This window comes from Muscardinus avellanarius, assembly GCF_963383645.1.
Source record: "Muscardinus avellanarius genome assembly, chromosome: 1".
In the NCBI taxonomy this organism is placed as follows: Eukaryota; Metazoa; Chordata; class Mammalia; order Rodentia; family Gliridae; genus Muscardinus; species Muscardinus avellanarius.
In genome coordinates this window covers 168,289,688-168,433,866 of record NC_137786.1, presented here as the reverse complement: position 1 = coordinate 168,433,866, position 144,179 = coordinate 168,289,688, and the positions used below count along the sequence as shown (strand labels likewise).

The 144,179-nt window shown below is 40.0% G+C and overlaps 3 protein-coding genes and 1 pseudogene across 10 annotated transcripts; 2 read left to right on the top strand and 2 right to left on the bottom strand.

The window, feature by feature from the left end:
* Positions 1–31,195: 31,195 nt before the first annotated feature.
* On the top strand, positions 31,196–61,084 carry PCF11 (PCF11 cleavage and polyadenylation factor subunit; the record flags this gene model as incomplete). 4 transcript variants are annotated; one of them, XM_080712023.1, is made up of 16 exons in its annotated part: positions 31,196–31,387; positions 35,011–35,136; positions 36,915–37,103; positions 37,428–37,622; positions 38,454–39,571; positions 40,193–40,373; positions 40,478–40,568; positions 41,495–43,059; positions 46,446–46,545; positions 51,449–51,568; positions 52,470–52,572; positions 55,634–55,817; positions 56,993–57,148; positions 57,766–57,858; positions 58,362–58,397; positions 60,869–61,084. In XM_080712023.1, 16 exons carry the CDS (start codon positions 31,196–31,198, stop codon positions 61,082–61,084), a joined length of 4,665 nt encoding a protein of 1,554 aa, XP_080568149.1. The 4 variants fall into 4 exon arrangements, with proteins under 4 accessions (XP_080568149.1, XP_080568148.1, XP_080568147.1 ...); XM_080712022.1 differs by having other exon boundaries at positions 52,467–52,572; XM_080712021.1 differs by having other exon boundaries at positions 40,478–40,961.
* Positions 61,085–69,788: 8,704 nt separating this feature from the next.
* Positions 69,789–109,741, top strand: ANKRD42 (ankyrin repeat domain 42; the record flags this gene model as incomplete). Of its 2 annotated transcripts, none has more annotated exons than XM_080714041.1 (12): positions 69,789–69,846; positions 73,659–73,822; positions 75,535–75,642; positions 81,573–81,689; positions 82,780–82,915; positions 86,616–86,816; positions 91,143–91,268; positions 96,872–96,977; positions 98,407–98,582; positions 105,021–105,147; positions 108,477–108,621; positions 109,655–109,741. In XM_080714041.1, 12 exons carry the CDS (start codon positions 69,789–69,791, stop codon positions 109,739–109,741), a joined length of 1,551 nt encoding a protein of 516 aa, XP_080570167.1. The 2 variants fall into 2 exon arrangements, with proteins under 2 accessions (XP_080570167.1, XP_080570166.1); XM_080714040.1 differs by having other exon boundaries at positions 81,573–81,692.
* On the bottom strand, positions 101,909–102,768 carry LOC308275705 (small ribosomal subunit protein uS5-like; annotated as a pseudogene). Its single transcript has one exon. The product of its transcript is annotated as a small ribosomal subunit protein uS5-like (transcript).
* A 3,798-nt stretch (positions 109,742–113,539) lies between the features above and the next one.
* Positions 113,540–133,611, bottom strand: CCDC90B (coiled-coil domain containing 90B; the record flags this gene model as incomplete). Of its 3 annotated transcripts, XM_080712413.1 has the most annotated exons (9): positions 113,540–113,595; positions 117,846–117,960; positions 119,335–119,388; positions 119,484–119,555; positions 119,642–119,683; positions 120,763–120,864; positions 126,243–126,346; positions 127,710–127,829; positions 133,512–133,611. In XM_080712413.1, the coding sequence occupies 9 exons, from the start codon at positions 133,609–133,611 to the stop codon at positions 113,540–113,542; spliced, it is 765 nt and encodes a 254-aa protein (XP_080568539.1). The 3 variants fall into 3 exon arrangements, with proteins under 3 accessions (XP_080568539.1, XP_080568540.1, XP_080568541.1); XM_080712414.1 differs by lacking the exon at positions 120,763–120,864; XM_080712415.1 differs by lacking the exons at positions 126,243–126,346; positions 133,512–133,611 and having other exon boundaries at positions 127,710–127,739.
* Between the last annotated feature and the right edge of the window lie 10,568 nt (positions 133,612–144,179).

The following is a 144,179-nucleotide window of genomic DNA, read 5'->3' as shown; positions in this document are numbered from 1 at the left end:
AGGCTCTCAGCAACTTAGTTAGACCCTGTTTTCAAATAAAATATAAAAAAGGTCTGGGAGTATAGCCCGGAGGTAGAAAGTCTCTGGGTTCCACCCCTAGTACCACCCCCAAAACCCCCAAAAAACAAAACAACAACAACAACAACAACAACAACAACAAAACAAGTACTGGGTTCTCCTTTCTATATTCTCATAATTATTTAGATATATGGTCATCAAAATTGGCATTGGACCAGATTTGAATCCTGTCTTTAATACTATTTACAACCTGAGGTCATGAACCTTCCTACTCTGGGCTTTAGCTTCATTGTAAAAAGATGATCACATATGTATTCAAGGGTGGGAATTAAATGCATGTGAAGTGCATGAGATACAACCTAACACCAGAGTAGGCACATGGATACCATCTAGCATAAAGAGGTGTTTGCTTTTCTCTTCCCTTCCCAAGGCTCATTTATCCCTTAGGGAAATTATAAACTAATGAGGAAAAACAGAAAAATTACATAATAAATACTTAACAGACATAAATTTATCAAACACATAGCATTTATTTTGTCATATATTCACCAGGTGTGGTGGTGCATGCCTTGTAATCCTCGTATTTAGGAGTCTGAGGCAGGAGGTAGAATACCGCTGGTTCAATTTCCAGTACCAAAATAAAATAAAATAATAAAAAACATTTTAAACAAAGGCTAGGGATGTAGAATGCCCCTGGGTTTTATTTTGTTATATACTCTCCTAACAGAACTTTGTAAATTCTACCTCATTTAATCCTTATAACAACCTGTATTTTATAATGGGAAAATTAACATTCTTACAAATCCTACAGTTAGTAAGACGCAGAGTCCACACAATCAGGTATCAATGTTCGATCATACTCTTCGCCCTCATGCTTGCACTTAGTAGACTCAATAAATACTCTCAGCCAGGCATGATGGCACACACTTGTAATCCCAGTACTTGGGAGGCTGAGGCAGGAGGGTCACAGGTTCGAGAAAAGCCTTAGCAACTTAGTGAGACTCTCAGTAAACTATTGAGACCCTAGGTGTGTAGCTCAGAAGTAAAATGCCCCTGGGTTTGAGCTCCATTAATCCCTAATAAAAAATAAATAAATAAATAAATAAATATTCTCAAGTATCTCCTTTAATTCTTTTGACCAAAGCAGAGAGTAACCATCACACTGCTCCCCTTATCTATTATTTGATCAAAGAAGTTGGCTGCTTTACAGAGAGTCTAAAACTCTGAGCCGGACATGGTGGTGCATGCTTGTAATCCCAGCACTTGCGAGGCTGGGATGAGAATCGCACAGGTTCAAAGCCAGCCTCGGGTACTTAGTGAGGCTCTCAGCAATTTAGTAAGACCCTGTTTCCAAATAAAATAGAAAATAGGTCTGGGAGTGTAGCCTGAAGGTAGAAAGCCACTGGGTTCCATCCCCAGCACCACAAAATAAATAAATAAATAAATAAATAAATAAATAAATAAAAAAAACAACTCTGATCTGTGTTGTGCAAAAGGAGATAGGGAGAACTGGGATACTTCTTACTGTAAAAGATCTGATTTTCCAAAGGTTGGTGACTCTGTAATAATAAACACCACCCAGTGTGAGGAGAATGACTGGACTCCACAATCTCTTTCAAAGAGAATTCATTTCTCAAGTTTTTGTGTGTGTATGGTACTGGGGATTGAAACCGAAGGCCTCCCTCTGAGCTACACCCCCACCTCTATTTTTGTTGTTTTGAAAGAAGTTCTTACCAGGTTGTGGAGAGTGTTACTGCACTGCTGAGGCTGTCCTAGAACCTGCTATCCTTGATAAGTTAGGTCCCTCCCCTCCCCTACATGATCTCACAGCGGGGACAGGAGGCGGAACCCTGGAAGCGGAGATATCTCCAGTCCAGGTGCCTCGAGACTCCAGGCTTCCCGAGACATACTTGAGGTTGTGAGACTACAGATTTTGCGATAGAATTGGCATTCCCACGCTTAGTCCCACCCCCAAAAATACTGGCTTAAAAGCAAGATCATTTCCAGCTTGCCAGATGGGCGACTCAGCAGGCCGATCTGGACTACTCGCAACTCTCCAGGCGGATGGCTCATCGGTCCCTTCCCAACCCGCTGACCTCGACCCGAACCCTGAAGGTGCCAAATTCTTTCAGATTAAAGTAGATGTTTGTTACCTCGGTGGGTGCTTTGCCTCCTTTGAGGTCTCCACAAACTTCAACACCCCCAGTTCAACCTTTCAATCCTGTCTCAGCCTCCCAAGTATTGGAATCACAGGCTTGTGCCAACACTCCCAGTTTTGTTGAGCCTCTTTAATTTCTTATTTATTTATTTATTTATTTATTTATTTATTTATTTATTTGCGGGTCCAGGGATGGAACTCAGGGGCATTCTACCTCTGAGCTACACCCCCTGCCCTATTTTTTATTCTTTATTTTGAAACCGGGTCTCACTAAGTTGCAGAGGGCCTCACTAAGTAGCTGAGGCTGTCTGCAAACCGAAATCCTCTGGTCTCAGCCTCCTGAATGCTGGGATTACAAGCATGCAACACTACTCCCGGCTAAATATTTGTTTTCAATCTGATGCAGTAGTACACACCTGTAATCCCATTACTTGGGAGGCTGAGACAGAAGGATTTCAGGTTTGAGGTCAGCCTTAGCAATTTAAAAAGACTATGGGCAGGCCGGGCGTGGTGGCGCACGCTTGTAATCCCCGCGCTTGGGAGGCAGAGACAGGAGGATCACGCAGGTTGGAAGCCAGCCGCGTGCCCTGGCTTAGGAGACCCTGTTTCCAAATAAAAATGTAAAAATAGGTCTGGGAGTGTAGCCCGGAGGTAGAAGGACTTCCAGGAACCCCAGTACCACACACACACACACACACACACACACACACACACACACACACACACAGACTATGGGCAACCTAAGGAGACTATTTCAAAAAAAAATTTAAAAGGACTAGCATTTTATTTTATTATTTTTTATTTTTTGGTGGTACTGGGGTTCCTGGAAACCCTTCTACCTCCCGGGCTACACTCCCAGACCCATTTTGTATTTTATTTGGAAACAGGATCTCACTAAGTTGGTGAGAGCCTCACTAAGCAGCTGAGGCTGGCTTCGAACCTGCGTGATCCTCCTGTCTCCGCCTCCCAAGCAAGGGGATTACAAGCGTGCGCCACCACGCCCGGCTAAATGCACTAGCATTTTAGCTCAGAGGTAGAATGCTTCTGGGTTCAATCCTAGTACCAAAATTTTTTTGATTTTTTAAATTTAATTTTCATAGCTACCTTATGAATTCATAATACTTATACCTCATTTATTATTTTTAAATGTTTTTATTGGTGCATTATAGTCATATATCTTAATGGGGTACAAGATGGCAGAGGCATACATGTACATATCACTTTATTTAGCTCTTTATTTTAATGGAGAAGATGGGGCTCATAAATATTCAGTTCCCCCATATTAGCCATGCTGGGGAGTGACTTAGGATTTGAACTCTGGATTGTTAAATTCTACTGATGTTTTTGTTATTCTTCTCTCAGATGACAGTATCTTTAAGGCTATGCTGGAAATCTTCTTATCAGCCCAGTCATCTTACATGTGAACACAGATTTCTGACTATGAACTTAGAGATGCTGTAAGAGACTACAAACTTCTCTTAGAAACATCTGGAAGAGCTCTGTGTTCCTAATCAATAAGAAGGAACTCTGGCAATAACAGCTCCTCTTAGAACATTTAGAGTGAGTCTTCAGGACAGTAGCTCTGATCTGAGTCTATGCTAAGCAGCATAGAACATTTGGTTCTAGCCAGTCTGTGACTCTCTCCATCAAAATTAATGATACCAAAATAGTTTCAAGATTCAGGCTTCTATACAAAGATGAATTGTAAAATCCCTGGACTTTAGCTGCATTTAACACTGCTTCACTATTATTAACATCTTGTCCAATTGGGTAGGGTGTGTGTGTGTGTGTGTGTGTGTGTGTGTGTGTGTGTGCGTGCGTGCGGTTACTGGGAATTGAATTCAAGGGTATTCTGCTACCAAGCTACACCCCAGCCCATTTTTATTTTATTTATTTTTTTAAACAGGGTCTTGCTAGGTTGCTGAGAATCTTGCTAAGTGGCTGAGTCTGGCCTCAAACCTGATATACCCCCTGCGCAGTCTCCCGGTACTGGGATACAGCCATGCACCACCGAGCCCTGCACTGAGTAGCTCTTACTGTGAGTAGTACATTAGAACATTCACGGATATGGCTGACACATCTGATATTGATGCTTACCACTGAAATCATTAGGGGCAGCCTGGCATAGTGATGCATGCTTGTTAATCCAGTACTTAGGAGGCTAAGACAGGAGGATTGCAGTTTCACAGCCAGCCTCAGCACTTAGTGAGGCCTTCTGCAACTTAGTGAGTCCCTGTTAAAAAAATAAATTAAAAAATAGGTCTGAGGTTATATATTAGAAGTAAAAAAGCCTCTGGGTTCAATCCCCAGTTCCACACACACAAAAATAATTTTGAAAATAATTGAAATCATGAGAGGCACTAACTGTTCTTTTCTTTTCTTTTTTTGTGGTACTGAGTGTGGAACCCGGAGGCTTTCTACCTCCGGCTATACTCCCAGCCCTATTTTTATGTCTTATTTGGAAACAGGGTCTCACAAAGTTGCTGAGAGCCTCGCTAAGTAGCTGAGGCTGGTTTCGAACCTGCACAATCTTCCTGTCTCAGCCTCCCAAATGCGGGGATTACAAACGTGCACCCCCACACCTGTCTTACTAACTTTTCTTGAAATAAACAATTCCACAAATTTACATATATATTTTATTTCATTTTATATTTTATGTATTTTATTTTATACTTTTATTTTTATTTTATACTTTTATATTTTATTTTATACTTTTTATAAAGTATATTTTATATACCTTATATATTTTAAATATATTTTATTTTATACTTTTATGGTTCATTGTAATTATACATTATAGTTGTGTTCAATGTGTTATAGGTAATACATGCATGGTGTACTTTTCTCTGAAAAATTAATAAGCAGAACCTATATTTTATCCAAAAGGAAACCCCAAATTATTCCATCTTTAGGCATAGTTTTGTTTTTGGTTTTTGGTACTAGGATTGAATCCAGAGGCATTCTACCCCACCCCCAGCCCTATTTTATTTCTTATTTGGAAACAAGGGCTCACTAGGTTGTTGAGAGCCTCCCTAAATTGGCAAGGCTGACTTCAAAACCTGTGATCCTCTTGTCTCAGCCTCCCAAATACTGGGATTACAAGCCTGTGCAACAACTCCTAGTTCAAGGTATAGTTTAAAGAGAAAATTAGCTGGGCGTTGTGGTGCACGCTTGTAATCCCAGCATTTGGAAGGCTGAGACAGGAGGATTGAAGTTCATGAACAGCCTCAGCTACTTAGTGAGGCCCTTTGCAACTCAGTGAGAACCTGTTTCAAAATAAAGAATAAAAAATAGTGCTAAGGCCAAGCGTGGTGGCGAATGCTTGTAATCCAAGCTCTTGGAAGGCTGAGACAGGAGGATCCCGCAGGTTCAAAGCCAGCCTCAGCTACTTAGTGAGGCTCTCAGCAACTTAGTGAGACCCTGTTTCCAAATAAAGTATAAAAAAAGGTCTGGGAGTATAGCCTGGAGGTAGAAAAGTCCCTGGGTTCCACCCCCAGTACCAAATACACACACACACACACACACACACACACACACACACACACACACACGCTGGGAGTGTCGCTCGGAGGTAGAATGCCACTAGATTCCATCCCTAGTATGACACACAAAAAATAAAATAAAATAAATAACTGAGAAAATTATCTAGTTATAAGGTAAAGATGAAGACAATAACAAATAGATACTGAACTCTTATTAATCTAGATGTTATCTATTTAGATTTAAAGATAATTTTGACTAAGCTCAGGGTACTTTACTTTGGCTTTTTTTTTTTTTTTTTTTTGCAGGCTTGGGGATGGAACTCAGGGGCATTTGACCTCCAAACTACACCCCCTGCCCTATTTTTTTTTATTCTTTATTTTTAAACACGGTCTCACTAACTTGCAGAGGACTTCACTAAGTAGTTGAGGCTGTCCGCGCGATCCTCCTGTCTCGGCCTCCCGAATGCTGGGATTACAAGTGTGTGCCACCACACCCTGCTAGTTAAACTAATTTGTAGCTCAGTGTGGTGGTACATGCCTGTAATCCCAGTACTTGGGAGGCTGAGACAGACGACTACAGGTTTAAGGCCAGCCTTGACAGTTTAGCAAGACTCTCAGCAACTTAGCAAGTCCATTAAAAAAAGGGTAGTAGGGTGTAGCTCAAGTGGGAGAATGCCCCTGGGTTCAATCCCCAGTACCACACAAAAAAGGCTAACTTAAAACATGGGGTTCCTGTATACTTCAGGAGTCTCTGAAAGTGTTCAAGGAAGTTTTAGAATAATTTACAACTTCGAATGGGATCTGTCCAGGCTGATTCACATGTTAACTTGGGCTTGTAATGATCAATTCAGTATGACAGATCAACTCTGATTAGCAATGACAGATAGTCTTGACTACTTATGAAATGAGATAACTGTGATGAATTAATATAGTTCATTTGACAGAATGTTTCAAAATTCAGGATTCCCGATGGCAAGGGGTAGGGTCTGTGTGTAACAACAACAGAAGATCCTTGAGGGTGAGAAGTTTGGGGATTGCTGCCCAGAGTATAAATTAATAAAATTGGAAAGAGCATAGAGAGCTGTTTAAGATGTCGTATGGTTCGGGAAGAGATGTCAGCAAGACAGCAGATTAGGAGTTTCCAGAACTTGGCCCCTTACAGAATCATTAATTTAAACAACTATCCACATACAAAAATGCTTTCACAAGAGCTGAGAGATCTGGTGAGAAATGATAATACGTGGCAGAGCACAGAAATAAGAAAATATGCCTTGGAGTGGGTAGGAAGGGTGGTTTCACATCACCTATATCACCACCCCCCCAAGCCTTCTCTGTGGGGGAGGGACGTGAGTTGAGCTCTGGGCTTCATTGTAGACCCAGCACCAGGCCCTCCCCAGTGAGTCCTGAGCCCAGCTGGCCCCTGTGGACACAGGCTTTAATCTGCCCCTTGTGGCCCCAAAATGCAGGCCAGCTGCCCATCCCAAGGACCCAGGCCTTCCCAAGCACCAAGCTGTCCCCTGAAAACCCAGGCTTCAGGCTGATACCCATACTAAGCTTTGAAACCAGCCAACAAGGACCCAGTGCCAGGTCACTGGCCTCCATGGGCCCCAGGGTCCAAATCCCTATAGACCAAAACTACCCCCACAGACTCAGCACCTAGCTCTGGAACTGCAGGATCAGGATCCAGACCTGTACCAGCAGCAAGCTAGTTCACATGGACTCAGGACTAGGCTGACCCCATGAACCCAGCTATCAGGCCTGTCCTAGCAGTAGGACAGCCCCAGTGGACTCCAGCTTCCTCTGGTGTCTGTGGACACAGGCTAAAGGCTCAACCTCACAGTCCCAGTCTCTAGGCCCTCTCCTCAGATCCAGTTGCCAGGGATACCTCAGTGATGCCCAGTGTTTTAGGACCCAGGACCCAGGCCTCAGGAGAGTCTATAATATGGTCCACTTCTGCAGACCCAGGTACTAGACTGAGAGACTCCAGATGCAAGCCTCACCATGGAACCCACTAGACAGTGCATCCAGAGTCGTGTTTATTCAGGGACTCACCAAAGTCACCAAGTAAAGCTCCTATCATTTACCTGAAAGAAATGGAGATCTAGCCAGGCATTGTGGTACATGCCTATAATCCCGGTACTTGGGGAGAGGGGTGAAGGAGAGCTGACACAGGAGGAATGCAGGTTTGAACCCAGCCTCAACAATTTTAGTGAAGCCCTCAGTAACTTAGTGACACCCTCTTTCAAAATAAGAAATAAAAGCAGAGTTGGAGGTAGCGCATATCTGTAATCCCAGTACTTGGGAGGCTGGGACAGGAGGATCACAGGTTTGAGGACAGCCTCAGCAAGTAGTGAGACTGTCATCAACCCAGCGAGACCCTGTTTCAATACAACAATAAAAGCCAGGCATGGTGGTGCACACTTGTAATCCCAGCATTTGGGAGGCTGAGACAGGAGGATCGCGGTTTGTGGACAGTCTCAGATACTTAGTGAGACCCTTTGCAATTCAGTGAGACCTTGTTTCAAAATAAAAACTAAAATATAAGGATGGGGGTGTAGTTAGGAGGAAGAATGCCCCTGAGTTCCATTCCCAGCATCACACACACACAAAACAAAAAACAATAAAATAGGGCTAAGGGTGTAGCTCAGAGGTAAAATGTCCCTGAGTTCAAACCCTAGTGCCAAAAGCAAAGCAAAAGAAAGCAAAACAAAATGAAAAAACAATATAATGGCATAATCCAGCCCTTAAAATGAAGGAGCTCTTGTCATTTGCAAGAACACAGATGAACCTGGAGGACATTATGCTAAGTGAAATAAGCAAGACACAAAAAGACAAGTACTGGATAATCTCACTTGTCTTTGGAGTCTAAAAAGACCAAATTCAAAGAAGGAGTAGAACAATTCTTGTCAGAAGTTAGAGGTAGAGATATGTGCATTAATGTGAAGTGTTAGTTATGCCTGATAAATAATTTCTGGAGATCTAATATATAGCAAAGGTGACTATAGTTAATGAGACTATATTGTATATATTAATTTCTTTGTGGTACTAGGAATGGAACCCAAGGGCATTCTACCTCCAAGCTACACCCCCAGCCCTATTTTTTTATTGTTTATTTTGAAACAGGGTCTCACTGAGTTGCAAAGGGCCTCACTAATAGCTGAGGCTGTCCGTGAACCGCTATCTTCCTGTATCAGCCAAATGCTTGGATTACAAGGGTGCACTTCCACACGCAGTTTACATTAAATCTGCTAAAGAAAGCTGGGCGGCGTGGTAGCACATGCTTGTAATCCCAGCACTCTGGAGGATCACAGTTTGTGGACAACCTCAGCTAGTTAGTGAGGCCCTTTGCAACTCAGTGAGACCCTGTTTCAAAACAAAGAATAAAAGCTGGGTGTGGTGGCACAGGTTTGTAATCGCGTTTTTGGGAGGCAGAGACAGGAGGATTGCACAGGTTCGAAGCCAGCCTCTCTGGCTTAAGAGACCCTGTTTCCAAATAAAATATAAAATAGATCTGGGAGTGTAGTCTGGAGGTAGAAGGGTTCCATCCCCAGTACCACCAAAAGAAAAATAATAATAAGAAAGAAAGAAAGAAAGAAAGAAAGAAAGAAAGAAAGGAATGAAGAAAGAAAGAATAAAAAAATAGGGCAGGGGGTATAGCTCAGAGGTCGAATGCTCCTGGGTTCCATCCCCAGACCCACACACACAAAAAAATTTGCTAAGAAAGTAACCTTAAATATCCTCCCCCCCCACACACACACCCGTACGCGTGCATGCACAACTAGAGGAGGTGGCGGCTATATTAATTATCTCCATCATGATCATTTCACAGTGTGTACATAAACCAAAACATCAGTTTGTACTATATAAATATATCATTTTTATTTGTCAATTATATCTCCATAAATTGTAAAAAATAGTGTTAAACATAAAATAAAGCAAAATTATATGGTTTTTGTTTCGTTTTTTTGATACTAGGGACTGAACCAAAGGGCAGTCTACTTCCAAGCAACATTGCCAGCCTTTTAAATTTTTTATTTGCAGACACAGTGAAACGGGGTTTTCTTGAGAGGAAACCCAGCGTTTCCTAGAGATGAAACGGAGTTCCCTAAGAAGGAACTCGACGTTTCCTTACCGGGTTCTTATCTATGGTGAGCGAAGAATGACACCTGCAGACCTCAGGAAGGGGAGTAAAAGGTTTATTGGAAGCAGCAGGGAATGGGGAAAGGTGGCTGAACACCCCAAAGGGGCTGGAACTCTGGGTCCAGCAGCTGCCTTCAGGACAATACTTGAGAGTAGCCCAAGCCGAACTGCCTTCAGGTGCAGGCTGCTTTCTTCCAGAGTCCATGCAATCTGCCAGAAGGGAATAGAGAAAAGTGGCTGAACACCCCAAAGGGGTGGTCGGAACTCCGGGGTCCAGTAGCTGCCTTCAGGGTCACTCACTACCTGAGGGTCGCCCGAGCCAAGTGCCCATCAGTTGCAAATGACTTTCTCCCAGAGTCCACGTGATCTGCCAGAAAAGATGGCACAGGTCACCCCTAGAGGCCCTGGTCAGCCTTGATGTCCAGCAGAGGCCTTCGGGTCACTACTCGAGAGTTGCCCGAGCCACGTGTCCTCAGATGCACTCTGCCTTCTTTCAGGACCAACATGACCTGTGAGAGAGAGACCAGTTCCCCAAAGGGGGAGGGGATCCCGAGAGAGAAAACCCCCCTTTTGCCATTGAGTAAGGCAAAGGCCTGACCGCTTGCAAGTCCTCTTTTGGTTAGGGTGACTTTGGGAATTCTGGGAAGCAGCTCTCAGGATTTGCATAGGGTATTTGCAAGTCCTTTGAAGGGCCTCATCTCCTTTCATTCAGTAGGAGTGTCCAACTTGCTCTGTGCTGGCTCCTGGGTTTGTTGATTAGTAAACAGATGGCTTTGTGAAGCTCTGGCCTTCTTATCTCTGAGCCCTTGGAATTTCAGTATTTGTCGTCCCTCAGGAAACTCAGGAAATTAACTTTTTCTACCGAGGCCTTTTCCCTATCTGCCTATTTCCTTTCTATCTCCTCAACAGGTCTTGCTAATTACTGAAGCTGGCCTTGAACCTATGATCCTCCTGTCTCAGCCTCTCAGGTACTGGAATCACAAGCATATGTCATCACACCGGCATAGATATATGGTTTTATGTGAAGAAAAGGCAAAACTATAGAGACAGTAAAAAGATGGGTGATTACCAAGGTTTGGGGAAGGGAGGTATGAAGAGGTTGTACACTGGATCTTTAGAAAAGTAATTTTCTGGGGATCTTGACTGAAAGGTTTGAGCTGCCCCTGCCCCGCAGGGGGCAGGGCCAGAAGCTAGGAGGCAGAGCCCGATGATTCCAAGAGGGGGCCACGCCTCCCGATCAGGGAGAAGCGAGTTCAGAGTTCAGGGAGAGAAGCCCGATAGAGGGACTGAGAGAAGGGCTCTCCCCCACCAGCCCCCGCGGGGGCTGGCGGCCGACTCCCACGAATAAAGACATCCATACCATCTATAATGGATCTCCGCGTGTATCTGTGCGTGAATGGGACCCGCCGCATCTTTATTTATTAATCATTGACATTTTGCCAAATCCAGAGAATGAACAATAACAAGAGTGAGCCATAATGTAAACTGTGGACTTCAGGTGATTATGGTGTATGAGTGTAGGCTTGTCAATTGTAATAAATGTACCACTCTAGCTGAGTGTGGTGGCACATGCTTGTAATCCCAGTACTTGCGAAGCTGAGACGGGAGGATTGCAGGTTAGAAGCCAGTCTCAGTAACTTAGTGAGACCCTGTGCCCTCTTTCAAAATAAAAAATAAAATAGAGCTGAGGGTATAGCTTAGAGATAGCAGGCCCCTGAGTACAACCCCCAGTAACCCCCCCGCGCCCCCCCCCCCCACACACAGGAGAAACTTTCAAAAATGCTCAACCCTTGCTGAGAAGCCAAGATTTTTCACCTCTAGGAATGTTGGTGACTCCATATGCATCAATATTTATCTGATAATCAGGTATTATGCCAAGTTCACTGCTTTGTTCTCAGGGTTTATTGGTTAAATTACTGACCTGTACCTTCATTAGGGAACATCAATGCAGTGACTGCTAACCTTAAGTAGTTTTGTGTTTTTATTATTAGCCAACACCAGGAATTAAACTATTCCCCAGAAGAAAACCAGCAGGACACTACGCTTAACAGCCAAGAGCAGAAATGAACTACTAAAAGTGTGAAATTAGCCGGGCGTGGTGGCGCACGTGTGTAATCCCAGCGCTTGGGAGGCTGAGACAGGAGGATCACACAAGTTCGAAGCCAGCCTCAGCTACTTAGTGAGGCTCTCAGCAACTTAGTGAGACCCTGTTTCCAAATAAAGTATAAAATAGGTCTGGGAGTATAGTATGAAGGTAGAAAAACCCCGAGTACCACCAAAAAAAAAAAAAAAGTGAAATTATCCATGTTTCAAGAGTGCTGATCCTAAGCCGGGCATGGTGGTGCATGCTTGTAATTCTAGCATTTGGGAAGCTGAGATAGGAGAATCATGGTTCACGGCCAGCCTCAGCTACTTAGTGAGGCCTTTTACAACTCAGTGAGACCCTGTTTCAAAATAGAGAATAAAAAATAAGGTTGGGGTTGTATCTCGGAGGTGGAATATTCCTGGGTTCCATCCCCAGTACCACAAAAAGAAAGAAAGAAAGAAAAAAGAATGCTGATCTTTAAGGCACATTTTCATCCTCACTTACGGACTCTGTCCATTTAAGATGTTTTTGAATTTCTATGAAGTTTGGACTGTCCTGTTTCCAAGACAGAAATAGATGGAAGTAGGAGCACCCTCCATGAGGATGGCAAAAGGCTATTCAGTACTCCAGCCAGAAATGAGCCAAAGAAATGTTACCCTTTGAAAAGGCAGAACTCGAATGAGGGAGAATAAAATAGCACAGTTAGGAGAAGGCATCGGGTCATGACGGGAGAAACAGAGAGGAAGACCTGTGAGAGGAGAAAGGACTAAGCAAAATACGAGGCTGGAAGGGAGTCTAGTGTTCCCAGGCCAGTTCTATGGCCCAGATGGCTCACTCTCATGAGCTTTCATCTTGGTTTCCTCCACACCACTATTCACGCTTCCTCCCTGCCCCCAGGGCTCCAGTGCCTTTTCACTTCCCATTAGTTTAGGGTAAAGGAAAGCCCTGGCCCGAGAGCAGCAGCAGCAGCAGCTACAGGCAAAAAGGGAAGTCAGAACACATACCCTCTTGGCTTCCTCTCTGCTGGGCTGAGTCCTTCAGTCAAAGTCACAGTCCCTCTTGAAGCAACCAAACCTACACATTCCTCTCCCCTGGATTCAAAAACTCTCACTCCAGCCAGGCATGTTGGCACATACCTGTAATCCAATACTTGGGAGGCTGAGATTAGATAGGACTGCTAGTTCCAGGACAGCCTCAGCAAGTAGTGAGGCTCTCATTAACCTCACGAGACCCTCTTTCAAAATAAAAATGAAATAGGGATAAAGGTGTAGCTCAGAGATAGAATGCCCCTGAGTTCAATCCTCAGTACCACCACCATCTCACACACACACACACACACACACACACACACACACACACACACACACATGCCGCTGGGTTCCATCTCCAGTACCAAAATAAATAAATAGCAAAAAAAACTTTTTTCGGGCCTGGGGATGGAACCCAGGGGCATTTGACCTCTGAGCTACACCCCCTGCCCTACTTTTTATTCTTTATTTTGAAACCGGGTCTCACTGAGTTGCAGAGGGCCTCACCAAGTAGCTGAGGCTGTCCGTGAACCGCGATCCTCCAGGTCTCAGCCTCCCGAATGCTGGGATTACAAGTGTGCACCACCATGCCCGGCTGCAAATTCTTATTTTGAAACTTATTTTGAAACAGTTTCTCACTAAGTTTTGCTAGGGGCCTTTTTGTGTGTGTGTGTGATACTGGAGATGGAATCCAGGGGCATTCTACCTCTGAGTTACACCCCCAGCCCTATTTTTGAAACAGGGTCTCAGTAAGTTGCAGAGGGCCTCACTAAGTAGCTGAGGCTGTACACGTACCGCAATCCTCCTGTCTCAGCCTCTCAAATGATGGGATTATAAGTGTGTACCACCACATCTGCCTCTAGGGGCCTTTTTTTTTTTTTGTGTGTGTGTGTGTGTGCTACTGGAGTGGAACCAGGGGGCTTTCTACCTCTGAGGTATACTCCCAGACCTATTTTATATTTTATTTGGAAAGAGGGTCTCACTAAGTTGCTGAGAGCCTCACTAAGTAGCTGAGGCTGGCTTCAAACTTCTCAGCCTCTCAAGTGCGAGGATTACAAGCGTGTGCCACTACATCTGGCTAGGGGCCTATTTTTTAAGTTTCTCCTATAGCTAGGTAGGACCACAAGCAAGTAGAAATGACATGTGTTTTTTTCTTGTATCTAAGAAGAAAGAAAAAAAGGAGAAAGAAGAAAAGTAAGTAAGAGAGAAAGAAAGAAAAAGAAAGAAAGAAAGAAAGAAAGAAAGAAAGAAAGAAAGAAAGAAAGAAAGACAGGTATGGTGGCTCATGCTTGTAATCCCAGTCCTTGGGAGGCTGAGATAGGAGGATGGCAGGTCCACAGCCAGCCTTAGCTACTTAGTGAAGCCCTCTGTAACTTAGTGAGACCCTGTTTCAAAATAAAGAATAAAAGCTGGGCATGGTGGCGCATGCTTGTAATCCCAGCATTTGTGAGGCTGAGATAGGAAGACTGTGGTTCAAGGACAGCCTCAGCTACTACTTAGTAAGGCCCTTTGCAACTCAGTGATAACCTGTTTCAAAATAATGAATAAAAAGCGCCAGGCATGGTGGCACACGCTGTAATCACCGCACTTGGGAGGTGGAGACAGGAGGATCATGCAGGTTCGAAGCCAGCTTTGCTGGCTTAAGAGACCCTGTTTCCAAATAAAATATAAAATTGGTCTGGGAGTGTAGCCCAGAGGTAGAAGGGTTCCATTCCCAGTACCACCAAAAAAAAAAAAAAAAAAAAAAGAATAAAAAATAGGGCTGGGAGTGTAGCTTGGAGGTAGAATGCCCCTAGGTTCAATCCCCAGTACTGAAAAAAAAAAAAAAAAAAAAAGAGAGAGAGAGAGAGAGAGGGAGAGGGTCTACCTTCTCTATTCCTCCACCATGCTGTGCGGACAATGAGGTGATTCCTGGAGCCCCAGTGTTTTTACTGGAATGTGAGAATGAAAGCCACACTCTAAGGACAGTGGACTTAGAAAGGGATGGGATTGAATCTGACACCTCAATAACTGGCCATACTCTCTATCTCAAGACTTCTTTTACATGAAAAATAGGCTCTGTTGTATAAGACTATATTATATTGTGTTTTTCTGTTACATTCAGCCAAACTAGTCCTAGATAATGCATTTCCAGAACTGATATTTTATGCAGTGGTAGACGCCTGGTTACATAACCCTTATTATTCCTCAATTTTTTTTTTCTTGGTACTGGGGATTGAACACAGGAACATTCTACATCTATACTACACCCCCAGATCTTTTTATTTTTTGTTTTGAAATAGTGTCTAGCCTGGTTGCTGAGAGCCTCACCACATTGCTGAGGTTGTCTTTGAATCTACGATCCTCCTATCTCAGCCTCAGTATTGGGATTACGGGCGTACACCACCATGCCCAGCTATGGGTTTTTTTTTCTTCTTTTTAATCACTTGTTTCATTCCAATGGACTCCTTGAGGGCAGGAACTTTGCTTGTTTTTGCATCTCTAGCCCCTAGAATAGAGTTTATCAGATAATCAAAATGAATATAAAAGTGAATGATTGTTACCTGAATTGCAAACTACACAAGTGAGTGGTGCTGACCAAAGGAGCCACACCAGGAGGCGTAACTGTGGTCCTCATTGGTATAGAGGATAACACTGATGTTATCATGATGCTGCTTCTCACCTCGAGCCCGCACCGGCTGCCATTCAGCCAAGAGTGCCTCTTCCCTTTCCACCAGTCCCACTGCTGCTTACAGCCATGGTTTAACTTAAGTCACCACTGGTCATCATAAATAGAGTTGATATTTCTTTCTTCCTTTCTTTCTTTCTTTCTTTCTTTCTTTCTTTCTTTTTTTTCAGTACTGAGGATGGAACCCGGGAGCATTCTACCTCTGAGCTACACCCCCAGACCTATTTTTTTATTCTTTATTTCGAAACAGGGTCTCACTGAGTTGCAAAGTACCTCACTAAGTAGCTGAGGCTGGCTACGAACTGTGGCCCTCCTGTCTCAGACTTTTGAATGCGGGGATTACAAGCGTGTGTCACCACGCCTGGCTGTAGAGTTGATATTTCTAAATTTATTGATACTGTGGATTGAACCCAGGGGCATTCTACCTCCAGTTGCACCCCTAGCCTTTTTTTTTTTTTTTTTTTTTTTTTTGCGGGTCTGGAGATGGAACCCAGCGGCATTTGACCTCCGAGCTACACCCCCTGCCCTATTTTTTATTTTTTATTTTGAAACCGGGTCTCACTGAGTTGCAGAGGGCCTCACTAAGTAGCTGAGGCTGTCCGCGAACCCCGATCCTCCAGGTCTCAGCCTCCCGAATGCTGGGATTACAAGCGTGCGCCACCACGCCCGGCTGCCCTGTTTATTTTGAAACACCATCCTCCTCTCTTAGCCTCCGAAGTACTGGGATAACAGATGTGCACCACCATGCCTGGCTTTATTTATTTATTTATTTATTTATTTATTTATTTATTTATTTATTTTTGTAGTACTGGGGATAGATCCTAGGAGCATTCTATCTCTAAGCTACATTCCCAGCCTATTTTTTTAATTTTGAAACAGGGTCTCACTGAGTGGCAAAGGGCCTCACTAAATAGCTGCTGAGGATATCCACAAACTGTGTTCCTTTGGTCTTAGTCTCCTAAATGCTGGGATTACAGGCAGGCACCACCACACCCGGCTCTGGTTTTTTTTTTTTTTTTTTTTTTTTTTTTTTTTTTTTTTTTCCCTAGAGCTAGAGTCTTGCTATGTTTTCCAGGCTGACTTTGAACTCCGTTGCTTCAGTGATCTTTTTGCCTCAGCCTCCCGAGTAACTGGGAGTCGAGCCACTCTGCTCAGTTCAAGTTGATCTTTCTCTTTTTCTTTCTTTTATGAGGTACTGGGGATGGAACCCAGGGGCATTCTACCTCCAAGATACATTCCAGCCCAAATTTGTTCTTGATTTTGAAACAGGGTCTCACTAAGTTTCAGAGGGCCTAAGTAGCTGAGGCTGGTCTCAAACCTAGAATCCTCCTGTCTCAGCCTCTCAAATACTGGGATTACAAGGGTGTACCACCATGCCCAGCTTGATCTTTTTTTTAATTTAACTCTTATTTAAATTTTAACACTTACCACTTAAACATTTGCATTGTGACGAATTCTTTGTGTGTGTGTGTGTGCGTGTGTGTGTGCGATACTATGAACCCAGAGGCATTCTACCTCAGAGCTACATCCCAGCCCTATTTTTAAATATTATTTTATTTTATTTTTATTTTTATTTTTTTATTTTTTGGTGGTACTGGGGTTCCTGGAAGCCCTCCAACTTCGGGGCTACACTCCCAGACCTATTTTATATTTTTATTTGGAAACAGGGTCTCTTAAGCCAGCGCGCAGCTAGCTTCGAACCTCCTGTCTCTGCCTCCCAAGCGCGGGGATTACAAGCGTGTGCCACCACGCCCGGCTATTCTCTTGTCTTTTGAATTTCACCTTGATGTATATACTCTTGGGTCATGATGGGCAGGAGTAAGGGGGTGTCATGACTTAGCAGGAAAGGTAGTAGAAGGGGCAGGGAAAGCAAGGAAAGCAGTGCCTATTTATTTATTTATTTATTTATTTATTTATTTATTTATTGTGGTACTGGGAATTAAATCCAGGCACATACATTCTATTTCCAGGCTATATCCCCAGCCCACCCCACCAATACACATTTGTGTGTGTGTGTGTGTGTGTGTGTGTGTGTGTGTGTGTGAGAGAGAGAGAGAGAGAGAGAGAGAGAGAGAGAGAGAGAGAGAACGCAAAGGCATTCTACCTCCAAGGTTACTGCTAGCCCTATTTTTTATTTTTATTTTGAAACACAGTCTTGCTAAATTGTTGAGAGTCTCACTACTTGTTAAGGCTGTCCTCGAACCTGTGATCCTCCTGCCTCAGCCTCCTACGTATTGGGATTACAAGCAGGCACCACCATACCTGGCTTCTTGTTAACCTTGAATCATGTTTCCATCCCCAGTTCTCAATAGCCACCTCAATTTAGTCCAACTTCACTCATACTCCTATTTTGTAGTAGGCATTGTGCTAGATTAAGTGTTAGATTATGGGGACATAATCTATGGGGTTAATGATATGCAAACATGGTTTCTAATTTTCTGTAGCTGAATACAATGTGGTTGGATATATCACAGACCATTATAAGAAATAACAATTGTCTGGAAGAAGTATATTTTCTATGAAACTTCCTTGAACAAACCATATTCACATTACATAGATTTCCTGGGAACTTTTATTATAATTGAAGTCACTTAACATAATTCTTGCTATTTTGTGTGTGTGCGTGTGCGTGTGCATGTGTGTGTGTGTGTGTGTGTGTGTGTGTGTGTTACCAGAGATTGAACTCAGGGGCATTCTACCTCTGAGCTATACCCCCAGCCCTAGTTTTTTATTCTTTATTTTGAAACAGGGTCCCACTAAGTTTTGTAGGGCCTAAGTAGCTGAGGCTGGCTGTGAACCTGAAATAAATAAGTACTGGAGGAGTCCCTTGGAGGTAGAATGCTCCTGAGTTCAATTCCCAGTACCAAAATAAGAACAACCTAGCTAGTAGTTGCTCACTGCTTGTCTTAAATTATACATAAAATAAAATAGGATGTACATTTTTAAATGGTTCTTACTAAATAGGCATTCCTTGCACTCACATTTTTGGCATCAAATTTCAAAATTCTAAGTGCTTACTCCTTGGACTGGCAATTCTACTTTAGTAATTATTGAGTAACTCTTAAGTAAGCAAATGCAATGTTTGAGGTTGGTTCTTCCTTAAAGACTCCCTGAGATAAAGAGTTGTGTGTAAGTGGTTTATTTGGACAGAGATCCCAAAATCACTGGAATAAAACAACAGAGGGAAGGAAAGGAAGCTCATACAGGAGGAAAATTAATACATTACTACTATGAAAAATGGGGGAGGTTTAATCCTACTCAGAAATATGCCTCAGTGGGCCGGACGTGGTGGCGCGATCCTCCTGTCTCAGCCTCCCAAGCGCGGGGATTACAAGTGTGCGCCACCACGCCTGCCTTTCTTTCCTTTCTCTCTCTCTCTCTCTCTCTCTCTCTCTCTCTCTCTCTCTCTCTCTCTCTCTCTCTCTCTCTCTCTCTTTCTCCTGGAAACTCTTCTACCTCCAGACTACAGTCCCAGACCTATTTTCATATTTTTATTTGGAAACAGGGTCTCTTAAGCCAGCTTGGCTGGCTTCAAACCTGCGGGATCCTCCTATCTCCACCTCCCAAGCACAGGGATTACAGGCATGCGCCACCATGCCTGGTTTGGCTTTATTCTTTATTTTGAAACAGAGTCTCACTAAGTTGCAGAGGGCCTTACTAAGTAGCTGAGGCTGGTCAAGAAACTGTGATTCTCCTGTCGCAATCTCCCAAGTACTGGGATTACAAGTGTGTGCCACCACTCCCAGCTAAGGGGTGTGTGTGTGTGTGTGTGTGTGTGTGTGTGTGTGTTTGTGGTAAATTGCCTAAGGTCGAGCTTTTGATTCTCCTCATTCAATCTCCTAAATAAGACCCTGTTTCAAAATAAAGAATAAAAAATAAAGCCGGGCGTGGTGGCGCACGCTTGTAATCCCAGCATTTGGGAAGCTGAGACTGGAGGATCGTGGTTCGGGGACAGCCTCAGCTACTTAGTGAGGCCCTCCACAACTCAGTGTGAGACCCTGTTTCAAAAATAAAGAATAAAAAAATTGGGCAGGGGTGTAGCTCGGAAGTCAAATGCCCCTGGGTTCCATCCCCAGATCCCCCCCGCCCACACACACACACAAGAAGAATAAAAAATAGGGCTGGGGGTGTAGTTCAGAGGTAGAATGCCTCTGGGTTTCATCCTCAGTACCGGAAAAAAAAAAAAGTGTTTGTCCTTGTAACTTGTTTTGGCCAATGAGATGTGGACCAAAATGACAATGTGTCAGTAGTTCCAGGATGAGACATCAAGGGACATCTTCTGTTTCTGCTTTACCCTCTTGGACTCCAGTGACCCTTCAGGAGAAGAACATGTACCAGGTAGCCACTGGCCCAAGGAGAATGAGGAAATACCTGGAGCAGGCTTGCACCTAATCAGCAGCCTGGAGTTGAGCCGAAGAGATTCCAGCCAAACCCAGCAGGGACACAGTCAACACAGCCAGGAGACAGGAAATCAGGCTCTAGAGTTTGAGGCTGAGTAATAAGCAGAAAAAAACTGTTTCGAGTCAATAGTATGAAACCTTTTTAAAAAGTTTATGCTGATTTGCTCTATGAAATGTAATTCACCTTCAGCTTCCTTCAGCTGACAGATTAGGGAGCTCATCTATTTACTGCCTGATTGGATTAGACATTATTTTTAGATGTATGTTTGCTTATCTCCACAATTGTTATGATCATCCTAATAAAAATATTTAAATAACTGCAATAATCAGGATGTCTGAATTTTACATATTTAATTCTAAGGCAGTTTAATAAGAATGTATACATTCAGAATAAAAGGGTTTCAATTGTTTTATTTTTTGTATTGTTAAAAAAGCTTTTTTTTTTTTTTTTTTTTTTTTTTGCGGCTCTGGGGATGGAACCCAGGGGCATTCGACTTCCGAGCTACAGCCCCTGCCCTATTTTTTATTCTTTATTTTGAAACCAGGTCTCACTGAGTTGCAGAGGGCCTCACTAAGTAGAGGAGGCTGTCCTGGAACGGAGATTCTCCGGTCTCAGCTTCCCAAATGCTGGGATTACAAGCGTGCGCCACCACGCCCGGCTAAAAAAGCTTTTAAAATAATTTTATCTCAGAGTAGAAAAGCCTTATATATAATTTATTAAACATATGCCACGCTTGTGGAAAGCATACACATTTGCACATTTTTTTAAACTATGTGTTTGCGTGTATGTGTTTGTGTGTGTGTGTGTGTGTGTGTGTGTGTGTGTGTGTTGCTGGGAATTGAATTTAGGGGCATTGTACCTCCAAGCTACACCTCAGCCCTCTTTCTTTCTTTCTTTCTTTCTTTCTTTCTTTCTTTCTTTCTGTACTGGGAATTGAACCCAGGAGCATTTGACTTCTTCTCCAGTTTTATTTTTATTTTTTTGAAACAGGGTCTTGCTAGATTGATGTGGGTCTCAGTACTTTCTGAGGCTGTCCTGGGATTATAGGCATGGGCCACCACACCCAGCTCAGCTGTTTTCTATTAAACCAGACATTAAAAAAGATATGCAAGCCGGGCGTGGTAGCGCACGCTTATAATCCCAGCATTTGGGAGGCAGAGACAGGAGGATTGCGGTTTGTGGACAGCCTCAGCTACTTAGTGAGGCCCACCACAACTTAGTGAGACCCTGTTTCAAAATAAAGAATAAAAAATTAGAGCAAGGGGTGTAGCTTGGAAGTCAAAGCCCCTGGGTTCAATCCCCAGCCCTGCAAAAAAAAAAAAAAAAAAAAAAAGCAAAAATATAAACATTATGCTACTTTCTTACTATTTGTGTTTTGAAAAACATATTTTCACCGGGCATGGTGGCACACGCTTGTAATCCCTGCACTTGGGAGGTTGAGACAGGAGGATCGCATGGGTTCGAAGCCAGCCTCAGCTACTTAGTGAGGCTTTCAGCAACTTAGTGAGACCCTGTTTCCAATTATATATATATATATATATATATATATATATATATATATATATATATATATATATATATGCCTGGGAGTATAGCCTGGAGGTAGAAAGCCTCTGGGTTCCACCCCCAGTACCACCAAAAAGAAAAAAAAAGAAAAACATTTTCCCAAAAAGCGTTATTTATATTAAGACATCTAAAAGTCTTTTTTCGTGGTATTGGTAATTGAAACCAATTACCAGTATAGCTCAGTACTACCATTGAGCTTATTATAATTTTTGGCCCTTTTATAATTTTTTTATGTGATACTGGGTATTTAACTCAGGATCATTTTACTTCTAAGCTACACCCTCAGATCGTTTTCTTATTTTAAATTTTGAAACAGGGTCTCACTAAGTTGCTGAGGCTGGCCTTGAACCTGCTATCCTTCTCTCTCAGCCATCCAAGTACTGGTATTACAGGTGTGTGCCACCATGCTTAGCTAGCTTGCTGTTTATTTATTGAAACAGATTTTTCTAAGTTTCCTAGGCTAGGCTCAAACATCTATATCTATCTATCTATCTATCTATCTATCTATCTATGTACTTTTATTAGTGCATTGTAATTATATTCTAGTGAGTGTCAAAATGATACAAACATAGCCGGGCGTGGTGGCGCACGCTTGTAATCCCAGCATTCGGGAGGCTGAGACCTGGAGGATTGCGGTTCGCGGACAGCCTCAGCTACCTAGTGAGGCCCTCTGCAACTCAGTGAGACCTGGTTTCAAAATAAAGAATAAAAAGTAGGGCAGGGGGTGTAGCTTGGAGGTCACATGCCCCCTGGGTTCCATCCCCAAACCCGCAAAAAAAAAAAAAAAAAAGATACAAACATACATGCACTTGGTGTATTTTCTTCCTTATCCCACTCGGTACTTGTGATCCTCTTATCTCAGCCTTCTAAGTACTGGGATCACAGGCATGTGCTGCTGTGCCTGTTATTATTTTTTTAAATGAATATACTTTTTTAATTTCTAACTTTCAAAATGATAAACACTGACATATGAAATCTATGTAGACTAAAGCTATTTGGGATTCTTAATAATTTTTAAGACTCTAACATGTCCCTGAGACCAAACTTTGAGAACTGCCTTCAGTCATATAGACTGTAATTTAACTTGTCCTCTACAAATTGACATTTACATTGTGTTTAATTGTTATTACTTGAAACCATACTGAAATCAATAACCTTCTGTGGACTTCATTTTCCATATGTTTGAATAATTCTGCATTGTGTTGTTCCAAGTGGAGTTTCTGTGTAAAATATACCATGGTAGGGTCTCTCAATAATACAAATTATCAAATTCCATCTTTGTAACAACATTATAAGATAAGCGTCATTATTTCTCTTTTACATATGAGGGAAAAAAGTTTACAGAATTTAAGAAAATTTAAGAAAATTTCCTTAAAGGCCCAAGACTCAGTAGTTGCTATAAAGACAGAGTAAAACCATTTTACCAGACTCCATTCTTTAATTCAGTATTTTTTTTTTTTTTTTTTTTTTTTTTTTTTTTTAGTTGCTAGACATAGAACCCAGGGGCATTATATCTCTGAGCTACTTCCTCAGCACTATTTTATTTTTTGTATGTTGTATTGGGGATTGAATCCAGGAGCATTCTACCATCGAGCTACCCTGGCCCCTTTTTTTACGCTACTGGGGATGGAAACCAGGGCCATTGTACCTCTGACCTACACTCCCAGCCCTATTTTTTAGTCTGTTTATTTTTTATTTTTTGATAAATTTTTATTCGTGCATTGTAGTCATACATCTCAATGGGATGATAAAAAAAAGAAACCTTGTGGAGATATACATGCACACATCACACATTCAGCCCCTACCCAATCTCTAATCCTTTCCCTCCCTCTCCTCCTACCCATGCTTGGCTGCCTGATTGACTTTGATATGTTTAAGTACATCATGTGCTTTATAGAGTTTCCCTTATCCTTCCTCTTATCCCCTCAGATATGTCACCTTCATTGCTCCTCTATAGGGTTCCTTCTTCATCTAGAGTTCCTCCTGTTACCCATTTCTCCCTAATATTTTGCACATTAAGAAAAGCATCTGAGCCGGGCAGGGTGGTACACGCCTGTAATCCCCGCGATTGGGAGGCAGAGACAGGAGGATCACACAGGTTCGAAGCCAGCCTCGTTGGCTTAAGAGACCCTGTTTCCAAATAAAAATATAAAAATAGGTCTGGGAGTGTAGCCTGGAGGTAGAAGGGCTTCCAGGTACCCCAGTACCCCCCCCAAAAAAAAAGCATCTGATTTATTATTTTTTTGTGACATTTCACTGTAAATGCCAAAATTTTGTTCTCCCTTATGGCTGGGAAAAATTCCATTGTGTACATATCCCATAGTTTTGAAATCCACTCATTCGTTGAAGGACATCTTGGCTGGTTCCACAGTTTGGCAATGATAAACTGTGCAGCTATGAACATGGTTGTTTATGCATTAGTTTGGTATTTTGGTTTTGGTAGACACCCAGAGGTGGTATTGCTGGATCATATGGTAAGTTCATTTTCCTTCTTCTGAGGATCTTCTATACTGTTCTCCAAAGTGATTTCACCAACTTGCAATCCCACCAACAATGTATTAGAGCTTCTATTTCTCCACACTTATTCCCATTTACTGAAAACCTGAAAGCCAGAAGGTAACTTTGACAGGATGATCTACTCACAACCATTTTTTTAAATAGAGCTTACTTCGATCTGGAAATCTGCTGAGAGATTAGGTGGGGCAGTGGCAGCTTCTATTGCTTCCTGGCCACACAGTTGAAGATACCCGCTGGCCCTTTGCTGTGAAGCAGGCCCCCCAGTTCCAGGCCTGCCGCGCAACAGGCTCTGGGCCTGGCCTTGCTGGCTCCAGACGCAGCCTTGCCCCACAGCAGGCTCCGGGCCTGGCCCGCTGGCTCCAGACCTGGCCTAGCCCAGTGGCAGGCTCTGGTTCCTATCACTTTGGGCAGGACATTTACAGATATATATATATATATATATATATATATATATATATATATTTTTTTTTTTTAAGTAGGAGAAAACAGCATGTGTCATTTGCAGAAGCTGAGAGCCCAATTCCCTAGCTGCAATAGATTTTATCTCCCCACTGAAAGCTGAGGCTCATGGCCTCACCATGGAGAGTGGGATCTACTGCTCCAAGCACACCCTGACCCCCAGCGTAGCACAGAGGAGCAGAGCAGCCATGAGCAGAGGTCTCCAGGGACACCCTGTGCAGCAAACCGGTCCAGCAATATGGGCGGGGCTCCCTCTGACTTGCCCCGGACATTTTTCTTACATAGTGTGTTGTCCAGTATTCCTGCACATGTGTGGCTAGAGCAGTCTACTTTTGGGGAGATATTTTCAAAAATTCCTATCTGAAATATAGGAAGGAGAGTGGAAAATGGCCGAATTAGAGACAAGACTGCAGCACGGAGCCCGCCACTGCAAGAAAAGTGATTTTTTTGAGGAATATCCTAGAAGGGATCAGAAAACACACTGCTCCTGCCACACATGCACAGGAATACTTAACAACATATTCTAGGAGAGACCCAGAAGGCGGCGCTGACCAGTATTCAGGAGAGGCAGACAGATCCAACCAAATTCACCTTGAATTTTTGAAGAAATCTCTCCAAAAGTAGACTGTTCCTGCCCCCCATGCTCAGGAACTCTGAACAACATAATATGAAAGAAAAAGTTTTGCAGAGATGGGCCAAAATAGTGGTAGCGGTGGCGGCTAGTATTTGGGAGAGGCAGCCAGATCCAATCCAATTCACCCAGCTCTTGGTCACTACATTTTAAAAATTCTTCTATAGACTCCTATAGGCTGTTTAACAAAGCTCAAAAGAAATCACTTGTGATTGGCATATCTCATCCAGTCTTCTACACACATCTTCTGATTTGTTTTGAAATACTTGTAGAACTCTGAACTTCTCAGAGATCTAGTGAAACTAATGAGACCTCAGTTACACGAGCCACATGATTTTATATTTGTAACTCTGTGAAAGCTTTTGCAAATATCTTTCAAATTGAATTACTTTGGGACCCCCCCCACACACACCTAGATCCACTCTGCCACTTTGCCTGAAGTCCATCCCCCTTTATTTCTTTTACCTAGTTATTCCCATTCATCACTTTGAAACTTGTCAAATGTCCATTTGTCAAGGACGGTGTGCCTGACCTTGCCCGGACTGATTTAGAAGCCTCTTTCATGCTCAAAGTCTCTACTGCTATCACCTGGTACAGTAATTGTTGGTTTCATGGGTTAGCTCACCCAGCCAACCATGAACTCCTTCACAGCATGCCCCCACCCTTGCCAACCCCACTGGATAAATGGATGAACAGTAACAAAAATTTTCCCCAAGAAAATCTCTTCTCTCCCTATATATTTTCCCAGAAAATAATATAGAATAACATATTTTATGTAATTTGTTATGAAATCATAATTTCAAAGGTTTCTATTTGTTTGGGTTTTCTATTCCCTATTTCTGTGTGTGAGAGAGAAAGGGGAGAGGATAATACTTATTATGAAATAGTATAAAATATTTGTTATGAAATAATATTTTGGAGATTTTCTTTTAGTATTTATTTGCTGCATTTTTTCTTATCTGTATGTGGTAGGAAATGTCAAATGGTGAAGATAACTATATGGGAGAAAAAACAAAAATTAAAATACATTTTGCCGGGTGTGGTAGCCCATGCTTGTAATCCCAGCATTTGGGAGGCTAAGACAGGAGGATCGCCGTTTGGGGACAGCCTCAGCTACTTAGTGAGGCCCTTTGCAACTCAGTGAGACTCTGTTTCAAAATAAAGAATAAAAAAACATAGGGCTCGGGGTGTAGCTGGGAGATAGAATGTTTCTGGGTTCCATCCCCAGTACTGCAAAACAAACAAACAAGCAAACAACAAAAAAACATTTTTCTGGGTGTGGTGGTGCATGCCTATAATCTCAGTACTTGGGAGGCTGAGATAGGAGGATCACAGGTTCCAGGAGAGCCTCCGCAAGTAATGAGAATCTCATCAACTGGGTGAGACCCTGTTTCAAAATAAAAATAAAATAGGTCTGGGGGTACAGCTTGTAGGTAGAATAGCCCTGGGTTCCATCCCCAGTAACACACACACACACACACACACACGAAAAAAGAAAGTTGTACTTTAAATCATAATTTCTGCCAGGCATGGTGGCACATGATTGTAATTTCAGTGTTTGAGAAGCTGAGACAGGATTGTAGGTTCAAGGACAGCTTCAGCAAGTAGTGAGACTCTTATCAACCTAGTGAGACCCTGTTTTTTTTTTTTTTTTGGTGGTACTGGAGGTGGAACCCAGAGGCTTTCTACCTCCGGGCTATACTTCCAGACCTATTTTCTATTTTATTTTTAAACAGGGTCTCACTAAGTTGCTGAGAGCCTCACCAAATAGCTAAGGCTGGCTTCGAACCCGTGGGATCCTCCTGTCTCAGCCTCCCAAGCACGGGGATAACAAGCGTGCACCACCACGCCTGGCTGTGAGAATCTGTTTTCGAAATAAAAATAAAATAGAGCTGGGGATGTAGCTTGGAGATAGAATGCCCCTAGGCTCAATTCCTAGTAACACACACACACACACACACACACACACACACACACACACACACACACACATTTTCCTGCAAACAAGTAAAAACATTTTTAGCAAAATATAATTTCTAAGCCTCAAAACTATGAACTGGTTTTGGAGCACAGTGATTGGACCATTTGAATCGCCAGCCAGGATCCCTTCCCCTTCCTGATAATCTCTGTCTAAACTCCACAGCAGCAAGGCCAGCTTTTGCTCCAGGTTTTTAGTTAATATTGCATTGACCTATTTGAGCTGGTGGAATATAGCATTGGTCAAGCAAGATGAAATTGAAATCAGAAGGTCTACATCTGTCAACTAGTACTTATTGAATATCTACTGCATGCTAATTTCTAAAATTATTTTACTTATTTACATGCCAATTTTAGAGCTTTATTTAGAGCTGATACTAGAATGGCTTAATTCTTGTTTTAGCTATCCTTCTAAGTCACAAGCTTTAAAAACAAATGCTTTTAATTATATAGCATTAGGATTATTCATGAAAGGATATCCATGCACCTAGCTTTATGATATCTTGAGTTTATTTTCTTTTTTCTTTCTTTCTTTTTTTTTTTGTGTGTGTAGTACTAGGGATTGAACCCAGGGGCATTCCACCTCTGAGCTATAGCTCCAGCCTTTTTTTATTTTTTGTTTTGAAACATGGTCTCGTTAGGTTGTGAGAATCTTACCTGCAATTCTCCTCTCTTAGCCTCCCAAGTATTGGGATTACAGGTGTGAGCCACTATGCCTGGCTCCTATACATTGAACTTAAATACCCAGTTATGAAATATAATCTCTCTTTGTATACCCTATATTAAAAAAAAAAGGCTGTATACATTGTGTTTGTGAGTTCATTGAAAAAGGCATGGAAGCCAGATGTGGTGGTGCACGCTTGTAATTCCAGCATTCGGGAGGCTGAGTCTGGAGGATTGTGGTTTGCGAACAGCTTCAGCTACTTAGGCCCTTTGCAACTCAGTGAGACCTGGTTTCAAAATAAAGAGTAAAAAGTAGGCAGGGGATGTAGCTCGGAGGTCGAATGCCCCTGGGTTCCGTCCCCAGACCTGCAAAACAAAACAAAACAAAATAAAACAAAAATAAAAAGAGAAAGAAAAAGAAAAAAGAAAAAGGCATGGAAGAGTCTGGTGTGGTGGCACATGCCTGTAATCACAGTACTTGGGAGGCTGAGACAGTAGGCTCGATAACATCCTTAGCAATTTAGCAATGTCCTTCAACAACTTAGTGAGATCCTGTTTCAAAGTAAAATATGAAATAAGGCTCCGGGGTGTAGCTTAGAGGTAGAATGCTCCTAAGCTCAACCTTCAGTACCAAAAAAACCCCAAAAAGCATGTGAACAGTAAATAATGTTTAAATGGGTAAATGGCTTGTATATTTTTTCAGAATACACACACATACACACATATATAATGTATAAATATTATTCTACATATCTGCACATGCAAGATTGGCATGGTAAAAATTATATCTGCTACATAATTATTAGTGCTATATAGTTAGTTTTGTTGTTGTTATTTATTATTATTATTATTAATTATTTATTAGGTACAGGGGTTTGAATCCAGGGGTATTCTACCTCTGAGCCAAATCCCTAACTCTTTTTTTTATTTGAAAACAGGGTCTCCCTAAGTTGCTAAGGCTGGCCTCTAGTCTGTAATCTTCCTGTGTCCACCTACCAAGTACTGGGATTACAGACATGTACCACCATGCTTGGTATAGCAGGACTGCATAGGACTACCAGCCCTGAGTGGTGGCACAAGTTTGTAACACCAGTACTTGGAAGGCTGAGACAGAAGGATTTCAGGTTCCAGAACAGCCTCTGCTAGTAGTGAGACCCAAAAGGGCTGGGGAGTAGTAGCTCAGAGGTAGAATGCCCCGGGTTCAATTCCTAGTACCCCCACAAATGGATTGCTTTTTAATTTTTCTTCATTTCTTTCATACTTTCTATGTTTAATATAAACATTTTATCTTTCTTTTTATTTTATTATCTTTTTGGTGGCACTGGGGGTGGAACCCAGAGGCTTTCTACCTCCGGGCTATACTCCCAGACCTTTTTTATATTTTATTTGGAAACAGGGTCTCACTAAGTTGCTGAAAGCCCCACTAAGTAGCTGAGGCTGGCTTCGAACCTGTGTGATCCTCCTGTCTCAGCCTCCCAAGCGCGGGGATTACAAGCGTGCGCCACCACGCCCGGCTAAACAACATTTTATCTTTCTAATGACATCACAAATTCACATTGGAAGAGGACTTGGATTGCTTAGGTTTTTTTTTTTTTTTTTTTTTTTTTTGAGGCTGAGACAAGGACAGAGTCAGCAAGCAGTGAGGCACTCAGAGGTCTCAGAGGTAGAATGCCCCTGGGTTCAAATCCCAGTGTGTATGTGGGGGGATCAAAAGGGATGTGGGTATAGTTCATAGGTAAAATGCTTCTGGGTTCAATTCCCGGTACTGAAAAACAAAAACAAAACAAAAAAACCCCAACCAACCAACCAAAAATCGTATACACTTAAGTTATGTAGTTATTTCTGTTATACCACAGTAACGCTGCTAAAACGAGACAAAATGTTTTTATATAGAATAAGGAGCAACTTATGTTTTAAGAGCAAATTTTTTCTGGGGAGCAACAAAGTGTCTCTATAGTGCCTAGTACAACAATGACAATGTCTAAGCAAATTTTTTGTAATACTTTTTAGCTTATACTTAGATAATAGGTCTAGACAGTTAAAAATTTACATTGTTATGTAGTACTTCGGCCGCAGGACTATTTGGATGCTTGTGTATTGAAAACATGATTTCCAGTCTCCGAATAGATTTCACAAACCTGGGGAAAGATTCTCGGGTATATATATATATATATACATACATATACAGATATACATACATATACAGATATACATACAGATATATATGATGTGTGTGTGTGTGTGTATACTATGTACATAGTATGTTATTTTTTTCTCTGTGCCCCAAAGAGCGCATCCTGAGGCTGTTTTGAAGTGTAGAAGATTCAGACAGGGCGCTCTCAGGCTCGGGGCTGGGTGTGGCTGTTGTGATATCCTTCCTAGAGATCTAAGCGGGCTCCCCAAAGATCTCCACACCCCTAGGGGAAAGCCTTTCGCTCGCAGCCTCTAAATAAAGGCATTTTCCTGGGGACTGAGCCGCACCGGCCGTCGGCCGACGTTCGTGCGTGTGGGAAGCGGCGAGCCAGAGCCGGTCCGGCAGCCGGCGGCCTCCCTGGGCGCCTCCCTCGCCGGAGCAGCTCCGAGGCCGGCGGCGGGCCGCGGGCCGCGCCCAGGCCCTCGGGAGCACCTGAGACCCTGGCGGCGGCGGGACGCGGAGGCCCACGCCTCCCCCAGCCTCTCCGGGGTCGGGCGGGAGGGAGGGTGGAGGACAGACGAGGCCGCTCAGTGGCTGCGGGACCGCAGAGGGCGGGACCAACAGGAGACGGCCGAGCTTTCTTCTTAAACCGGTTGGGTTGGCCCTCGGGACCTGCCGTCCCCAGCCCCATTGGCTTCCCTGAATGGGTTGTTATGGTAACAAATGACCGAACAGTCCCTTATGAATCCGCCAATGAGAAGCGCCGTCTCTTCCGCCGCGCCTGGGAGCCCGAGATGTTGCGAAAGCCCCGGCCGGGTACGGAGAAGAAGGCGGTGCCAGGACGTCCTGCGGAAGGGCCGGGGGCGGGGCTTGTGACGTAACCGGGCGAGCCAATCCCGCTCGGCCTTCTCAACGGCCCCGCCCTTTTACCGCACATTTCCCCTCCCCTAGCTCATTTCGCACGACGCAGCGGTTGGGAACACAGACATTTTCGGAGCTGGAGCCGCCACTGCCGCCGCCATTTTGTGTCTGTGGAGAAAGAAGCTTCGGCGGCGGCTGGAAGTGGACGGAGATCACCCGTGAGACGGCGGCGTTTCTTTCCCGAGGTTCCCCCTGTGTCGTCCCCCCACCCCCCTCCGCGGTCAGCATGTGGTGAAGCCGGAGCCGCGAGAGACGCGGGGAGAGGCGGCGGAGTCGCGGGGAGGCGGGGTGTCGAGAGCGGCTTCAGCTTCAGCTGCGGCGGACCTCGGAGGGGGGCCGCGGCGCAATGTCAGAGCAGACGCCGGCCGAGGCCGGGGCTGCGGGGGCCCGGGAGGACGCCTGTCGGGATTATCAGTCGTCGCTGGAAGACCTGACCTTCAATAGCAAACCGCACATCAATATGCTGACCATTCTAGCCGAGGAGAACCTGCCCTTCGCCAAGGAGATCGTCTCTCTCATCGAGGCCCAAACCGCCAAGGTTTTTATACACCCCGCAGCCTCCTATTCTTCTAATACTCCCTGATTTTAGTGTCAGCCTCATCCCAGGTCTCGCTTCCATCCGAAGGGGGACGGTGCTCCTCCGCTCCAACCCCCCACCCCCTTCAACTCAGGCTCGGCCCCCGGCCCAGGCTTCGAGCGTGGGCCTCTCGGGGGAGGGAGCGGGGAGGGTGAAGGGTGGAGCCCCGTTTCCGCTCGCCAACTCCCTATTTAGGCCATCGCATTGTGTACCCCGACACGCACACGTTTCGAATAGAGCCCTTTCGGGTGGGGGGGGAGAGACTTCAAGGCAGTTTGTGGTTTGGGGAAGTAAGAGTTAAAACGAACCATTTGAAAGCCCCCGGGAAAGTGGGGAGTGGTCCTCCCGTTTTCCCCTCAGTACCCTTGTGGGTAATTGTGCTCTGTGGGTTGGAAGGAGGTGAAGGGGGACCTGGGAGCGAGCTGTTGGTGGGTGGGTATAGAGCATTGGCCCCGAGTGGAGCAGCGGCCTGTTAGGAGCTCAACATGGCGCCTGAAAAGCACATGATGCGAAAGGGAAGAGAGGAGAATCCATTCCCTGCCAGCCAGGCAGCTGCTCACACCCGTTTGCCCCATTTTGGGGTGGGGGCGGCTAGATCAAACTTCTATTCTTCTATTGGAGGGTCTAACTTGCCCCAAAATACGGGAAATTGGGCTGAGGGTGGGGTTTCGGTGGGGGGAAAAAGAGATCTCATCCAACCTGTAGGTGGAGAACTGGCCCAGTGGGTAACAAGTACTTGTAGTTTCTCTGAAAACTTCAGTCCCTCCTCCTCTTCCTTTTCTCTTTTTTTCTCCCTTCCCTCATAAGGCGTGTTTTTCTTCACCCCTTGACAGAAGTGGTCCTTTGCCACCTTACATTAACCTGTAGTCTTCCTCTTCTGTGGATTCTTGTGGGAGCAATGTCATTTAAGTAAAGTTACTGTTAAACTTAGTTAATCATGAGTTTCAATAGCTTCCCAGTGCTACGTTTTAAGTTATTTTTCAAGCTTGTACTTAAGGTTTAGTTTTTTCTAGTTGTTAGTGATTGCAGTCATCAGGATGAGCCTCCTTTTAGCAGAGTGAACCCCTTTTAAAAGGCCACTTTAACAACAACCACCGATATATTGTTTAGAGACGGTTTCTGTCTAGTGTAAAACTGAGTGGTCTGACTCTAATAAATGGTTTTGAAATGTGTGACTGGTATTATAAAATTTGTGAATAAAACATATAAAATATGTATTTGTCTTTTTTATTTACCTTTGTAAGGTCTAGAATTTGTTTCCAAGAATTATTTTTATCTACGTGGTTGTGTGTTTTAAACAAAAGTCTTTAAGTGACTTGGGTTCATTCTTCTTTAGGTTCCATCCACTCTTTTGGGCAAATCTGTTCACAAGATACACGGTTTCAGGTGGTCCTTTCATACCTTAATTTAAAGAGGGAAAAAAAAGTTTATTTTTTATTTTTAAGGGCTTAACAAGTTGATTTAGTTCATTTTGACAGCTAAAATACAAGTCTTCATTCACCTCTTCTGTGAATGTGTGAAAGTTATTTTTTTAATGTACGATATTTAGAAAGGAAGCATTCCTTATATTCAACATACTTTTTTTCCCCTTGTACTACAAACATGTTGGACATGAAAACTAGTTTTTGCCTTATTAAAGGCTTAGCTTAACAATAAATGCCTTTAAAAAAAAAACCAGCGCTTGCAATTTTGAGAAAGCAATTTTTGAAATTGAATCACCTTGTATTTTGGGTATTATTTCACTGCACCTAATATTTAGCTCAGGTTGTCACTCAACAGTTGCTTGCTGGTTTTTAATGGATCCAGAAGACCTTCCAGAACTGAAAACTAAATACTGCATATAATGACCACATAAAACTTGTATTTGTGTATTCTTCGATACACAGAGTGGTGAAAATAGATGGACTCTTTGCTGGAAAAAAATTTTTGGGGGCACACATTTTCTGGTTATTTTTGTAAAGCCAGAGTGAGGCAAAGATGTAAACTTCACTGGGGGGAACTATCTTAATCTGGGTTGGGGTTGAGGGTGAGGGGAGGGTTTCCGTTCATTTGGTAGCAAACTGGCTTGGTTTTGTGCTTCTGGAGGTGAATGTTTGTGTCCTTTATTTAGCATCTCAGCATTAAAATTTAAGGATTCACACTTAGACACTTCGCATAAGGTAGCAGTAGCAAAAAAGAATATTACATAAAAGAACTTCACTTAAACAAAAAAATTAGCCTGCTGAACAGATTTTGGTGTTAAAAGAGGGCCTATTTGTCTTCATAAGTACAATAATAACTTAAATGGTATAAAACGACATGGTAAGGCAAGAACACAGCAATAAAGCACTTGACATGTTGGCACTTAATAGTTTACTCACATGCAGTGGTCTAGTGAACTCTTATTAGTACCTTAAAGGAATATAAAGTTTTTCAAAGGTTTCTTTAGCCAACTTTGGTCGTAAAGGTGTTATCAGAAGCAAGAGCATTTCCACACACTTGTATGGGCAATTGGTTTTGTGAAGTATGATGGCATTGTATGCGCTCCAGAACTGTGAGCCTACTCTAGCTACAGGTAGCTGTGGGTTAGGGTTGTTCAGGCTAAAATTTCTATACATGTGGGGTGGGTAAATGGGGATGACCTAAATTTTTGTTTTTTAAATCCTGGATGCCCCTGTAGAGTCATAGTAAACACTTAGATTATATCGTGTGTCTTAATGCTCCTCAACAAGTCTGTGAACCTGCTGATGCTTTCTGGAAGCTTGCTGTGCCTTCTAGAAGCCAGTGGTGGGTAGGCATTGCAGTGGAACTGGGGCACCATTACATTGGAAAGGGTTACTACCTTTATCAGCATCACCATACTGGCGCTGCACAAATTTAGAACCCTTGGTTTGTGCATGTCAGAGGAAAAATATTTCGACGGAGAGTCTGTGCTGTGAAGAAAATCTTCAGGACAAATCCAGGTTTCCAGAGTCAAGTTCAACCTGATTTACATGACTCAGCGGCTGCTCCATCCAGTTTTTCTTGTATCAGTAAAAAACTTGCACCTTCCTGCATGTTCATGTGCAAGGTTTAACTTTCTTATGAGAAGTGTATTTAGTTTCTTTGGTCATTTGGATTATAAAGAAGTAATCTTAATGACTTTACAGGTAACAGAAGTTTTGTAGGTTTTAACATATAAAATATGTCTATGAAATTAGGGTTTTTACCAGAGGTCTTCACTGAATCTAGGCACACTATTATAAATTAACATGGGTCCCAAACTGACACTTGGATTATACAAAAAATAATTTTATCTCCCTTTTTATTATCACTTAAAACACAGGTCTTTTTGCCACATACACCTGAAATTCCACTGAGTGTTAATGAGTTCTAGAAATTCTGTTTTTTCTTTCTGATAATACTGAGCTTTTGTGTGCCCAGCTAAAGATCATTGTAAGAGATTAGACTTGAACACTTAAACTTCATAAAGGTTAATATGTCATACAAAAGTATTTAGTACCAACAAAAGTGGAGGTCTGTAAGTTTTAAAACTCACTTTTAAAATTAATTATTTGGTAGTAATTCATTATACTAAACTTCTCAGTTTCTTTTTATTACCTCAGGCTCCTTCCTCAGAGAAGCTTCCTGTTATGTACCTTATGGATTCTATCGTGAAAAACGTTGGAAGAGAGTATCTCACTGCCTTTACTAAAAATCTAGTTGCAACATTTATTTGTGTTTTTGAAAAGGTATATATGCATTTAGAAACTTGATTTTTTAAAAAAATGTGTTCCTGATTAAATAAATACTTGCTTTGTGTTGGGTTTTCTTGGGTGGTGAAATGTTTTATACTGGTTATTTATTGACAACTATCTTTTAAGGAAATTGGCTAATGCTGTTTTTTAGGTCTTTAAAGCAGATCCTAGGGTTTTACATTATCCATTCAAGAACAATGTTTTTATTCAGTCTTAGAATTGGACTTTTTTTTAAAAAAATGAGCATTGTTTATTTGATTGATCTGGTTCATCACTAGAATATGAGCAAAAAGATCTAAAAATGACAAAAGTACTTTAGATTTTGTTGTTTACATTTCTGGTGTTGAGTGGGAAAAAGCATAATCCTGCATTGTGTCTCAATCTATGACTGATTCCTGAAGTGCTGAATTTTTTTTTCTATCTGGACACATTTTTTCTTTTGTTAACTTTGTTCAAGTATATATTTGTTTATTATGAATGTTATAGGCATTTGTGACTGGTGGACCAGTTAATTGCTTTAGGTTATTTTGGAAATACCTTTTCCTCTTTAGTGTTTAGGATAAAGGCTTGTTAATTTTCATAGCTAGGGATTGGAAATTCCTTTTGTAACATTGTATCTGATAGTTTGAGTAATAGAGTATTGTGTTGAGAAAGAGGAATTAGTTGACTTAATTCTATGCCTGATAGGCTTTTATCTTTCACATTGAGCAAAGGGCACTTAGAAGATATTTATGTTGAAAGATTATTTCCTAACAAATGGTGGTAGTTCTTTTAGTTAGATGCACTTGTGTCTGGACATATTTTACAGGTTGCCAAATTTGTAAAATTAGAATTTTTAAGAAAAACTCTTAGTATTTACATTTTACTTAGAAACTAATTTAAAAAAAAGTTAAATAGTATCTAGAGAAGAAATTTGGAAAGCTGTATTTCAGATAGCCCTAGAAAGTGTGTTAATAGTGTGTTTGTAGGTCTTTGTTAAATACTGCTTTACTTGAGGTTTTAGTCTAAGAAGAAGGCAGCTTTAAGGAATTTTGGGAAGTTAGCCAGCCTGTGTTTTCAATTTCAGTATGTTCAAATTATTTGAATGTTTGGAAGCATACCTTTACTGAATCTAAACTGGGTCATAATAGTAGTTGATAAAAATAATCTTATAATAAACATTATCTAAAGGTATTAATACAAAGCTTTATTGTCCTAAAATTAAAAATTGGTTATCTAAGTACTAGGTTTCTCTGATGGCTAAATTTTTTTACAATTTGTTGCTAAGCCCACCATAAATGGGAGTGAATAAGTTATACAAACAAGCTTATCAGTGATTAAGACTGTGAATTTAAATTATTAGAATACCTTCCATACCAGAAATAGCTTTTTGTAGGTACCAGTCATATATCACATTATTAGATTGGCTATTGAGATAGTTTTGTCATAATTTTAACTTCATACTACTATATAAATTATTTTAGAAATTTAAGGCATCTGGTAAGCCATTTTCTAATTGCTTTATATTTTTGTCCAAAGTTGGAGTAATAATAGAAATATACCAAACTCCAAAATGTGGAAACCTTTTGTACTTTAAAAAATAAAAATACTTACCTATTTTGCCTGCATGAGAGATAGGTAAGCCAAATGCACCTTTAATAATTGCTGTTCTGAATATTTGCAAATAGTATAGTTCTATATGGGAAGTAGTGCATCTTCATGTAGTTTTCTACTTAATTTATAAAACATTCTATAGTAACTTAACAAGCCATAGATTTATTCTATTGTTCTAGGTGGATGAAAATACTAGAAAAAGTTTATTTAAGTTACGTTCCACATGGGATGAAATATTCCCTTTGAAGAAGCTTTATGCCCTGGATGTCAGAGTCAATTCATTAGATCCTGCTTGGCCTATTAAACCTCTACCCCCCAATGTGAATACATCTAGCATCCATGTGAATCCCAAATTTTTAAATAAATCGGTAAGTTTTCATATGAATGGTATATACTTATACTTTTAACTATCAAATTTTAACTTAGAACTTATTGCTAAAAAGCAAAAACAGAACTGCTGAATCATGTTCAATTTGAAAACAAAAAAATTTTATTTAAGACTCTTATCTACCAGTTACGTGACATTTATTTTGGGCTTTAAATTCTTAGAAAGTTTTCTGTGTGCTAGTGCTTTTAAATAATTTGCTATGACCATGAATATTATTAAGAGTTAAGCTGATAATCTTTAGTCATCCCTTAGCTTCCTTTTTAGCTATAATATATTTTTCTTAACAAAGTGTTTTTTCTTACAGCCAGAGGAGCCTTCAACACCTGGTACAGTGGTCAGTTCCCCCAGCATCTCCACTCCTCCAATTGTACCTGATATACAAAAGAATCTTACCCAAGAACAACTAATACGGCAGCAGTTACTGGCAAAACAAAAACAGTTGTTAGAACTTCAGCAGAAAAAGCTAGAGCTTGAGCTAGAACAAGCTAAGGCACAATTGGTAAGTATGGTTGATTTGGTTATTTTAAGTATTTTAAACTTACGAAACCCAATAGGGAAGTATTTTTTGTACTTGAATTAATATTTTATGGGTACTGTATTTTCCTACTTTCGTGGTAGTTTGATGCACTTATATATTAGATCAAATTTTTTATCTTTATTGGAAAACTCACTTCATTATAACTATACTGCTTTCTCCAAATTGTTTTATTTCTATCAGATAGCACCTTAGTTTTGTTTCACCATTATATTAATGTGGATATATTTCAGTCTCAAGATAGTAGGTATTTCATTGTGAATGTTTTTTGTGTAGTCTTTTAATGTTTGAGTTTCATGAACAAATCAGACAACAAAAGAAAAATCTGCAAGGGAAAAGCCATCAAAATTAATGAAACCTGAAAGAATATGTATTTTTATACGTGGATGATTCCATTCTAACTTATTTTACTTAGCACCTGGGCTTATTTGTGTCGAGTTACAGGAAGACAGAATTTTATAAGTTCTCTACTCTAGAAAAACTAAATTTTATGACATGGAATTTAGCGATTTAGCAGTTTTTAGTCTCAATCTGGTTTAGAATCCTGAATAGTTAGGAAGAGGGAGGAATTTTAAAAAAATTTTAAAATTCTATTTTGAGATTCAAAAATGTAAAGGCTGAGTAGGAAGTACCAGACTGCTTTTCTTTCCATTATACTTACACACTAGAAATATATAAGTATAGTATTGAGTAAATAGGTTTATTGAATACAGCACTATATTCTATTAATGTTAGGAAATCGAAATAATCTGAATGCTTTATACTATTAACATGAACATTTATTTTGTATTTCAGGCAGTTTCTCTTAGTGTTCAGCAGGAGACATCCAACTTGGGCCCTGGATCAGCACCATCCAAATTACATGTTTCACAAATTCCCCCTATGGCAGTTAAAGCTCCCCATCAACTTCCTGTGCAGCCTGAGAAAAGTCGTCCATGTCCACCCTTACAAATTCAGGATTTGAAAGGAACGAATCGAGATCCCCGTCTTAACAGGATGAGCCAACATTCTTCTCATGGAAAAGATCAAAGCCACAGGAAAGAATTCCTAATGAACACATTGAGTCAGCCTGATATTAAGACAAGTAAAACTGTACCCTGTGAAAAACTAAATTCATCCAAGCAAGAAAAAAATAAATCAGGTGAAAAAATAACCAAAAAAGAACTTGACCAATTAGATTGTAAATCTAAATCTAAATCTAAATCACCATCACCTTTGAAAAACAAAGTATCTCACACAAAAGATTTGAAAAGTCAAGAATCTGAAAGTGTGAGATTGTCTGATATGAACAAGAGAGATCCACGATTAAAAAAACATCTTCAGGATAAGACCGATGGTAAAGATGATGATGTAAAAGAGAAGCGAAAAACTGCAGAAAAAAAAGATAAAGATGAGCACATGAAATCATCTGACCACAGACTGATTGGAAGTAGAAATAAAATCATAAATGGCATTGTACAGAAACAGGATACAATCACAGAAGAACCGGAAAAACAGGGGACAAAACCCGGGAGATCGAGTACTAGGAAACGATCAAGATCGAGATCACCCAAGTCTCGATCACCAATCATTCATTCCCCAAAGAGAAGAGATAGGCGGTCACCTAAACGAAGGCAAAGAAGTATGTCTCCAACTTCCACGCCAAAACCTGGGAAGATTCGCCAGTCAGGAATTAAGCAGTCACATATGGAAGAGTTTACACCACTTTGCAGGGAAGAGAGAAATGCTAAGAGAAGTACTAAACAGGATGTTCGAGATCCAAGGCGAATGAAAAAGACTGAAGAAGAACGACCACAAGACACTACAAATCAACATTCTACAAAATTGGGCACTGAACCAAAGGAGAATATAGAAAATTGGCAAAGTTCTAAATCTGCCAAAAGATGGAAATCTGGTTGGGAAGAAAAGAAAAGGTATGATAACATTTTTGATCAAGTACTATAATATTATGCATTTAAAAGACATTGTTAATTTAAAAATTAGAAATGCTTATTAGGTGTTAAAATCTTAACCATTTAGTTCTTAAAACTCTGTGGGCTTGCCCGGGCGTGGTGGCGCACGCTTGTAATCCCTGTGCTTGGGAGGCTGAGACAGGAGGATCACGCAGGTTCGAAGCCAGCCTCAGCTACTTAGTGAGGCTCTCAGCAACTTAGTGAGACCCTGTTTCCAAATAAAATATAAAATGGATCTGGGAGTATAGCCCGGAGGTAGAAAGCCTCTGGGTTCCACCCCCAGTACCACCAAAAAAAAAAAAAAAAAAAAAAAAAAAACTCTGTGGGTTAGACTTCATTATTCCTATTTTACAGAAGTTTAGAGAAAGATTTAGTAATTCATCTAACTAAGGCTGTAGTCCAGGACATGCAATAATCAGAATTTGTATCTGATATTCCTGAATTCTGAAAATTCATATCTGACTGACTTTTATGGTTACATGTATTTATTTTAATCAGATTCTTTTTAAGGGATCCTTAAATATGGTCCTGAGTATTTTTTTAAAAAAACTTTGAAGTAATGTACTGCTTTTATGGTTTCAGCTTACAACAGGGTGATGACCATAGTAAATCTCCTCATCTGAGACATAGGGAGAGCTGGTCAAGCACTAAAGGAATCTTGTCACCTCGAGCCCCAAAGCAGCAACATCGATTAAGTGTAGATGCCAATCTTCAGATACCTAAAGAGTTAACTCTTGCAAGCAAAAGAGAATTACTTCAAAAGGTAGTTACTATGATTAATTTCTTGTAGTCCTTATTCTCTTTTGTACTTCTATAAGTACTTTTCATATTTAAAATACTTAATTTTCTTTTTATCATCCCATGCAGACGAGTGAACGTTTAGCTTCTGGTGAAATTACACAGGATGAGTTCCTTGTTGTTGTGCATCAAATTCGACAGCTATTTCAGTATCAAGAAGGTAAACATAGATGCAGTGTACGGGATAGTCCTACAGAAGAAAATAAAGGTGGATTAAAAAAGAAACCTCTCTTATCTGATGCTGAATTAACCTACTATGAACATAAAGCAAAACTGAAAAGGACACAGGTTCAGCATTCATTTCCAAGACTTGATCTCTTAGATCCTGATATTTTTGACTACCCTTTGACTGATGCCTTGTTGTCTGGAATAGAATGTGAGCCATCCAAAAGTAAACATGCAAGTAGGAATAGTGGAGCACAGTTTGACAGAAAAGAACAATTTAGTGAAAGAGCAAGACGTCTTTCTCCTATATCTGGGAGTCGTACTTATGCTGAGAATCTTTCACCCCATGAGGGCCGGAGAAGACATGACGAGCAAGTCTCTGCTAAAGGTAGAAAAAGTTAAATCAGATTATGCCTATTGAATCTCACAGCAGTGCAGGGAAAATGAACAAGCTAAGTGGGGATGGACTTTATTACTGTTTAGAGTACCTTTTTTTTTTTTTTTTTTTTTTGGTTCGTCTGTTTTGTTAACCTTTTCCCCTCTGGAAGGGAAGGGAGCCAATATTTATGAGGCTAGTTGTATGTCAGGGACTTAACTAGGCTCTTTTTATATACATTTGATGACAAACCAATGCGATATATTATCCCCATTTTACAGATAGGAGACAAAACTAGAGAGGTTAAAAAACTTGCTCTCAAATAATACATTGTCAGAGTGGGGATTTTTTTTTTTTAGCAAATGTTTCCTGAATGTAGAGGGCATCTTGCTGCTTGAAGCTGTCTTTCTCTTCCTTCCCCTCTAATATAGTGAGATAGTTTTTATATCTTTGGATATAAACATTCACATGAATAGAAAAAGAACACTTTAATACAATTTGATGTAAACTTAAATTTTAGTGAATTTTTCTTTTCATTTTAAAAGGTGTACGAGAAGAGCAGAGATCTCCGTTCAATGATCGTTTTCCACTTAAGCGACCTAGATATGAAGATTCAGACAAACCATTTGTAGACAGCCCAGCATCAAGATTTGCTGGCCTTGACACAAACCAGCGACTTACGGCTTTAGCTGAAGACAGACCATTATTTGATGGACCTAGCAGGCCATCGGTAACGAGAGATGGCCCAACCAAGATGATTTTTGAAGGACCTAATAAATTAAGCCCTAGAATTGATGGACCTCCTACACCAGGTTCTCTTCGATTTGATGGGTCACCAGGACAAATGGGGGGAGGAGGCCCTTTGAGATTTGAGGGACCACAAGGTCAGCTAGGAGGTGGGTGCCCTTTGAGATTTGAGGGTCCTCCAGGACCAGTAGGGACCCCTCTGCGATTTGAGGGGCCAATTGGTCAAGCAGGAGGAGGTGGCTTTCGGTTTGAAGGTTCCCCTGGTCTGAGGTTTGAGGGATCCGCAGGTGGTTTGCGATTTGAAGGACCAGGGGCTCAGCCTGTGGGTGGTCTCAGATTTGAAGGACATCGTGGTCAACCCATGGGTGGTTTAAGGTTTGAGGGACCTCATGGTCAGCTTGTGGGTGGTCTTAGATTTGATAATCCCCGAGGTCAGCCTGTAGGCGGACTTAGATTTGAGGGGGGTCATGGTCCATCAGGGGCTGCAATTAGGTTTGATGGACCTCATGGTCAACCAGGAGGTGGGATCAGATTCGAGGGTCCTTTGCTACAGCAAGGTGTTGGAATGAGGTTTGAAGGCCCCCATGGTCAGTCAGTAGGTGGTCTGAGATTTGAAGGACAACATAATCAACTTGGTGGGAACCTTAGGTTTGAGGGTCCACATGGTCAACCAGGGGTTGGAATCAGGTTTGAAGGACCTTTAGTCCAACAAGGAGGTGGAATGAGGTTTGAAGGACCTTCTGTACCAGGAGGTGGTCTCAGAATTGAAGGGCCTCTGGGTCAAGGTGGTCCAAGATTTGAAGGACATGCCTTAAGGTTTGATGGGCAGCCAGGTCAACCATCACTCTTGCCAAGATTTGATGGATTGCATGGTCAGCCAGGTCCTAGATTTGAAAGAACTCCTGGTCAGCCAGGTCCACAGAGGTTTGATGGACCACCTGGACAGCAAGTTCAGCCAAGATTTGATGGCATACCTCAAAGATTTGATGGTCCACAACACCAGCAAGCATCAAGGTTTGATATTCCTCTTGGTCTACAAGGCACACGATTTGACAATCATCCTTCACAAAGGCTTGAATCAGTACCTTTCAATCAGACTGGTCCATACAGTGATCCACCTGGCAGTGCATTTAACGCCCCATCCCAAGGACTACAGTTCCAAAGACATGAACAAATATTTGATTCACCTCAAGGACCAAATTTTAATGGACCACATGGCCCTGGAAACCAGAGTTTCTCAAATCCCCTTAACAGACCTTCTGGACACTATTTTGATGAGAAGAATCTTCAGGGTTCTCATTTTGGAAACTTTGGCAATTTACCTGCTCCATTATCAGTAGGAAATATTCAGACATCGCAACAGGTGAGTCTGTTTTAGTTTTTCTAAACGTTTTAGTGTTTATAGGGTTTGAGAATAGTTTTTAGGGCATAGTTTTTTTTTTTTTTTTTTTTTTTTAATAGATTGGAAAGAATGTGTTTGTGTGTGTGACTAGGGATTGAACCCAGGGGCATTCTACCTTCAAGCTATACTCCAGGATTTTTAATTTATTTTTATTTTTTGTGGTACTGAGGGTGGAACCCAGGGGCTTTTCTACCTAGGGTCTATACTCCCAGACTTATTTTATATTTTATTTTGAAACAAGGTCTCACTAAGTTGCTGAGAGCCTCACTAAGTAGCTGAGGCTGGCTTTGAACCTGTCTGATCCTCTTGTCTCAGCCTTCTAAGCTCTGGGATTACAACTGTGCGCCACCACGCCTGGCCCCTATTTTTTTTTTATTTTTTTGTTGTACTGGGGATTGAACCCAGAGTCATTCTACCTCTGAGCTATACCCTCAAACTTATTTTTTTTATTCTTTATTCTGAAACAGTGTCTCACTAAGTTTCAGAGGGCCTCACAAGGTTGCTAAGGTTGGTCGTCAACCTGCGATCCTCCTATTTTTAGCCTCCCAAGTACTGGGATTACAAGTGTGAGCCACCACACCTGGCTAATCCATTTTAATTTTTATTTTGAAACAAGGTCTGTAGGTTGCTGAGAGTCTAGCCAAGTTTATGAGGCTAGTCTCAAACTTGGGTTCCTCTTTCCTCAGTCTCCTAAGTAGTGAGATTACAGGTGTGTGCCAACAAAATACTGTTTGGAAAGAAGTTCTTGACACACTTCAAAACCTCTCATACTAGGGAAGTTGGATAAGTGTCTTCTGGGGATGAAATTACCCCAAACTGATTTCAGCTCTTTTAATATCTGGAGAAATATCTTAGTTTCTCTCCTTTCTGTATTCTTCCCTTACCTCTCTCTTTACCACAGACACACTATTTTTTGTTGATTTTTTTGGTTTTTGCTTTAAAGGTAGTGTGAAGTATTATACAATTGTGTTTCATAGACCTGCTACATTAGATAACTGTTGAGCCCTGATCTGCTATAAAATAACTATAGTGCTGATTTCTTAGAATTTTGGAGGCCAAAGAACTTCCTTAGTCCGAGTTAAATAATATGAAATTATTCATGCTTTTCCAGTCTATAATTCTCTTTTTCATCTTTTTTTCCTATTTAAACTGTCTTTCCAGTCAGTCTAGTCATAGAAGGTTGCTGGATATTTACTGCCACACCCCTTCCAGATATACCCTAGTTAACTGAAAATACATAGTTGCCAGTTGGTATTTATTCATACTTGCATACATTTTTATTTTTATTTATTTATTTATTTATTTATTTATTTATTTATTTATTTATTTATTTTTTGTGGTACTGGGGTTGGAACCCACGGGCTTTCTACCTCCGGGCTACACTTCCAGACCCATTTTATATTTTATTTGGAAACAGGGTCTCACTAAGTTGCTGAGAGCCTCACCTAAGTAGCTGAGAGCCTCACTAAGTAGCTGAGGCTGGCTTTGAACCTGTGCAATCCTCCTGTCTCAGCCTCCCAAGCGCTGGGATTACAAGCGTGCGCCACCACGCCCAGCTCATACTTTCATACATTTTTAAATGCATATTGAAATAATTTTAAAGTATTGTGTTTATTCACAATTAGTGATTTTTTTCAATCGATACTTGAATGACAACTTTTGTTTGCCTGCTGATGGAACCCAGGTGCATTCTGCTTCTGAGCTACACCCTAGCCCTATTTATTTTGTAACAGGGTCTCACTAAATTGCAGAGGGTGTCACAAAGTAGCAGAGGCTGGCCATGAAACTGCAATCCTATTTCAGCCACCCATGTACTGGGATTATAAGTGTGTGCCACCATGCCCAGCTTAGTATAGTACTTCTTGATTTTTTTTAATAGTACTTATTTTTTTGATATAGGGGGATCAAACCCAGGGCCTTGCACATGCTAGGCAAGTGCTCAATCAATGAGAAATGCCCACATCCCTATCTTATTTTTTAAAAATTTCTTTTGATGCCTTTATGATTTACTTTGTACTGCAGCTGTAACCTTATCCAAAAATGATGGCCAAGTCTGGCATGGTGGCACATATTTTGTTGTCCCAGTACTTGGGAGGCTGAAACAGAAGGATCACAGGTTCATGGCCAGCCCCAGCTACATGAGGTCCTGCACAACCTAATGAGACCCTGTTTCAAAATAAACAATAGCCAGGTGTGGTGGTGCATGCTTGTAATACCAGCATTTGGGAGGCTGAGACTGGAGGATTGTGGTTTGTGGACAGCCTCAGCTACTTAGTGAGGTCCATTGCAACTCAGTGAGACCCTGTTTCAAAATAAAGAATAAATAATAGCTGGGCATGGTGGGACTTTGCAACTCATAAGACCTTGTTTGAAAATAAAGAATAAAAAATAGGGAGCTGGGCATGGTGGCACGTGCTTGTAATCCCTATATTTGGGAAGCTGAGACAGGAGGATCACGGTTCATGGGTAGCCTCAGCTACTGGGGACGGGTTCCATCCCCAGTACCGCAAAAAAAAAAAAAAAAAATAGGGCTGGGGGTGTAGCTCGGAGTTAGAATGCCACTGGGTTTCATCCCCAGTACTGCAACAAAACTAAACAGTAAAATGGAACTGGGTTTGTAACTCAGGTAGAATGCCCTTGGTTCCATTTCCAGTAGTTAAAAAAAAAAAAAGCTAAGCAGAATAATAACTTGGAATTCAGATAATAATGCAAGTTTCAGGCTGAAAATAGTCAATAGATGTGGAGTTCTGGCCACATCTTTGCTAACTAGCCTCTTAAGATTGTGTTTAAGTTATGTTGCTGGATGCCAGTTTTCCTATATGTGAAATAAGGGAAATCTCTCCCAAGGTAAAGTGACTTACATAAGGTTATATGGCTAGTTGGTGGCTACCTCATATTTGCACATATCTTAAACTTTTTAAGGAAGTTTGGACCCATTCTCATTTCCTTATTACTCTCAGAGTGTTAAAGGAAAGGCATTATTTCTGATCATAGAAATTCTAAAAGTGAAGTTACCCAGGCAAGTTACCTTTCTAAATCTTTATTATAAAAGCTAGGTCTACGCCGGGCGTGGTGGCGCACGCTTGTAATCCACGTGCTTGTAATCAAAGCCAGCCTCAGCTATTTAGTGAGGCTCTCAGCAACTTAGTGAGACCCTGTTTCCAAATAAAATGTAAAAAAAGGTCTGGGAGTATAGCCCAGAGGTAGAAAGCCTCTGGGTTCCACTCCCAGTACCACCAAAAAAAGCTAGGTCTTAGGATATCTTTGAATATTTTTATATGGTTAGAATATTAAAATTTTTACAAAATATAGAAAGGATATTCTTAAAATCAAGCTTTATTTTAAAGGTTCTGACTGGTGTTGCTCAGCCAGTAGCATTTGGCCAAGGACAACAATTTTTACCAGTTCATCCCCAAAATCCTGGAGCATTTGTTCAGAATCCTTCAGGTATGTACTATTTAAACTTTTTTTCTTCAAAAGGACAGATTGTTGTTTTGTTGAATTGGTTAACTTTGTCAGTTTTAGAAAAATGACAATTTTGAGAGGGCATATTCAATTTAGAGAAATTTGCTTCAGCTGAGATGTTTTTCTTCTCTAAGTTTGTTTATATTGTTGATGTATATTCATCCTAACCCCATTTACAGCTAGAGATGGTTAGCCTGAACTTGTAGACCTTATAAAAAGGATAAAAAAAAAGCCGGGCATGGTGGTTCATGCTTGTAATCCCAGCATTTGGGAGGCTGAGACCAGAGGATCGTGGTTCGCGGATAGCCTCAGCTACTTAGTGAGGCCCTCCGCAACTTAGTGAGATCCTGTTTCAAAATAAAGAATAAAAAATTGGGTAGGGGGTTTAGCTCGGAGGTCAAATGCCTCTGGGTTCCATCCCCAGACCCACAACACAAAAAAATAATATTAAAAAATAAAAAGGATAAAAAAGAGGGAGGGAAATTTGTTAGCTAGAAACTGGGTTATATGGTAGATGTGTGATATTTACATTAAGATAAAATGAAATAAATGAAAAACCTCAGAAATCTCAATTTGATACTTTTAGTTTGTGTATATGTGTGTATATCCAATAAACATTTATTAAGTGAACACTGTGGACATTGCCTTATAAAATTGGTTCACTCTTATATTTTTATGAGCACTAATTTCTTAGCTGGTCCACTGATAAACATCTTTGTTACTATGGGGTGAGTCATAACTAAAATGGGTACAAAGGCTTTAAAAATGAGTTTCAGTTTTACTGCATGGTAGATGGAAAGTATATAAACTATGGTTATTTGTGACATAACGGTAGTTACTATATTGAGAGCTAGCCCAACAAGACAGTGATACTTGCTTTAATTTTTGAATCATTAAAAATGTTTTCAAAGCCGGGCGTGGTGGTGCATGCTTGTAATTAATCCCTGCGCTTGGGAGGCTGAGACAGGAGGATCGCGCAGGTTCAAAGCCAGCCTCAGCTAGTTAGTGAGGCTCTCAGCAACTTGGTGAGACCCTGTTTCAAAAATAAAATATAAAATAGGGCTGGGAGTATAGCCCGGAGGTAGAAAGCCTCTGGGTTCCACCACAAAAAACCAAAACAAAACAAAACAAAAACTGTTCTCAGAATCATACTTTAGCGGAGCAGTAAATTATTCAGTTTACAAATTTATGGAATTTTCCAAAACTTCTGAATTAGAGAAGTACTAGCCAAATATCTTATTAGTTGTTAAATTGTATTAGCTTGGAAGTCATTTAATTAATAAGAAAACTTTTAATTTCTAGATAAAACTTAGGATGAATTAACATTTTGTATGTTTTTTATTGTCATTTTAATGAAAACGTAAGGAAAAGAGTTTGGGATCTAAAGTTAGAACATCAGTCTTAGAATCACTACTCTTGACACTTCATGGAGGAGGGGAGTGGCATAAGCAAGTATCTTCTCTACTGTTCATCTGTTCATTTTCTTCCTCTGTAAAGAAAAGATAGTATTTGCCTAGAATTTTGTTGTTTAAGAAAATCAAATGAAATTGTATATGTAAAAGTTTTGGGGGAACTTGTATTTTTCTCTAGAATCCAGTTTTTGTTGTTTGTTATGTTGGGGTTAGTGGCATGAGATAGTATGCAAAAACTGAATTTTTTTTTGTGTGTGTGTCTGGGGATGGAACCCAGGGGCATTCAACCTCCGAGCTACACCCCCTGCCCTATTTTTTATTCTTTATTTTGAAACAGGGTCTCACTGAGTTGCAAAGAGCCTATTAAGTAGCTGAGGCAGTCCGTGAACCACAATCCTCCTGTCTCAGCCTCCTAAATGCTGGGATTACAAGCATGCGCCACCACACCTGGCTCAAAAACTGAATTTTCTTCATATATTGATGTACCAAAAAAATGTGTTATCTTCGGTGACAATGCTATACTGTGTGTGTGTATATGTATATATGTGTGTGTATGCATATGTATATATACACAGAAATACAGTGCATACATATATTTTGTTCCCTGAGTTGAGCGTATTGGATGAGATGTTAGAAATACCTCTCCCTAACCAGGCGTAGTGGCACATGCTTGTAATCCCTAGCACTTGGGAGGCTGAGACAGGAGGATTGCGCAGGCTTGAAGCCAGCCTCAGCTGCTTGGTGAGGCTCTCAGCAACTTAGTGAGTCCTTGTTTCCAAATAAAATATAAAAAAATAGGTCTAGGATTGTAGCCCGGGGGTAGAAAGCCCCTGAGTTCCATTGCTAGTACCACACCAAAAAAGAAAAAAGAAAAAAAAAAATCTTTCCCTTTAAGAAATAATTAATTCTTACAGAGGTATGAATGAACAGTATTTAGTGGGCTATCTTCAGCTTCTTTTAAGGTGCCTTTTCTTTTTTCTTTTCTTTTTTTTTTTTTTTTTTTGCGGGTCTGGGGATGGAACCCAGGGGCATTTGACCTCTGAGCTACAGCCCCTGCCATGTTTTTTATTCTTTATTTTGAAACAGGGTCTCACTAAGTTGCGGAGGACATTACTAAGTAGCTGAGGCTGTCTGCGAATCACGATCCTCGGTCTCAGCCTCCCAAATACTGGGATTACAAGCATGCGCCACCACGCCCAGCTATGGTTCATGTTCTTGATCACTTAAACTGGCTGCCTCCAGAAGGAATAACTAATTATTCCTCTTAAAAAACAAATAGCTAATTCTAATGGAATGTAAATGTTTAAACAGTGTGTGAAATGCTATTGTAATTGGTTACTGTTTATATATTAATTCATGCATTTGCACATTTAGTTTGGAGACATTAGTTTATTGTCTATAAGGCATTGTGATAAGTACTGTGTAAAAGACAGTATATAATGGTTAAGTGTAGGAATTATATGTATTTTGGATATGGATTGAATTTTTGCCAGTAAGAGGAACTTTAGTGGTTCAGAACGTTTTTTTACTGGCTGATGCATAATAGTGACATACAATACAGTAATACTGCTTTTATTTTTATTTATTTGTGATGCTGGGGTTTTGAGCATGTTAGGCAGATGCTCTGCCATCATGCTTTTACATCCCCAGCCTCTGTGTGTGTGTGTATAGTGCTGGGGATTGAACCCAAGCACATTCTAGTTCTGAGCTATACCCCCAGCCTTTTTTATTTAATAATAATAATAATAATAATAATAATAATAATAATAATTTTTTGGAGGTGGCTGGGGATTAAAACTGGGGATGTTTTACTTCTGAGCTACATTCCTAGTCTTGCTTTATTTTTATTTTGAAACAGGGTCTTGCTAGGTTGCTGACAGTCTCACTAAGCTATTGAGGCTGATTTTGAACTTGTGATCCTTCTGTCTCAGCTTCTCACCCACTGGGATTATAGATTTGTGCCACCATACCTGGCTCCTTTTTACTTTTATTTTGTAGTACTGGGGATTGAATCCAGGGGAGTTCTACGTCTGAGCCACACACCCCTACCGCTATTTTTAAATTTTTTAGTTTAAAACAGAGTCTCACTAGGTTGCTGAGTGTCTTGTTATGTTGTCAAGGCTGTGTTTGAATTTATGATCCTCCTGTCTCAGCATCCCAAGTATTGGTATTACAAGGGTGCTCTACCACACCTGACTCCTTTTTTTATTTTGAAACAGGTCTGCTAAGTTGCTGACACGTGATCCTCCTGTCTTAGCCTCCCAAGTACTAGGATTACAAGTATGTGCCACCATGCCTAGCCCAGCTTCTGTTTTTATAGCTGAGTTAAAGAATTACAATTATTAAGCCTGGTGTGGTGGTGCTTGCTACTATTCTTAGTACTGGGGGTATTGAGACAGATGGATTGCAGGTTTAAGGACAGTGTCAGCAAGTAGTGAGATTCATCAACCTAGCGAGACCCTATTTCAAAATAAAAATAAAACTGGGCTGAGAGTGTAGATAGGAGGTATAATGCCTCTGGTTTAATCCCCAGTGGCCCCTCCCTCCTCCACAAGCACAATTATTAAGCAAACTAGTGCTTGGCACAATACAGGATTGGATTGAGTTTGAGGAGATTGTTAATGCTTGTCTCATATTCAAATTATTGAAGTTGTAATAAGCCTGACACTATTTAGCAATAGCCTCGGTTGCTTTGCAAGGATAATAATTCAGCAAAGGTCAGAGGGGCAAGTATATTTTAAACTGCATGGCTCAGCCTCTTGCATTAATTCCTCTGGATAGTCATGTTAGAGAACAGTTTGCTTTTGTTTTTGTTTTTTTCCCTGGAAATTTGTGCTAAGTGATTTTGTGTGTGTGTGTGTGTGTGTGTGTGTGTGTGTGTGTGTGTGTGTGTGTGTGTGTATGTATGTATGTATGTATGTATGTGTTAAGGGGGATGGATCCCAGGGGCATTCTACCCCCAGCCCTATTTTGATTTTATTTAGAAATGGGGTCTAGCTAAGTTGCTCTGAGCCTCACTTACTGAGGCTGGCTTTTGAACCTGCAATTCTCCTGTCTCAGTCTCCCAAGTACTAGGATTAGAGCCATGCACTATCACAACCAGATTAAGAGATTTTATACTACTTCACCTATACAGAACTACTTCCAGTGTGGTTATAGGCATAGTACTGCATTGCATAGGAGAAGGAAGCATGAGGCTTTCTGCCTTTCTTTGGCATGAATTTATTAGAAGGTAATACTACTTTTTAAAAATATCACATATACTGTTAATTTTCAATATTCTCGAATATTTTTTCAAGTGTTTTGTTGACCTAAGTGAAATGCAGTAACTTAAGGAGCTCTTGCAATTATTAAATCCATCATTAATATGTTGTCAAATTTATTGTTGATATCTTGAAAACATTGAAAGATGCTTAATGTAATAGGCAACTTTAAGTTCTACTTTCATTTTAAGAATTACTATTTTTTTAAAGGAGCTCTTCCTAAGGCATATCCTGATAATCATCTGAGTCAGGTGGATGTAAACGAATTGTTTTCAAAACTGCTAAAAACAGGAATTCTCAAATTGTCACAGCCTGATTCAGCTACAACACGTAAGTATAGTTTTATACTTCATGTACACAAAGCTTCATTTAATTAAGGATGCAGTATGTGATATAATGATACAAGTTGTGATAAATGTCCTTTTTTAAAATTAGTACCTTTTTTGGGGGGGCACTGGGGTTTGAACCCAGAGGCATTCTACCTTCAAGCTATACCCTAGTTTTTTTTTATTCTTTGTTTTGAAACAGGATCTCACAAAATTGCAGAGGGCCTTACTAACTAGCCAAGGGCTGGCTGTGAACCGGAGATCCTCCTCTTTCAGCTTCCCAAGTACTGGGATTACAAGCATGTGCCACCACGCCTGGCCAGAATTTCTTTTTACTCTGTTGGCTTTACAAATCTTTTGTTTTTTAAGGTACTGGGAATTGAACCTAGAGGTGCTCTACCACTAAGCTACACCCTATTTATCCACCTATTTATTTATTTTGAGTCAGGGTCTCTCTGAGTTGTTCAGGCTGGCCTTGAACATGCAGTCTCCTGCCTTCACCCCCTGAGTAGCTGGGATTATAGGCATGCACCACTGTGGCTGGCTCTCCTTTTATTTTTTTGAAAAGCACATATAACTGGCTTATGAAAGCCTTTAAAAGTTTCTAAGATTACACTATTACTTGTATGGTGGACATATTGTTCCATTAACTCTATTCCTGTAAATGTCATAGACTTTTTATTAGTTATTCTACATTAATTTAGCTTTTGGAAAAAAATTTTAAATTGAAGAAATAAAATTTCAAGAATTGACATTAGGTTCCTTGGCCATGAAACTTATGATGAGAAGCACTGAATAGACTAGGTGGGTTTCTCTATATGTTTATAACATTGTAATGTTCCTTTATAAAGAACATACAGAGAATAGTATTGAAAAATTTGTATCTCTTTTCTCCATTTAAGAAGTAAATGAAGTTGCTGCTCAACCTCCTCCAGAAGAGGAAGAAGATCAAAATGAAGATCAAGATGTTCCAGATCTTACTAATTTTACAATTGAAGAATTGAAACAGTATGTAATCTTATTTTAAGAGATAATGGCATTATTATTATTAGGGCTATTTCATTTATCCTTTTCCCCTGTTCTAAAATTTAGAAAGGTTTTTTTTTTTTTTTTTTTTTTTTTGTGGGTCTGGGGATGGAACCCAGGGGCATTCAATCTCTGAGCTACACCCCCGGCCCTATTTTGTATTATTTATTTTAAAACAGGGTCTCAACTAAGTTGCGGAGGGCCCCACTAAGTAGCTGAGGCTGTCTGTGAACCATCATCCTCTGGTCTCAGCCTCCTGAATGCTGGGATTACAAGTGTGTACCACCACGCCCGGCTTTAGAAAGCTTTGTTTTTGTGGTAATGGGGATTGAACCCATGGTTGGTCTACATATGAGCTGAATCTCCCCCTCTATTTTATTTTTATTTTTTATTTTTGGTGGAACTGGGGATGGAACCCTTCTACTTCCGGGCTACACTCCCAGACCAATTTTATATTTTTTATTTGGAAACAGGGTCTCTTAAACCAGAGAGGCTGGCTTTGAACCTGCGAGAGCTTCCTTTCTCCGCCTCCCAAGCGCCGGGATTACAGGCGTGCGCCACCATGCCTGGCTCTATTTTATTTTTAAACAGTCTTGCTAAGTTGAACATAAGATCCTCCTGTCTAAGCCTTCCAAGCACTATGAGCCAATATAGCTGGTCTTTAGAAAGCCTATATTTAAAACCTTGTTTAAAATTAGTTAATTATTGTGGTACTGGGGATTGAACCCAGGAGCATTCTACCTCTGAACTACACCCCTAGCCCTATTTTTCATTATTTTGAAACAAGGTCTCACTAAGTTGTGAAAAACCTAAGTACCTGAGGCAGGCTGTGAACTGTGATTCTCTTTTCTTACTGAGATTACAAGTGTGAGCCACCATGCTGAGATTATGAAAATCTTTTTATTTTCTAAGTCATGTTATTTTCATTGTAGAAACTTGAATAACCTTCAGTATCAACAGGTTTGCAGATCTGTGGATTCAACCAATAGTGGATTGGAAAAAAAACGAAAGATGTTACTGAATATATTCAGACTTTTTTCATGTTATTATTTACTAAAAATATATATAGTGATTTACATAGCATTTACTTTATATTAGATATAAGTAATCAAGAGGGAGGATATATAGATTATTAACATAAATTCAGCACCATTTTATATAAAGGACTTGAGTGTTAGCAAATTTTTGTATCCATGGGAAATCTGAAAGCAATTCTCTGATGATTATTAACATTTGGTGCATTTTTTTTTTAATGGTACTAAGGAACTCAGAGGCATTCTACCCCTGGGTTATAACCTCAGCCCTTTTACTTTTATTATTATTGTTGTTGGTTTTTATTTTTTTTGCAGTACTGGGGATTGAACCCAGGGGCAGTCTACCTCTGAGCTATACCCCCAGTCCTATTTTTAATTCTTTATTTTGAAACAGGGTCTCATTAAATTGTGGAGGGTCTCCCTAGATAGCCGAGGCTAGCTGCAAACCTTCGATCTTTGTGTGTCAGCCTCCCAAGTACTGGGATTACAAGAGTGTGCAACGATCGCCGGGTGTGGTGGCTCACGCTTGTAATAACCGCGCTTGGGAGGCGGAGACAGGAGGATCGTGCAGGTTGGAAGCCAGCCTTGCTGGCTTAAGAGACCCTGTTTCCAAATAAAAATATAAAAAATAGGTGTCTGGGAGTGTAGCCCGGAGGTATAAGGGTTTCTAGGAACCCCAGTACCACCAAAAAAAAAAAAAAAAAAAAAAAGTGTGCAACCATTGCCTTTTTATTTATTTATTTTTAAACAAGAGTCTAATTTGCTGAAAGTCTTAAGTTGCTTAGGTTGACCTGAAACCTGCTCTTCTCCTTTCTCAGCCTCCCAAGTACTGGGATTACAAGCGTGCAGCCCCACACCAGCTAGGTAGCTCTTTTATTGTCCTATCAATCCCCCTCATGAGTTATGAAACTTTTTTTTTCTGTACTGGGGATGGAACCCAGGGGCATTCTACCTCAGCTATACCCCCAGCCTTATTTTTTATTCTTATTTTGAAACAGGGTCTTACTGAGTTGCAAAGGGCCTCACTAAGTAGTAGTTGAGGCTGGCTGCAACCACGATCCTCCTGTCTCAGCCTCCCAAATGCTGGGATTACAAGCATGCGCCACTGCTCCCGGCTACAGAACTATTTTTAATTAAATCTTTTTTTCTTTTTGTCTTACTGGGGGTTGAACCCAGGGGCATTCTACTTCTGAGCAATGCCCCTAACTCTATTTTTTATTCTTTTTGGAAACAGGGTCTTGCTAGGTTGATGAGAGTCTTACTACTTGCTGAGACTGTCCTTGAACCTGCAGAATCCTCTTGTCTCAGCCCCCTAAAGTCTTTATTCAGTATTAATATTATGACTCAAGTATTTGTTTCCTGAGATGGAAAATTTTCAGTGTTTTATATTTTGCCCTCTTTTTTTGAGTTAATAACTATCTTGTTTATTTATTTACTTGTTCTGTATATCTATTTCTTTTCAAACAGGGGCCCTCGAATTTTAAAAATGGATTATTGCTGACCAGTTTCTCATTGACCTTCTTTTCTTTTTTGTTGTACTATTATTTCTTTTGTACCTTTTGTTTTTTTTTTATTGTAGTTTAAACAGGGTTGTAGCAGTTGGATTATTCAGAATTCCAAAGACCTAGAGAGGTGAAATCTTAATTGTTCTGCCATATTTACCTTGATATTGACTCCAAGCTAAGAACAGGCTGTTATTAAGAAAGACAAGATCGCAAGTTCTTACCTTGTTAGCTTAGCATAGTATCACTCCATTTTTGACCAAAAGGAAAAAAGTAACTGGGACAAGCCTATCAATAAGAAAGTAGGCCCTGTGTTTCACAGTTGCGCAGAGTTGAAGAGGATGAATGACAAATACACCGATCTTTGGGTATTAACTATTTTGGCCAGCTCTTGATTTCACTCATATTAATAAATGGAAAACGGATGTATTTGTAATTGATTTTTTTTTGCATTTGAGTTGAGTTATGTTATCAAAACTAAAGATTCTTTTTCTTTTTTCAAAATAGACGTTATGACAGTGTTATAAACCGACTATACACTGGTATTCAATGTTACTCTTGTGGAATGAGGTTTACAACATCACAGACAGATGTATATGCCGATCACTTGGATTGGCACTATCGGCAAAATAGAACTGAGAAAGATGTTAGCAGAAAAGTTACTCATAGACGTTGGTACTACAGTTTAACAGTAAGTAATTCATATGCTTCTGAACTCTTAAGCTTTAGTTATATCATTTTAAAAGTATATTAGTTTAAATAATGACAGCTAATTTTTGGATTATCTGAATGAAATATAATACTTAGAACATAAACAGTCTTTAAAGTAATTTTGAAGACTTCCTTTTTTTCCCTTGTGGTAGTGGGGTTGGAACCCAGGGCCTTCTACCTCCATGCTACACCTCCAGAACTATTTTATATTTTATTTGGAAACAAGGTCTCACTAAGTTGCTAAGGCTGGCTTTGAACCTGCGATCCTCCTGTCTCAGCCTCCCGAACACTGGGATTACAAGTGTGCACCACCACACCCAGCTGGAAGACTGTTTTTTTTTTTTTTTTTTTGTACATTAGAATAGTATAGACTTGTTCTAGTTTTAAAATTCAAAGGTTCAATTATTGAGTTTTTTGTAAAAAATTGTACATGAGCTGGGCATGGTGGCGCATGCTTGTAATCCCAGCATTTGAGAGGCTGAGACCAGAGGATTGAGGTTCAAGGACAGCTGCAGCTACTTAGGCCCTTTGCAACTCAGTGAGACCCTGTTTCAAAATAAAGATTAAAAAATAGGGCTGGGGGTGTAGCTCGGAGGTAGAATGCCCCTGGGTTACATCCCCAGTACCGGGAAAAAAAATTGTACATGATGTTTATCTTGTTTACATTAGTTATAACTCTAGAGTTAATGGAAAATTAAGGTATTTTTCTTTTACTTTGTGGTGCTGGGGATTGAACCCAAGGCAACTGTGAATGTTAGGCAAGTGTTCTACCACTGAGCTACATCCCCAGTGCAACATTAAGATTTTAGTTAATCAGGTTTTGCATATTATTCAGTTGTTAAAAGGCTTAAAGAGAAAGTATAATTTAAAATATAGAGCTAGGCCATGGTGGCACATGCTTGCCATCCCAGTGCTTGGGAGGCTGAGACAGGAGAATTGCACAGGTTCGAAGGCAGCTTCAGCTACTTAGTGAGGCTCTCAGCAGCTTAGTGAGACCCTATTTCCAAATAAAGTATAAAACAGGTCTGGGAGTTAAGCCTGGAGGTATAAAAGCCCCTGGGTTCCACCCCCAGTATCCCCCCCCCACCCCCCCCCACACACACAAGGTTAAAAACAAGTGAAAATACTCATTTTTAAATCAACTCCTTTTTTAAGGACTGGATAGAATTTGAGGAAATAGCTGATCTGGAAGAACGTGCAAAAAGCCAGTTTTTTGAAAAGGTACATGAAGAAGTCGTGCTCAAAACTCAGGAGGCTGCTAAAGAAAAGGAATTTCAAAGTGTACCTGCTGGACCAGCTGGAGCAGTTGAGGTAGGAGAACAGTATTTTAATTTCTGCCTCTGGGAGTGTTTCTTACTTTCTTTAAGCAAATAATAATAAATCTGTCACTTTAATCATATCCCTTAATGATTTCAAGATTTCTTATAAGCTCTACCCTTCAGTTTTACTCTTATAATCTTGCTTTGTTTTATAAACATTAGATAGATAAAATAGTAGTTAGATAAAATCAGTGACATGTTAACCATTTTTCTGGAAGATTGCCAGTATCCTTAAGACTTTATTTGAATTTGCATTATATATTGAACATATTTAAACTCTTAGAGTATACTTAAATTTTTTTTTTTTTTTTCCTGTGGGTCTGGGAATGGAACCCAGGAGCATTCAACCACCGAGCTACACTCCCTGCCCTATTTTTTTATTCATTAATTTGAAACTGGGTCTCACTGAGTTGCAGAGAGCCTCACTAAGTAGCTGAGGCTGTCCGTGAACCGCAATCCTCCGATCTCAGCCTCCCGAATGCTGGGATTACAAGCATGCGCCACCATGCCTGGCTACGTAAATTTCTTAAAACTTAAGATGTTTATGTATTATTTTAATGAAATTAAATGTGTTCAGTTATGTTTCATTTTATAATAATTTTATTTTAGAGTTGTGAAATCTGTCAGGAACAGTTTGAACAATACTGGGATGAAGAAGAGGAGGAATGGCACTTAAAAAATGCTATTAGAGTGGATGGAAAGGTAATGTTCAGTTCTTTATAAGAAACTTATATTTTCTGTTGGGGTAGCTCTCTGAAAGAAAATCATTTTGGTTTTGGTCAGTAGGAAAGATATTAGACTTTAGAGTCAGAGTATTGAGGAATCTTAGGAATCATCTGGCTCTATACAGGTAGCATAATTAATGCTAGACTCAGAGTTAGGTCTTCTTAGTCTAGTTAGTTATTTTTCTGCCTAACCACACAATTTTGGTTCTGAATTTATAATTAATCATCAAACTGTTACTGGCTTAGAAACAAACCATGTTATGCTAAGTACTCTAATTTATATAAGGCAATTTAAAGAGGCATCAGTTTTACTCCCTAAGGGCAGGATAAAAATTTGGTGTTATTCATTTTTGTGACTAAATGATTTTTATCACTTTTACAAAAAACATTTTCTTTTGGTTTGTTTTAAAAGAAAAATCATCTTAAAATAGCTAGTTAGAAATGAATATGCATGTAAATATTTGCTTTTTTTTACTTCAGATTTATCATCCATCATGTTATGAAGATTATCAAAATGTAAGTTCTTTTTGGTTACTGCATTTGTTCTTTTACATTAATAAATTTTACTTTGTTTTTTTGCATCCGAATATTGATTTTAATTGTATTACTATATTGAGCTATTTTGTGTGTTGATGTAGCAGTTATATCTTTTATTAGACCACAAAGCCCAAAGAAAAATGGAAAACTGAAGATAAGATGGGTCATGATGGGAATAGTTTTCTAGGGCTAAGGGAAGCATTTACTTTTTTTTTCTTACTCCTCTTAGCCATCTAATATAGGGCTACTTTTTATTTTTCATTTATTGCCTTTTGGTACTGGGGATTGAATCCAGGGGCATTCTACCTCTGAGCTATACCTCCAACCCTTCTTAATTTTTTTTTTTTTTTTTTTTTTGTGGTACTGGGGGTGGAACCTAGGGGCTTTTCTACCTCTGGGGTATACTCCCAGACCTATTTTTATACTTGGAAACAGGGTCTAAGTTGCTGAGAGCCTCACTAAGTAGTTTTGAGGTTGGCTTCGAACCTGTGTGATCCTCTTGTCTCTGCCTCCCAAGCATGGGGATTACAAGCGTGTGCTACCACGCCGGCCCTTTTTAAAATTTTGAATCAGGGTGTTAAGTTGCTGAAGCTTTCCTTAACCTCCAATATCCTGTCTCAGCCTTACAAATGCTGGGATTACCATATGTGCCACCACATCCAGCTCTATAGGATACCTTTTATTTTTAATTAATTTTTTGTGGCACTGGAATTGAATCCAGAAGCATTCTACTTTGAGCTACACCCTCAGCCCTATTTTATTTATTTGGAAATGGGATCTTGCTAGTTTGATGAGTCTCACTGCTTGCTGAGGCTGTCCTGAAGCCTGTGATCCTCCTGTCTCAGTCTCTTTAAGTACTGGGATTATAGGCGGGCAGCACCACATCCACCTTTAGGGATACATATAAAGTTTGAAAAAAGTTGGGTGTGGTGGCTTATGCCTATAATCCAGTACTTGTGAGGCCAGGACAGGAGGATCACAGACTCAAGACTAGCCTCAGCAATTTAGCAAAGCCCTCCACACCTGTTTCAGAATAAAAAATAAAATAGGGCTTGGAGGTGTAGCTCAGAATTCTTCTGCATTCAATTCTGAGTTCCCTCCTCCCACACATACACAATAAAACAAAAGCAAAAACACTAAAAAGGGCTGGGGTGTAGCTAGAAGTAGAATGACTTTGGGTTCAAGCCTCAGTACCAAAAAACAAAGCAAACACTGAAAGACATAGCCTGGTGTGGTGGCGCATGCTTGTAATCCCAGTACTTGGGAATCGGAGACAGGAGGATCTAGGTTTCCGGTCAGCCTCAGCTGAGACCCTCTGCAACTTAGTGAGACCCTGTTTCAAAAATAAAGAATAAAACATCATGCTGTGGGGTTGTAGCTTGGAGGTATAATGCTCCTGGGTTCAATTTCCAACACCATCAAAAAAACAAAATAAAAAAGGAAGACAACAGTATGGTGTGGCCTTAAAAGTTCAAATGGTTATATTTTTTAGTTTAACCACTTGTTAACCGAAGTCCACTTTGACTGTGGGTTTGAGAGGTATTTCTTTCTTTCTTTTTTTTTTTTTTTTGGTGGTACTGAGGTTCCTGGAAACCCTTCTATTTCCGGGCTACACTCCCAGACCTATTTCATACTTTTTTATTTGGAAACAGGATCTCCTAAGCCAGCACAGCTGGCTGGCTTCGAACTTGCTTGGCTTGAGAGGCATTTCTGAAGATATATTTAGGTCACCAAGATTAGTTGCCTAGGATTTGATGATTTGTGGGGATCTAAAAGATCCTCAGATGATAATATGCCTTCTATAATCCTATCTTCTTGGGAGTCTGAAGCAAGAGGATTTTGACTTTGAGGCCAGTCTAGAAAACTTCGAGAGCCTGTCTCAAACAAAAACAAACCCCTCCTACCCCCCCTCCCTCCAAAGGGACAGCAATCCTCCAAGTATTTGAAATTGAAGTAATCCCCCAAATCCCAGAATATTTATTTGGGTTACTGTCTGTGTAGGGGATAAATATAGAACCATGTCCAATCAGTCTTTTGTTTTTTGCTGAGCATATATTAAATATTCAGTGTGAAGCCGGGTATGGTGGCGCATGCTTATAATCCCAGTACTTGCGAGGCTGACAGAGGAGGATCATGCAGGTTTGGAGCCAGTCTCAGCTAGTTAGTGAGGCTCTCAGCAACTTAGTGAGACCCTGTTTTCAGATAAAATATAATATAGGTTGTGAGTATAGCCTGGAGGTAGAAGGCTTCTGGGTTCCACCTCTAGTACCACACACAAAAATATTCAATGTGCATTTTAGTGTTTGGCTGCCTTTGTGGCATATCATTGGATGGAAGCATTTTATGGTTGGATTTGATGTTTCTTTGTCCTGTACAAATTGTAAAACTACATGTCATTTAATGTGTAATTTTGAACTTTCAACAATACTTAAGGACTCTTCATTTTGCAGACATCTTCATTTGATTGTACACCATCTCCCAGCAAGACACCAGTTGAAAATCCTTTGAACATTATGTTGAACATTGTCAAAAACGAATTGCAGGAACCCTGTGAAAGTCCCAAAGTGAAGGAAGAACGAATTGATACTCCACCAGCTTGTACAGAGGAAAGCATAGCAACACCCACTGAAATTAAAACAGAAAATGATACAATTGAGTCAGTTTAAATAAAATGAGAAAGGTATGGTTTTCTTTTTTAAAAAAGCTGCTGTTGGATCTAGAAGGTGAAGAATTTTTTATGTATATATAGACATATATCTATATAAATTGTCTAGCTGAGGCAGGGCCTTCGGCTTTAATTTGGTTAATAAATACATTTTAGTATTTGCATTTCCTACTGCCTGCACAGTTTCAGGTGCTTGTTGTGTGAAAGTTCTGTAGATGTGTGCAAATTTAACAAAATGAAATTGTATGTGTAAAAAATGTACGATTTTCACTTGTGAAACTGTAAATTATAAATAAAAATATTTTTGCTATACATGGAGTGTAATATTTATGCACACCATCAAATAAAGACAGCGTTTCTGTACTTTTTATTGGGTAAAAATGTAACTGAATGGCAACCTCAATATAAGATTTTTTTTCCTAATAGCTTCCCATGATTAAAGCAGCAAAGTCTGAAGTTAGTTTTAGCCTTCAAAAGGGGACTTAGAGCACTGCAGGACTTTTCTCAAATAGAAAAGCAAGATTTGAAAAAAAAGTTTTAAAAACAATAAGACATTTTTGCATACATACATATATAGATATGTATCTAACTAGAGAACCATCCAGATGTCCAATCTTGGAAAGTATCTAATGATGCAACTTTTATTCTTGAACTTGGACACTGGTGCCATCAAGCAATTAACAAAGATATTTAAGTACTAAAGGTGATTTTTTTCTAAAGATATTTTTCAAATTGTCAATTTATTGCAGATGAACATATTTCTATTTTAAGTTACAGGGGAATCTGTAAGACTGTTCATTTGAAACATGGTTAACCTTTTTCCTTTGTTGGTTTTGATTGAAATAGATGGATACCATGAGATGTTAATATTCATACATGTAATAAATAGAATGATGAAGAAACTTCCACTTTGTATTTCTTTATTTTGTGAATTGCTTTGGAATGTGCTTTCTTTTTTCTTAGTTTTAAAGGAAAAACAAGTGTGGTTCCTGCTATGAGCCAAGTACTCTGGGATATAAGATGACTCTCTGCCATTTACTAGAGATAGGTATATAAAATAAAGTAAGTTTATTAGACACTTCCTGTGTAGTGGGCACTTCTAGAAGACTTCCTACATGTATTTTCTCTGGCACCCATGCTACATAATAGATGGTATTCCCAGTTTACAGATGAAAATTTAGCTACTAACTTAAAATGTTATATAAGAATTTGAACCTGGTTTTGTCTTTTCCCACTATTTCTACAATTTACAAAGATAAAAGACTCCCCAAGATAATGCTAAGATAGAATTAGGCATACCAAACTACCAGGTGGGTTAAGGAATGTTTTACAAAGCTGGTAACATTTGAGTTTTGGGGACAGCTGGGAATGCAATCCATATTGATAAAGAGAGCTTTGGAGAATTAACGGCAAATGTGAATGCTTAAAATAGCTCAAGTGATTTCAGAATTGATCTTAATATGGCTTAAACTCAGTAATTTTGAATAGATTATGAACTAACTTTCTTGGTCATGCTAAGGAGTCTGTATTAGAGATGATCAGGGCAATCATGAGACTTTTTAAACAGAGGTGATAACTCTGCATCCAAGAGTCAAATGAATAAAAATTTAAAGAGATTTATCAAATACTGCAGGGAAGTCCAGAAAAATAAAAAAATCCTAAGTATCCACTAGATTGAGACTCAGATACCTTATGTGACAGTTGAACGTGACTATATATGAAGACTGTCATGGAATAATTGTTAATGAACCAAAAAATGCAGGCAAAATTTCCTGTTGTACATTTTTCTCCAGAGATCACTCATACCTTTAATCAAATGCTTGAAAGAATGGGATGTTGAAAAGGGAGGTGGCCTTCTAACCTAGAAGTGTACCAAAATGTTCAAGAGGGAAGACGGCCAAGGGCAATTACTGAGGGAACAGAAGGGAGTGGCTTGGATGGGAAGGTGAATAAGAAGTGCTAGTGAAAGAAGGCAAGAAAATTAAAACAAAAACTGGCAATGGAAAAAACCTAAAACTTTGAAGGGTTAGTCAACAAAGTTAAGTAATGAAAATATGCTTAAGATTGAGAAATATTCTCTGGCGCCACGTCCACATACATCAATAGATAGTGTAGATGGGAGGTAAAAAATAGTGCTACTTTCATGAAATACAACTTCAGAAATTAAAGGGGCTTGGTAGACATGGATTCAAGATAGAAATGGTTGATACTTCCAGTCTCAGAGCTGGAATAAAATGGTATAAACAGGAGGGATTAGCTTTGGCTTGGAGGAGGAACAGTGCTTTTTCTGAAATAGTCCCGAGAGTTTAATTTCTATCTTCTTTGAGGTAGGAAGCCAGATGTATAGTGATCTAGATCTGCCCCCAGTTTGGCTGTTCATGAAAATTACAAATAGTGAAGATGAAGACTATCTCTGGAGAGTTATCATTTAGTTAGTCTTATTCAGGGGCATCTCCAATATTTAAGAAGTTCCACACCACATTAATAAAGTTACCAATCTGGAAGATGGAAAAGTAGTAGCCAGCACAGCACTAGTAGCTAGAACTAGCAACCAACACTGGAAAGTGCAGCAAGGAAAGCTAAAAGAAACCTCAGAGAAGATGGAACCTTTGGAACTAAGAGCTGAAGATTGTGAGAATAAAAGGAATATGTGTAAGTTCAAAACTATAGATTTCATAAAGTTTTTGCCTAAAATGTCCTGGTCTTTAAGGAATTTTCCTACTCAAAACTTACAACTTTGATGATCTGGAAAATACAAGCAATGTCACTGTGAAATACAAGCTTTGAGAAGAAACATATAGCCTTGTTTGTATTAAAAATAATTCCTGACCCAGGTATGGTGATGCATACCTGTAACCCCAGTACTTGGGAGGCTGAGACAGGAGGACTGCAGGTCTGAAAATAACTTTAGCAACATAGCGAGATTCTTAGCAACCTAGTGAGACACTTTCAAAATAAAAATTTTAAAAAGCCAGGTGTGGTGGAGCATGCCTCTAATTCCAATACTTAGAAGGGTGAGACAGTAGGATTGCAGGATCCAAGATAGCCTCAGCAAGCAGTGAGACTATCATCATCCTAGAGAGACTGCTTCAACATAAAAAATAAGGCTGGGGGTATAGCTTGGAGGTACAATGACCCTGGGTTCAATCCCCAGTAGAGAGAGAGCGCGCACACACACACACACACACACACACACACACACACACACACACACACACACACAGTTTAACCTAAAACAGAATTTTATATTCGAGTTAGGTTTTTTGGCTGACTGGCCCTATAGACTATTTAGCTCCAAATAACAACTTTAAAGTAGGTTTGTAAAAAAATATTCAGGAAAATATAAGGAGGCATCTTAACCGGTTATGCCTGCGAGTGGAAGGATGTAGCCTGACTTGTAAACAAGGTAGGAATGGAAAATCAAGGGAGGACTGAACTTCAGTCAGCTCTTTTAGATAATGGCCATTTTTTTAAGGAGGTGGGTGAGACTTAAGTTAAATATGAACCAAAAAATTTCCAAGGACTTAGGATGCTGTGGCTGGAGGATGACAAGTTTGAAGCTAACCTGGGCAACTCAAAAAGGGCTGGGGATTTAGTTCAGTGGTAGAACACCCCTGGGTTCAATCCCCAGTGTTTTATCAAAAGGAAAAAAAAAAAAAAAGAAAGAAAGAAAAAAATAAAAAGTACCCTTAAGGGTACTCTAAAGAGATAGATGCCTGGGAGGAAAGAGTGGAGGGTACAAGGCCAGAGAGAGAGACAGGGTGGTGTCCTGTAGCTTGTGCACTTGTAGTTTTGTAGTTCCAAGGTACTCAGGAAAGGGTGAGACAGAAAAATTGCTTGACCCAAGAGTTTGAGGCAATAGGCAAAACTCTTATGAGGGGAAAAAAAAATCTTAGTATATTAGCAAAAGGAATAGAAGTGGTTATCCAAATCCACTTAACTTTTGGGCCTAAAGCTGGCCCTGCTCAGCCTCTGAAACTAGATACCAAGAGCTGATTTGTGGAAGACTAGGGGCACAACATATTTTATTCCTTCACTTTGGGCAAACTGGCATGAAGGTGGGGGGACAAGCTTTTTTTCTTTCAGTGCTGGAGATCGAACCCAGGGACATTCTACCTCTGAGCTACACACCTAGCCTTATTTTTTATTCTTTATTTTGAAGTAGGGACTCATTAAGTTGCAGAGGGCCTCACTAAGTAGCTGAGGCTGGCTGTGAACCTGCAATCCTTCTGTCTCAGTCTCGCAGGTACTGGGATCACAAACATGCACCACCATACCTGGCTGCAATTTTACTAATTGGAATTTTACAATTATATTTTAAAATATCTCCTATTCTCTGGGATGCGGGATGTCTACTCCAGCATGATTTAGAAACCTGTTTCAACTGAGAAACTTCCTTTAGTGAAGTCACTTACCTTGAAGTCCTGTGCAATCCGGTTTTTACATCTTGGCAGTCTTACTAAAATTGGTCTCCTAAGTACAATAGTGATTTTTTTTTTTTCGTGGTACTGGGAACGGAACCGAGGAGCATTCTACTTCCAAGTGACACTCCCAGCCTATCTTTTATTCTTTATTTTGAAACAAGGTCTCGCTGAGTTGCAGGGGCCTCACTAAGTACCTGAGGCTGGCTGTGAACTGTGATCCTCCTGTCTCAGCCTCTCAAATGCTGGGATTACAAGCATGTGACACCACACCTGGCTTATCAATGCTTTTTTGTGGGTACCAGGGATTGAACCCAGGGGCATTCTACTTAGAGCTATACCTCCAACCCTATTTTTTATTGTTCATTTTGAAATAGGGCCTAAGTAGTGGAGGCTGATGGAGAACCTATGATCTTATCTCAGCCTCCCAATTACTGGGATTACAAGTATGTCACACCACACCTGGCTTCTATATCAATTTTTTTTAAACTAAATCCAGAGTGCTTCTTCTTAGCTTTTTAATCTCTTCTAGCTCATGACTTCTTAAAAGTATCTTCTTTGCTTTATGTGAGAATGTTTTCCTTTTTTCCATGATTAAAAAATGATTAAAATCTTTTTTTAAAATAAGAAACACAAATATAAAAAAATGAAGTTTCCTTTCACTACCTCTCTTTACTTACCCTGTAATTACTGTATTAACCTGGAATAAGTCCTTTCCAGACTTATGATTCTTTTACAATATAATTTTTAAAAATTAATCATATTTTTTGACTTTTCATTATCTTAAAATTCTTCCCATGATGATTAATGCCTATAGATTTGCATTTCTACTACTATGTAATATTTTGTATATTTATTTATTTAGGTACTGAGGAATGAACTCAGACATTATACTTCTAAACTATAACCTGAACTTTTATTTTCTATTTTGTTTTCAGTGGTATCAGGGATTGAACAGTTCACATCTGGTATTCAGTCTTCTTCATATCTGTAATATGTTCCCTATATTTTCAATATTTATTTCTCCTTTCCTCAGATTTTCAAAATGTTTATTGTACTTTTCAAATATATTGGGTATTATTGCTTAACTTTACTATTTTATTAATTTTTATTTTTATTTTATGTTCATTTTAGGAGCTTTTACTTTATTTGCTTCTCTGTTACTTATTTGTTTCCTTTTCTGATCCTTATGGCCATGTATATATCCTGTGTGTGTGTGTGTGTGTGTGTGTTACTCAGGATTGAGCCCAGGGTCATTCTATCTCCAAGTTACACTACCAGCCCAGCCCTATTTTATTTTTATTTTTACTTTGAAACAGAGTTTTGATAGGCTGATGAGCCTCACTACTTGCTGAGGCTGTTCGGGAACCTGTAATCCTGTCTCAGCCTCCCAAGTAGTGGGATTACAAACATTTGCCATTTATTACACATGGCTACTGTCATGTATATATCCTTTAAGGATTTTTCATTTGCTGCCTCATTTCCTGTGAGTTTATCCACTATATATAGCATAGCCAAAAATAAAACATTAATATTATTATAATAAGTGGGCAATAACTATTATTTTGCAGTCAGTCATAGTAGGTTCCAATTCATCAATTCCTACTTATGTGATCTTGGTCAATCTGAACTTTTTCTTCATCTGTAAGAATAAAAATAACAATGTTTAATTAGAAACTGGCCCACATTTATAACCCAGTAAATATGTTAAGACTAAAAGCCCAAGTCCTTCCACTTGTAAAAATGAGATCGAAATAACCCCAGATTCCCTTCCAACAGTGAAAAACCAAGAGCTGATTTGTGGAAGACTTACTTTCAGTCTATCAGTTTACTTACCTGACAATCAACTTTTCAACCCATCCACTTACCTGTACAACTGCTCCCAAGTAAGCCCTTTCCTTGAGGTAAAATATTCTACATCTTAGTAATGTCAAAATGAGTAAGATACAGTCCCTACTTTCTAGAAGCTCAAAGTCCTTGGGGGGTGGGTGGGGGTGAGATCAACTGTTAAATAATTACAACACAATGTCAAAATGGTCCTAGTAAAGACTGGGAATTCAAACTTTGAGGATCTTGGGCAGCAAAACTGAAGACAGGTTGGAATCCTAATTATTCAGGTATTTACTATTTACTAGCTGTGTATCCTTAGGCATATGTTTTCTGTCTTCTTTCTTTATCCAGTAAAAGAAACAGTAATACCTATTTTGAAAGGTTGTAGTAAGAAGAAAATAAAAAGCTTAGTACAGTGTGATCATGTGAACTCAACAAATGGCAGTTATTCATAACACAAAAGGCTATGGTTAAGAAAGTTAATTTATGACAGAGAAGACCTAGGGTCAGTGGAATTTCCCAGATGTGTCCACAGAACAAAATGGGGGAGGACAGGGTAGTTTCCCAGTAGGAGGACCAGCATATACACAGGGTAGATTTAGGGAAGAGGTGTTTTCGGGGAGGAATGATTTCGGGGCTCCATTATTTCTGAAGGGGAAGGTATGTGAGGCAAGGCAGTGGGGTGGTACAAAGGTTCTGAGGGGAAGGGAGGTGGGTGATGTTCCCGGAGGGCAAAGAAGAATTCTATTTCCTGTACTCTCAGAAGCTAGCACAAAATCGGATCCATCTACTTGTAACAAATAATGAGTGAAAAAATGTGTTAAGCAATGAGGGTGGAGAGAGAGATTTGGGCCAAACTGTAAAAATCAAACATGTTCCAGTTCAGGAAACCTTAGATTAGGAGTCAGAAAACCTGGGGCAGCCTTCTGGTTAGTGATCCGTGTTTTTACACTGGCTTTACAATTTGCCTGCTGTTTGGCCTTGTAAATTACTAATATTTTGAGTCTCCACCTGCAAGATAGGGGTTAACACCTATCAACAGATTATCCAAGGGCCTGGCACTAGTAAGCACTCAGTAATGACAGTGGCTGTAGCTGCTAACTTCTCTTTGAGGCCTTTTTCTATATTTGTGAAACGACAGGTTTAAAAACAGATTTTTCTTCCAAGACGCACTAAAAAAGTATACCAGGTTTGCCAAGGACGTAAAGGCCCCGCCCGGCCCGCGCCTCACAGGTCACCTACGCAGACTGTAGTCCTGGGGCCTCCATTTGGGTGGCTGAGCGAAGGAGGACGAGACCGATGACAAGCTGTTCCAGAAACGGGTTCGATAGGTCGTGGAAAGACGGAGCAAAACCTCACCGAAAACGGGCCCATACCAGCGTCCCACAGCTCGGAAGGCGAAGCCTTGGAAAAGGTGAAAGGAAGGAAGCAGGAAGTGACGCGCCGAGAGTAAACGGAAATGACCGCAGCACGCCGGAAGTTTACTGGTTTCCAAGGCGACGGCTCCGCTACCTCTCGCTCCCGCTCGCCGGAGTCGGGACGCTGGAAAGCGACTGGGAGGAGGGAGTATCCACCGACGGCGGCCGCCGCCACTGCGACGCGCCGGGAGGACAGAGTGAGGACGGCGGCCGCCGCGCCAACCCGCACGCGTGGAAGGGCAGCGGCCCGCTCGGTCGGCGCGGAGCCGAGTCCCAGGAAAGACTGAGCGGGGACCAGACATTCGGTGGCAGCGACGGCGGGGAAAGAAAGCGCGAAGACGGCGGCCGCCAGTCCCGAGTCTCCGCGGGAAGAGTAAGCGAAGACGTGGGCTTCTCTCGCAGGGACTCGAGAAGAGTCAGCGAAGACCTAGGCCCCCGCCGCAGCGTCTCCCGGGACAGAGTCGGGGGCGATGGCGGCCGGCGTCGCAGCAGCTCTCGGGCGAGAGTGAGGGGCAGTGACGGGAGTCTAGGAGTCCGCAGCCCCCAGACTAGCGACTCCGCGGGCAGAGTCAGAGGAGACAGTGGCCTCCGCCACACTGCTGCCGCGGACAGCGGAGGGGAGGTCCCGGGGCCCCGAACCCGCGACTCCGGGCCCGGCGGCGGGGACGACCGCTGCAGCCGCCTCAGTGGCTCCTGGGAGGGAGCGAGTGCAGATGGCAGCCCCGGCCTCAGTAGTTCTTGGGACGGAATAAGTGAAGACCGCGGCTACGTGGCCAGCGACTCCTCCGGGGTGAGCGTCAGCGAGGACGCCAGCTGCCGCCTCAGTCGCTTCTGGGAGAGAGAAAGTGACGCCCAAGGTTCCCGTGTTAGGGGCTCTTTGGAGCGCGCCGGAAGGGAGGACTGTGGACCGGGTCCTAGCGACGACGACGACGGCGGCCGCTGCAGGCGCTCGTGGGTGAGAGCGAGTGAAGACCGCCGCAGCAGCAGGGGCCTGGACTCCACTCCTCCCCAGAGTCCCAGGGCGAGGGGTTGCACCATGCCCGGGGTGGCCAATTCAGGCCCCTCCTCTTCCTCTAGGGAGACTGCAAACTCGAGTGAGTCAGACTTTTTGTTGTCCCTTGCTTGCCTCTGACACGCTGCTTGCCTCGTTTCAGCCTGCATCAGCTTTAGCCCCAGCTAGCATTTTCCCTTCTCAGTTGTCACTCTTCCTTTTCCCTTCTTTGTTTTCATTGAGTTCCCCAAACTGTTCATCTGTTCCCCATCCTCCCTCATTTCAGCGTCCTCCTTTCTTCTTACCTGCACTATTCTTCTGAAACTTCTTGCTGAGATTGACATGAACCTTATGTTCTTAGAGAGTTAAGTTAAAAGTTAAACCTTATGGACCCTTTTAAGTACTTATTTGACTTCTCTGCACCATTTGGTTCTGTGGAGAAGATAAATTAGACCTACCTAGTTTTATTCTTTTCACTGTAGTGGATCTTCTTCTTTTGATGACTTTGTTTCTTCTGTTCTTAAATATTACTTTCCTCCCTTGATGGTGTCATCCATCAGTGGACCTCTTTTTCTTGTCATATCATGTATTATGACTTCTGTCCTGTTGACTTCCTTTACTCATTCAACTGTCCAGTAAATATCCTTGCTTGCTAAACTCCTGAAAATCCTTGAAGACTCATTTGAGATTTTACCTTCCTTGGGAATCTTTTTCTGTTCCTCTGCCCTCCTGTCTTAGCTGAGTTAGAAAATATCTGTGCTTCCATATGTTCTTATGAGTGTTTCTGTCATTTTGTGTGGGTGTGTGGGCGTACCGGGGATGGAACCCAGGGTCATGCTATCTCCGAGCTACATACCCAGCCCTATTTTTTATTCTTTATTTTGAAACAGGGTCTCAGTGAGTTGCAAAGAGCCTCACTAAGTAGCTGAGGCTATCTTAGAACTGTGATCCTCCTGTTTCAGCCCAGGCTCATTTGTTTTACCATATTATTTTATAATCTGTGTTTGTTTCTTCTTTACGGATCTGTGAGTTCCGAGTTCATCTCTTCACCTTAGACACCATATTAATGTTGAGTGAATGTATGTATGGATTAATAAATGAATTGGGATGGAAGTTGGTGAGGAAAAGGCCATAAAATTAGATAGAGGCAAATTATGAGAGAGCATAGATTGCCATTCTGAGAGTTTGGACTTCTAGCAGGCCAACTGGTTGTGATTTGGAGTAGGGGTCTGAAGTGACAAGGTTAGTATCCCTGCATAGAATGGATTAGAGTGGCTAGAATACCATTTGTAGGATTTGCTAGTTTAAAGGAGAGGAATGAAGGGAATTAATATCATTGACTTGCTCATATGTTTTCTCTTCCTCTGTGATATGTTTGATTTCTTCCTAATTTTATCTGTACTCTTTGAAGACATTGCTATCAACCTTTTTTCATATTTATTCAAATAAAGTCTGAAGAATTGATAGAAAAAATGTATTAAAAGCATGTTTATTTTCCATCATGCTACCATAGTGCCTGATATAAGGTAGATACTCAGAAAGGATTTTGAATATATGTATATCACTTTGCAAAGGATAGGTGCAAGATATGATTGTAACCTTATGAAATTAATGTTCTGCTGGATGCAGGGGCACATGCCTATAGTCTCAGCTACTTGATAAGTTAAAATAGAGAGATTGGTTGAGCCTGGGAGTTCTAGGCCAGTCTGGGCAATATAATGAGACCATGTTTCAAAAAAAATACATAAATATTCTGGTTGTGGAGTGAGGACATCCCATATATAGAGGTAGATAGCAATACAGGGTTGTATAGATTATTTACCAGAATTATTGCTGAGTTATTTTCAAAACAACTTGAAATCAAGAATCATACCCATTTTTCGGTTAGTTTTGTTTAGGGAATGCTTGGATGCAACTATTTATTCCTTTTTTCTCCTTCAGTACCTGTCTCCTCACCTTTAGATAACTTTTATTGCCTCTGGTTCATGATGCATGTAAAAACATCTCATATTACAATAAGCCTAAAATGTACTATGGGGTTTTATGACATTAAATTATAAAAAACAAAACACTAGAGCATATGAACTAAAAATTGTGAGCTGCCATTCTTTATTTCTCATCCATGAATTAGATGAGAAAATATATTGATAAATTCTGTGTGTATAAGTCTTTACACAGTTGGACTTTATTATAAAGAACACATTGAGAATTGAGGCACAGTGTTACATGTTTGTAATCCAAGTACTTGGAAGGCTGAGATAAGAGAATCCCTGGTTTGAAGCCAGCTCAGGGTAACTTAGTGAGACTGTTTCAAAATAAAAAATAAAAATGCCAGGTGTGGTGGCGCACTCTTGTAATTCCTGCGCTTGGGAGGCTGAAACAGGTTCGAAGCCAGCTTCAGCTGGCTTAAGAGACCCTCTTTCCAAATAAAATATAAAATAGGTCTGGGAGTGTAGCCCAGAGGTAGAAGGCCCCTGAGTTCCATCCCCAGTACCACCAAATAAATAAATAAATAAATAAATAAATAAATAAATAGGGCTGGGGCATAGCTCAGAGGTAAAATGCCCCTGGGTTCAATCCCTACTCTTACACACACACACACACACACACACACACACACACACACACACACAATTTTTGTTTGTTTGTTTTGCAGTACTGGGATTTAAACCCAGGGACATTCTACCTCCAAGCTACACCCTCAGCTTTAGATTTTATTCTTTATTTTGAAACAGGGCCTCACTAAGTAGCCGAGACTGGCTGCGAACCTTCGATCCTCATATATCAGCCTCCTTACTGGGATTACAAGCATGCATCACCTTGCCCAGCTACACACTGAGAATATTTTAAAATGGTCACTTTCCAGTCCTCCTGCTGAAGATACAGGTGATTTTTATTGGTTTTTCATAATAGGCTTTCTGAAGGTAAATGTATGAAAGTGTAGGGGTTTCCTATGAAATACTCCTGTCCCCAGGAGCGTTCCTCTTTTAGACTAGTCATACTTAGCGTGGGCAAGTCATCAGAATTACCATTCAAGTGCTTCTGGCAGTTTATATGGCTCCAGCAGCTTCTGCTCTAGGTAAGCTAAACTCGATTATATTTCTTACTATTTGCCGTTCTCTCCAGATTTAGATGTTAGTTTGCCCTGAGACCTCAGCTCTCTGGTGGACTCAAGAAAAGTTGATTTTCTATGTATTTAGGGTTTTTTTTTTCCTATAAGTATCAGTGTAGAAACCTTCATGTTCTTTACAAGTTCTTTAGCTCTTGTAAAGAGCTAAAACCAGAAGTCTGATTAAAATGTTAATCATAAACATCTTTGCCGGGTGTGGTGGTACATGCCTATAATCCCAGTACTTGGGAGGCCGAGAAAGGAAGATCAAAAGTTTGAGGATAGCTTCTGCAAGTTGTGAGACTGTCATCAACCTAGTAAGACCCTGTTTCAAAATAAAAATTAAAAATAGGGCTATGGGTATAGCTCAGAGGTAGAATGTCCCTGGGTTCAATCTTCAGTACCACATACACACACAAGAAAAGCATTGCAGTAAATTATTTGGAAAGCTGAAATGATTTTGTGCTTTTGGTTTGCCTTAGCCTTTTTTCATATTTCAGTTATATATATATATAAATATAAAACATGATATATCAAATATATATGTATATATATATATTTTTTTGTGTGTGGTGATACTGGGAATTGAACCCAGGGGCGTTCTACCTCCAATACCTCCAGCCCTATTTTTTATTTTTTATTTTGAAACAAGGTCTCACTAAGTTGCAGAGCGCCTCACTAAGTAGCTGAGGCTGGCTGCGAACTTTCGATCCTCTTGTCTCAGCCTCCCAAGTACTGGGATTACAAGTGTGCGCCACCAGGCCCAGTTTCGGTTATATGTTTTAACCACTTTGATTTTGCAATAGGTGCTCGGAAGAAGGTGCATTTTGGTAGCATACACGATGCAGTACGAGCTGGAGATGTAAAGCAGCTTTCAGAAATTGTGGAACGTGGAGCCAACCTCAACGAAGTTGATGTTCTCCATAAATTTACTCCTTTACATTGGGCTGCACATTCTGGAAGCTTGGAGGTAAGAAGCTATACATATTAGTTAACTAAGATAAGCTTTCAGCTGTAGCAGTTTTGTAAATTTTGCAGACAGGGCTGAGACCTTATGCTAGGTAAAATATATTTCTTTTCAATTCATTCTAATATCTGTGTATTCCACTCCACTATGGCTTTATAACAAATTATCTAGAAACTTAGGGTCAGAAAATTATATGTGTGCTCTTGAGTGAACCAAGAATTTGGATCCCAGGGACAGCGTGTTTTTATTCCATAATGTCTGTGGAAATCCACTGGAAGATTGAAAGTCTTGGTTTAGACTCTTCTGAAGCCTGTTCACTTAGGTGTCTGGCTGTTAATGCTGGCTGTGGGTGGGATACTCTAATTCCTTTCCATGTGGGCCTTTTTGTAAGATCTCTTCACATGGGCCAGTTTGTGCTCCCTTTGGGTTCCAAAGACAGGCATGGAGGATAATTATGGAGGATAACATAATGAATACCCATCTTAACATTTTTGCTATAGTTGCTTCAGATTTTTGGAATGGAAATGGGATATTGAGATACATTTAGAGTCTCTAAGCACCCCTTTAAAGTGTTATTCCTCTCCTTTCAACTCCAGAGACAAGTATTTTGGTGTTTATTAGTTCCATCCAAGTTTTAAGCTATCATTATATATTACCATATAGTTCTTTTGAGTGGCATTGGACTTTATGTAAATGACATTACATTATATGTATGATTACTCTTTTCTTTTTTGTAGCATTGGGGATTGAGCCCAGGGATATTCTGCCTTTGAGCTATACCCTCAGCCCTATTTTTTATCCTTTATTTGGAATCAGGGTCTCACTAAGTTGCAGAGGGTCTCACTGAGTAGCTGCGGCTGGCCTTGAACCTGAAGATCCTCCTGTCTCAGCCTCCCAAATACTGGGGTTACAAGCATGCTTCACCTTGCCTGGTTCTGTTTGTTTTGTTTGTTCAAAAATATGTTTTTGAATTTTGACCATGTGGTTACATATATTTACTCTAGCTAATTTTTTTAGCCATGTTATAATAGCCTATTCTTAGGTGGATACTGGAATTTATTCATTTTTCTATTAATGAATATTTATTTGTTTTCAGTTTTTAGCTTATACAATGCTTAGTGAATATTTTTATGCAAGTTGTCTTATTCTTGGCTGTGTACAAGTCCAACTGGGATTTTTCTCATGACTCAAGGTTGTTTGTGTGTGTGTGTGTGTGTGTGTGTGTGTGTGTGTGTGTGTATTTTTGCTACTATACATTCCTGGTCTGTAGGCCACAGTAGGTCTATTTCACAATGCTGTGTTTCTTTTTTTACTTCTGACACATACACACACGTAGACTACTTTCTGTGATTATGGCTGTTCTGTGTTATTTCTTCTTGGTTTTGGACTCTGTTTCATGTAATCAAATCTGGTCCAAATCTATCAGTTTGTATGCTTCAGTGGAAGTAAACAAGGAATTTCCCCTTTGGATTGTGAGTGGATCCCTCTCACATGGGAGAAATGTATCTTGATTGTACTTTGTGAGCTTGTGGTGTTGTGTGGGTATTCTCTCTATCGATTCTTCTCACATCTCTGATCTGTACTGTGGCAGCTTTTGCACCTAATTCATGTGGTTTGAGTTATAAATGTCTCCTAGCTTCATCAGAGTTGGAGTTATAAAGATGCTAAGAATAGCTGCCTTATTGTGTATTAATGTGGTTATATTCTTCCCTTAGTGTCTGCATTGGCTACTCTGGCATGGAGCTGATATCACACAAGTAACTATGAGAGGCTGGACAGCAGCTCACATAGCTGCAATCAGAGGTCAAGATGCTTGCATGCAGGTAATAATAATTGGTTACCTTTTTTTTTTTTTGGTGGTACTGGGGTTCCTGGAAACCCTTCTACATCCGGACTACACTCCCAGACCTATTTTTATACTTTTTTATTTGGAAACAGGGTCTCTTAAGCCAGCGTGGCTAGCTTTGAACCTGCGCGATCCTCCTGTCTCCGCCTCCCAAGCGCGGGGATTACAAATTTACGCTACCACGCCCTGCATAATTGGTTACTTTTTAATTCAGTGAGTTCTATTGCTTAAGCATTATCCTGTTGGGCTGTTGCTATTATTCTAATTATTTGATCTCATGGATGTAATTATATGTTCTAAGTTAGGGCTTATTGGATTCTACAACTCGTGTGTGTGTGTGTGTGTGTGTGTGTGTGTGTGTTTTATTTGGGATTGAACCCAGAAACCCAGAGGCATTCTACCTTTGAGCAATACCCCCAGCTCTGTTTTATTTTTATTTTTGAAACAGGGTCTCACCAGGTTGATTAAAGTCTCACTATTTGCTGAGGCTGTCCTTGAACCTGAAAGTTGTCTTGTCTCAGCCTGCCATTTACTGGGATTACAATCATGCCTCACCAAGTTTGGCTGAGAACTCAGATATTTTTATACGAACTATCTACTTAAACCAATCATATGAGACCAGAGATCCTTTCTTCTCTAAAGTAGTTGGCTGGTTAGGTTGTTTTAAGGGAGTTCATAGTTGTGCTCATATTATCTCCTTTATTGGTCTGATTTGTTTTTTTTTTTTTTTTTTTTTTTTTTGTGTGTGTGTGTGTGTGTGTGTGTGTGTGATACCAAGGATGGAACCCAGGAACATTCTACTTCCAAGCTATATCCCAGCACTATTTTATTTTATTATTTTTTTATTTTTTGGTGGTACTTGGGTTCCTGGAAGCCCTTTTACCTCCGGGCTACACTCCCAGACCTATTTTATATTTTTTTATTTGGAAACAGGGTCTCTTAAGCCAGCGAGGCTGGCTCCGAACCAGCGCGATCCTCCTGTCTCTGCCTCCCAAGAGCGGGGATTACAAGCGCGCACCACCACACCCAGCTATTTTTTTATTTTGATACAGGGTCTCAAGTTGTGGAGGGCCTTACTAAGCTGCCGAGGCTACCCTTGAACTTGCAATCCTGTCTCAGCCTCCCAAGTACTAGGAGTACAAGTGTGCACTACCATGCTTGGTTATTGTTATGGTCTGAATGCTTGTGTCCCCCCCACTCCTCCATTAAAAATAAATATGTTGAAATCTTAACCTTCAAAGTAACAATAATTGGAATTGGGGCCTTTGGGAAGTTATTATAAGGGCACTATTCTCAGAAATGGGATTAATACCCTATAAGAGATACCCCGGAGAACTCGGTTGCCTCTTCCATCTTGTGATGATACTGTGAGAAGATGCCCTTTATGTGGAAAAGGCCCGCACCAAACACAGATCTGTTAATACTTTGATCTTAAACTTCCCAGCATCCAGAGCCATGGGAAGTAGATTTATGTTGTGTATAAACCAATCAGTTTATAGTATTTTTTTATGGTAGCCTGAACAAACTAAGATTCTTGCCATGCTTTAAATTTCTTATTTGATGTATTTCTTGGCCAGGATAATTATTTATATGTAGTGGAATCTAGTTTATTAGATTAACTTGATTTAGTCATTGTACTTAAATAGACTGGTATTTGAGGGAATACTGAGTCATATAAACAGACAGTTCCAGCCTGTAAGAAGTGATGCCTTGGGTTTAGTAAGAGAATGGATTGATTTTAAAGAGGTAGTGAGAAAGCATTATAGGGAGAGAATATATTAGGAACAATAAAGGTAATTATTTAACATTAATTATGTGCCAGTCACATTTTCTCATGTATCATTTCATGTAACACAATTCTGTGTGAGCTCTCCTTTTTATATAAAGATTATGAACAGATTCAGTATGTTGCCCAAGCATATGGCAGGATTTGAACTTAGACCCCTATTCTTTGTTTCCGAGTGAAGGCCTTAAGCTGGAAAATTGAGATGTTCAGGGGATATACCATTATGTGAGTTTGAGAATAGATGGTTTGAGGTGTGCACTGTTATGGGCTGTTTGGATAGACTGGATTTATGAACTATCTTAGAAGCAGATAAATATTTTGGATTCATATCTGTATAAGAAATGGAGATTGTGTGTGTGTGTGTGTGTCTGTGTGTCTGTGTGTGTGTGTATATCTATCTATATATATATCTGTATAGATATCTATTTACATCCACACTTACATATATACATACAGATACATTCACATGGACATTAACAGGGAAATAATAAAGCAGTACTCAGGAAATTATTCTAGCAAAATGTGTCTGGTATTAACTGGGGTGAAAAAAAGGTTTAAAGGCAAGACTAGTTTAAAATATTTTTGCTGCCGGGCATGGTGGCACATGCTTGTAATCCCAGCATTTGGGAGGCTGAGACTGGAGGGTCGCGGTTCATGGACAACCTCAGCTACTTAGTGAGACCCTGTTTCAAAATAAAGAATAAAAAATAGGGTAGGGGGTGTAGCTCAGAGGTTGAATGCCCCTGGGTTCCATCCTCAGACCTGCACAAATAAGTAAATAAAAATGAATATTTTTGCTGAAATCACTAGCAAAAGAATAAAACTAGATGGTGGCAGAGGAAGAAAAGGAAAACGAGTCAAGACATCTTACAAAGCAGGCATTGGCAGAGTTTAGTAAGAACAAAATTTCGAGTCTAGATGACAGATAATTATAACACAGTGGGTAGGGAAATCTGAAAAGTAAATTAATTAAAAGTAAATTAACTAAAAAGTAAGTTAAATTTGTCACATGCTGGGTTTAGGTGCCTGAAAGCTATCCAGGTAAGTAGAGAAGTCCAGGTAGTTAGAAAAAGGGCTAGAGGCAGTGACTTCAGAAATAATAAAGCATAAAAAAGTTTAGTATTTAAGCACTGACTGCTGGTGAATGTTACTAGTATTCATGGGAAGAATTAGAAGAAAGATCAGGAAAGTGGGAGATCCAGGATCCATTAGGGCTATAGCAGTAAAGGAAGCTTATTTTAAGAAAGCAGACAGAATACCAGTTACAGGATAGATAAAGCTAGGGTGTGAAGGTTAAGGAAGTGGCACTGAACTCGTTATAGGGAGAGGTTAGTTATATTTCTCTGCAGTGGTAGGAATGGTATTCAGTTTGCAGGTGGACTTAAAGGGGAGGCAGGTGTTGAGATATTAATTTGAGAATATAGGTATTAAATAGAAATATAAATGCAGTAGTCACTTCCTCTGCCTTCCTTATCCTTCTGTACCTCAAGAGCTTTTCTGGTGCTTTGTGGTACTAGACCATGTCGTTTTTCTTATCAAGGTTGTTTTATATAGTTGATTATCTTTTTTTCTACATATGTCCTGATTTTCTAAGTTGATAGGTCTTCATATTCATGACTTTAAAATACGGTAACCCCTCAATGTATTATTTGTCATGGCTACTGGCTTGTTAATGGGAATCAGACAAAAATCATTGGGATTGTTTTCTCTATAACCCTTGATAGGGATTATGACTGAGTTATCCTTTTCTGAGATACTAGTAAATGTAGATTGGTTAAAAGAATAATAAAGCCAAGGGAGAAAAGAACTAAACAATATTAACAAGGGGCATGGGGTATATCTTGGTAATAGAATGCATGCTTAGCATATTACAAAGCCCCAGGTTCTATCCTCAGCACTGAAAAAATTAGCTAATAATTATTAATTTTTTTTGAGGGTCTGGGGATGGAACCCAGGGACATTTGACCTCCGAGCTATACCCCCTGCCCTATTTTTTATTCTTTATTTTGAAACCGGGTCTCACTGAGTTGCAGAGGGCCTCACTGAGTAGCTGAGGCTGTCCGTGAACTGCGATCCTCCAGGTCTCAGCCTCCCGAATGCTGGGATTACAAGCATGCGTGACCACGCCTGGCTTAGCTAATAATTCTTAAAAACAAACAAGAAACAGACCACTTTTGCTGGGTATGGTGGCATATGCCTGTAATCCCATCAACTGGGGAGGCTGAGGTAGGAGGATTGCATTTGACTCTAGACTGCTACTTAAGACCTTACTCAAAAAAAAAAAAAAAAGGATTGGGGGTGTAGCTCAGTGGTAGAGTGCCCCTGAATTCAATCTCTAGTACTCTAGTAACACACACACACACACACACACACACACACACACACACACACACGCACACACAGAGATAAACCAAAAAAAATTAGACTATTTTAGGGATGAAGATGTAGTTTAGTGGTAGAGTACAAATATATTATTTTCTTTTTGCCAGGTATGATGACACATGCTTGTAATCCCAGTTCTTGGGAGGCTGAGACAGAAGCAGCACAGGTTCAAGTACAGCCTCAGCAAGTAGTGAGACTCTCGTTAACCTAGTGAGGCTCTGTTTCAAAAGTAATAAAATAGGGCTGGAGGTATAGCTCAGAGGTAGAATGCCCCTGATTTTAATCCCCAGTGCTAGCTGAACATGATGACATACTCTTGTTTTTTTTTTTTTTTTTTTTTTTGCGGGTCTGGGGATGGAACCCAGGGGCGTTCTACCTCTGAGCTACACCCCCTGCCCTATTTTTTATTCTTTATTTTGAAACTGGGTCTCACGGAGTTGCAGAGGGCCTCACTAAGTAGCTGAGGCTGTCTGCGAACCACGATCCTCTGGTCTCAGCCTCCTGAATGCTGGGATTACAAGCGTGCACCACCACGCCTGGCTGGTGGCATACCTTTGTAATCCTAGTATTTAGGAGGCTGAGGCAGGAGGATTGCAGGTTTGAAGCCAGCATCAGTAATTTGTGAGGCCCTCCACAATTAGTGAGACTCTGTTTTAAAAAAATATATATTTATATATGAATTATATATATAATTTTATTTTGTTGCTTCATATATATATATATATATATATATATATATATATATATATATATATATATATAGCTAAAAGGTAGAATGCCCCTGGGTTCCATCTCCAGTAACACACACACACACACACACACACACACACACACACACTCTCTCTCTCTCTCTCTCTCTCTCTCTCTCTTTCTCCCCAGTACCAGGAAGAACCCTCAAATATATTTTTTAGAGCAGTTTTAGGTTCAGCAAAATTAATCAGAAAGTACAAAGATTTCTCATTGATGAATTGATTTCCATAGTTTAGGGTTTTTTTTTTTTTGTGTGTGTGTGTGTGTGCACATGCACAGTACTGGGGCTGGACCCCATGGACATTCTTTCTTCAAACTACACCCCTAGCCCTATATTATATTTTATTTTGAAACAGTCTCACCAAGTTGCAGACGGCCTTACTAAATTGCTGAGGCTGACCAGGAACCTGTGATCTTCCTATTTCAGCCCTCCAAGTACTGGGCTCTACCACACCCAGTTCATATTTTATATTCTGTGGATTTGGACAAATATATCTACTATTACAGTATCACAGAGTAGTTTTCACTACCCTAAGAATCTTCTGTGCTCCACTTATTCATTCTTCTGTCTCTTAACCCCTAGCAACCAGGAGTCTTTCTACTGCCTCCTTAGTTTTTCCTTTTCTAGAATGGCATATAGTTAGAATCATGGCATGAATCTTTCCAGACTGACTTCATGCACACTTAGTACTATGCATTTAGGTTTCTCTCTGTCTTTTCATGGCTTGATAGCTCCTTTTATTTTAGTGCTGAATCATATTCTATTATCTGATATGCCACTGTATATCTATTCAGTGAGGAATATGTCTGTTGCTTCCAAGTTTTGGCAATTGTGAATAAAGAATATCTCACAATTTGTCTGCAGCATGTATATGACATCCATAATAATTTAGCTATAGGTTAACAAATTGCTTGCTTTTAATACGTATCTGCACTAAAAACTTGACATCTTTACTCATACTAACTCATTCCCATTTCTCTATTTCTAGGCTCTCATAATCAATGGAGCAAATCTGGCAGCTCAGGATGATCGTGGGTGCACTCCTTTACATCTTGCTGCAACTCACGGACATTCTTTCACTTTACAAATAATGCTCCGAAGTGGAGTGGTGAGGGACCTCTGTTGGTTGTGGTAGTGTGTATAATCAGATTTATAGACGAAATAGTATTTGCTAGTCTCATTCTCTCTTCTTGTCGTTTTAAATTCCTTATTTGACTTTGGGGAAGAAATTTAATCTTTTAGCTTTTCCATCTTTAAGTATGGGAAAAGTAATTCAAACTTCTCATCCTAATCACCCTCTGCTCTGAGAAACCCTTTTAGTAGTACAAAATTTCGGAGACTTTTGATTTTTTTTTATGCCTGTTTAGAGTTTATTTTTGTCAGATCTGGGGATGGAACCCAGGGGCATTTGACCTCCGAGCTATACCCCCTGCCCTATTTTTTATTCTTTATTTTGAAACCGGGTCTCACTGAGTTGCAGAGGGCCTCACTAAGTAGCTGAGGCTGTCCACGAACCGCAATCCTCCAGGTCTCAGTCTCCCGAATGCTGGGATTACAAGCGTGCGCCACCACACCCAGCTTCTATGTTAGGGAAAAATATCTTAATGATATGATTTGATCACTTAATTCTATCCTTTTTATTTTATTGGTCAGGAATCTGTGATTAGTAAAAATGAATGGTTAAGTTCCACTTTAAAACTGTTAAAACTATTTTATGTGACTTGTTAATGTTCTTTTAAAATAGGCAATTTTATAAAATTTCACTGATATCTTATTAGGTCACGTGTTCAAATTAGTGGTTGCAGTAAAATTTTCTGTTAGGCCAGGTGTGGTGGTGCACATTTGAAATCCCAGTGCTTGGGAGGCTGAGACAGGATGAACGCACAGGTTCAAAGCCAGCCTCAGCTACTGAGTGAGGCTCTCAGCAACTTAGTGAGACCCTGTTTCCAATAAAGTATAAAATAGGTCTGGGAGTATAGCCTGGAGGTAGAAAAGCCCCTGGGTTCTATCCCCAGTACCATAAAAAATTCTTTTTTTCCCCTATTATAGTATTTTTGTTATAGTTTTGCGAATAGCCTCCATTATAATTTACAGAAAAAAATTTAAAAAATTTAAAAATTAAAATTAAGCTGCTAGGCTTAGTGTTTTCCCTACAAAATGGAAAGAATCTGAGTCCTTGTGAATGTTACCTGTAGGATCCGAGTGTGACTGATAAGAAAGAGTGGAAGCCTGTACATTATGCGGCTTTTCACGGGCGGCTTGGCTGTTTGCAGCTTCTCGTCAAATGGGGATGTGGTATCGAAGATGTGGACTACAATGGAAATCTTCCAGGTATCCTACAGAAGCAAATATTTTGATTTTTCATTAATAAAAACTCTTAAATGAGCTGGGCAGAGAGGTGCATGCCTGTAATTCCAGAATTTGGGAGGCGGAGACAGGAGGATCCTAGGTTTGAGGCCAGCCTCAGCAATTTAGTGAGATGCATAAAAATAGAAAGGGATGGGAGTGTAGCGCAGAGTTAGACCCCCCCTGGATTCAATCTCTAGAGCCACAAAACAAATAACCAAAATAAGAACTCTTAAATGTTTGGTCATATTCAAGAAATTTAAACTGTCATCATTTTATTAATCTCTCACAAAACTAAAATAGTAAATATGTTTATATGGCCATTTTTATCTTATCATACCTATGTTATACGCCCCTCATGTGATGATTTTTTAAGAACAATTTATTCTTCCCACCAGCTTTTTCCTTCACCTACTGTCTAGTGTTCTTATTTAATTCATACTTCTCTGTCCTACAGTAAACTTTTATTTTAAAAAAATAATATAAGTATTTTTTAAAATAATAAGCCAGGCATGGTGGCACATACCTGTAATTTCAGCACTTAGGAGGCTGAGATAGAAGGATCACAGATTCAAGGGTAAACTCAATGTAGTGAGACTGTTAGCAATGTAGTGAGATCCTGTTTCCTAATAAAAAACAAAAGTAAAGCCGGGCGTGGTGGTGCATGCTTGTAATCCTAGCATTCGGGAGGCTGAGACAGGAGAATCTCAGTAAGCAGACAGCCTCAGCTACTTAATGAGGCCCTTTGCAACTCAGTGAGACCCTGTTTCAAAATAAAGAATATAAAGCCAGGCGTGGTGGCACACGCTTGTAATCCCCACGCTTGGGAGGCTGAGACAGGAGGATCGCACAGATTCGAAGCCAGCCTCAGCTACTTAGTGAGGCTCTCAGGAACTTAGTGAGACCCTGTTTCCAAATAAAATATAAAATAGGTCTGGGAGTATAGCCCGGAGGTAGAAAGCCTCTGGGTTCCACCCCCAGTACCACCAAAAATAAATAAATAAATATAAATAAAGAATATAAAATAGGGCTAAGGGGGGTGTATCTCAGAGGTAGAATGCCTCTTGGTTCCATTCCTAGTACCACAAAAAAAGGGGGGAGAGAGCTGAAGGTATAGCTTAGAGGTAAAATGACCCTAGGTTTAACACACACACATACATAAAAAGTCGAGAACATGGTTGTATTTGAGTTAATTTGCTATAGCATTTGTCTAATCTACAATAAACTGCAAGTTGAGATCAAGGATCTTAACACACTGACTTCTGTTTTTTTTTTTTTTTTGGTACTGGGGTGGAACCCAGGAGCTATCTACCTTCAGGCTACACTCCCAGACTTATTTTTTATTTTATTTGGAAAAAGAGTCTCACTAAGTTACTGAGAGCCTCACTAAGCAGCTGAGGCTGGCTTTGAACCTGTGTGATCCTCCAGTTTCAGTCTCCCAAGTGCTGGGATTACAAGTGTGCGCCACCACGCCCGGCTCACTGACTTCTTTAAGTGCTGTAGAAATTCAAAAAAGGGATAGCTCACAGTGACACTGGAATGAAAATGATACTTGAATTACATCTTAAAGGAATCTTAAACACATAAAGAGGAAGCCTAGGCAGAATAAAATAAACAGGTCTGATCAAATCACATTTCTATTTAGAACCTCAGCAATCCCTAGACTGCCTTGATTCCTTAGCTTGACATATAAAATCTTCATAATTTGGCTTCTGCACGGCTCCCTGGCCTCATCTTCAGTACCTTGGCATTACCTCTGGGATCATTTTGATTCTTTTGGAAGTACATGTCTTTGGCCTGGAGTAGGGTATTTGTAATTGACTTAATGCATAGTAAGTATGTGCTGTACCTCTGAACTATACCTATAGCCACCAAAAGAATATCTTAGTGTTTGTTTCATGAGGATTTGTTGGTATGAACTCTCACTTTTTTTGTGATACTCAGGATTGAACCCAAGGACAGTCTACCTCTGACCTACATCCCCAGCCCATAAGTTGCTGAGGTCTCACTAAGTTGCTAAGGCTGACCTTGAACCTGCAATCGTACTGTATCAGCCTCTCGAGTACTGGGATTGGGTTGTGTATCACCATGTCTGGCTTCATGTTTTTGTGTATCTGAAAATTATTTTATTTTGCTCTCATTTTTTAAAAACTTTTAATTTTGTTTGCCTAAAAATAAAAAATTAAACTGACATATATTATACACATAGAAAAGTGCCCGCTTCAAATGCACAGCACATTGAATATTCACAAATGGACACTTCTCTGTAGCCATCATTCAGATCATGTATGGAATATTGCCAGCATCTAGTAGTTTCCCTCATGTTCCCTTTGTTTTTTCACCTTTTGAGCTTTGTGGAATAAGACAGTACATGAGTATTTGATGTCTGGCTTCGTTTGCTTTTCTAAACTGGTTGTACCAATTTACCCAAATGCATAATGACAAAAAAATAACATTCTTATTTGCATAGTGGCTATTTTGGCTTATTTATCCCACTTTTCCCTTAAATATTAAGTTTTTATTTATTTGACTTACATAATAGGCATTTTTGCATGATTATAATCTGTATTAATTAATTAATTAATTTATTTATTTATTGTGGTACTGAGGATGGAACTCAGGGTCATCTACCTCTGAGCTACACCCATAGCCCTATTTTACTTTTTCTTTTGAAACAGGGTCTCACCAAATTGTAGAGGGCCTAAGTTGCTGAGGCTGGCCATAAACCTGCGCTCCTCCTGGCCCAGCCTCCCAAGTACTGGGATTAGAGGCGTTTGCCACCACCTCTGGCTGGGATTTGACTTTCTAAAATAACTTCCTGGGGCCTGCTTTTTGGAGGCCCTCATCTCAACAGTAAGTATAGCTGTTCAAGTAGGTAGCCTACTGCTTCTCATGAGAAGACTGACTGCATAAGGAGGGTGAAGGCTGGAAAAAGGTGTGTTTTCCTTGCTCAGGGAAGGTCCCTATCATATGAGGTGCTAATGACCATCTTCTTGTCTCTTTATGAGGATTTGAGCTCATGTGTTTTTTTTCCAAGTTATTTTGCTTTCAGTCTTTCATGGGTGCATAATAGAGTCTCTCATGATAACGTAGGTCAGAGTGATGGTGATACACATGCACACGGCAGTTGGGCTTTCCCCTAGCTCTTCCCCTTACTCACCCCTTCTATACAGGATATTGAGATGAACATTGGTATTCTTACACATGCACATAATGCCCATGGAAGTGATTTCTTCACGGGTCCTCCCTCTCCCCCACCCCCTTCGACCACCTCGTGGCTCCACTGAAGTTTCTCTTCCATTATCTAAATTCTTTCTGGATCCCAATTACTCCTTAGTTTCTGCATGTGAGAGAAAACAAATGACCCATCACGTTCTGTGGATGGCTAGTCTCACTTAACAATGTTCTCCAGGTTCTCCATTTTCCTGAAAATGACATTTTGTTTTTCTTTATTGCTGAGGAGAATTCCATTTTGTGTATATCCCATACTTTTGTAATCCATTCATCTGTTGATGGATACCTAGGGTTGGTTCCATAATTTGGCTATTGTGAATTGTGCTGCTGTGTACATGGATATGCATATATTACTAAATATTCTGATTTCAGTAGTTTTGGAAATAGAACCAGGAGTGGTATAGCTGGGGATTTCAATCTTAAAATGATTTATTTTCCTCTTAACTTGTAGTTCACTTGGCAGCTATGGAAGGCCACCTTCACTGTTTTAAATTCCTGCTCAGTAGAATGAGCAGCGGAACACAAGCTTTAAAAGCCTTTAATGATAATGGAGAAAATGTATTGGACCTGGCCCAGAGGTTCTTTAAGCAGAACATTTTACAGTTTATCCAGGGGGCTAAATATGAAGGAAATGATCTAGAAGATCAAGAAAGTAAGTAATTAATCTTATGATAATATTTTATCATAAAATAATGATGATAATAAGTAGAATTAATGAAGCAGGAAAAGTAAGAAGTTGTAAGGTAAATGTTACATTAAAATTTATTATATATTATTGTATACATACTCAGATTATTATGAAATATTTTAGATAAAAGTATATAGATTAACATGAAAGACACTGTCATTACTGAATTTAAGAACCAAGTATTATAGATCTCTCTCCCTAATACTGTGACCTTTTCTCCCTCCTCAAGGGTAGGTAAAATATTTTGGATTTATCATTCCATTCTCTAGTTTTATATCTTAGTCATGAATGTGTATGTATGCATATGTGTGTATATATATATATATATATATATATATATATATACACATTCATTTACAAAATATATAGTATTGTTTTGTGTATTTGTTAGAGTAAGAGCCAAAACTGTTGTAACAAGGAAATCTTTTTTATTTTATTTTTCTTACTAGGGATAGAACCCAGGGGATTTCTACCTCTTTGTTATACCCCAGCCTAATCTTTTATTTTTTATTTTGAAACAAGTTCTCACTAAGTTGCAGAGGGCTTCACGAAATAGCTGAGGCTGTCTATGAACCCGATCCTCCTGCCTCAGGCTACCAAATGCTGGGATTACAAGCATGAACCACCACTCCCGGCTACAAAGAAATCTTAAAACCCAGTGGCTTAAATGATGTAGAAGTCTACTTCTTATGTAGGACAGCCTGGGTTAAAGAGTAAACCTATTCTACATATTAACTCAGTGACCTCTCCAAACTCCCTAGTTATTGATAATGCAGCAGGAGTGAGGGGATGTAGGAGGAGAGGAGACGTGTTATAAGCCTATGTCAAGGAATTTCCAAGGTGGAAATTACACTCTTCACTTTTGCTAACAGTCTGTTGGCAAGAATCTAGTCACATGGCCTTAAGTAGCCACAAGGAAGCCTGGATACTTCATTACCTAGCAGGAAATCCTCATCTCAGCTGCAACTCCATTACTATTAAAGAAAGAGGATTTTGGTGAACAACTAGCAGTTTTTGAAACTTCTCTTAGAATATTATAAAGATATCATTAAAAGTATATATTGTTTTGTGCCTTGCTTTTTTGCAAAATATGTTTCTGAGGTTATTATGTTAATTGATATACCCTAGTTTGTCTATTTCCATTCTGTGAAAATCATTATTTGTCTTACATTTTTTACTATTATACTCAGTGTGGTAATGAATATTCTTTTGCCAAAAATGTATGAAAAAGTAACTTTTGCACATTTTTTGGGGGGGTACTGGGGATGGAACCCAGGGGCTTTTCTACCTCCAGGCTATACTCCAGACCTATTTTATACTTTATTTGGAAACAAGGTCTCACTGTTGCTGATAGCCTCACTAAATAGCTGAGGCTGGCTTCAAACCTGTGCGATCCTCCTGTCTCAGCCTCCCAAACGCGGGGATTACAAGCGTTGAGCCATCATGCCCAGCTTCACATCCTTTGTAACATTTGATGTGGTCAGTCAGGGCATGTAAATTATCTTATTGTGGTTTAAACTTAATGTTTCTTTTGATAGCTAATGATGTTGAGCATCTTTCTTGTGCTTGTACTTAGTGGCCATTGCAAATTTTTTTAAATAAAGTGTTTTTTTGTTTTTTGCTCATTTAGAGAAATGGGATATTTTTCTATTTACTATTTTGTAGTTCTTTGTGTATTTTGGATTCAAGTTATTTGTAAGATACATATATTTCAAATATTTTCTCTCATTTAGAATTTTCATTTTATTTAATTAGCAGTGTTTTAATTTTTATTATTTTTATTTTATTTTATTTTATTTTACTGTTTTTGCGGTACTGAGGATGGAACCCAGGAGCAGTGTACCTCCGAGCTACATCCCCAGCCCTATTTTTAAGTCTTTGAAATAGGGTCTTGCTGAGTTGTAAAGACCCTTGCTAAGTACTTAGCTGAGGCTGTCTGTGAACCACGATCCTTTAGTCTCAGCCTCCCGAATACTGGAATTACAAGTGTGTGCCATCATACCCGGCATGATTAACAGTGTTTTTAAAAGAGCAAATGTTTTAAATTTTTGCAAAGTACAATGTATCAGTGTTTCTTTGGATAGTGGTTGATCATTCTTTGGATAGTATAACATATTTGCCTATCCCAAGATAAACTTGATATTCTTCTATGTTTTTTCTGGAATTTTTATCATTTTAGGTTTTTCATTTTGAATTTTAATCTCCATTAAGTAAGTTAAGTTTTGTGTATGGAATAAAATGTATCAATTAATTTTTTTGTAGTACTGGGGATTAAACCCAGGGGCATTCTACTTCTAAGCCATACCTCCAGCCCAATTTTATTTTTTATTTTGAAACAGAGTCTTGCTAAGTTGCTGAGGCTGGTCTTGAACCTTCAATCTTTTTGTCTCAGCTCACAAGTACTGGGATTACAAGCATGAACCACCATGCCTGCTTAAAAAAATTGTTTTTAATTATACATAATCCAGCAGGGTATGGTGGTACACGCTTGTAATCCCAGCATTTGGGAGGCTGAGACTGGAGAATCATGGTTTGCAGACAGCCTCAGCTACTTAGTGAGGCCCTTTGCAACTCAGTGAGACCCTGTTTCAAAATAAAGAATAAAAAATAGGGCTGGGCGTTTAGCTAGAAGTTAGAATGCACCTGGGTTCTACCTCCAGTGCTGCAAAAAAAAAAAAATATATATATATATATATAGCCATATTTATATATATATAATTTTGGTGTGTGTGGTACTGGGACTTTTCTACCTGTGGGCTATACTTTTAGACCTATTTTATATTTTATTTGAAAACCGGGTCTCACTAAGTTGCTGAGAGCCTCACTAAGTAGTGGAGGCTGGCTTTGAACCTGTGTGATCCTCCTGTCTCAGCCTCCCAAGTGCTTGGATTACAAGTGTGCATCACCACACCCGACTATATAGTCGATTTTTGCAGCACTATTTTTTAAAAAGACTTTTTTTTTTTTTACCTGTTAAAATGTGTTGGCACCTTTGTCAACATGTCACAAATGTATGGGTATTTTGCTGGCCTCTGAGTTAAATAATCTATACAATGCTTAGAACTATTCCTGGCAGCTAGCAAGGGCTTGCTATATGCAGTTTTTTTTGCTTTTGCAATTTTTATCATTAAAAGACATTTTGTCAAGCTGAGTGTGGTGGCACACGCTTGTAATCCTAATAATTTGGAATATTGAGACTGGAGGATTGCAAGTTCAAGGACAGCTGCAGCAATTTAGTGAAGCTCTCAGCAACCTAGTGAGACTGTTTCCAAATAAGAAATAAAAGTCTGGGGATGTAGCTTGGAGGCAGAATGCTTCTAGTTTCAGTTCCCAGTACCATACACACATACAAAAAGGCATTGTGTCAAGCATCTAATCTATGCTAGATGCCAGATTAGGTATCTTTATGTGTTTGTGTTTGTCTATATATGCATATATATGTATACATTTATTTAGATATCATGTGAATATGTATATACTCATGTACATATATATAGATATGTATGCACATATGCACATACACACTTTTTATCTGCTTCCAGTATATTTTGGTTTATTCATTTCCTTGCAAACAAAGACAGAGTGATCTGTGTAAAAGGAGGGCTTGAGACCAAGTGTGAAGATAACCTTTTGTATTTGGTGGTAGGAGAATATGGATAACAATATTTCTGGTACAGTTCTGAAAAGCTTGAAGTCCTGAGGGGAAGAAGGGTAACTTAATTAGTAACAATTTTGTTTTATAGTGCTCTTTTTATATTTATTTTTAATTTTGTAGTTTTTTAAATTTTTTGTTGGTGTATTATATTCATACATCATAATGGAGTAAAACACTTGTGTGGATATACATGTACACATCGCCATTTAGCCCCTATCCAATTCCCACCCCATCCCCTCCCCATCCCTCCTTCCCTTGCTTGGCTTAGTGGTTGACTTCGATATGTTTAAGTACATTGTGTGTTTTAGAGAATTTCCTTCTTTGCCCCTCCCATCCCCTCATTTCGGTTGTCTTGTTTGCTCCTCTATAGGATTTCCTTTTTCATCTAGAGTTCCTCCTATGACCCATTTCTCCTTAGCTTTCACATATTAGGGAAAGCATCTGATTTCTTATATTTTATGACTGACTAATCTCGCTTAGCTTAATGTCCTTCAGTTCCATCCATTTCACTTGTCATTGTAGGAGCTACACTCATTCCAATAGCCTCACATTTGAGATAAAAACCTGAAATATATGACAACTTAAGGCAGGGAAAGAAGTGTTTACTAAAATACTGAATTTTTTTTCATTCACAGCTTTAGCATTTCCGGGTCATGTGGCTGCCTTTAAGGGTGATTTAGAAAAGCTTAAGAAATTAGTAGAAGATGGAGCAATCAATTTTAATGAGCGTGATGATGATGGATCAACTCCTATGCATAAAGGTGACCTGTTAAATTCGTGTTTCATTTTCAGTTCTGATACAATTGCTCTTGTAATTCACCATCTGAAGTAATTATCCATCAGAAGCACATGATAACATAAATCTTTCTTATGGCTTAATAGATACCAGCATACATTTGGGGGTGTACAGAATGACTAATTTTTATTTTAAATCTCATGCTCCATTGATTGATTGATTGATTGATTGTGGTACTGGGGCTTTCTGCCTCTCATTTGTACCTCTGATTTTTGTTCTGAAATTAGATCACACTAAGTTGCAGAGGGCCTCTCTCAGCTGCTAAGGGCTAAGCTGTGATCCTTCTGTCTCAGCCTCCCAAGTACTCCATGCCTAGCTCATATTTCTTTTATAATGTCAGATACCTGCACATTGGCACATTTGAAGGTAATTTCAATGGAATTTCTGTTGTGGCATTGTAATGTTAGTGAAGATGTGAAATGCATGGCTAAATTTCTTAGGATAACATTTGGGGGGGGGGAGCGCTGGGAATTGAACCCAGGGCCATTATACCTCCGGGCTACACCCCCAGCTCTTATTTTTTATTCTTTAGTCTTTATTTTTGAAATAGGGTCTCACTAAATTGCAGAGGGCCTCACTAAGTTGTTGAGGCTGGCTGTGAACCCAGATCTTCCTGTCTTAGCCTCCCAAGTACTGGGATTACAAACGTGTGCCACCATACCTGGCAGGATAACATTTTAAAAAGGACCTGTCAAGCAATGCTAAAATGGAAGTCCTATCTCTTGAAAAAATATAGCAGATTGTTTTTATTTAGACTTGTACAATTTTTTACTTTCATAGAACTATCAATGAACATTGTTAAATTTGAATTATTATTATTTTTTTGGTAATAGACATTGAACCTGGGGGCATTCTACCTCTGAGCTACTCCCCAACCCCTATTTATTTATTTATTTATTTATTTATTTATTTATTTTTATCTTTTTATTCACTACTGGGGATTGAACCCAAGTACATTTTACCTCTGATTTCTACCCCCAGCCCTGTTTTTTTAAAATTTAATTAATTAATTTATTTATTTTGGTGGCACTGGGGGTGGAACCCAGAGGCTTTCTACCTCCGGGCTAGACTCCCAGACCTATTTTATATTTTATTAGAAACAGCGTCTCAATAAGTTGCTGAGAGCCTCACTAAGTAGCTGAGGCTGGCTTCGAACCTGTGAGATCCTTCTGTCTCAGCCTCCCAAGCGTGGGGATTACAAGCGTGCGCCACCACGCCTGGCCCCAGCTCTGTTTTTTACTTATTTTCAAACAAGGTCCCACTAAGTTGCAGAGGGCATAAGTAAGTAGTTGAGGTTGGCTGCAAACATGTGATCCTCCTTTCTCAGCTTCCCATGTACTGGGATTACAAGTATGCGCCATTATACCCAGCTCCCCTTTTGGTTTTAACCAAAAATCAAATCTTTAATCTACTGTACCTGAAATTTCCATTCTGTTTAATTTGTGACACTGTTAAAAGTTCCTTCATGATCTGATGCCATATGATCTTTGTAAAACTCAGAGAAAAAAGATAGTAGGTTGCCTATATTTGTGTTTGCATTGGACATTTTAATAAATAGCTCCTGGAAGTCCCCAAATCATATATTATGTCACCATTGGTTAGGTTTTTATCTTGTTGAACTTTGTTTAATCCATACTTTACATGAAGTATAAAATCTAAGCACCATGTATACCAGTAGTTTTATAAGGTAGTAGATATATTTTTATCACCAACTATATGCCAATATCCTTGAGACAGAATGAGATTTAGATCTTTCTATTAAGGAGCCTACATATTTATACCATGAAAAAACTAGAGATTTTTATAAAGCTGGGCGTGGCGCATGATTGTAATCCCAGCATTTGGGAGGCTGAGACAGGAGGATCGTGGTACGCAGACAGCCTCAGCTACTTAGTGAGGACCTCTGCAACTCAATGAGACCCTGTTTCAAAATAAAGAATAAAAAATAGGGCTGGGAGTGTAGCTCAGAGGTAGAATGCCCCTGGGTTCCATCTTCACTACCGCAAAAAAAAAAAAAAAAAAGAAAAGAAAAAACTAGAGATTTTTATAGGACAGGATGTAATTAATGGTAAAAAGTCTTGACTGTTAAATTACATGCAATAGGAATTTGAGAATAGGAATCGAGGAATAGAAGCAATTGCTAAGGATTGTGGAAATGTTCATAGGAATTTAGTATAAAATCTTAAGCTTATATATGATGCTTGACAGAATATAAATTCTTATTACATTTAATATTTATTACAATTTTAGGATGCAGCATCGTGCACTTCTTATTTAAAAAAATCTCTGTTAAAGACTAGGAAACTGAGGTTCAGAGTGGTCCTGTGCTTTGAAATCACATAGTAAAAGTAGAGCTGAAGCCAGGTTTGGTGGTGCACACTTGTAATCCCAGCATTTGGGAGGCTGAGACAGAAGGATAGCACAGGTTCGAAGCCAGTCTCAGTACTTAGTGAGGCTCTCAGCAACTTAGTGAGACCCTGTTTCCAAATAAAATATAAAATAGGTCTGGGAGTATAGCCTGGAGGTAGAAAGCCTCTGGGTTCCACCCCCAATACCACTAAAAAAAAAAAAAAAAAGTAGAGCTGAGATCACATTTTTTTTTTTTCAAACATTCACTCAAAAGCTCTATAGACATTTATTGAGGGTGTGTATTTGCCAGCCACTTGTTAAATTCTGGGATCATGAAGATCACTGTCCCAGCCGGGCGTGGTGGCACACACTTGTAATCCCAGCATTTGGGAGGCTTAGACAGGAGGATTGCAGTTTGAGGATAGCCTCATCCTCTAGTTAGTGAGGCCCTTTGCAACTCAGACTCTGTTTCAAAATAAAGAATAAAAAATAGGGCTGGGGGGTGTAGCTTAAAGGTAGAATGCTCCTAGATTCCATCCCCAATACTGAAAAAAAAAAAAAAAATCACTGTCCTGCTCTAGATCTGAGTTTTCTAACGCTTCCCTCAAGTTTCAAAGCTTCCTTGAAATGGACTGAAAACAGTAGGTACGAGTTAAATGAAATCCCAGCACTAATGAGGATGTAACAAGAGGACTGCAGGTTTGAAGTCAGCCTCAGGAATTTAGTGTGATCCTGCTTCAAATTAAAAATAGAAAGGGCGAGCCGGGCGTGGTGGCGCAAGCTTGTAATCCCAGTGCTTGGGAGGCAGAGACAGGAGAATCGCGCAGGTTTGAAGCCAGCCACGTGCGCTGGCTTAGGAGACCCTGTTTCCAAATTTAAAAAAATGTAAAAATAGGTCTGGGAGTGTAGCCCGGAGGTAGAAGGGCTTCCAGGAGCCCCAGTACCACCAAAACAACAACAACAACAACAACAACAACAACAACAACAAAAAATAGAAAGGGCTGGTGTGTAACTTGGAGGTAGAATGCCCTGGGTTCAGTCCTCGACCCTCTCCTCCAAAAGTTAAATGAACATGTAGCTTAGTGATGGGCTATCAATGGGAAGAGCAGAGTTGTGCATGAGAAAAATTAATATAGAGTATGAGTGTTTTGAGAAGATTTAGAAAAAGTGATAAACAAGTGTGCTTTGAGAGGCCTATAACTTTTTTTATTTTTGTGTGGTACTGGGGTGGAACCCTGGGGCTTTCTACCTCTGGACTATACTCCCAGACTTATTTTATACTGTATTTGAAAACAGGGTCTCATGAAGTTGCTGAGAGTCTCTTTAAGTACCTGAGGCTGGCTTTGAACCTACGCAGTCCTCCTGTCCCAGTCTCCCAAGTACTGGAATTACAAGCTTGCGCCACCACGCCTGGCTAGAGGCCTATAAATTTTGAGTTGTGAGAGTCAGAGGAATAAGGTGTGTGTGTGTGTGTGTGTGTGTGTGTGTGTGTGTGTGTGTGTGTATAAAATGGAGGAGCTGCTGAGGCATCTTCCTGTTAGGTGTTTCCTTGACTTAATAGAACGGCGTACCCCGGCAACCACGATTTGTATATGGTCAAGGCCGTCAGGGGATACAGAATGGATGTCAGAGGCCAAGCACACCTTTAGGCTTCCCTGAGGGCCCCATTTTGACATCTACAAACTTTGATGTCCTGAGCTCTTGGGCTAGCAGAGACCAGTCTTTGAGTGGACCAGGATGAATTTAGTGTGGGAAACGGCTGGTCAGAAGCTGTGAATGCCAGTGTGATGTCATTCTGACCTTTGATTTGGTTGTCTGTCCAGTAGAAGCTTCTCAGCTGTGGAGTTGGAGTACAAGGCCTCCTGAGTGATCAGTACTGTACTCATTCCAGTGTTGACTGCCCATTTTTCGGAAGATTAAAGCACTCAATTTGTGCCAAGTGTGGTGGCACATGCTTGTAATATGAGACAGGAGGATCTCCATAAGTGGACAGCCTCAGATACTTAGTGAGACCCTTTGCAACTCAGTGAGACCCTGTTTCAAAAAATAATAAAAATTAGGGCTGGTTGTGTAGCTTGGAGGTAGAATGCCCCTGGGTTCTATTCCCAGTACTGCAAAAAAAAAAAAAAAATCAATTTGTATCCTGCTTGAATAAAATATGACCCTTTCACATACTCTTGTATTTGGCTATTAGAGATAAATATTGAACATAATAGACATTATATCAGTTTCAAAAAAAGTAAAATGGAACAAGGCTTTTTTTTTCTGTGGTACCAGGCATGAACCTGGGGGCATTCTATCTCTGAGCTTCACCCCCAGCTCTGTTTTTTATTCTGTATTTTGAAACAGGGTCTCGCTGAGTTGCAAGGGGCCTCACTAAGAACCTGAGGCTGTCAACGAACTGCTATTCTCCTGTCTCAGCCTCCCAAATGCTGGAATTAGAAGCGTGAGCCACCATGCCTGACTGGAGCAAGGCTTTTGAAGTCTTAAGGATCCCTATGGTTGAGATATGCTCACATATTGTGTGTTTCAGTTCTGGTTAGGAAGGCTGGGATGTAGCTCAGTGGAAAATAGCTTGCCTAGCATGCCCAAAGGCCCGGTGTTCAATACCCATCACTGATAAACGTACTTGGATAATAATTAGGAAAAATCAGTTTCAAGTTTAAAATCCATTACCTACTTGCTATGTGATATTAAGAAAATAACATCTTTGAGCTTCAGCTTTTATGTTTGTAAATTTCTCTATATAGGGTCCTGAACAGTGTAAAAAAAAAATATATATATATATATATATATTTTTTTTTTTTCCCCAGTACTGAGGATAGAACCCAGTGGCATTCTACCTCCGAGCTATACCCGCAGCCCCCTTTTGTTTTTAAAAAATTCTTTATTTTGAAATGGGGTCTCAGTAAGTTGCAGAAGGCCTCACTAAGTAGCTGAGGCTGTCCGCAAACTGCGATCCTCCTGTCTCAGCCTCCCAAATGCTGGGATTACAAGTGTGTGCTACCATGCCCGGCTGCAAAGTTAATATTTGATTAAATGTTGTCTAATAGTTGAATAAATGAAATAGAGAAAATAAGATTTGCCCTACCTATTTTTGTTAGCTACTATAAGGATCAATACTTTAAAAGTACTCTATAATAGTATTTTCCAATAGTCTAGATAGTATTATTGGCTACAACTCTGTTGTGTTATTTCTTGTATTTTTTTTTCAAACAGCTGCTGGACAAGGCCACATAGAGTGTTTGCAGTGGTTAATTAAAGTGGGAGCAGACAATAATATTACCAACAAAGCAGGGGAGAGACCCAGTGATGTGGCTAAAAGGTATAGATCCTTATCTTCTTTGCTCCTTTCTTTTTTTTTTTTAAAAAGCTTTACATATACTTTCTAGTGTTCAGAAACCTCTGAGGATTTAATGGGATTTTTAGATGGACTCATATGAAATTCACATTTGACATTGTATCAGCTCCTTTTTCTGTGGCAGTGTTTCTCAGCTGGAAGGTGGTATTTGTCTCCTTTCCTGGCAGGCTGGGGAGGACATTCAGAAATCAGAGGGAGGGTTGTCACTGTGGCCTGCACTTAAATTTAATAGGGTCAGATGCAGGAATGCTAAACATTCTGCAGTGCTCCGAACAGGGATGCACTAAATGCTTTGTTAAGAAACACTGATAAAAAGTAATAACTAGCCAGGTGTGGTGGCGCACGCTTATAATCCTTGCGCTTGAGAGGCGGAGACAGGAGGATCGCACAGGTTCGATGCCAGCCTCACTGGCTTAAGAGACCCTGTTTCCAAATAAAAATATATAAAATAGGTCTGGGAGTGTAGCCCGGAAGTAGAAGGGTTTCCAGGAACCCCAGTACCACCAAAAAAAAAAAACAAAAAAAAACAAACAAACAAACAAACAAAAAAAAAAACAGGCAATAGAAAAAGAAATCACAAGAGTTTTGAAATAGGTTTTGGAATTTACAGTTGAATTAAATATAACACCTATTACTAAATGCCACCTGCTCATTTAGTGAGTCCTAACAGAATATTTAGTTCACATCCATTTGTTCATTTGTTCTTTCATTCGACTTCTTGTCTACTTAGCACAGTCCAGGTACTATGGTTAGAAGTCAGATTATACAAATGAGAAAACAGCCCTTTCTATCAAGGAGCTCACAGTCCTGTGGAGAGATAAATATGTAGGCAGAGTGCTTATTAATTATAATCATTGTACTATATTACATGCTATGCATAAGATATAGTAAAAAAACATAATAGAATCAGGGTGTGTTGGCCCATGCCTGTAATCCCAGCTGCTCAAGAGGCTTACACCAGACTGCAAGTTCAAGGCCAGCCTGGGCAATGTAGCAAATCCTGTCTTATGGGGAAGAAAAAGAGGCAGTAAATACAGGGAATAAAATAGGGTAGTTCTGGGCTATCTCAGTTGAGTAGCTGTTTGAGGTCACACCAAATATCCTGTTGATATTGGATCTTTTCTCCCAGTAGAATTTTGCTAGTAAAAATTATGGAATCAGTTTTTAATCTGAATATTTATCTTTAGTATCCAGTAACTGTTTTGAGTTTCCCACTTAACGGAATATCTGTCAAATTGTCACTGACCTTTAGATGCAGATTTGTTCCTCCACTGGAGGGTGGGTTGATAGAAGAACATGCAGAGTGGAATTACCTAAGTTAAATGTAGACTGCATTTAAATTTAAATTGGAAGAAAAGTGTGCATCTGGTTAATTGTTGATTCTTCTCTACAGGTTTGCTCATTTAGCAGCAGCGAAGCTACTAGAAGGGCTACAGAAATATGATATAGATGATGAGAATGAGATTGATGAAAACAACACGAAGTTTTTTCTAAGGCATGGTGTTGAGGGAAGCACTGACGCCAAGGATGATTTGTGCTTGAGTGAGTCAGATAAAACAGATGCCAGAAGTAAGTCTGCTACCTCTGCTGTGACTTCGCCTTTCAAAAATACATAGCCACTTTTTGCCACACGTTTGGAAATTATTCAAAAGATAGTAACTGTCCACAAAGTAAACTAATTTAATTTTGGGGGGGGGGAACCAGAACTTATACAAGTTTTTTGACCTAGGGATTGTCGAATATATAAAGAAGTAAAAGCCATAGTCTCTGTCCCTCAAGAGGGGAAAATTTTATAAGAAAATAAATATTTAATGCTGGGCGTGGTAGCACACATTTGTATCCCAGTGAAAGGCTGAGACAGGAGGATCGCAGGTTTGAGGACTCTCAGCACATAGAGGGACTCTCATCAACACAGCAAGACCCTATTTCAATATATAAAAATAAAATAGGGCTGGGGATGTGGCTCAGAGGTAGAATACCCCTGAGTTAAATCCTCAGTGCTACAAGAAAAAAAAAAGAATAAATATTTAAGTGGGTCACATAGGAAATGGGAAAAAAAGAGAACTCAAAGATTGTCAATTTTATTGTGTGTGCAGTGCTGAGGATTGAATCCAGGGGCGTTTTACCTCGTAGTCACAGCCCCAGCCCTATTTTATTTTTATTTTGAAAATAAATAAAAGGGTCTTGCTAAGTTGATGAGACTCTCACTATTTGCTGAGGCTATCCTCAAATTTTTGAAATTCTTGTCTTAGCCTCCCAAGTACTGGGATTACAGGCATGTACCACCATCCGCAGCTTGCAAATAATTTTTTTTTGTATGTGTGGTACTGGGGATGGAACCCAGGGGCATTCTACCTCCAAGCTATGCCCCCAACCCTAGTTTTTATTCTGTATTTTGAAACAGGGTCTCACTGAGTTGCAAAGGGCCTCACTAAGTAGCTAAGGCTGTCCACGAACCATGATCCTCCTGTCTCAGCCTCCCAAATGCTGGGATTACAAATGTGCTGCACCACGCCTAGCTCCCAGCCCTATTTTTAACTCTTTATTTTGAAACAGGGTCTCAGTAAATTACGAGGGTCTCACTAAGTAGCTGAGGCTGGCTGTGAATTTGCGATTCTCCTGTCTCAGCCTCCCAAGTACTGGGATTATAAGAGTGTGCCACTACGCCTGGCTTCAAATATTTCATTTGTATGATTACTACTGTCAGGACAATTTTACACCATTAAATGGTATCTGTTTAGGCTACCATAACTAAATGCCCTAGAAGAGGTAGGCTTAACAGTAGAAAATTATTTTCATAAAATTTTGGAGGCTAGCAGTCCTGGATCAAAATTTAGCAACATTATTTTCTGGTGAGGAGGCTCTGATTTTGAGATGGCCATGTTCTCAAATGGCAGAGAGAAAGAGTGAGTAAGTATGAAGGCACTCATCCTTGGCCCAGCACCCTACCCTCCTGCCACCTAACTATAATTACTTCCCATATATCCTCTCTCCAGGTAACGTCACATTAGAAGTTAGAGCTTCTACATAAGTTCATAACTGATGGACAAGCAATTAAAGTATTCTAAATTAGTCAGTGAGCAAAGATGGGAATTCTTTTTTTCTCTCTAGGGGAAGGTTATTAGGTTGATGCAAATAGATACCCAGAAGCCAGCAGGAAGTGGCTTTTCTTAGTATTTTATTTATTATTGAACATACTGGAATTAATCTGAAGTCTAAGAATTGCAGAAAATGAATTTCTATATCATTTTTGTTGGTGATTCAGCTACTGACATATAACTCTCCTACCAGAATTTTTATTCTACAAAATAAAAATTTTTATTCTATGATGAGTCTCAGATCCCTTTAGAATTTCTTGATAGTTTTATTTTAAAATAGCTTTATTGAGATATAATTTATATACCATTTTATTTACTCTTTTTTATGGTGCTGGGGATTTAACCCAGGGGCATTCTACCTTTGAGATACATTTCCAGCCCTGTTTTCTATTTTGAAACAGGATCTCATTAAGTTGCAGGGGGCCTCACTAAGTAACTGAGGCTGGCCATGAACCTGCAATGCTCCTGTCTCAGCCTCCAAAGTACTGGGATTACAAGTGTGCATCACCATGCCCAGCATATTTAAGGTGTACAATTGAATAATCTGTATTCACAGATTTGTGCAAACCATTATTACCACAAACAAGTTTATGTCATATCTATAATCCAAAAAGAACCCTCACCTCCCATTAGTAGTAACTCTCCATTATCCCCCTCTCCCAATCTCCATCTCAAGGCAACTGCTGATCTACTCTCTGATTCATAGATTTGCCTATTTGGGGCTTTTTTCTTTTTTGGTAGTAGGGATTGAACCCAGGGACATTCTACCTTTGAGCTATACCTGCAACTCAGTTTTAATTTTTATTTTGAAACAGGTTCTCATTAGGTTGCAGAGGACCTCACTAAGTCCCCGATGTCTTAGATGTGTTTTTGTTGGTGACACTGATAATGAACAAGAGCTTAGAACTACAGAGAATGTAGTTTATCAAGTCGGATTCAGTTCTTTTGAAATTATTTGAGAAGGACATATTTATGAAGTGATCACTGTTAAAAAGTCAAGAAATTTTAAAAGTTGTTTCAGGAAAGACCAAGAACATGGCTAGAACAGTTTCTTTCCTAGTGTGGTGTTTGATACAAATAAGCTTGTAGCATTCTTGCCTCATGGTGAGGCTCACTGGTCCCCAGTTAGGTAGGGTGCCTGCAGCTAATGAAGGGAAGTCATATGCCATTTTATTGTAGCTATTTAATTTTACTCCAGGGGAGAATTCACTTCTTGGGACACCAGTTTTTTCTTTTCCTTTTCTTTCTTTTCCTTTCCTTTCTTTTCTTTCCTTTTTCAGTAGCACCTACAGGAGATTTGTTTACTTTCTTGTGCTTCTAGACTTCCTGGAAACAAGTCTCAGTTCAGGGAATTTTTTAGTGGCTTATGTTAGGGTTATTTATTCTAGAGCCTATAGCCATTTGAGGCTTGGCACCTGGCTCAAGATTCTTGTCACGTGTCGCCTAGCCTCCATGAGGTCATTTTCACTGCCAAGCCACTCACTGTTGCTCAGGGACATAATTTCCATCTTTGATGGAGATCCTGTGAATATCATAGGTACTCTTTTAATACATGGTAATTTGTATTGTTTATTGGAAAGTTTCCCCTTTATTGAGTTGAAATCTCTCTTTATCAGGAACAGAATAAGTCTTTCAAACTACAGCCTTTCAAATATTAAAAAATAGTTATACAAGATAAATCACCATAGCTCTTTCATTCTTTTTATTCTTTTTATTCTTTTTTATTTTTATTTTTATTATTTTTATTATTTTTATTTTTACAAGTTCCATTCACTTTATTTTTGTGGTATGAAAATCCTATGTCATAGCCACAGCTGGAGCTTGGGTCCTCTGCACAGAGACTCTGGTATGGGTTTTTACAAGATGGTCCGTGAACTCCTGATAGGGAGATTTGGTAAACACTGTCTCTTTCCAGAGATCTGGGGTCAGGTAGCTATAGGTCTTTGAGATGGCATCAAAGGTGGCCTTGGCAAAGTTGCCCAAAGTGGCAGTGCAGCCCCTGGCAGAGGTATAGCAGTCGTCAATCCCAGCCATCATCAGCAGCTTCTTGGGCACAGGGGCTGACACGATGCCAGTGCCTCTGGGGGCGGGATGAGGCACACCAGCACAGAGCCACGGCGTCCTGTCACCTTGCAAGGGACAGTGTGGGGCTTGCCGATCTTGTTCCCCCAGTAGCCTCTCCGCACAGGGATGATGGAGAGCTTGGCCAAGATGATAGCCCCTCAGATGGCCGTGGCTACCTCCTTAGAGCACTTGACACCCAGGCCAACGTGACCGTTGTAGTCCCCAATAGCAACAAACGCCTTATACCTGGTCCGCTGGCCAGCACGGGTCTGCTTCTGCACAGGCATGATCTTCAAAACTTCATCCTTGAGTGATGCACCCAAGAAAAAGTCGATGATCTCAGACTCCTTGATGGGCAGGGAGAAGAGATAAATCTCCTCCAGCGACTTGATCTTCATGTCCTTAACCAGGCGACCAAGCTTGGTGACGGGAATCCACTCCTTGTCCTCAGCTTTGCCCCCCGGCCACGTCCCCGACCCTGACTGTGACCCTGGAGGCCGCTGCCAAAGCCTCCGCGGAAGCTGCCACGGCCTGCCATGCCTGGGCCCCCGGGCCCTCCGGGCCCTCCCCGCTGCACCGGTGTCATCCGCCATTTGGTGTTTTCCAGGAGAAGCTTTTTTATTGTTTTTTAAATTGAAGTGTTGGTGATCGAACTCAGGGCCTCATGCCTGCTATGCAAGTGCTCTACCACTGAACTACGTCTCCAGCCCCTTTTCAGTCTTTTCTTATGTGACTTTTTATTTTTTCTAATCCCATCTTCCACCTTGCTTACTAGTAGTTATGGTGATTCCCAATCCTATATACTCAGATTTGTCTGAGGAACTTTTATTAAGTACAGATACCTGAATTTGTAGGTCTGGCATGGGCTCAAGCATATACATCTTTAAAAAGCACCGCACTTGATTCTGGTGATTGAAGTTTGGAACCTGCAACTTTAACCTATTGATACATTCATCAGAGTAGTGTTAGGAAAAGGCTGTAATTTGCTAATTTACAAATGAAGTTTTTGAATTTTTCATGACTTACGTGTGTGTGTGTGTGTGTGTGTGTGTGTGTGTGTGTGTGTGACTAGGGATTGAACCCAGGGCCATTTACCTCCAAACTGCACCCATAGCCTGATTTTTTTTTTTTTTAATTTTAGTTTGGAAACAGGGTCTCACTAGGTTGCTGAGAGATCTTTAAATTGCCAAGGCTGGCTTTGAACTTGTGATCCTCCTGTCTCAGCATCCCAAGTACTGGGATTACATCCATGTGCCACCATACTTGGCTTGAGTTTTTGAATTTTTGTACTACTCTTTTTTTTCATTACTTGGATCAAACCCAGGAGCATTCTACTCCAAGCTGTACCCCACTCCTATTTTTTATTCTTTATTTTGAAACAACGTCTCATTAAATTGCAGAGGACCTCACTGAGTAGCTGAGACTGGCCACAAAACTGCAATTCTTCTGTTTCAGCCTCCCAAGTACTGGGATTATAAGCATGAGCCACCATACCCAGCTCTGAATTTTATACTTTTGATATTTTGGTCCATATAATTGTTTTTATTGAGAGGGTCTCTTCTGTGCATTGTATAAGTAACAACCTAGATTCCACTGGCCCACCCTCCCTGCCCCCGAGATGTGACAAGCTCATGTCCTATGGGTGAGAAAAATTATCCCAGGTTGAGAACCACTGCCATAAAGGATAGAAAAGAAGAAAAGATAGCTGTGATAGTTGGAGAATGATTCAAAGTGGCTTAAAAAAAAACACACTTCCCCCTTTCCGTATTATCTTTTATAGGTATTATAAGTAACTAATTTGGGGCTGGATTAGGCTTATTTTAAATGAATTAAACTGGGCATGGTGGTACACACTTGTAATCCCAGCATTTGGGAGGCTAAGACAGGAGGATCACCATTCACAGACAACCTCAGCTACTTGGTGAGGCCCTTTGTAACTCAGACCCTGTTTCAAAATAAAGAATAAAAAATAGGGCTGGGAGTGTAGCTTGGAGGTAGAATGACCCTGGTTTCCATCCCCAATATAAAATTAATTACATATACTTTAGTGTTTCTAATTTTTTTTTTTTTTTTTTGGTGTTACTGGGGATGGAATCCTTCTACCTCTGGGTTATACTCCCAGACGTATTTTATATTTTTATTTGGAAACAGGGTCTCTTAAGCCAGTGAGGCTGGCTTCGAAACTGCGCAATCCTCCTGTCTCCGCCTCCCAAGCATGGGGATTACAAGAGTGTGCCACCACGCCTGGCTAGTGTTTCTGATTTTTTGACATACAGTAGATTATGTAATATATTATATCTTATAATATATTATAATCTTAAAACACTGCAAGTCATCTTTTTTTTTTTTTTGGTGGTACTGGGGTTCCTGGAAGCCCTTCTACCTCCGGGCTACAGTCCCAGACCTATTTTTACATTTTTATTTTGGAAACAGGGTCTCCTAAGCCAGCGTGCGTGGCTGCCTTTGAACCTGCGCGATCCTCCTGTCTCTGCCTCCCAAGCGTGGGGATTACAAGCATGCGCCACCATGCCCGGCTCAAGTCATCTTTAAACCATCTTGTCCTTATCATTTGCAGTTGTAATAATCTAATACATGCTCCAGCAGCAAAAACAACAACAACAACAGCAACAAAATTCCTACGTTTACGTTTTATTTCATTGCTTGCTCATCTGGACATTGTGTTACTGATATTTATCCTTTTATGTATGTACCACTCTTCCTTCAACTCCTTCCCAAACCACACAGGCGGTGGCAGTAGAAGAAAATGCTTGAGAGGGCTGATACTGTGTGAACACATAAGCTGTTATCTGTCTAAATTAGGTTCTTATTCAACTCTGTCTTGCAGTGAGAGCTTACAAGAAAATTGTAGAGTTGAGACGCTTGCTGGAAATTGCTGAGAGCAACTATAAACACTTGGGTGGGATAACAGAAGAAGATCTAAAGCAGAAGAAAGAACAGCTGGAGTCTAAGAAGTAATGTTAAAACTTTAATGATTTGTATTTAGTTACCTCCCTAAGTGCCACGTGAAGCTTTGTTGAACAGCAGCTTGTTCTTTCATCTTGACAAAGGGTATTGGGTTCCATCCTTCTTCTCTTCCAAGTCTCCAGATGGAGGAGCTTAGATTTTTTAATACTTTCATTGGTGCATTGTAATTACACACAGTAGTGTAGTTCAAATTGATTTAAACACACACGCACACAGCACTTGGTGTGTTTCTCTCTGGTTCCCACTCCAGTACCCCTCTCTCTTCATACATGTTAGTGAGATTGATAGTGATTCCTTCAGCATTATTTGAGCTGTTTCTTTCATCATTTCTCACTTTTTCCCTTCTTCTCCTCCCTCCCCCAGTACCCCTCCACTCTTCTACTAGTCTCTTTCATTTATCTGAAGTCCCTTTTGACTCTTACTTTTTAGTCTAGCTTCCATATAGGAGAGAAATACATATGCACCTTGACTTTCTGAGACTGGCTAATCTTATTTAGCTTTATATTTTCTAGTTCCATTCATTTTTTTGCAAATGACATAATTTTGTTCTTCTTTGTGGCTGAGTAAAATTCCATTGTGTGTATGAGTTAAAATTTTTAAAATGTGATAAACTACACAAAATATAAAATTTATCTTCTCAACTGTCTTTAAGTATATAGTTTAAAGTGTTAAGTATATTCACATTATAATGCAACTAAATCTTCAGAACTCTTTTCATCTTGAAAAGCAATGTTCTTTGAGAAGTTGTAAAGGATTTTTTTTTTTGCAACCACAACTATTTTAAGTGTTTCAACCAGCACAAGTGATATAGCCTCTAAACATCCCCATCAGACTGGAATGCTCACTCACAGATATGAGACCCACTCCTGTGCCTGTTGATGGTCATGCCCACGAGGCAGTGAGCAGTTGTGTGTCTTCACATTTCACCTCCTGTGCCTTAAATGGGCTCCCTGGATGTTGGGTACCTCTCTAGTTAATTAATGCCTGCTAGAGTCAAAGATGCCCCATGTGTCTTTCCTCCCATTGCCTCTCTGCCTGTCTGCTGTCTAGAGTAGACAGGAACAAAGTGGGAAAGAAGATGGCACTTGAAAATTAATCAGACATGGCCTGTTAAAGAGAGCCTTGAATTACATGAATTTTCTTCCTCCTCCTCTACTTTCCTGCCTTGTCCGTTGGTTTTTATCTCTTTCCTTCATACTCTTAGAATTGCCTGTTTCTCTTTCCTCCATCCTATTCTGAATCTAGCCTCAGTAAGAAGTCTGGTAAAGATATTCAAAAGTATCATCTCAGTCTTTGATAAGATTAACATTATCCTTGATGGATGACACGTAGGAATTTAAACAAGACAAAACCTAGAGCCAGAATATTCTATATCTTAATGGGATTTTAAATGCTAGGAAACTGTGGTAGAATTTTTTTTCTTTTAATTCAAGGGCTTTCTTGGTATTTCATAAATGACATTATATATCATTGCCTCTATGCTGCTTTAAATATTTTGAGATGTAGATTTTTTTTTTTATGTGTGTGTTTATTGGTCTTGGCCTAAGAGCCTAGTTGGAAGTTCTTAGATCCTTTGATTTATTTTTTGGGTATGAACATTTGATGTTAGATATAAGTGTAAAAAATTACTGGATAAATATTGATTCAGAGGATACATTTTTTATTTTTTGTTAGCTATTAGATCAAACAACAAAACATAATTAATGTCCTAGGGATGATTTTTTTCTTCTTATTTGTTGAACATGTGGGTTTCTGTAGTTGACTTTCTTTTTTCCTATCCCCAGTCTTAACCCCACACATATTTCTACCAGAACTCCTACTGTATCCTTTTGTGTGTGTGTGTATGTGGGGGGAGGTCTGGGGAGGGAACCCAGGGACATTTGACTTTCAAGCCACACCCCCTGCCCTATTTTTTAAATATTTTATTTTGAAACAGGGTCTCATTAAGTTGTGGAGGGCCTCATTAGTAGCTGAGGTTGTCCATGAACCTGCGATCCTTCGGTCTGAGCCTCCCGAATGCTGGGAATACAAGTGTGTGCCACCATGCCTGGCCATACTGTATAGTTTTAGTTTTTTCTTTTAGGGGCCTGGCACGTAACTCAGCATGCCTTGGGTATTCCAGATAAAAACCTGGTTCAAGTCACAGAAACTCTAGTCTGGATTATTGTAACACCATCCTGAAGTCTCCCCATTTCCTTTCCCTGCACCCTCACCCAAACCCCTATCATATAGCTTCTTCTAAACACCATTCAGAGTAGTATTAAAACTTTAGTGAGAGGCAGGGCATGGTGGTGCACACTTGTAATCCCCGCGCTTGGGAGGCTGAGACAGGATTGCGTAGGTTCGAAGCCAGCTTCAGCTACTTAGTGAGGCTCTCAGCAACTTAGTGAGACCCTGTTTCCAAATAAAGTGTAAAATAAGTCTGGGAATGTAGCCCGGAGGTAGAAAGCCCCTGGTTTCCATCCCTAGTACCACAAAAAGAAAAAAAAAATAAAACTTTAGTGAAATCATGTTGTTTCTTTGTCAAACCCTCCAATAACTTCCCATTTCACTGAGTAAAAGCCAAAGTCCTTACTGTCACTTATAAGACTGTTCTGCTTCCTCTTTACCTCTGACCTGCACTACTCTAGCTTTTATTCTTTAAGTTACTCCAGCCAAATTGGCCTCTGGTTTTCTTATTTTTTTCTCCCTGGGCATAATTCTGCCTTAGGGTGTTTGCACTTGTTTCTTTGTCTGGAATGCTCTTTCCCCATGTCTAAAATGTTCTCTCTCCTATTACTTTGCTCAAAGCCCCTGTTTCAATAAAGCCTTCCTTGGAAAGTGTTAATCACCTCCTCCACATTTTTATTTCACTCTTGTTTTATTATTTCCCTCCCTTAGGACTTGTTACCTTCTAATATAACATATATTTTACTTAATTATTTTTTCATACTTATATCGGTGCATTATAATCTCACATCATAATAAAGTTAACAGTGATGTGACGTACTTGCACTTGATGGGATTTCCCTTGACTCCCTTCACTTCTCACTTTCCCCACACAGGATATTGAGGTTGGCGTTAGTATACTTATTTATTTTCCTTACTGTCCACCACTAAGGTATTAGAGGGCAGATTTTGGCCTTCTATTCACTACTTATCCCTGATAGGTAGAGCAGTATTGGTTCATAGTAGATCTTTAACACATAGTTGTTGAATAAATAATTTATTTTATTTGCCTTAAATATAATACATGGATACTTTCTACTGTTACTAAAAATAGTTGTTATTTGACTTTGGAGGTTGATTGAAAAAAAAATTTTTTTTTTTTTGACAGGACCATTAAAGAGCTGCAGGGCCAGCTGGAGTATGAACGACTCCGTAGAGAAAAATTAGAATGTCAACTAGATGAATATCGAGCAGAGGTGGATCAACTTAGGGAAATACAGGAGAAAACTCAGGCCTCCAACTTCGCGGAGATGGTTGGTGTTCTTAATACATTCTTTTTCTTAAGAAATGGCATATAAGCCGGTGTGATGGCGCACACTTGTAATCTCAGCATTTGGGAGACTGAGACCGGAAGATCGCAGTTTGTAGACAGCCTCAGCTACTTGGGCCCTCTGCAACTTAGTGAGACCCCATGAACATGTGCCTTGTCCTATTACTGGAGCTTCTGTGTTCAGATCTGTCCTAACTAGGTATAGAACTTTTGTTTTTTTCTTTAATGGACTGGAGATTGAACCCAGGGGCATTCTACTACTGAGTTATACCCCAAACCTTTTTTATTTTGAAATAGGATTTTGCTAAGTTACTCTGTGCTGGCCATGAACCTGTGGTCTATCTCAGCAAGTGCTGAGATTCCAGGCTTGTACCACTATGCAGCTAGCGAATATCAGTTGTTTCTAGTTCCCTCCCTTGCTTCTTTCCATAGCATTTATTGATTTATCTGTGCTAGATCACGAGAAATACCAAGATGATGAGAGATTTTTCAGGAACACTGAGGGATGGGGCATAGTGAAAAACGAGACAAGAGCAGGTAAAGGGAGGTTGTGCAATCACAAAAGAGGGAATGGCGGAGCTGGGAAAGGTAAATCCTAGCTCCGTATGGCTTGCAAGAATCCAGATGACATACTGACACTTTCTGCATTTCAGTTAGTAGTATGTTGTGAAATATTAGTCTAAAATAGAAGAAACAAGGTGCTCTCTTTTGGGGATCCCTTAGAGATGAATGATTCTTTCAAGGTACATTCTTATGATTCAGCGCAGTCTTATGAGACAGCAAAATATGAAGAACTGATACTTCAGATTTGGGAATATACTTACATAAAATTCCCCCCAAAATTTAATCATCACTGAAAATACTCAGCATAATGATGTGAGACTGTAATGCATCAATAAAAGTATAAAAAAGAAAAAATATCCAGCATAATCTTTTCTTTTGAATAGAAAATATAGAAAAATGGAAATACGTGCTAGAATGAATATTTTATTTGACTTTTTTCCCTTTGTTTATAGGAAGATGACTCATGTGAGTCCAGCAAAGAGAAGAGGCGAGTGAAAAAAAAGGTGTCTTCTGGGGGAGTGTTTGTAAGAAGGTACTAATCAATGAAATACCTGTGAATAAACTTTCTGGATTTTTCTCTTTCATTTAACAATTTTGTACAAATGTAAATATACATTCTTCTTAGAATTATAATATGCTACTATTCTAATTATGAAGGTAGAAATGTTGTATGATACCAAAGGGATTTTTATTTTTATTTTTTTTGCAGTACTGGGGATTGAACCCAGGGGCATTGTGCCTCTGAGCTATATCCCTGGATCTATTTTTTTATTCTTTATTTGGAAATAGGGTCTCACTAAGTTGTGGAGGGCCTAAGTAGTTGAGGCTGGCTGTGAACCTGTGATCCTCCTGTCTCAGCCTTCCAAATATTGGGATTACAAGCCTGTACCACCACAGCTGGTTCCAAAGAAAATTTTAAACTACATTGATTCAGTTGTGCAATCCCTTGCAATATATATTTTATATACCTACATTAAGTTATTAGTTTTTAAGTATTCACATAAACTGTAAAGTAGGCAAGTCAAAGGAAATCAAAGAAAATCTAGTTCTAGATATTAAAATGATTAAAAATTCTATTTTGGCTCTATATTGGAATTATTTCTTTCATTTTCTACAGAGTACCTTTTTTTTTGGTGGTACTGGGGATGGAACCCTTTACCTCTGGGCTACACTCCCAGACCTACACACACACACACACACATATATATATATATTTATTTATTTGGAAACAGCGTTCTTAAGCCAGCGAGGCTGGTTTCGAACCTGTGTGATCCTCCTGTCTCCGCCTCCCAAGCGCGGGGATTACAAGTGTGCGCCATCACGTCGGGCCAGAGTACCATATTTTACTACTAGTGTGCATATAGTTCTAAAATTTTTGCTTTTTATTTTTAAAATGATATTTAAAAAACATCTACACTTTGGATAAAATATCAGACCAGTAAGTAAGTTTTAGAAAAGAACAACTTATAATAGCAACCAGGTATCTCTCAGAAAAGCTTTACGTAAAATGAAAAGCTGCTTTTATAAAAAAAAAAAATGTGAGCTGGGCATGGTGGCTTATGCTTATAATCCCAGCATTTGGGAGGCTGAGACAGGAGGATCGTGGTTTACAGACAGCCTCAGCTACTTAGGCCCTCCAAAACTTAGTGAGACCCTGTTTCAAAGAATAAAAAATAGGGCTGGGGGTGTAGCTCGGAGGTAGAATGTCCCTGGGTTCCATCCCTAGTACCACACACATACATACAAAAATGTGCTTGCCAAGAATACCCATTTAATAATTCAACTTTTTTTTGTTTGTGGTACTGGGGATGGAACTTAGAGGCATTCTACCTCCGAGCTATACCTTATATCTATCTTATTCTTTTATTTGGAAATCAGGTCTCATTAAGTTGCAGATGGCCTCACTAAATTGCTAATGCTGGCCTCAAGCCTGTGATCCTCCTGTCTCAGCCTCCCAAGTACTGGGATTACAAGTGCGCATCACCACACCCTGTTCCCCTTTGTCTTCTTGACAGTGGGTGTGGTGATGAGCCACTGGACCTTGTAGATGAGGGCAACACCAGGGAAGTTAAAACAGTGAGATTAGGGGGATCCAGGGCCCTGACCTCATGGAACTACCGCTGGAGCCCCGAGAGTCTTTAAGTCACTATGATCTAGTATTGTTGTAGCAGCTAAAGTGAAATTGTAATACAATTCCCAAAATATGTATATTTATTTATAAATCAGAGTATTGTCATGTTAGGTTAATGAAACAAAAACAAGTGAAAAGGTATTAAAAAGAGATCTAAGTTACTTTATTCTTATGACTCAGTAGACTGTACATCTCTTGAGAAAGAGTGCTTACATTGGAGACTGTTCTTGAATGAGGGTGTGCAATTTGCGGTTAAAGATTGAGGTCTAGGTGACCTTTATGCTGGGTGACTTTGAGTAACTTAGTGCCACTAAGTAAGTTTCTTCAGCTGTAAAATGAGGATAATATTATCTTCCTAAGAAAACAGCTATGGCGAGTAGGTGGGTTGATATTCTACTTGTCATATAGTCAGTGGGTTGCTGTTAGTCCTCAGTCACTTTCAGAGAGGGTGACTACTACAGCCTTTCCACTGCCTTTTTATATTAAAAATATTCTTTAAAGGATAACTTTAAGCCAGGCATGGTGGTGCACACTTGTAATACCAGTACTTGGGAGGCTGAGACAGGAGGACTGCAGGTTCAAAAACAGCCTCAGCAAGTACTGAGACTTGCATCAACCTAGGGAGATCCTGTTTCCAACTAAGAATCAAATAGTGCTGGGAGTGTCAAAGGTAGAATGCCCTGGGGGCTCTATCCCCAGTGCCACATACTCACACACAAAGTTAACTTTAAAATGTTACATATCAAAATTATCAAAGTTTGACAAAATAAACATTGTAAGCTTAAATAACCGTGACTTACGCCTAGTACTTATTTACTCTTGCCTGGTCTCTAGTCATCACAGCAGCATGAATTAGGCAGGTTAGGATTTCTTCTGTGGCCAAGAAAACAGTTAATCCTCTAGAAGGTTTCTCACTGCTCATAGAAAATTCTCCAAAGATGTAGTATTTTGAGAAACTCAGTATATGAAATAAAATGAGCATATCCAGAATCAAATATTTAAAATAGTAAAAAGTTTGGGTTAAGCTGGGCGTTTGGCGCACACTTGTAATTCCTGCGCTTGGGAGGTGGAGACAGGAGGATCGTGGAGGTTTGAAGGCAGCCTCGCTGGCTTAAGAGGCCCTGCTTCCAAATTAAAAAAATATATAAAATAGGTCTGGGAGTGTAGCCCGGAGGTAGAAGGGTTTCCAGGAACCCCAGTACCACCAAAAAAAAAAAAAAAAAAAAAAAAAAAAAAGAAGTCTGGATTAAGGACAACTGAGAAGCCTGATGTGGTGGCGCACACTTGTAATCCCTGTGCTTGGGAGGCTGAGACAGGAAGATTATGTAGGTTCGAAGCCAGCCTCAGCTACTTAGTGAGACTCTTGGCAACTTAGTGAGACCTTGTTTCCAAATGAAGTATAAAAAACTAAGTCTGGGAGGATAGCCTGGGGGTAGAAAAGCCCCTGGGTTCCACCCCCAATACCACGCACACACACAAAAAGGACAACTGAGATTTACTCATCGATATGAATATGCTGTGACCTGATTTTGATGAAGGATACAGCATTATTCAACAGGCATTTAACAGGCACATCATGTGTGTAGAGGATTTCTGGCTCATAGTGAAAAATCTATAAAATACATGTAATAATCAAAACAACTCTATACATTTTATACTAGGTATTATATACTTACACTACAGCATAGAAGTATTTTAAAATTTATTGGTTTAGGTCATTATAAAAAATAAAACAATCACCGCGATGTATCCGGCCATATAGTAAGACACTTTCAAACTCCAAACAACTGTTTTAGTAAGTAACCTTTCATTTTGTATAGAAATTTCACTGTGCAGTAATTATCAGGAAAGTTAAATACAGTTACTGTGTAGGCTGGGGAATAGTTTTCAAATATGCAGCAGATGCCAGGAAAATTCTATTTGATTTACAAAGTTGTTGAAACACAAGAAAACACTAGTTCAGTTTCTATTAACTACCAAAAGAATAAGGACAAATGCCCTTCTGTCTCAAATAACCAAGCTTTAGATGACAGATTTTCAGTATAATAAAACACAAAGATAAAAACGCCTAAAACACTTCTATTTAGTCCATATGTATGTTGAATGATCTTGCTGTAAGATGCTGCTACAATGACAGTGTTCAAAGAAATATCTTCTGGTGCAGTGTTCTAAGAAGTCAACGGCTACAATAGTAGAAGCATTAGTCTTACTTCCAAAATCTATAAAATCCCAGTGCTATCGCCAGGCAAGTAAACACTGAGGCTGTGAAAAACAAAACAAAAACCAAAACTATGTTATAGGTCATATATTTGTAATTATTTTGCAGAGATTAACTGAATAGTGTTATCTTCAATTTAAAAGAAGCAAAAGCAAAGGAAATCAATTTCCTACTGTATCTTTTCATTCCTCAGAAAATTAAGGATAAAAGATATTCTTTTTTTGTGTGTGGTACTAGGGAGGGAACTCAGGGGGCATTTTCTTTCCAAGCTACACCCCTAGCCCTATTTTTTATTTATTTGGAAACAGGGTGTTACTAAGTTGTGGAAGGGCCTAAGTAGCCGAGGGTGTCCATAAACTGTGATACTTCTGTCTCAGCCTTCCAAGTATGATAAATGATATTCTATTTTTTTAGGGGGGGGTGTCTGGAGATGGAACCCAGGGTTATTTGACCTCTGAGCAATACCCCGTGCTGTATTTTTTATTCTTTATTTTGAAACTGGGCCTCACTGAGTTGCAAAGGACCTCACTAAGTAGCTGAGGCTGTCCGTGAACCGTGATCCTTTAGTCTCAGCCTCCCTAATGCTGGGGTTACAATCATGTGCCACCACACCTGGTGATAAAAGATATTCTTAAGTGCAGGGTTAATGCTAATTATATTTTTCTTTCTCTCTCTTTTTTTTTTTTTGTGGCACTGAGGCTTGAACCCAGGAGGTATTCTACCTCCAAACTATACTCCCAGACCTATTATATTTATGTTTTGAAACAGGGTCTTACTTACCTAGGTTGCTCAGAGTCTCACTTGCTGAGACTGTCTTCAAACCTACAATCCTCCTGTCTTAGCCTCCCAAATACTGCATGTATCACCAGTCCCTGGATTAAGGCCAATTCTTATAAGATATCTATATCTATATCTATATCTATATCTATCTATCTATATATATAAATATATGAATAAAAAAATTTTTTTTTGCAGTACTGGGGATGGAATCCAGGGGCATTCTACTTCTGAGTTACAACCCTAGCCCATTTATTTTTTTTAATTCTTTATTTTGAAACAGGGTCTCACTGAGTTGCAAATTGCCTAAGTAGCTGAGTCTGTCCACAAACCACTATCCTCCTGTCTCAGCTTCCCAAATGCTGGGATTACAAGTGTGTGTTATCACGCCCAGGTCCATTTTAAGACAAAATAAGGATGAAATAATTTATAAAGATGTAGATACGCCAGGCGTGGTGGCACACGCTTGTAATCCCCGTGCTTGGGAGGCAGAGACAGGAGGATCACACAGGTTTGAAGCCAGTCTTGCTGGCTTAAAAGACCCTGTTTCCAAATAAAATATATATATAAAAAAATAGGCCTGGGAGTGTAGCCCAGAGGTAGAAAGGCTTCCAGGAACCCAGTACCAAAAAAAAAAAAAAAGTACACACACATACACACACACACACATATATATGTATATATATATATGTGTGTGTGTGTGTGTGTAAGAATTTACACATATATTTAAAGTCATTAATTTAAAGTCATTAATATTAGATTTATTAATGACTTATAATTAGAAACTTCAATTTCATATGATAAATCAAAAACCATCTTTCTTACCTGTATTAAACATTATATATTCAAGCTATAAAGTAGATATCCATTTATCTATGAGAAAATTTATATATGTGTGTGTATGTATGTGGTGTTGGGAATTGAACAAGCCAGGCAAGTGTTCTACCTCTGAGCTACATTCCTGGTCTGAGAGGAAAATTTGCCTTTTTAGTACATTTAAAAACAACTATTTTGTCTGGGCGTGGTGGCGCATGCTTGTAATCTCAGCATTCAGGAGGCTGAGACTGGAGGATCATGGTTTGCGGACAGCCTCAGCTACTTAGTGAGGCCCTCTGCAACTCAGTGAGACCCCGTTTCAAATTAAAGAATAAAAAATAGGAAGGGGGTATATAGCTCAGAGGTTTAATGTCCATGGGTTCCACCCTCAGACCCTCAAAAACAAAAAACAAAACAACAAAAAAACCCCAAAACAACAACAACAACAAAACCCCAACTCTTTGCATGGGCACAGTGGCCTGTTGTTCCAGCTACTTGGAAAGCTGGGGCCAGGAGTTTGAGACTGCCTGGGAAAAACAAACAAAATAATTTTAATTTTCAAAGAATGAAATTTTAATGAAAACTCTTAAAAAAAAAAACTCAACCAGGTAGAAGAAAAGACAGAGAAAGCATAAGGCTTTCTAGTTAATATACCACTTGCTTTTGGAGGGCAGTGGTAGTGACTGAACCCAGGGCTTCACCGCATGCTCAGTGAGCACTCTACCACTGAGCCACCTCATTTCACTTCCCATCTGTTCTTCATATTACATCATTATAGACAGAAATTCTTTCTGTTCTCACAGCTTTAAGAAGTTAAGGGGGCCAGGGATGTGGCTCAGTGGTAGGGTACTTACTTAGCATGAATCAGATCCTGGGTTCAAGACCCAGTACTTCAAAAAACAAAGGTTTTTTTTTTTTTTTTTTTTTTTTTTTCCAGGGGGCAGTGCTTTAGGGACTCTCTTGTTTCCAGCTTACTTAAATGGCTATGAAAATACTTTAAAAATGAAGAATGTGAGATGATGGGCAAATTTATGACTAAAGATGTAAGAAATTAGCGATGTCAAGTAAAACTATTCTAATTAAAATGCACAAAGTAGTTATACATTATCCCATTCGATGCCACTACTCACTGAAACTTGGTTAATGACAAGATCAGTTTCTCAATTTTAAGAAATGGGATTATGCTTTTTTAAGATACAAAGGGAAGCTGGACAGTTGAGAAAGAATAGCATCTACAGTGTCTTTGTGTGTGTGTGTGTGTATGTGTGTGTGTGTGTGTGTGTGTGTGTGTGTGTGTGTGTGTTACTAGGGGTTGAATCCGGGGGTATACTTTCTTTGAGCTACACCCCTAACCCTGTTTCAAATGAAACAGGGTCTTGATCAGTGGCCTAGGCTGGCCATGAACTTGTGATCCTCCTGTCTCAGTATCCCAAGTACTGGGATTACAAGCGCACACCAGTGTGCCTGTTAAGAATGTCTTGTCTTATTGCCGATCATACATTAGTCCATTTGATCCTGCTCCTATTTACTGTTCCAGGTAGTATGCTAAGCAATTATGTACAGTTATGTACATTAATAAGCAATTATGTACATTACCTTATTTAACCATAATTAAGGTCATATAAGATTGGTGGTTTTATCCCCACTGCATAGATGGGGCAACAAGCTCAAAGTGACATGACTAACAAGTGGTCAAGCCAGCATTCAAGATGAGAGATATCTGACTCCAAACTCCTCCTTGAAAACTACTCTGCTCTCATTTATATTGTGATACCTGAAGGAATCAATCTGATTTGTCTTATTTTGTGTAGATGGTTTTATTATTTGCTAATTTAAGAACTGACAAATTAAGTCTTACACACTCAAATGAATACTTCTTTATTGTGAAGAGAGAGGCATTTTCTTTGTTAGAATACACATGTGTTACCACATTTAGTTTCTTTATGGCTAATTGCTGTTACTTTAGCTTTTATTACTTGTTGTTGCCATTATGCTAACCATGGAGCCACCCCAAATTATTTTAAATTTGTTGTTTAATCTTATGTCTAGGATACATCCTATGTATATGTACAATACATATATGCATGTGCCTGGGGAGTTTTAGGTATTCTGTAAAAGTTAGTTTTTATTACTATTTATCTTCCCAGACCAGCAGCTGCCATATTAACTAACACACACTAAGCCGACTCTGCCATTACTTACTGCTCTTGCCTCCTTGGGAACAGTGATTTGGGCCAAAGGAAGTTATCTGTCCCAAGAGGGTCCATTCAGACTAATTCCCTGAGATATTCTGAGTTGGAGAAAAGGAAAGGGAATAGTTTTTCTTGTGAAAGTGGAATGATATAAATCTAGGAGTGATATAAAACTAGTGGTGATGCTTACAACTCCCAGAGGAAGCTGGAGTGAGAAAATGAGGCTGGCATTCAGAGACAGTATCTAAAGTTTTGTTCCAATTATCCTTCTGGTTAGGCTAAACTTGTCCTTCCATAGTTTGACAGTAAACCAACATATTCCCTTTTATGACTATGCTGGTTCAAGTTAGACATATATACTTAAACTAAAAGAATATTGAATAATTTAAGCATTAAAGGTAACTATTACTATAGTTCCTTCTTTTCTTCTGTACCTGCAATGGTTACCTTGAGAGGTAGGAAATAACAGGTTTAAAAAATGGCAGCATTCCTTTCTCTGACAATCTTACCTGCAAGATACCGAACTGTTTGAAGTTTGTTAGACTCCATCAGTGTTTTTAAGGAAGCAATTTCAGTGTCAATTTTATTGCTGGTCTCTGAAATAACACTTTTGGTTTGAGTATCCTGTAGTAAATAACAATAAATAAGAAAACTAAATTTTGTCCCTGTTATTATGGATAAAAACATTCCCCTTAGAAACCTTCACTTATGTGCTAATTATGCACTGTAAAAACCTTAGGAAAATAAAGTGCATAGTAGTATTAAAACAAGTGAATGCAAACTGACAAATCACATTCTTTCAATTTTCATATTTGGAGGTACTTTGTTAGGACTGTCATGTGCAAAGCCTATTTTACTAAAAACCTCATAAGACATTTTTTCTTTATATTTGGATTAGTGCAATGTAATCATACATCATAATGAGATCCAAAGTGATACAAACATACATATACACATCACATGGTGTATTTTCCTCCATATATATGCCCCTTCCCCTTCCTACATCTCCATACATGTTAATGAGATTGGTAGTGAAACCTTATATGGATGAAACCTATTTGAACAGTTCTATTCCTCATCCTCATTTCATAAGATATTTGAGCCTAAATATATGAGATGGTAAGCTGAGAAGCAAAAATTTTAATCCCAGAACCTTAAGACCTTAGCATGTTATAGTTTATACCTGATGAATAACATTAAAAGTATAGGGGCCAGAGCTCAGAAATTAGTTCTGAGATAATTTTTTCTGATTTCTTTGTTTATCTCCTTTTTCTAGCCAGAAGAGAAAAGAATAGGATCCTAGAAAGGACAAATGTGGCCTTTCCTTCTGTAAACTTTTTCTTTTGTTTGTTTGTTTGTTTTGGTGGTACTGGGGTTCCTGGAAACCCTTCTGCCTCCGGGTTACACTCCCAGACCTATTTTTATATTTTTTTTATTTTGAAACAGGATCTCTTAAGCCAGCGAGGCTGGCTTCGAACCAGCGTGACCCTCTTGTCTCCACCTCACAAGCACAGGGATAACAAGCGTGCGCCACCACGCCTGGCCCTTCTGTAAACTTCTAGGCAAGAGTGATGTCTCTTCAATATGAGAAAGCCAAGTCACTTTTTAAAAATTTTTTTGTAGTACTGGGGTTGAACCTAGGGGCATTCTACCTCTGAGGAATACCCCCAGCCCTTTTATTTTTTGTTTTAAAACAGGATCTCACTAAGTTACTGAGAGTAATGAAGGTATTTATTCAAATTTAGGCATTCATTTAAATACCAACAGTGAATTTTTTTAAAAAGTAGTTACTGTCTGTAAAAACAATAGTTCAAAATAGTAAAAAAAAAAAAAAAAAAAAAAGTAGAACATGTAGAAAGCTTGATTTTTATTTCAAGAAATAATGGATTCTACAGGGTTAGCTTTTTAAAGTCCAAGCTTACAAACTGATACATATAAAAGCAGTTATACAAGGCATAAGAACTACATGAAAGAAAAATTTCTACATACCCACCTTACCTTTTTGGTAAATTCTGTGGTTGTTTCAATAAGTTGCTTTTCTTGATCTGTAAACTAAAAGATATGAAGCAGCACGAGATTTTTAAAAAAGGCTAAGAAGCATTAGCAAGGAATAACTAATCAAGAAAGTACATTTATAAGCATATTACCATGTCGGTTACTCTGCTCCTTTCTAGGTTGATGTCTAGTTTATTATCCGCTCTGATTCTACTGGTTTCATGCTTTAAAGAAAATGAAAATATTTTAAAAAGTGATCTTGTAATCAATATTTGTTTCAAAATTGGTAAGTGGAAAATATTTCACTTACCATCAGTTGTTGTTTAACTTGTTCTAATTCAATTTTCATTTTCTAGGTATAAGAAAGATCACATGCAATTAGTATGAAACCAAAAGTCTACATTATGATCTACTGTAAAAATCTCAAGCCCTATATTAGGACAATTAGGATACCTATGAATTTCTAATACAAAATATAAAGAAAAGTTTTAAAAAGAATAATTATATTTGCAAAATAATTCTTATGAATAAAATACTAGACAATGTTTTTGTGTTTTAGTATTACTTTTATTTACCTACTTTTCTGGGGACTGGTAATAAAACCTAGGGGCATTCTACCTCTTAGCTATACCCCCAGACTTTTTATTTATTTTTTTATGGTGCTGGGCATGGAACCCAGGGGCATTCTACCTCCAAGCTACACCCCTACCCTTATTTTTTATTCTTTATTTTGAAAAAGGGTCTCACTGAGTTGCAAAGGGCCTCACTAAGTAGCTGAGGCGATTCACAAATTGTGATCCTCCTGTCTCAGCCTCCCAAATGCTAGGATTACAAGCATTTGCTACCACACCTGGCCAGACATTATTGTGCCCAGTTTAATATTACTTTTAAAAGTGATCTGGTTTTCTCAATTTAAAAAAATTTAAAGGGGTTGGAGATATTCCTCACTATTAGAGTGCTTGTTTAGCAAGTATGTGAGTATGTGAGGCTGTGGGTTTGATTCATAGCACTGCAAAAAGAAAAACAATTATGTCTATAATTAATATTTATTTATATAAATATAGAGATACTTTTCCATTTTCTCTTGTGACAAAGATAGTATGAGATCAAGTTAAATGGAAAACACCAATTACTTTCAGCTTCAATAGTATATGATGAAGTATTTGCCACAAATTTTATATGTGACTTAACTTTGACCTTTTATGTCCTTTTATGTGACTTCTGTACAAAGAATACAACTTATTTTTCAATATTCAAGAAATTTATTTACACATAGATATTAGGCAGGTTAAATAAATATTTTTAATCTAAAAATTATCAATTGCCTAGTAACTAACATAACTTTATTTGGTTTCATTAACTTATTCACCAAGTAACATACTTATGAGAGTCAGGTATTTTGTATCAGTAATAAATTAAAACTTATTTCACCTGATTTTCTGCTCTCAGATTTGCAAATTCACTTTTCTCTAGGATGACCATGTCTTTCCTGATGGAATCTAAATGAGCCATTAGCTGTTGTACTGTTATTTCCTAGAAAACAAAATAAAAATAATGTAGAATATATTAATATGCTGCAAGGTATAATGTTGCTTAGTTAAGTACAAAATATAACACATATATCTGAAATAGCACAATAAAAGCAAAGAGATTCAAGGAAGGAGAAAGTATTTCCCAGTAAAGAGAAATGTCTATGTCTTTTAATGAAAAGAATCCCAATAAAATGCTGACTTAGCCCCTAAGAGTTCCTCAACAAATGTTTTTGTTTTTGAATACCTAGACAGAAAAAACTTTATTACCTTTTATTTGGTTTAAGAAGTTTTCTAACATTGGAAAATATCAGGGCATTAAGACTCAGAAGTCAGGTAGTAAAAAAAAAAAAAGGTCAAAATAATTGCCCTTTATCAGCACAACATGATTAATTTGTTTAAATTCCTTGTTATGTTTCCTATATTTGACACTATAAAGAATATGTGAAAGAAAATGTGAATCATATTCAATAGATTTATCAGCTTTTGCTTTGCTAAGGGGCATTTTTGCAGAAATGACTTAAGGTATGCTTATAGAGAAAATGTAACTGTTAGCACTCAACTTAAAATTAGGCAGTTTACTGACTCATCATTTATCCCTCTTTACCAAAAGACAAAAATGATTCTGTAAACAGGGTTATTAAAAACAAAACAAGCTGGGCATGGTGGCACACGCCTGTAATCCCAGTATTCAGGAGGCTGAGACTGGAGAATTGCAGTTCACGGACAGCCCCAGCTACTTAGTGAGGCCGTCCACAACTTAGTGAGTCCCTGTTTCAAAATAAAGAATAAAAAATAGGGCAGGGGGTATAGCTCGGAGGTCGAATGCCCCTGGGTTCCATCCTCAGACCCGCCAAAAAACAAAAAACAAAAAACCACCAAAAAACCCCAAACAATACAAAACAAACAAAAACATCCAACCAAGAACAAGATCACTAGTCCCACTTTAAAAGTTACAGATGGAGCAGAGTATGGTGGCACATACTTGTAATCCCAGCATTTGAGAAGTTGAGACAGGCGGATTGCAGTTTGCGGACAGCCTCAGCTACTTAGTGAGGCTCTTTGCAACTTGGTGAGAGCCTGTTTCAAGAATAAAGAATAAAAAATAGGGCTGGGGATGTAGCTCAGAGGTAGAATGCCTGTGGATTCCATCCCAAGAACCACAAACAAAACAAAACAAAAATAAACAAAAAAATAAAGTTATAGTTAGGCTCTGTAGATCATGCCTATAATCCCAGTATTTGGGAGGCTGAGACAGGAGGATCACAGGTTTGAGTCCAGTTTTAGAAACTCAGACCCTGTTTCAAAATAAGTAAAAAGGGCTGAGGGTGTAGCTCAAAGAATGTCTCTTGGTGCAATCTCCAGTAAGAAAAAGGAAAAAAAAAAAAAGGAGTTTGTGGTTAGGGTACCTTATTGGGGTTGTAATCCTCCACTGACTGATTCAGGATTTAGAAAGACTGTCTCAAAACTGAGAACTTTTAGATAACAGTAGGTATAAAAATTTCAGACACATGACCAAGAAACAATTCAGTCTTCAAAGGATCAAGAATGCACACATCTCCAAGAACAATTTCACATGATACAGAGGTTGAAAATGTGAGTTCTGGAGTCAGGCAGTCTGGGTTTGAACCCAAATTCTGCCGTTTTCTTTGAGATTGGAAAAGTTATTTAACTTCTTTGGTGTATTCATTGGAAAAATGGTATAATAATAGTACCTATACCGTACAGTTGTTTTGAAAACTGAATGCTTAAAACAGTTTCTTGGCACATGGTTAATACTTAATAATCACTGGCTAAACAATGGTAATAACAATCTAATGGCTGAAGCAAAAGAGTCTTCAATATTTTGATAAAGTTTTTTTTTTTTTTTTTAGTGGCACTGAAGACTGAACCCAAGGGAGGTCTACCTGAGTTATACCCCCAGCCCTATTTTATAGTTGAAACGGGCTTGCTAGGTTGCCGAGTTTCACTACCTTGTTGAGGCTGTACGTAAACCTATCCTTCCGTCTCAGTCTCCCAAGTGCTGGAATTACAAGTGTGCTCCACCACGCCCAGCTATAGAGAAAGTTTTGACTTAAACTTTATCTTATTTTATTAGTGTTTTCAACTGTGTACAGTAGATATCTCTTATTTTTATGCCTTTCTTGCTTCTCATCTATTTTTGGGGTAAGGGTTTATTTTCTCTTATTTAGTTCTGCTTGAAATATTTGTGAGAATTAGCTGAGGTCATAAAGATGTGGCCTTTAAGGGGCTGGCAGTTCTACTTTTCCACAAATATTATTATAAAGGAGTTCTATGACATTAAATATAATGTATTTTTATTACTGAGACTACATAGGGAAGACTTGGAAGTATATTTCTTATGAAGTCTGAATCTAAGAATAAAGGATGTTCTGTGGCTCTCTTAGCCTGTGTGTGTGTGTGTGTGGGGGGGAGGTATAGGGGATTGAACCCAGGGCATTCTATCCAGCCCTATTTTTATTTATTTACTTATCTTTATTTTGAAACAAGGCTCACTAAGTTGCTGAGGCTGGCTGCGAGCCTCCAATCCTCCTGTCTTAGCCTCCCAAGTACTAGGATAACAGGTACATGCCACCATGCCTAACTTCTAATAGACTCATTTTACTTCATTTTTCCTTTAAATATGGCTTGTGACTCAAAAAGTCTACCAAATAGCACAAGTGTCTATCTTAAAAAAATTTAAATGGAAAGATATAATTCATTATTAAGTGGCCAAACCTATTAAAGCTGTGATTGCTGTAACACTTCGTGTTTAGTGGTCTTTCCAAAGTCATCCAGTTAGGCCACTTGCTAGACTGGCAGCCATGAGCCTAAGCTCCATCCTTCATGACATCGCTGTGCCAGTGTGCTATCCTTAAGGTGAGGACAACAATGAGGTTAGGCTTAAGGATGGATGGGATTCTAACTTCACACACCAGTAATTTAAAAAGCCCAAAGCTTAGTAATAATCTCCTACCCCGAATCCTAAATTTTTTTGAGCAGGGTTAAATGGTTCTGGCAGCATGAAGATTCTTCAAATCACAGTTTTAATTTCCTGGAAAAATTTAAGAGTGAATTACTTCATTAAAAATGTGAGTAGCGCCAGGCGTGGTGGCGCATGCTTGTAATCCCCGCACTTGGGAGGCTGAGACAGGAGGATCGCATGGGTTCGAAGCCAGCTTCAGCTACTTAGTGGGGCTTTCAGCAACTTAGTGAGACCCTGTTTCCAAATAAAATATAAAAAAGGTCTGGGAGTATAGCCCAAAGGTGGGAAGCCTCTGGTTTCCACCCCCAGTACCACCAAAAAAAAAAAAAAAAAAAAAAAAAAAAAAAAATGTGAGTAGCTACATATAACTCTTTTAGGATGAATCAGAGCTTTGGGGGAATTTGCTTGGATTTTTTTCTTTAGTAAACTTACTAGTCTGCAATGATTCTGGAAATTTTAAGCTAAAATAAAAATCTTTAAGTTTTAATCCTCAATGACCCTTAGAGTGATAAAATTTTATGCAATAGATTTGCTTTTTTTTTTGTAGTGCTAGGGATTGAACCCAAGGGGGCAATCTCTGAGCTTCACCTCAGCCCTATTTTATATTTTTATTTGGAAAGCGGGTGAGCCTCATTACGTTGTGATGTGAGCTCATTAGGTTGCTGAGGCTGGCTTTGAACCTACGATGATCCTCCTGTCTCAGCCTCCCAAACACTAGGATTATAGGTGTGTGCCACCATGCCCAGCAATTAAAACAGATTCTTAAACATTTGTTTCATAACAGACATGAATTATAAATTTCATTTAGTTTATTCTGTCTTTTCATAACAGACATGAATTATTATGCTCATTTAGCTTATGCTGTCCTTTATGTAAAATTATTGCTTTTTGTCTATATTGCCACTGGTACGGTGAAAAATTAGCCATGGGTTCTTGTTCTTAGCTATGTGTACAAAACAACAGCCAGAACTCTTCCTGTTTGGCTGTAAGCTTAAGCAATTTTATTATTACAAAGATGGAAAGATAGAAACAGAGCTTAGCACTATGTCATAGAGAATGACATAGTGGAGTGACTTGAAAATAAGTCACTGAATTTTTTGGATACAGAACAGTTATATAGATACATGTTCCTTCATCTTGCTCTACCAATAATCTTCTGACCAGACTAGATCCACCCCTTCTCCAGGGCAGGTCTTTTGATGTGGGGATTCCTTCCTGTTGGCCTGCCCTGTCTCCCCTTATATGGACCCCAAGCCTTTTGTTCCACCCCAAAATGTGTTAATTGTGTTAACACATTTTAACAAAATGTGTTAAATGTGTTAATTCAAGAGTCTGGGATCTCAAGAAGGCTTATGGCATCCCCCTACATCCTTGGGGAATTTTGCTTGTCTTTAAAATTTAAAAGACCCTGTGTTCGCTCTATTTTCTTGCTAATCACCCTTGGTGTCTGGAACTCTGCAGGTCCTTCCCTGTTTGAGTGTCAACCCACACCCAAGCTCTGGCTTTCCAAAGCTATTTTGAAATACATTTTGAAGCCCTTCCCCAATATCAGCACATTAATACAAAAGCTATTTTTAAATACAATTTGAAACCATTTCCCAATACCAGCACATTGTCACAATGTAAAAACTCTTGCAAATTATTTAACCTTTCAGCCTATCTTCAGTGGCAAAATAGAATCTGCCTACTGTTCAAGGTGCTTAGAAAGATTAAATATTAAAAGTACCCAGCACTGTATCTTTTATATTATTTCACTTTTAAGAATTTGTATATACAAGCCAGGGATGGTGGCGCACACCTGTAATTCCAGGATTTGGGAGGTTGAGACAGGAGGATAACAGGTTTGAGGACAGCCTCAGCAAGTAGCAAGATTCTCTGCAAACATACTGAGCTCCTGTTTCAAAACTAAAAAAAATAAAAGGGCTAGGCTGTAGCTGTGAAGTGGAATGCTCCTGGGTTTAATTCCCAGAACAACAACAACTAAGAATTTGCAAATACAGCCAAATTAGAACATTTTACCCAGGCAATTTATCCCAGCTCGTTCTTCCTGTCTAGTTTTCTGACAAGACAGCAGTAAAATGTATCCTATAGCAAGTTTAGCTCTTCTACTGTGGTGGGCTTTCCAGGGGAAGAAGTTTCTGTAGTAATCTACCACCATCTCCTGAGTCAGATAATATGCACAGTGCACAAAGTGGAAGAAATGGTAAAATACTTTGTATTAGACCATAATCTTGTTAGGACTGTTCTCTCTTCAGTCTTTCTAGATAATGATTTACTAAGGGTCTTTCTTCTCATTCCTTCAATTCCTTTCCTTTTCTCTCCTTCCTTCCCTCCCTCCTTTCTTGAAAAAGATTATCTCATGAAACTGTTAGAATGATAATAATGAATGTTGTTACCTGTTGAGCTTGAGTGACCATCTCCTTATAAATAGTATCCAGGCTGACATTTGATAAGGTGGTTAATGCTGATACAATTGTTTCTGCTTGTGCTTTGTCAAATCCTGTAGGCAACAATAAGTATATTTTTAATATGTATATCCTTATCAGAATGGACAGCTGGAATAACTTTACTCACCATGTAAATTGCTATACTTCCTAAAAAGTGGTTATAATTAAAAATTTGACAATGCTAAATTACCCTCTTAAAAAATACCCTAATTTTAAGCCGGACATGGTGGCGCACGCTTGTAATCCCCGCGCTTGGGAGGCTGAGACAGGAGGATCGCGCAGGTTCGAAGCCAGCCGCGCACGCTGGCTTAGGAGACCCTGTTTCCAAATAAAAAAATGTAAAAATAGGTCTGGGAGTGTAGCCCAGAAGTAGAAGGGCTTCCAGGAACCCCAGTACCACCAAAAAAAAACCCCAAAAAAACCCCTAATTTTAATTCCCTGATACATCTCCACATCTTCAGCAACACTGGCTATTACTGATCTTTATATCTAAATGTATAATTGGCATAAACATAGTGTTGTATTGTTACTTAATTTATACTTAAATATGCATTTCCTTTGGTTGATAATGAGGTTAAGCATTTTACATATATAATCTGTGTGGTACTGGAGATGGAACCCAGGGGCCTTCTACCTTTGGGCTCTGTTCCCAGACCTATTTATAATTTTATTTGGAAGCAGGGTCTCACTAAGTAGCTGAGGCTGGCTTCAAACCTCTGTGATCCTCCTGTCTCAGTTTCCCAAGTACTAGGATTACCACCACGCCCGCTTTGCACATATAATTTTATACAATGCTTTCCTCATTAACATATCTTCAGTGTGTCCTATAACAGTAAATACCTTTTTTTTGGTATTGGAGATTCAACCCAGAGGGCCTTCTTCCTCTGAGCTACACTTCTAATCATTAATTGATTAATTTTTGTGGTACTGGGGATTGAGCCCAGGGGTATTCTACCTCTGAGCTATATCCCCAGCCCTATATTTTAATCCTTTATTTTGAAACAGGGTCTCATTAAGTTGCAGAGGGCTTCATTAAATACCTGAGGTTGGCGGCAAACCTGTGATCCTCCTGTCTCATCCTCCCAAGAACTGGGATTACAAACGTGCACCACCATGCTTGGCCTTTTTTGTTTTGAAACAGTCTCGCTAAGTAGCCAAGGGCTTTGATAAGTTGCTGAGGTTGGCCTTGAGTCTGTGACTCTCCTACCTCAGTTTCCCAAGTACTGAGATTACAGGTGTGCATCATTGCACCTGGCAAACGGTACCATTTTTAATGACTGTAAAATATTCCATTGTATAGATGGCATTTCTGTTTAAGTAGTTACTCTTAAATTGTTCTTAACAGCAATATTGTCATGACTAGGTAATTTATGAGTGTTATTAATTTTCCTCCTTCAGGAGGTACTCATTTCTCACCATGAGTTTCCAAGTCTTGAACCAAAGCATGGGTATCAAAAGTTAATTTCCTTTGCTCTAAAGGAGTTATGTCCACAGGCCTTCTATCATATCCTTCCTTGGTTGTAGTGGTCAAGAAATCTGAAAAGAGAAGACAATGTTGTTGTTTTCTTCTTGTAATAACTAACAAAGGCATCATATCTAGGCTTCTAAAGCATTTTCCCTTCTATTTAAATATAGTTGCAGCTCTTCCATTTAGGAGTTCTGTAGCCTCCCACAAGTTGACTCCTCTGAGCCTTTTATTTTTTCGTGGGTCTGGAGATGGAACACAGGGACATTCTACCTCCAAGCTACACTCCTGCCCTATTTTTTATTCTTTACTTTGAAACAGGGTCTAAGTTGCAGAGGGTCTCACTAAGTAGCTGAGGCTGTCCGTGAACTGCAGTCCTCTGGTCTCAGCCTCCCAAGTGCTGGGATTACAAGCGTGCACCACCACGCCCGGCTGAGCCTCTCTTTTATCTGAAAAGTCTCTGGCATGATTGTGTACACAGCAAACATTTGATAAATTTTTTAATATTCTAAGAGTTGGTCACAAATTGTAATATGACATATTTCAAATGCTTTCACCATCACTGCTTCAACTCAAATTACTGGAGAGCAAACTGTCCAACTTTTCTCAGTATTCATAAATTCATCATAGTGCTGCAAAAAATTTTTACACCTGTATTTCCTAGAGTAGCATTCCAACCTTCTACTCTCCTACATATTCATGCAGTTCCTACATAGTTCTCAGTTCAAATCTATTTGCTGTTCATGTCTCTGAATCAGAATGTTAGCCCCACGATGGCTTGGCTGTGTTTTTCATGACTGTGTCTTCAGCACCTAGAACAGAACTCTGGCACATAGTAGGATCACAATATTTTACTATCAAATCAATCAATGAATTTAAGTCCTGAGGTATTTACTAGCTAGCAAATATTTGAGTAAGCAGATATATGTGAGGCATAAGAAATAAAACAATGAGCAAAACCTGGCATTTTTGTTGTCTTCACTGATTTTACTGAGTAGTACACAGGAAACATAGTTTTAAAAAAAGGAAATTTGAACATTAAATGAAAAAATGTCATAGTTTCAGAATTAGGAAGCAGCTGTAACTATGGAAGTTTTAAACACACATGCCAGTGTCAGCATTTTTTTTTTCTTTTTTGGGCTTAGTGCCTTGTAGCTGGGTGTGATGGCACATACCTACAATCCTGGAGCTTGGGAGGCTGAGACAGGATCACAGGTTTAAGATAAGCCTTAGCAATTTGGTGAGACCTTGTTTCAAAATAAGAAATAAAATAGGGGCAGGGTGTAGCTAAGAGGCAGAAGGCACCTGGATTCAATCCCCAGTACCAAAAAAAAAAAAAAAAAAAAAAGAAAAAAAAGAAAAGAAATATGCCTTTGTGCTAGGTGTGGTGGTATATGCCTATAATCCTCATACTTGGGATGTTATAACAGGAGAATCACAGGTTTGAGGCTAGCCTCAGCAACTTGGTGAGACCCTATTTAAAAATCAAAATAAATAGAAATAGGAGTATAGCTCAGAAGTAGAATGTACCCGAGTTTAATCCCCAGCGCCACAAAATAAATGAACAAGATCAGTGTCAGACCTAAAGTCAGAGAGAAAAAGGTGCTGATTTCAATAGAATTTTTAATAACTGCATTAGGAGTAATGATTTGGTATCCTTAGTTTCCTATTCCTGATTAAAAGTTTTCTTTAGCTAGACAAGGTGGCACATACCTAAAATCCTAGTACATCGGAGGCCAATATAGGATTGTAGGTTCCAAGCCAAGCTAGTGTGGGATATCAGATCTTGTTTCAAAACAAAAAGTAAAAAGGGCTGGGGTATAGCTCAGAGGTAGAATGCCCCCGAGTTCCATCCCCCATCCCCAGTCTCTGTCTCTGTCTCTCACACACACACACTTCATCCTTTTATTTAGCATTTAGAAAAAAATCAGTAATGATACTTATGAAACACTTTACTATTTTCATACCTATTACTCAATCCTTAAAATTCTCATTTTATGGACAAGGAAACTTGATAGTTCTTCTGACTTGGATTAATAAATGCTGAGTACCTCACACAAAGACCAGCTTTCTAAATTGGGGAGAGAACAAATATCTAAACACTGCCAGCAAATCTTTGCAAAGTGCAGCTCATCTCAGCTTCCACTGTGCTCTCCTGGCCTCAGCTTTCAAGGTCTCTTGAGTTTTAACCTTATAAACATACCACATGCCTTTTCTTCTCTGGGACTTTGCCCAGCCTGTTCAGAAAGCTCTCCTTTTCTTTGCCTGCTCCTGTTGACCCTTCAGTGCTCAATGCAGATGTTTCTTCCACTGGAAAGTCAGTCCAGACTTCATTAGGTCAGGTCTCTCCTTACTTTCATGGTAGCCTATACTACTCTTTTGCAACATTTCCCACAATTATGTAGCTGCTAATTGTTTAACTTCCCTACTACATCAGCAGTTGGCCAGCTCTTGCCCTTAGGCTCCACCAGTTTTTCGTATTTTAAAAATAAATTTTATTGGAATACATTCACTCATGGATTTTTTTTTTTTTTTTGTGTGTGTGTGTGTGTGTGTGTGTGTGTGTGTGGTAGTGGGGATGGAACTCAGGGGCATTCTACCTCCGTACTACACCCCCAGACCTATTTTTTATTCTTTATTTTGAAACAGGGTCTGAGTTGCAAAGGGCCTAAGTGGCCACAGGTGTCCTGTCTCAGCCTCCCAAATGCTGGGGTTACAAGTGTGTGCCACCATGCCTGGCTCCAATCATGGATTTTTTTTTTTTTAATGGCTACTTTCATTCTACATTGGCAGTGTGAGTAGTTGTGATTAACCCTATAGCTCACAAAGCCTAAAATATCTGTTTGGTTCTTTACAGAAAGTTTGCTAACCCCTGAACTAAAAGTTAACATCTAAACCTTAACATCCATGTGTATTATTACCATTGAATCCCTAGTGCCTATGACAGCACCTCAAAGATATCTTTTGAATGAAAGGCACTGTGTTTGGCATTATTTGTATAATGATAAGGATGCCTTTTTGTTTTTAAGATGGGGTCTTGCTCTGTTGTCCTTAGACTTGGGCTCAAATGATCTTCCTCCATCAGTCTCCAAAGAACCTAGAACAACAGTCACTGTGCATCACAGTGCCTGCTTTTAAGGCTGTGCTTTCTTATGTGATGTCAAGGTATATCCAGAAGATACAGAGGAAACTTGGCTGTCTTTGGGAATACAGATGAAGGATGGCTATTTGGAAATTATACCAGAGCTATATTAAATCTTAAAGTTATCTAGATAAGATAAATAGAAATGAGCAAAATTTACAAGGTATGGGACACCTTTTCTATTCTCACCTTGAGTTGTGTTTATTACTGGTCTGAGCTGAGAATTCGAAAGGATATGTGAAACGCTTATTCCTGTAAGTACTCAAATACTCATGGAATACTTTGCTGAGTCCTCACAATCCTATGAGATAGTAGCAGGACTCTGGAGGGATTCCTCCTCTTCAGAGGCAAAAGAAGCCAGAAAAGGTTTTGAATATTTGTAGTAAAGATGTCTTAATCACTGTCCTGACCATGCATGCCATGAGCAGTTTGACTCATAAGCACTTCTTAAAAATAAGTGTTTACAGGTATATCAGTAGATAGAGGAAAATAAAATCAGTGTTTCCATCTCAAGGTAGAATAACATGTGCTTAATACATTAAAAGTTCCCAGAACTGAAGTATTTGTACAAATCCTAAACCTTTCATTTTCTTCTTACACTTCTATCTTGTGTTTTTGTGTAGTGAGAAAAAATTTCCTTTCAACAATAATTTACAAAGCTACTCAATCGTACATTTTGGTTTGGAATCTTCCCTGTCTTGCATCAAGCATGGTGGTGCACACTTGTAATCCCAGTTCTTGGATGACAGGAGGATCACAGGTTCACAGCCAGCCTCAGCAACTTAGTAATGCCCCCTGCAACTTAATGGGACCTTTTTCAAAATAAAAAATAAAATAGGGCCAGAGGTGTAGCTCAGAAGTAGAATGCCCTTGGGTTCAAACCCCAGCACCCCCAAAATAATTAAATATAAACATCTGCAATATTTCTGTGTTCTGTTAAGTTTGGAAAGTAGTAATGAACCAGGAACTCAAGAGAAAGCATATCACTTTCCTATGCCTTTCTTTGTTTTTTTCTTCTTTTAAAAAAGGGAATTGTAGCTGGGCGTGGTGGCTCACGCTTGTAATCCCCGCGCTTGGGAGGCAGAGACAGGAGGATCGCGCAGGTTCGAAGCCAGCCCCGCGCGCTGGCTTAGGAGACCCTGTTTCCAAATAAAAATGTAAAAATAGGTCTGGGAGTGTAGCCCGGAGGTAGAAGGGCTTCCAGGAACCCCAGTACCACCAAAAAAAAAAAAAAAAAAAAAAGGAATTGTGCAATATAAAAACTAAGGTTTTCAAGTCCCTTGGCTATTGATATTAGGCAAGTTTAAACTATTGTACAAAGTAAGCATTCAATAAGTATTTGTTCAGTGAAGAGGTACATGTCATATATTATTATAAGGGGAGACTTAAGGTTTCTCCAAGAATATTCAGAGTCAAGTGGGTAACAATTATGTTAAAATGTCAACATCTGCTGGGCATGGTGACTACATGCCTGTAATCCCAGTATTTGGGAAGCTGAGACAAGAGAATTGGAGGTTCAAAGCCTGCTTGAGCAATTTAGTAAGGTTTTCACAATCTAGCAAGACCATTTCCAAATAAAAAAATAAAACTGGCTGGGGGTGTAGCTCACAGGTAGAATGCCTCTGGGTTCAATCCTCTGCACATGCGGGCGCTCTCTCTCACACCCCATTTACTTATAGTGATGTATCTTACAGTATGATAGTTAATTTTATGTTTTCACTTAAATATTAAAGTGTATCTCTAAAAGTTTACATAGTTAAGGTTTGGGATTTTCTAGGGTTAAAAAAAGAAGCTACTCCTTTTTCTAAAGTCCACCACAATGTGTATGTGTGATAAACACCTATGTGATGAAAGACCTGTGAATGATTCTGGCAGCTAAACAGCAATCTTACAGACACTGGTGTGAATAAAATGAACAAAACAGTACAAATAGTATGGAGGTGGTTGAGATGTTTGTGTACTAAATGCCTCAGTTTTCCCGGTTAACAAATTCCAGGAAGGTGCACAGAGAATGCTAAGGTTGGTACAAAGTACCTGTTTTGTGGAAAATCTTAAGAATTTTAAAAATGAAAAGCACAAAAACAAAACCCTGGGAAAATTCCTCAGAATACTCAGATGTTTTTCAGGACACACTACTAAGAGGGGTGACAAGTGACTCAATATTTGTAGGTTTTAACGTTCACCTTTTTTTTTTAATGGTTACTATGTGACTGCAAAGGACTGAGTATTAAAGCGAGAATAAAGCTGACCTAGCCTTAAATTTGTGATGCAGTCTACAAAAAACCTGGGTTCCAAACTGGCATCTAAATTGTCTACACCTGATCTGGTCACAACAAAATCAGGTCGCTCCAAACAGATGACGTTTGTTTGCTCCTGACAGCCCTGCAAAATTACTGGCCTCACGTGGCAGAAAAAAAGAAAAAGGGGCTGGGAATCAAGCAGCTGCGGGCAGCCCGGGCCTTCCGAGGCTGGCGGTCGTCTCCCAGCCCTGCCTGGCCCGCCGGGTCAGCAGCGCCAGGCGAGGTGGGCGTGGCACCCGCCCTCGATCGCCCGCGACCCATTGGAACCACGACTCTAGACAGCTCCGGGCACGGGCGACGCCTCGTCTCACCTCTCCGCAGGGCAGGCGACAGACGCCCGCGGGGAGTTGAAACCCAGCGGCCCCCGCTGTCTGGGGGGCGCAGGAGGCGCCAGACCCAGCGGCTCCTCATGTTCTCAGGGAGAGGCAGCAGGAAGCGGAAGGCCGGACGCCGCTCGCGTAGGTTGCCGGGGTAGGTTGTTCTGGCGCCGAAAGGATGCTGGGAAATGTAGTTTTCGATCGGTGGCAAAAACATTCAGCGCGGGCCCCTTCACGGACGGACCCACGGCCCACCGGCATGGTTCAGGGCAGCGCCGCCTCTCCCCCTGCCCTCCCCAACCTGTGCGCGCCTTTACCACCCAAGAAAGCGGGAGCTCGGAGAGCCGGATGGGCCCGGTTCTTAGAACGAAGTATAACCAAAGCAGCTTCCCCGGGGAAGCCAGCGCCCACCACGCGCCGGACCCGGTGGCAACCCGGCTCCCCAGCAGCAGGGCACCCTGGGACCCCCGGCGCGGCCGCTGAGCATTCTGGGGGAGGCGTGGCGTGGAGCCCAAGAACCCTTCCCGCGAGCCGCGCCTAGGACCCGTCTCGCTGCTTTGCCCTCTAGCGTCCAGGAGGACCGGCTGTTTGGCTTGATCTGTTCCCCCTCCCTCTTTCCTCCTCCTCCCCTCCCCCTCCCCCTCCCCCCTCCTCCCCGCCCGCCCCCGCCCTCCCTCTCCCTCCCCCCCCCCATGGAATCCAGAGGCATATGACTTCCGAGCTATCCCCCCTGCCCTATTTTTCTATTTTTTGGGTCTCACTGAGTTGCAGAGGGCCTCACTGAGTAGCTGAGGCCGTCTGTGAACCACCATCCTCCTATCTCAGCCTGCCAAATGCCGGGATTACAAGCGTGCGCCACCACACCCTACTCTGCACCCTCTCTTGAAGGAAGTGGAGTTCCTCTGCTTTTCTTAATTGGGCGTGGTTGTTTTCACTGTTATCTTTCTCAGTCCTCAGTTACTCTGGACTGCTTCATGATATGATAAAATGCTGCATGTATCAATTGAAAAGTTCGAATCTACATTCTAAAACAGCACACAGTCCTTAGGTTTGTAGTGATTTTATTAGGTTTCTACCTGTATAGATGCAAACCTTTATGATAGCTACTTTAAGAACGAATCTAAGCACTGAGATACATCAAAAGAAAATTTGGTCCCCCACCAGTAAGTGATTTATCAGACAATACATGGAAAGGTGATAAAAAAAAAAATGGCTTGTTTTAAGAACTGGGTGTGAACTGGGCATGTTGGCATATGCCTGTAATCCCAGTACTTTGGAGGCTGAGACAGGAGGATAGCAGGTTCAAGACCAGCCTCAGCAGTTTTAACAAGACTCTCAGCAATCTGGCAAAGCAAGACCCTATTTCCAAACAAAAATAAAACTGGCTAGGAGTGTAGGTCAGAGGTAGAATGCCCCTAGGTTCAATGCCCAATTCCCAGTAATCCCCTATTTCACACACACAAAATTGGTGTGTGTGTGTGTGTGTGTGTGTGTGTGTGTGTGTAGCAGATAGAAGCAAAACAAGGATATACCATTTTTACAAATCATAGATTTAAAATAATAGTTCTTAATGCTAGCAAATATTCAGTTAGGCTACTCATGTAAGTTATTAGTACAACATATTTGCAAAGCTAATATTATATGAAACTCTAAAAAGCAAATAGTCAATATATGAAAATATTACTATAAATCTAACATGCATGGGGAGGAAGGAGTGGATTGAATTAAAAAAGAAATATACCAAGTGCTATGTCCATGTATGTTTCTATAACTTTGAACCTCAGGATGATATATAATTATGACACACTAATAAAAGTAAAACAATTAAAAAATATATTTCCCTTTGGAGACACCTTGTCACACCTTGCTGGGGGAGGAACCTTACAGGGACCTATACTATGTCAGAATTATGTAAATAAGATGGAGGTCATGGGTATAAAAAGTCCGGTCCACGTGCTGTATCTTTGGGTGGTGGATTGGCTCGACTACCCCCCGCCATGTCATTCTGGCATGGGGCTGTAACTATCTTCTGTATTTCTATCTTTTTAATAAACTTCTTTAAATCTTCAAAAAACTTTTTCCCTTTAAGAAAAAATAGAGCCGGGCGTGGTGGCACACACTTGTAATCCCAGCATTTGGGAGGCTGAGACCTGGAGGATCATGGTTCGCAGACAGCCTCAGCTACTTAGTGAGGCCCTCTGCAACTCAGTGAGACCCGGTTCCAAAATAAAGAATAAAAAATAGGGCAGGGGGTGTAGCTCGGAGGTCAAATGCCCCTGGGTTCCACCCCCAGACCCGCAAAAAAAAAAAAAAGAAAAAAAAAAAGAAAAAATAGGCAGAGTTTCACATATGTTTTAGAAGCTATCTTAAGGAAATAATCACATTTGTAGCTAAGATTTTTAAAGGTGTTGGCTTTTTTTTTTATGGTACTGGGGATTGAACCCAAGGGCATTCTACTTTCAAGCTACACTCCAAGCCCTTTATTTATTTATTTATTTATTTTTTTAAAGCTCCTATGAGCTTCAAATTTAAACATATTGAAACGGGGTTTCTTGAGAAGAACCATGGCGTTTCCTTACCGGATTCTTGTCTGCGGCGAGCGAAGAATGACACCGCAGTTGGCAGGAAGGGGAGTAAGAAGTTTATTGGAAACAGCAGGGAATAGGGAAAATTGGAAGAACACCCCTAAGGGCTGTTGGGACTCTGATGCCCAGAAGCTGCCTTCAGGACAATACTTGAGGATAGCCCAAACCAAATGCCTTCAGTTGCAAGCTGCTTTCTCCCAAAGTCCACACGATCTTCCAGAAAAGAATAGGGAAAGTGGCAGAACACCCCTAAGGGTTGTCAGGGCTTTGATGCCCAGCAGCTGCCTTTAGGACAATACTTGAGGGTAGCCCAAGCCAAATGCCTTTACTTGTGTTAGGGTCTGAGATGCGCCCCCTCTTACCCAAATAACGAAGAACACACCAAGGATGTAATACACAGGCAGAGTTTTATTGTGCTGCAGCTCTTTACTGGCTAGCCAGTGGTCAAAATTCCTCCACTAGCTTGACTGTCAATCGAGGAATTGCCCAGCAGCTACCAGAGCAAGACTGCTCTGGCCGAGCTAGCATTAACCTTAGTAGACAGCAAGGAAAGTGGGTCGGAATTCGACCCAGGGCTCACTTTGGGGTCTGGCTTTATAGCCCCAGGAGGGAGTGGATACACCCACCAGAGCCCACCAAACTTAGAATACAACCAATCAGATACAAGGACAAACAATTACAACCAATAATTTTAAAACATGCACATGCACACACACACACACACACACACACACACACACACACACACCCTGTCATGCTCCTTCGCTAGGATCGCCTCTGGCCAATTGTGTGGAATGCAGATGTTTCCAGGCAGGTATAGGCTTGTAATTTAGGAAGAACTACTTTTCCTAAAAAGCAAGTTCTAATATTCTTTAAACACCAAGCAAGTTTGAAACGAGAAAGACTACTACCTAACAAATGTTGAACATACACATAAGCAGTTGTACAGAAGTCAGAACTTGAGCGGGCAGTTATTAAAGAAAGACCGGGACTTACAAGTTGTAATGAGACTGGGTGAGGAAGGCCCACATGTGGTCTCCTGTGTATTCCCAGCATACTGCCCTGCGGCCACCCTGGGCCCGGTCGGAAGCCGCTCTGTCCCCGCACAGGGCCGTGTACGCTGGGGCCTTCCTGTGGGGACCTGTGGGGGACCTGCTGAACATTCCTACATCTCAATGTCCTAATTCTCTAAAGCCATTCTTAACAGTACCAGGGAAGCCTGGCCAGAAATCAGGGGTCAGGTCCGAGGCAGTGGCCCATGGTGGACCACAGGGGTCCCTGCCTTGTGCCGTCAGAGGAGTAGTCAAAGGGCGAGGCCAGGCTGTCCTGACCTGCAGCCTGCTCCACTCCCTGGGCTAGGCCTGCTGTCTTAGACCCGCCTGGCCCTTTCCTTCTGCCCTTCTCTTCCTGATCCCTCAGACTTGCCCTTTAGCCGGCATCTGGACTCTGTTCCTGTGAGCCAGGAATACTTGGTATCCCTGCCGTTGCCCACACAGGCCTTGGCACCCAGATCCCTCCAGAGGGTCTGGGCTCGGGTCCTGGCCCCGGCCCTGGCACCCCAGGGTTGGGGGAATGGAGGAGGACCTCTCCAAACCTGGACTGGAAAATCCCAGTCTGAGGAGGGGCTGCCTTTCCCCCCTCACCTTGGCTAGGCCAGGCTGACCTCTGTGCTGAGGAATCTGCCTGGAGGGCAAGTTAGTATTGTCCTGTTCCGGAGGCTGGGAGGGAGAGGGTTGATCTAGCTCAGAAATATTGGGCACGGCAGGGACAGAGACCTTGTCCAACAAGCTGGATGGGCCTTCGGGCATCTGGGCTCACAGATCTTAATTCTGTTTCCAATCTTACCTTACTTCTATATTTCAATTTTATATTCTACTCTCTTACTTCTACAAGGGTCCTACCTTAATTCTAATATCCTACTTTCTTATTTCTAATAGGTTCCATACACTAATATTGTCAATATCTTATTTCACACCTCATCCTCATTAGGAGAGAAAGTCTTCCCAACTAAACTCTCATGCTGAGGAAGACTCCTCTTCCTGCATCCCTTCATTTGCAAGCTGCTTTCTCCCAAAGTCCACGTGATCTGCCAGAAAAGAAGTGCAGGTCACCCCTAGGGGCCCTGGTCGGCCTTGATGTCCAGCAGAGGCCTTCAGGTCACTACCCGAGTGTAGCCCGGGCCAAGTGCCTTCAATTGCACCCCTCCTTCTCTCAAAGCCAACACAACCTGTGAGAGAGAGAAAAACTCCCCAATGGGGAGGGGTTCCCAGAGTGGGTAACCGTCCTGGTGACTGGTCTAGGGATTTATATATCTCTGTAAGTCCTCTGTTACTTGGAATCTGGGAGGCAGTTCTTAAAATTTGCATAGGGTATTTGCATGTCCTTGAGGGGTCTCCTTCAGTAGAGGTGTCAGGCTTGTTTCAGGGATGTCTCCTGGGTTTGTTGATTAGTAAATAGATGGTTTTGTGAAGCTTTGGTCATTCTTATCTCTGAACCTTGGAAGGAAGGGCTGGTCTCTTTTTAGGAGCCTTGGAAGTTAATTAGTATTTGTTGCCCCTCAGGAAATTAGGCCTCTTTCCTACCTGCCTACTTCTTTTCTACCTCCTCAATATCTTACTCTTTACCAACCACAGATAGTATGAAGTTATTACTTGTCTTTCCATTTTCAATTAACTGAAGATAAACTATCATCAGTGAGTGGGAGAAAAGCAGTTGTGATCCAACCCTTAGTGTACATTTCCAGCTGAAGGCTGAGATACTTGCCAATTGCCTTGGTGGATTTTCAGTTTAATCTATAGTGATGATACCATATCTTTAGGCATTTTAAATGTCCATACTCTTTCAAGGACCCAATATTCTTTCCTCTGATGCTCAGGGTATAATTGCATGAGATGGCTAGAGGTTATCTAATACTGGGTAGCTTGGGTAAGGAGAGAGGATGCACTTGGACCACTTACATCTGACAGACTTTTTCTTTCAGAAGAGGTAATGCAAAGAAATCCCAGTGCTTTATTTTTCTTGTGGTACTGGGGATGGAGCCCATGGGCAGTCTACCTCTGTCTGAGCTATACTCCAAGCCCTATTTTTAAAATTATTAATTAATTAATTTATTGCAGTACTAGGGATGGAACCCAGGGGCATTCTACCTCTGTGCTACACCCACAGCCCAATTTTTTATTCTTTATTTTGAAACAGGGTCTCACTGAGTTGCAAAGGGCTTCTCACTAGGTTTCTGAGGCTGTCCAGGAAAAGCAATCCTCCTGTCTCAGCCTCAAAATGTGAAAATTACAAGCATGGACCACCATGCCCGACTTTTATTCTTTATTTTGAAACAGGTCTCACTAAGTTGTGGAGGGCCTTACTAAGCAGCTGAGACTGGCCACAAATGTGTGATCCTCCTGTCTCATACTCCCAAGCATTGGGATTACAAGCGTGCACCACCACACCCAGTTTCCCATTGCATTTTCTAAGGCAGTTGAGTGAAACATTGTGAAACAGGTCTAGACTCTGGGTTTATAATTTTCTTCCTTAGCTTACTTGGAGTTCTTGACACTAGGGGGAGTATGTGGAAAAGAATAGAAGATGGTTCTTTGTTCTTGTTTCTAAAGCTGATTTTATAGATTTTTGTGCATTTCAATCAGAGGGGTCCATTGTCACAAAATCTTTGGGTAGATACATATTAATATCATGTTTGGTCATAGCTTGACAATGACCACAATTCCCTATTGCCAGAAAATCTGGGGAAAACTTTTGTCCTGATTGTGCTAGGAGGCTGATGATGACACCCAATTACAAGTTTGCCAATTATAATGAATCAAAGGAAAGTATGATCAAAAGAAAAGAGGAAAAAAGACCTGTCAAAACATTATACTTAGCAATTTATTCTCGATCACTGCCTGGTGTCTCTCATTTCTTATTTATTCTTTCAAAGAATCCTTATTGAACATGATTTGTGATGCCAGGCACTGGGGGTAGGCCTTGAAAATATAGGCATATGACACAATATGCCTATCTGTGACCCAACCTGTCTTCAGGCTGTTGTCAGTCGAATGGTATCAAACACTGGGATGAGGAGAGTACAGTTTGCTGAGGATATATACAAGAGAAGCTTGTGCAACTCTGCACAGGGCCCCTGGGAAGGCTTTGCTTTGGAAGTGTAAGTAAAAATAATTTAGTTAAGTGGATTTGGTGGATGGTGGTGCGGGGTAGATTGTGTGTGAAAGGCAATAGCACTTGCAAAAGTGTGAAGTACGAGTCAGAGAGCCTGGCTCATTTGGAAATAGAATGGCTGATGAAATGGGTTGAGGATTGGATTCAGAATATTAGGTCAGAGAAAGTGGAGCTAGCCTTAAGGCTTCTTTGACTTTTCCAGTGAATAAGGAGAATCAGTGAGACCAATAGGCTGGGAGATGTCACTGGAAAAAAAGGATCTTTGCCTGCTCAGTCCTCTTCCCTGGGCTTTTCTCTTAGTGGTCAGGGCTATTTCACCCAGGTCCCTTGTTCTAGATAATGACCTGGGAGACCTTGGAGATTCCCTTCTCTCCTGGTCAGGGGTACCCCTTGCCTGATAGAAGCTACAGTGCCAGCTCAAGGCACCTGAATACAGGGTCCTCCTCTTTGTAAATCTTGGCTGCCTCCAGCCTCACAGGAAACTACCTGGGAAATAGAATTTGAGGGTCTCACCTTTGGGGCCCAATTTCTGTACCACGGTACAGAAAAGCTCATCAAAGCCTTATTTCTTTCCCACCAAAATGGGACAGATCGTTCTTTCCCCAAACCATTGATATATAGGTGCTGCTTTATCTCTTGGTACAGCAGCTCACTTGAGCTCCTTAGTAACAGCATGAGCTGGGTATAATTGCTTCTGTTTCACAGACAGGAAAACTGAAGCTCAGAAAGCTGAAGTGACTCGTGCCAAGTCACAGTGCAAGTAACTGGTAGAACTCAGACCTGAACGTTCTGCACACAGCGCAGAGAGGTCACATTTTCTGTTCTTTCTACCATATATTTTCACTGAGCACTAGACATAAACTGTGAATTATGTGTATGCTAAGGGACACACTATCTTTCATCTCCCAAAAGGCTATCTCCCATTTAAAAATATTTGTTCTCGACAAAATATCTCCAGCACTGGGATGGCAAATAGGTTTCATCCATTGCTAACTCCAGTCGACAGTAGCTGCTTGGAGCAAATCAATGAAAATTGCGAGGCTGCATCTTGGCGTATCAGGAAAGACTACCATGATTGATTGGCACTGTGTGCTGTGAATGCAGGAGAGGGCAGGGGCGGCAGGTGTACCATTTCTAGCTAACCTGTTCCTCTTCGGTCACTGGTCATGACATTTCTGCTTCACCCCCAATACCCACGTTTCTCATTTTCTTTTATTCCTTCCCTTCCCTGCTGGAAGCTTTAGTGTGCTGAGCATGTACTGGGTGACAGGCACTTTATAATATTTCTAGTCCTCACAACTTTTCTGTAAGGGAGGTAGAGTTAAAAATGAGACATCCCTTACTTACTAAGCCAGATCTTCCTCTTCCCTGCTGCTCCTAGTTCAAGCTAACACCTATCTATCTACTTCTGTCTCTACGGACTTATCTATTCTGGATATTTTATATAAATTGCACCATATAGTATGAGACATCTTCTATATGGCTTCCTTCATTTTGCATGTTTCAGGTATTTATCTGTGTTGTAATATGTGTCAGTATTTCATTCCTTTCTTTTTATAATATTCTATTATATGTATATAGCACATTTTTTTTTACCAATTCATTTATCAATAGACATTTGGTATGTTTTTATTTTTTGGTTATTATGATCTGGCTGCGATAAACATGTGTATATCTATACTTGTTTGAGTACCTATGTTTAATTCTTTGGGAATATACCTAGGAGTGAAACTGCAGGGTTATGTGGTAATTCTGTGCTTAACTTTTTTGGGAAAAGTCCACATATTTTTGCTTGATCTCATTGGGAATAAATATACATGTGGATAAAAAGAGAGCCAGCCTTTTCTTAGTTACATATTTTGTATTATTTTAGCTTTATTTTGGAAAAATTTAAATCAGATTTGCTGTTACTTTTCCATGGCAACCATGAAATAGAGATTTAAAGCCAGTTGTTGCGGCTCATGCCTATAATCCCAGCACTTGGATCTTGTCTTGAGACAAGAGGATTGCAGTTTCATAGCCAGCCTCAGCAACTTAGTGAGGCCCACCGCAAGTGAGTGAAACCTGTTTTAAATAAAATAAAATATGGTTAGAAGTTTAGCTGAGAAATAGAACCTAGGCCAGGCATGGTGGCACACGCTTGTAATCCCTGCGCTTGGGAGGCCGAGACAGGAGGATCACACGGGTTCAAAGCCAGCCTCAGCTACTTAGTGAGGCTTTCAGCAACTTAGTGAGACCCTGTTTCCAAATAAAATATAAAAAAAATGTCTGGGAGTATAGCCGGGAGGTAGAAAGCCTCTGGGTTCCACCCCCAGTACCACCTAAAAAGAAAGAAAGAAAGAAAGAAAGAAAGAAAGAAAGAAAGAAAGAAAGAAAGACAGAAAACCTAGAACCTCTTGGCTCCATCCCCACTAACACACACATGCGTGCGTGCGCACACACACACATACACACACATAGACACAGAATAGAAGCATTCTCTTGCCACGTGCTCTTGGGGCATGAGCTCTAATCCTTCCAACAACACTGCCTAGTAGCAATTACTGTCCCTACTTAACAGATGTAGAAGCTGAAGCATAAAGGGTTAAAGAACTTGTTCAGGGCCACACAGCTTCTAGTTGTGGGATCTGAAGCTTTGAATATCTGACCCCTAGAACATCTTTCTGCAACACCAGGCAGTCTTCCCAAAGAACTTTCTATGTTATTAGCCATACTGTTGAGCTTTTATGAGAAATGAGAAGCAAACTTTTGTTGTAGAGGGCTTTTTTTTAAATCAAAAGTATAGTATTTATTAAGATTTTCTTTGTTGACAAGTACAGAAATCATAAGAGAGGAATATAAAATAGTAAGTATATGGGATGGATCAGGCTATCCAAAAGTGGTATTGCACCAGGGAGGGACTCAGAAAGATTGGAATCTGGGCTTGGAAGGTTTCTGGAAGAACTCTCTCCATCTCTCATTCCTATTTTTTTCTATGTTTTCTGCCTTGTTTCTCCACATTGGTTTTTCTTTGATACTCAGAGTATGGGATCGAGAATGCCCAAGACACAGCATCTGTGCTTGTATCTTCCCTGTACAGGATTGTAGTCAGCAGTGTCTGGGATCATTAAGTTCCGATTCTAAATTGCCAGGGACGACATTCTGATTGACAGCCTTATATTAGTAACCTAATATCTAATAACTGTGGCTACCTAGCAGAGAAGGGTCCTATGGTAATTCTGAGATGATATGGAAGGAGGTAGATTGAAAATTCCTTGCAAAAGGAAGTTGATCGAGAATTCATTTGCTAGCAGAAGACCCAGAGATGGAAAAGGACTGTTTCTCCAGCGTTTTTAAGGACATGTATAAACCATACACGAGAGAGTTAGAAATGGAGGAATTGCAGTAGTCCAAGATATTATAGGTGGTGTGTGTGTGTGTGTGTGTGTGTGTGTGTGTGTGTGTGTAGGGGGCTTTGTGAAACAGGAAAAGGACTGGGCTAGAGGACCTCTGGATGGTGTGGTAGACTCCTTAAGATGGCACTTCATTTGGAAGTGGTATTTTCCCTCTGGAAGCCGGAGGGGCACTGACCAAGTTCCCAGCAGCTACTGGGACGTCAGCAGAACTGCAAACCTCTGAGCTTTATGTGGACCTTTGCATTGGTTGGCATGTGAGGGATTACAGCCATCAGAAACATAGAGTATTGACATAATGGCTCAGTCACCACCTAAGGCATGAACTTAGAAATGCTACAGCTGGAAGACTGAGAAGTCCCCCCAAAAAAACTCACAGCGGAGGTGGCCATTAATTATAGATGTGCAGAGCAGGGGCTCGGTGGGAGCCTAGAGAAGGATCTTAAAGCAGAATCGGTATTACAAACGAGGACCTTCTGGACAGGAATGGGGCAGAACCATGTCTTTAGACACAC